This window comes from Mastigoproctus giganteus, chromosome 14 (assembly GCF_048544385.1).
Source record: "Mastigoproctus giganteus isolate SK-2022 chromosome 14, ASM4854438v1, whole genome shotgun sequence".
NCBI lineage: Eukaryota > Metazoa > Arthropoda > Arachnida > Uropygi > Thelyphonidae > Mastigoproctus > Mastigoproctus giganteus.
The window spans coordinates 68220531-68322461 of NC_143588.1; the positions used below are offsets into that span (position 1 = coordinate 68220531).

Consider the following 101931-nt stretch of genomic DNA (forward strand, 5'->3'; position numbering starts at 1 on the left):
AAAATTAACATTACAAATATATATATATATATATATATATATTATATATGTGTATATTTATATATATACAACTATAGAAATAACCTATACAAGTCTTCTATTTTGAAAGTAGCAAATATCAATGTTTTAAAATTTTACTAATCACAAAATTCTAGATCATTCCTTAATTACAAAAAAATCTAACATAACCAACTATATTTAACAAAAAACTCTTCATGAGTTTTTGGATTTAATAGATATTTTAGGAGCCAACTGTTTTTCTTTTTCTAATTCTCGCTCCCTCTGTTGTTCTCGCTGTAAAGCCTCCTTTTGTTTTTGTTGTTGAAGTTTAAGAGCTCGTTTCTGTAATAGAATTAAAAGGGTCTATTTAAATAAAACTGCTTCTATTTTATATTCAATATGTGCAAAAATAAAATCAATAACATATTTTGAATTAAATACAATTTAATATATTCAGAAAATGTCACATAAGAGGAAACGAGGCACATGTACACTAAGTGGTCTAAACAAAACTGTTATAAAGATATGAAACACAAAAAAAAAAAAAAAATCAGTGGGTGACGCTAGTAAAGCTGGTGCATGTGGAAATCAGTGGCTGCTTAATATGGCATTCATGATTTTACATCTTTATCCATAGTCAAGTATTTCATGCTTAAACCATGCAATGTAATATATGATCAATATACAAATATGATGCAACAATTTTTGCTTTTACCACCTTAAAGTGGACATATCTGGCTCAAAAAAGGTATTTAGTATTAATCAGGCCAAATGATGCAAGGAAGCAAAGATTATTAGCCATATGAGACAAAAAAAAATTTGAGTTACTCTGTGTGTGTGTGTGTGTGTGTGTGTGTGTGAGAGAGAGAGAGAGAGAGAGAGAGAGAGAGAGAGAGAGAGAGAGAGAGAGAGAGAGAGAGAAAACAAGAGTCAGAAGTAGAAGTGGATCATCAAGAAAGAGAAGAATGATGATATCCAGCTCAGGGCCCTAGGTGTGCCAAGCCCATACTCTAAGGAATATTAAATCTCAGTGACATTAAATATTCCTTACATTTCGAGGATACAGCTCTAAAATAGTTTTCACAGGCTGACCTCTAGAAAATCCACCAGACCAAACCTATTAGAAACTCTCTAGGAGGCATTTAGATCAGTAAGTGTATAATCTTGCTGCCTTTACCCTGACAGCTGGTGACTGGAGAAAGTCCAAGTAACGTGCATGTGGGATACACTGAGGCCATGTTATGTCAAGTAGCTGGGCTCTTGCTATGTATATGCCATATTAAAAAGTTTCATTAATTCATATATCATCCCTCCATATAGTTTTACTTTATCTACTTAATGTATGAATGGTCAAACTAACAGAAGAGAATTATCTGAAAAAATATCTAAACTTCCTAAACACTTTCTCATTCATTTTCCAAATATATATGGTCTCAGTTCCAAACTCATGATGGCCATTACTACCTGTAGTCTGCCAAGCCCCACTTACCTTTTCTGACAGTATCAATTACTGGTTGACAAAATCAATATCTAACTTGCACTAGGTATTCAATGATACAATTTCTTTTGCTTCACAAGTGGTACTTGTGCATAAGTCTGCTTTGATATTCCTTGTCAAAGACATTTTAATTTGGAATCTCCTCTGGCTTAAAATCTCTTTAGCTCATCCTGCCAAATTTATCTGTTGTCTGTATTCTCCCAACTCCACTGAATCATCAGTAACTCTTTACTACTTTTCCTTAAAACTCTACTTCCTTCAGTCTAACTTTCCTAACAGTGTGGTAATTTTCTCAGTGATTTTAATGTTCACAACTCCAACTGGCATCAATTTTCTAGTTACATGGACCCAGCTGGTTGATATGCTGTGGCTTTTGCAAGGAAAACCAGACTGGTGAGGCGTGCCAATCAATGGCTATATGAAGAACAACTTAGAAAGCACGGACTGCAACTCAGGACAAAGGACCTGATTGAGGCACATAAGGCCCTGAAAATGATCGGTAAAATGAAAGGCAGTATATTTTCACTGGCAGGAGAAACAAGAAATAGGAGTCACAGCTATGAAATTTTAGGGAGTAACAGAAGGCTGGATTTCATGAAATTTACCTTCAGCACGTAGATTGTTGGAAAAAATTGCCTTTCATAGTGGATCAGGCACGCAGTTTGGTAAAGTTCAAAAAAGCAGAAGTAAAAATCACTTTTGGTGATGGGGAAACAGTCATCAGGAATCCTCCCCCTTTGGCAGATGCCAAACCTCCATGCACAAGCACACTGGGTGACTGTAACCTAGGTGTGAACCAATGTAAGCAGGGGTCGAGGTCTGGCACCCACATCACATGGAGGAATGCCACCCCTCTGTGTTACCAGGCAATATTAGGTGGTAGATGACTCTCATCATCCGGTGCAATACCACCACTTTGCTTATTGGAGGCTTGAAGTGGTGGAACCTATGTTTAGTCTCCAGAGCTAAGTTTCTGGTTAACCCTTCCCCATCTCTTCCATCATGCAGTATGACTGATGACTTTTGAGGTTATGATGAACATCATGGCGAGATCCAATTTTCCTTACATTTCGAGGTACAGCTCTAAAATGGTGTTTGCAGGCCAGCCGCTAGTTAGTACACTGGACCAAACCTAAGGGTAACTCTTTAGGAGGCTATCGGATCGGCTAGTGTATAATCTTGCTACCTCTACTCTGCCAGACAGCGACTGGAGGGAGTTCGAGTAGTGTGTATGTGGGGGGGGGCATTGTCGACACCACGATATGTCAAGGATCTGGGTATATTCTTACCATGTGTACGCCATATCCAAAAATTTCATTACTTCATACAGCATGTCTCTCCCCACACTTTAACTTACTATCTAATACACCATGAATTGTCAAACTAATAGAGTAAGCTTATCTGTGAAAAGGTCTAAACCTCCCAAACACTTCCTAGTTCATTTCTCAAATATACGTGGTATCAATTCTAATCTCAACGATGTCCATTTCCACTTGCAATCTGTGAAGCCCCACGTACTTTTTCTGACAGAATTTCAGTTATCAGTTGATTCAACTACTGCTCATCTCAGTTGCCCATATTATTCGCTGTATGATTCCTTTCGCCTCAAAGGTGGTACTTGTGCATACGTCCGTTCCGATATTCCCTGTGAGAGACTTCGTAATTTGGAAACTCCTCTCTTTGATCTTCTCTGGCTTAAAATCTCTCAACCTCATTCTGCCAAATTCATCTGTTGTCTCTACCGTTCTCCCAACTCCACTAATCATTGGAGCTCTTTGACTTCCTCTCTTTGCAACTTGACTTTCTCCAGTCCAACTTTCCTAACAGTGAGGTAATTTTCCTTGGTGATTTTAATGTTCACAACTCCAGCTGGCTTCCGTTTTCCAGTCACACTAACCCAGCTGGTCGAGATGAGGCTTTTGCAATTACTAATGACCTTGCACAGATTGTTTATTTACCTACAAGAGTACCGGACAATTCTAACCATATAGCCAACATGCTTGATCTTTTTCTCACAAACAACCCTTCTAAGTATACAGTCGAAGTGAATGGTCCATTAGGCACCTCAGATCACAACTTGGTTGTCTCTTCTCCAATGGAGCCTTTATCTCATGGCTATTCCCAACCTCGTATTGTTTGGCATTACAAGAATGCAAAATGGGATAATCTGCAAGATTTCTTTTCTTTTCCTTGGTCGGATTATTGTTTCAAAACTTCTGGTGTCAAAGTTTGCTCAGATCGTGTCAGTGAAATTATTCTTGTAGGAATGGAATCCTTTATTCCACACTCCACTTTAAAATCTCGTCCTTTATCTAAACCTTGGTTTTCCAATAAATGCGCTAAGGCTGTTCAAGAGAAGAATGCTGCATATCGCAATTGGCTTGTTTCTGTTTCTTCAGGTTCATTTTCTGCCTATACCAAAGCTCGCAACAATTGTAAAGCAGTTATTAATCAGTCCAAATGAGATTTTGAACAGGATAAGAGTAGAAAACTTGCTTCTTGCCCTAATGGTAGCCGAGCATTCTGGTCTCTTGCCAAAGCTATTGGCCGCAACTTTTGCCCATTTCTGCTCCCACCTCTGTCAAAACCAGATGGCTCTATTGCCACTTCAGCCAAGGATAAAGCTGACCTGCTAGCATCCCTTTTTTTTCCAACTCATGTATTAATGATCTTGGTAAAACACCTCTCACCATTCCCAATACGCTCCATTCAATGCCTCCTTTGGTCTTCTGTCAAAAGGATGTGAGAAGGATTTTGACAAAGCTTGATGCTATGAAAGCTCCAGGTGCTGATGGTATTTCTCCACTTTTTCTCAAAACCTGTGCTTCTGAACTTACTCCTGTCCTTTGCTGCCTTTTTTTAATTTCTTATTCCAAAGATGTTTTTCCTTCTGCTTGAAAATTTGCTCATATCCAGCCAGTTCCTAAAACAGGTGACAAATCCCTCTCATCTAATTATTATCCCATTGCAATTACTTCTGTTCTTCGTAAAGTAATCGAGAAATCAATTAACAGCCAACTCTTAAACATTTGAGAACCGTTTAGGCCTAAATGGTTGTCAAATGAACTAATGAGACTCGTAACAGAGAAGAAAAATGCATGGGATGCATATAAATTAACACGTGACACAGAAGCCTATGATAGCTACAAGTTGATCTGTAACCAAGTTACAAAGGAGGTTGGGCAGGCGAAGGCAGATTACGAGAAATACTTGGCAAAAGATGCTAAGAAAAACAGCAAGGATTTCTTTACTTATATAAACTCTAAAAGGAATGGGATGAATCTAATGGTCCACTTGACATCGATGGTTCGACTGTTGATAATCCTGCTCAGATAGCAAACAAACTGAATGAGTATTTTGCATCTACATTCACACGTGAGGAATTATTAAGGTTTGAAAATGGCAGAAGGTTATCAAATTGTAGCAGGATACTTAATGATTTTGTAATAACTGAGAGCAAAGTGGAAGAGAAATTGTTGAAGTTAAACGTAAGAAAAGCACCTGGGGTGGGTGGGATCTATCCAGTTATATTAAAGGAGGCGGCAAAGCAACTAAGCAAACCGTTAGCCATAATTATGAGAGCATCCTTGGACTCAGGGGAGGTTCCCACAGACTGGAGATGTGCAAATGTATCCCCAATTCACAAAGGGGGATCGAAGGGTGACACGGGTAATTGTTTGTTTGTTTGTTTGTTTTGTTGGTTTTTAGGAGCATTAGCAACTAAGGCCATATTGCTCCGGGATATGCGGTGATCATTCCTTGACCTTTCCGCATCCTCCGTATTTGGTGGTGACGGGCTCGAACCCCGGTCTAATCAAGAAGCATGTGCTGCGCACTGCTGCTCCTTCCCACCTGGCTACGGAGGCGCGCACACGGGTAATTACAGACCAGTTAGTTTAACTTCTGTTCCGGGTAAAATAATGGAGTCGCTGGTTAAAGATGCATTACAGGATCATCTAGACAAGACTGCAGCAATAATTCAGACACAGCATGGGTTTGTTAAGGGAAAGTCTTGTCTGACAAATTTGATAGGATATTATGATGTGGTTACAAAGGAACTGGATGCAAAAAATAATTTTGATATCATATATTTGGATTTCAGGAAAGCTTTTGACACTGTTGCGCATGGAAGACTATTGTACAAATTGGAGCAGAATGGTATTAAGGGTAAGTTGCTACAATGGATAAAAGGATGGTTAAGTGGGAGAAGACAGAGGGTAGTAATCAATGGGTGCTGCTCTTCTTGGACTAATGTTATTAGTGGAGTCCCACAGGGTTCGGTGTTGTTTTGTATATTTATCAATGATATTGATGAAGGTATATCAGGCTTAGTGTCGAAGTTTGCAGATGATACAAAGGTTGGCAGGGTTGTTAATGACAGTAATGGCAGTGTGCTACTGCAACAGGATCTAGATAATTTGGGCAGATGGGCTAAGAAGTGGCAACTGAAGTTTAACCTTGACAAATGCAAAGTACTGCATATGGGTAGAAGTAACCCCAGAGAAACGTACCAACTGTGTGGTACTACACTTAAGGTGGTAGAAAATGAAAGACCTGGGAGTAATTGTGCAGGCAGATACGAAGTTTTCTGAGCAATGCAGACAGGCTGCCAGGGCAGGTCATGGGGTTTTGTCAATGATATATAGGAATTTTGCAAGCAGGGAAAAGGAGGTGATTATCCCTCTGTATAAGGCAATGGTTAGGCCACGCCTTGAGTACTGCGTACAGGTCTGGAGGCCTAATTTTAGGAAGGATGTAGATTTACTTGAGCGTGTACAGAGAAGGGCAACAAGATTGGTGAGGGGAATGAAGGGATCCTCTTATCAAGAGAGGCTTAAGTTCTACAAATTGCAGTGGCTGGAGACTAGGCACCTGCGCGGTGATCTGATTGAGGTGTATAAGGCCTTGAATGGGTTCAGCACGCTGAATTCTGATGGGATCCTTCCACTTGTTCAGATTACGAACCTAAGGGGGCATAAATTCAAATTAAGAAAAGACAGATGTAGATTGGATGTGCGGAAATTTGCCTTTAGTCAGCGGGTTAATTGCTGGAACAAACTTCCATCTGTCGTTGTGGAAGTTGATAGGTTGAATAAATTTAAGGAGGAACTGGACAGGCATTTGGGGGGAATGGTGTGATTTTTTTTTTTTTGGCTGATGTTGCATAAGCTCATACATTTGCTTTCTTGCAACACATGCCACTACTACTACTACCACTACCTAGAAACCTTCTGTCTGATCAACGATCGTCAGTATGGATTCTGTCAGTGTCGATCCACTGGCGACTCTTTCGCTCTCGGCATTACTTTTCTTCCAAACAGCTGTTCACTCTGTACAAATCGCAAATCTGCCCTACCATGGAATACTGTTCCCACATCTGGGGTGGTGATCCCAAAACCTCTTTCAGGCTCCTAGATTCCATTCAAAATAGGGCAGTTAGGTTAATTAATGTCTCATCTCTAACAATCTCTCTCCACTGTCTCATAGACATTCTGTTTCTGCTGCATGTCTTTTCTACAGATACTTCCATGGGCACTGTTCTTCTGAATTGTCTTTTATAATTTCTGCTCTCTCTTTCAAAACAGTCCGAACACGTGCTGCTACCAACCAACATCCATTTATTGTCCCACTTGAAACTCACAGAACCAACATTTCATCTTCCTCATTTATTCATTGAACTGCCGTTTTTTGGAACAACCTTCCTTCATACATATTTCCTGAAAATTACAGTCTACAGAAGTTCAAGTCAACAAATATCATCTTTTTTGCATCTTCTCAACTTCAAAGCCAAGCACGGTACTAAGTACTAGAGGTTCTAATACCTCTCATGTTTTGGGTTTTCATAAAAAAAAAAAAAAAAAAATGCAGAAAAAGTGTACTTCCTTGTATTATTTAGCCATTATAATACTAATCAAACAGAACTTGCACTTACAAATTCCATCTACATAGAGACGCTCTGATCATAGCCTTCAAAATTTTCTGGTCTCTAGTATATCCCACTCATTTTTTACTTGGCTTCCTACTACCGATTCAATAAGCTGGTACGAATTAATTCAGAATTTGGAAATACTCTTATTGCATACAAGCTACTTTTGAAAAGTAAAATGACCATCCATTTCTCTCCCTCTTGTCTCTTTTTTCTAAATACAGGCCTCAGCAAAACATAGTCCGATATTTTCATTAATGCTATTATGTTGGTATTAGTTTTCAGCAGTTTAAACTCACCTATGTTATTGATGACTGCTGTAGACAAAGTTCAGACTTGGTGTTCTTGTACTGTTTACTTCCCTGATTAACATTTCTTAAAGTTATTTAAGCATATTGCCCCAGCTGTCCTTGGCACACATCTTTCCAATATCAGAAGGTTCTTTGGATTTTGCAGTCTACAAGAATTCTGGAAATCTGTGGGTGATCTATATCATCAAAAAATGAATATGGCGTTATCCTTCCAACTAGAAGATTCCCTGAACCCCTAAGGCCTCCTTAATGACATTAACAAAGATCCCTGCACTACCTTTGTTCAAATTTATTCCTTCTCTACAAAATACATTCCTTCTACCTACTAGAGTAGGCCATGCTGATAAATGCTGATAAAAATATCCTCCCAAAAGCCATGGTGAGTCCCTCAAGTCTCAAGTTAATCTTCAAGGCTTTTGGTATATAATTCCTATCATGGTGGAGCAGAACTGCACACATAATGTTTATGACCAACCTCAAGGCCTATTTTCAGATGCCCCTATTCATCAAATAGTCAGTTTTGTGTGCAGTTAATGGCATTAGCTCCCACATGAATAATAATACTTGCTTTACCCACCTCCTTTGAACACTGGCAACCTATTGGTAATATCAGTTTTGGATTCCAGCACATATACCATGGATCTAGTCCACCTATCTTTATTACAATAATGTTATCTCTCTTCCAAATAGTAATTCCTCCCAATAAAACTAAATCCTTCAGATCACTAGATACCTGAAGTATCTGGTCTGTATTTAGATCTAATGTTATATGAATAGGACATTACACAGGTGGCTTTTTGAAGATTTAATTATGTTAAAGAAAAACACTTTTTCACCATATGATTAAGCTAATTATGTTAGGTTTAAAAATTTATTGAAACAGTAGATTGATCAACCCAGTACTATATATTAACTAAACTACAAAATTTTATAGGTGATATTTGTGAATCCATTGTAGAAATTCTGTCATGTACCCAAGACTAGGAAAAAGGCTTCATTGAAGATACAGATACCACTTATACAGAGGCGTAGCTAGGGTTGTCGATGCCCAGGGGCAACATGTCTTCCTGGTGCCCCCGAGTTAATGTAACGTGATAAGCCATATATGCAGGGTGATTCACTACCAGTGCGACAAACTTGCAGGAGGTGTAGGGGGCACAAAGACGAATCGGAATCACATAGCATTGCAGGGTGCGAAATGCCTTTGTCATGCGGTAGAGGACGTTGAACGGGAGGTCGCGTGAACAGCGATCCCGCTGGAAGTCAGCATTTGCGAACCGGTTCCCGAGGCAGTAGGATGGACGAGTATTCAAACGTTGAACTGGCAGACATGCACATCGCGTATGGAGCTGCGGACTGTAAAGGGCACACTGCTCATCATACGATTTTCGCACATGTGCACAGGTTACATGAGACTGGTTGTTTCACGAGAGGTACCATGAATCGATAGCGAATGACGAGGACGCCAGACAATGAGGAGAATGTCCTACGTCTTGCAGAAGGCAATCCGAGTACGAGTACTCGAGCGATAGGCCAACAATTGGGTGTTTCCCAATCCACTGTATGGAGGATACTGTCAACAAACCAAATGAGTTCATACCATCTACAATGCGTCCAATCAGTGGAGCCTGCGGATTATCTACTCCGGAGGACTTTTGCTACTTGGTTTCTTCAACAGAAACGGTTCGCAAATGCTGACTTCCAGCAGGATCGCTGTTCACACGACCTCCTGTTCAACGTCCTCTACCGCATGATGAAGGCATTTCGGACCCTGATTCGTCTTTGTGCCCCCTAAACCTCCTGCAAGTTTGTTGCACTGGTAGTGAATCACCCTGTATGTGCATTTCAGAGCAAAATGATTTCGTGGATTTTATTCACTCAATTTGGCATCTTGGCATCTTTGGTCAATTTAGTTTTGCTATCCCAGGGCTGCCGTATTCTGGCAAATAATATGAAATGATTTAAAAACAAAGCTGTATATTTTTATTACAGAAAAGAGCAATTTTGGTATACAATAAGCTTAATTTATTTCCAAATTAACAATGATAAAAAAAATATACAGTGAAATTGTTAACATTTTGAACACCCATGAAGAAGTCTATGAAATGATGACCATTAAATATTAGCTACTTGAATTTTTAGTGTGGTGAACTAAAGACACCAAAAAATCATAGGTACCATTAATACATTACATAAATATTTTAAATATAAGTTAATTTTCCTTGCCTTCACTTCTGCAAACTTATTGATGACCTCATCAAAATCAACCTTTTCAAATGTTTCCCTTTCTATACTCAGAAGGACTAAGTTACTACTCTGTTCCTGTCCCATTGACTCGGGATGATTACTATGTACACACTCAAAATGATTGTAAGAATTTCGGAAGAGCGTTGCAAGAACCTAAAGTTCGTGCAACACTTGAACATTAACAAAGCCTGAAAGGGTTTGGATTGAAATGTCAAAAATGTTTAGATTTAAATTATTTTAATAAATGTCTATTTTTTAAGGATGAATAAATGTAAATCACGCTATTAAATTCAATAATAAACAAAATGTGTGTGTGTGGTACACACATTGTTTTGTTTAACATGATACCAGGATAAAATAGTTGAATGCAGAACACGGTGGCAGGCCTCCGTAGCTGAGTGGTCAGGAGCAGAAGTACAGTAACACACACTCTGAGTAGACCAAGTTTCAAGCCCATGACTGTTAAACATGGTCAATCTGCCAACCCACACTGGACCAGCATGGCAGATTATGGTCCATTTCCTTCAACATAGATTGTTGAGGAGGCTTCCATCCTCAGTGGATTGATAATGGCTGCAGTTTACTTTTTGCTTTTTTTAATATGGCGGGCGTCACACTAGTTAATGTTTTGACATTAATCAGGAAATGTCAACACAATGGAATGGCTGCTGAAACTGGATTTAGAATGAAACAAGCTAGCAAAATTTTAAACTAACATTCCATTTCCTGAAGTGAAGTGAAGTGAATTTAGCGAAAGCTACAGTGAACCATTATTGTTTATTAATTTCTACATTTGTGGTAGATGAAGCTAAAAACTGTTTACCAGATATTATATGTTACTCGCCTATGATGAGCAGACTTCTGGAGTCCTAAACTAGACTCATCATCATCAGCCATTTTCAATCCACTGCAGGATGAAGGCCTCTCCAGCAACTGATCCTCTCGCTGCCGTAAGAGGGAGAGTGAAAGCTGCTGGGGACTGAGGGCCATTTGTATTGTTGTGCCGTCATATGCTGGAGGGTTTGGTCTTTTCCTCTTCACGCTGACCAGGCGTCTTGAAGAGAACCACTCTACACGTTCGTTGCCACCTAAGTGACGTAACAGGGCTTACCATCGAGAAGGTGTGCATGAGTGGATTTTAGGGAGGCAGGCCAACCGGACTTCTCCTAAATCTGTAATAGAGAGATATTGGATCCATCAGTGTTTTAGGCTGAGTGTCTGATAACACACAGGATACCTGTTCCCCTCTAAGCCCCTAGACTACGGGAATTTTAAGAATACAGCCACTCCCTGACTTAAGTAAGGGTTGCATAAGTCGGAATTTCCCTAAATGCTTATGCAGCACTTGCAAAATTTGATTGAAGCAAAAAAGAAATGTACGACTAACATGTAAATAGAATTATTTATTCAATTTCTTTTATCTCATGCGCATGAAAAATTATAAAAGCGTACAAAATTACAAAATGAGAGAGGACCCAGGCATAACATCACAGCAAGTTTTACCTTTCGAGCATCAATGCCAGAATTAACTCTCCAGCTGATAAGCACGCAGCTGTGGAAGTTGAGGGCTGTGGAGATTTAGAAACCAGCATGATGCTTGAACCAAAATAACTACCCATTGCTTGCCACAATCTTGGCTCGGGGTTCGCTGTACTTATACTTAATTCAAGTCGACCATCACTAATCCGGTTCCACCGCTAATTCGGACATAATTTCCGCGAATGTAATTTCAAATTTCCCAGGTCGGCGCATTGACCTGCTGCTACTGTTTTGGTGGTGTTGGTTGCAGCATCAGCTGTTGGAGTGAACTCGTAAACACTGGCAAGGCATTCCCACTTGTTTTTCTGCATTTATTATTATAACCTGCTCACATTTAGCCCCAGCCATGGTTCCAATGCATAAAGGAAGTGCCTCTCGTGGTGTAAAGCGCAAACACCGTACATTGTCCATAACAGATAAAGTTGAACTTCTGAAAAAAACTCTACAGCGGTGTGTCTCTGAGAAGTTTAACTCTACTTAATTGTAAATTCCAGCAATTTCTCTCAGTTCCTCTTATCTTAGTCACTTTCTTTCAGTCATTCCTTTTTAGATTTTTTTTTTTTTTTTTTACAACACACTTATACAAACTTGCAGAAAAACAACACAATATGATGGATAATACAGCACGCTAACGAACTTGTTTTCACAAAATCTCTAACAATACTGACACAACTTATTGTGATGTTTGAGAGTTTATTTTATCGTAATTAGTTTTATTGCAGTGCTTGATCCACATGCAATAAACTAATCACAAACGATCTTCATATGTATGCCGTAATAGCATCACACGTATGGGGCTGACACGGCTTCTCAAAAAATAAAGTAACCAACATATGTGGCTACGTTGGTCGTACATGCGACATAAGACTTTTTTTTATATATTTTAAGTGAAAAACTACAACACTGACATTACAATATTATTTTAGAATTACTAATCAAATTATTCCCTAAATATTTTTTGGCCCCTGGATAATTTTTTTCTTAAATTAGCTTGGCAATCAACGCGTTAAAGGTAGAAGGAGGTAGTTAGCTGTTGGGTAAAATGTGTGTGCTAAAATAACCACCAGTGATCCGGCAAACTCACTAATCCGGCACCTCACAGGTCCCGGATTAGTGATGGTCGACCTGTACCTTCATAAATACTTCTTGCTTTTGCTTGAATGGCCATTGGACTCATGGACACTTGCTTCTGAATCTGATTTTACATCCACATTATTAATAGCTTTTCCATCTTTGATATAGCACCTGAACGCTGTTTTGTGATCCCTGATGATCTTCAATGCGTTGATCCTTTACCTATGTTCTTTTATACGTGCACTGTCTTTTAAAATAGTATTCACTGTTGAAGCAGTGAGACCTAATTCCATGCAATAGATGAAAAACTTTGTCCTGCTTTGTACTTCTTAATTAACCATCTTCACTTCTAAATCAATTTTGTTTAATTTCCTAGCATTGCCAGCACTTGCACTTTCCGTTGGTCCCTTTCCCTTCACCATTGTAATAAGTAAATAGGAATGAAGAGAAGATTCTGAAAATTTGTTTCTTATATGATTGACGATTTCAGTGAAGGGAAAACACATTTCACCATAATAAAGTAAAAACCCACAGAATTCCAGTTATCGGTATTATCGTAAATGCAATAAGATTGAGTTTACTACCCATTTATAATAGACTACACTAACAGAAAAGCCCAATAAACTGGAAAGTGCAAATTGTTTTTATTGTTTTGTGGTAGTGATCTCCAGAAATGTGTTTTAGAAAAATATCACAAAGGCATTCAAAATTGATTCTTATAACGGAAAATATGATAACGATGAAAGTGTAGTGCAATTTCCATTATAAAAATGACCTTTTAGAGAGATAAATAGCTTAGTTATATAGCGAAGCTTTCAACTTCCAAGATCTTGGAACAAACTGCCAAAAAAATAAAATAAATAAAATGTGTTATTGAGCTCACAATTATAATAGTTTCATGATACCTCCATTTATTACACGATATTATATGTTTTCCACAATATTTTTAAGTTCGCACCTGCCGGCAAAAACTTACCTAAAGGCGAATTTTCATAAGTCAAGTATTACGTTAGCCGGGGAGTGGCTATACACTCAAAAATATGCAAATCTCTCTCTCATATCATTATCTGAAGTTATGTATTCAATTTAATTGCCATTTAATTTCTTAAAACAGAAAACACCAACCTTTAATTTAAGAGACCTGTCATGAAGAACTGTCATTTCCTTCTTTACATGCTGAAGCTTGCTATGATAAAATTTTGCCCTGGTAAACTGAAAGGGAAAAAGTTATGTATATAGCAGCCATGTAAATTGCATTCCATATCCATCCCCTTGGAAAATTAAGCCTTTTGGTTGCAAGATTTGCTTGTTTAAGCTCAAACTTTAAGAATTTCTTAAGAGTCTAAATTATGGTCAAAGGTTAAAATATGACACAATCAACAAACATCACACATTTATCTAAAAATAAAGTTTAATATGAAAATTGTGTTTACCATGTAAGATAGCCTACATTTGTTAAAGATATAATAAAAGTTAGTAATAAAAAATAAAAATAAATAGAATAAAGGCGGCATTTAATGATTGATATAGGGGTAAGGCCTATCTGCTAATTCTGTTTTTTAAGCTCAAAAAGGAAATGTACACAGAGTGGGCATTTTATTAGATACACTTACCCTTTAATGGAGTACTTCAGTAATAGCATTTTGTGTTCGTAAAATGCGATATAAAGCAGTTAGGCAGATACACAGGGATGCTGTATGTATGTATGTACATAATTTATAGTGCTGGAACAAGTACAGAGAAGAGCAACGAGATTGGTGAGCGGAACAAAGGGTTGCTCTTATCAAGAAAGGCTTCAGTTCTGCAAATTGCAGCGTCTGGAGACTAGGCATTTGTAAGGTGATGTGATTGAGGTGTATAAGGCCCTGAATGGTTTGAGCAAGCTCAATGCTGATGGGATTCTTCCTCTTGCTCAGATTATACACCTGAGGGGGCACAAATTCAAATTGAGGAAAGACAGTTGTAGAATTGATGTGCAGAAATTTGCCTTTAGCCAGCAGGTGGTTGATTGCAGGAACAAACTTCTATCAGTTGTGGAAGTTGATAGCTTAAATAAATTGAAGGAAGAACTGGACAAACTTTTGAAGTGAATGGATGGGTGAAATGGGAAGGTTTTTTTGGCTGATGCTGTATAAGATTGCTTTCTTGCATCATATGCCTCTACTAATGCTAAAGCAATTCAGTGCAAGAAAAGGCAAGATGAAAATTTTAAGTAACTTTGAAACATGGCATGGTAGTCAGTGCTAAATGCACTGGTATAAGTATCTTTGTAATTGCAATGCTGCTGGGATTTTCACATATATCTGTGTCTCTTGTACATTAAAATTGGTCCAATAACCACATAACATCCATCCAATTATCCTGTGGTTAAAAATAGTTTGTTGATGTGAGAGGCTAATGTAGGCTGGCAAAACTTGTGCATGGTAACAAAAAGACTAGTCAGTCAAACAAAAACCGATAAGTACAATAGTAATAACCAAAGAGGCATTTCAGAACACAAAACTCATCATACCTTGTCACAGATGGTGTTTCTTGAAAATGACCAAACTGGGTTCCACTCCTGACAGCAAAAAACAAGAAAGTATAGTTACAGTGGGCACACAGAATTCCATTGTAACCAACACCAGACAGTAGAGGATTGGAAAACTGTTGCCTGGTATGAATCTCAGTTTCTGCTGTTTCATGATGGGAAGACTGGAATATGGCAAAAACAGCAATTACTCCTTGGACCCATCCTTTCAGGTGTCAACAATGCACACTAGTGGTGGCAGTGTAATGGCATGTAGAGAGTTTTTAGTCCATACACATGCACAAAAAAAAAAAATAATAATAATAATAAATAAATATATATATATAACCAACAAAATTCCTCGTTATAACCATTACCCACTATATCAGTGATGAGGTAAATCTACCTCCTAGTTTTTTTAAATTCTCAATAACTTGATAAAAAGACAGATTTAATAAACAAAAGAAATTATTATTAGAGAGAAAAAAATAATATTAGTATATATCTACATATTATTTGTATTAATATGTTTGTATAAACTACAGTACATTTAATAATTAAACACAATTCATTTCTCCAATTAAAAACAATTAATAATAAACACGATTTCCTGTTTCGTCAGTGTTTAGAGTAGATAAATTTTTTCTGTTTATACTCCGGCACGACAACCAAGTCAGTAGAGTTTACAATAAATCGTCAATACAAATATTCATCGTATTTAGTAGTGATGGGCTTGAACCCCGGTCCAATCAAGAAACGAGTGCTATGCACTCTCGCTCCTGACCACTCAGCTACGTCAGGCCTAGATGTCTTTATCATTGAATTCTTTCCTGATTTCTGACCAAAACACAGTCAATCCATTCAGTTGCCAATATTGGATCTGTAGTTGAGATTCTCCACTAATTTTTGCATAAACGATGTTATGTCGGTTTTTAAATCGATCCAGCCAGCTATTGTTACATACAAAATGGTCGTGTCCAAATTGCTTAGCAAATTTTTCTGCTTGAGCCTTCAAGACTGGACTGTCTATTGAAAATCCAGCTCTTCTTTGTGTAGTGAACCATTGAAGCAATGCTTCATTGACCTTTGTAACCTGCACTTTAATTTTTTTTTTTTTTGGTTATGTTCTTTTCCAGTGTTGATATGTAAACATGTTTATTCTTTAACCGTTTTGACATGTCAAAGCGGTTAGAGTTAGCACTGTTAAAATCGGTGGGTATGTCATTTAGAGTATGGGGAAGCGATTTGTAGAAGAAAAAATTAGTTAGAATTTCCGCCACTAGGGGAAAACGGCACTGCACATATATAAAAGTTGTCATTTACTTCAAGAGAAATATTCAATGATATCCTGTTATCTCACAGGATATCATTTATGCAAATGATATCCTGTTAGATAAAAGCAGAAAGGTCAACAGCCACCATCAATATCCATTATGGTTCTTACAAAAAAGGAATGTGCTCTTTTAGTAAAACTGTTCTACCAGAATAATAGTATCACTAATGCAGCATTACGTGAATATCGGAAACTTAAAGGTTTGCGTAAAAGACCTTTGACCTTGTCAGTGGGGCTTCAAAAACTAATAAAGAAATTTGAAGCAACCGACCGGGTAGTTAGGTGTAATTCCAGGCAAGGGACCAGACAATCATGTATTCATCCACTACTTCCGGTCACATGTGAACAGAAGTATTGGATGAAGTGGCAGTTGCAATGGTCAGAATGCGAAACACCACCAGTCAGTAGAGCTGTTGTTGTTGTTATTTGATTTTTAGGAGCATTAGCAACTAATGCCATATTGCTCCGGGATATGCGGTGGTCATTCCCTGACCTTTCTGTATCCTCCGTATTTGGTGGTGACGGGCTCGAACCCCGGTCTAATCAAGAAGCGTGTGCTACGCACTGCTGCTCCTTCCCACCTGGCTACGGAGGCGCCCCAGTCAGTAGAGCCAGAGGTGTGTCGAGAGACTTGAAACTTCCTTGGTCTACTGTACGTAAAGTGCTTTGAATAATTTTACGCTGTTTCCCATACAAGATTCACATAGTGCAAGAACTAAAGTCTTGTGATCAGCAACAACGAATAGACTTTGATTTCTGGCTTGTATGGAACTTGACGATACGTGGGCTCGAATGATCTTGTGGTCTGATTTCACTCTTCATGGGGCTGTAAATGCACAAAACTGCAGAATATTCTCATCCATCTACTGTGCATGAAAGACCACTACAAAGTCCATATGTTACAGTATGGTGTGGATTCACAGCAGAGTTTATAATCGGACCATTTTTCTTTGAAGAGTCTACACCTCATGCTCCCCCCCCCCATAAGGTGTATGTTAGGTAACTAGTGCACAGTACTGCACTCTTCTAAGAGATCACACTATTCTCGCTCTGCAAGAAAGGCAATGCTTGGAGACCGTAGTGTTCATGCAAGATGTTGCCCCTCCCCACATTGGTTGACAAGTGAAGGAACTGCTCTGTTCAACATTTGGAAATGATCGCATCATTTCTAGAGACTTTCCGCAGTTCTGGCTAGCCCGATCACAGATCTCAATCCCTGTGATTTCTGGCTATGGGGATACCTGAAAGACAGTTTATCATGGTGACATACAGACGCTTGTCGATTTGAAAACAAGCATGTAGCCAACATCCCCAATGACATGCTATGCGAAACTGTGTCGCATGCAGTCCTCCATTTTCAGAATGTCATCTCAAGTGAAGGAAAGCACATAGAACAATATCTGTAGATTTCTAAGTTCTGATATTAAAATCTAATCCGAAGTTAAGTATTCCATCTCATGTTTACAGTGTCAATTTCTCACCTGGTGGCAGAAATTAACTAATTTTATTTCTTCTTCTATAAATCGCTTCCCCATACCCTAAATGACATGCCCACCGATTTTCACAACACTATCTCTAACTGTTTTGAACCAAGGGTCTATTGAATAGGGAAACTTATTTTATTACCACCCGGTACATGTATCTCATATTGCTTTTTTTTTTTTTTTTTTGTTAATTGTTGGTGCATCAGCTTCTGTAGCCATAATGCACCTCCCAAAGTTTTTCTTTGCTTTTTAACTCTGATCCAAGCCCGAGGCGGGATTTGAACCCGCGACCTTTGGGTTGCCAGGCAAGCACTTTACCCACCTGGCTAGCCCAGTCGGCATCTCATATTGTGAATGTCATTACACCAAGTTGTCCTGATATTGCACTACCTCCAATAAGCAACACTTCGCCAATGGAGAAGACATATTACTTATTCTCAGTGGATACCACCAACCCTGGGTGATAGTATCCGTCGAGAATAAGTAACATTAGTCTTCTCCATTGGGGAAGTGTTGCTTTTTGGAAGTAGTGCAATATCAGGGCAACTCGTTGTGAAGGCATTCACAATATAAGATGTAACAAAAATGACGCCATTTCACTTACTTCAGTGGTTTACTATGAACTAAAATGATGCTTGGCACTAACTTGTTTGATTAGTGAATTTTCCGTAGTCTGAGGCTTTCAGCGCTAAAACCTTTTTAGTATAAACATTTTGATATAATGGAAGTGAAACATTGCAACTGTTTTCATCGATATCCATAATTGGATATGTTGACCACATTACAAATTAAATTTTAATGGCTGTGAACAGTTCTGAAATACTTAGTGGACTGTTGCTCTGTCTTATTGTAATTGTGATCTTTTAAGGTGTGCTGAAACTCCAAAGGAGCCCATTCTTCCAACTTGGTAATGAGTTTAATGAACAGAATGTAAAGCAATTATAAATCCTCAGTTTAAAAATGTTTCCCATAGGTAGAATAAAATATTTATAAGTTCTGAAATAGTACTTAAAAATCATCTTTAACTTATGTATGTGTATCTTTTAATTTTTTTTTGTGTAGTTAATATTTCATACTTAGGTCATTTTCCCTTCTAAGAAATTTTCCCGTGTAAGAAGTTCTAAACCTCCAGTCGATTAGAAAACTTCTTATGTGGGTTCTACTGTATTTTTCCCTTTACAAAACATGTTGCATTTCCCTCAGAATTTCATTTCTATCTAAATGATCCTGTAATTTATCCTTTATCATTGCTTCCATGATTTTTCCTACAAATGAAATCAGATGGACCAAATGGTAGTTACTCACTTCTCTTAGAGCTACCTTTATATAATGGATAATGGCAATATACTGGCACTTCACCAATCTGAGGGAATAACTCCTGAGTCTAGTGATCCTCATAATTAACTTCAATAACCTTAAGTGACAAGAAATAATTAAAAATTGTCACTTTTGATAATACTTTTATTTTCAATCTCTTCTGAACACACCTGTAAAAATTTTTAATTTTTGTTTAAATAAAACCCTTTGTGACAAGCTTAGAGATGTTTTTTTAATGCCTGTGTTTGGGTGTTATCTTCACTGTCATTGAGTGAAACTTAAACAAAAATCCTGAGTAGTTCAATAATTTGATGCCAGCCAGATGCATAAAGATCTGAAGCAAGCAAAGTTCAGCAGATGGGAAATGCTGCAATCAAATGTACAACTTGCATGCTCAATAATGGACAGGAGAGATCTTGCTAAATTTAAATTCTCATTCTGTTTACTGGATAATGCAAAGGTATCTTCGGTTTCATCAATAACCTCTTATTTGCATTGGAAGCAATGGCCTCCTACATTTTTTTCATATTTGGAAAAAGGAAAAACTTGCAGCGAGAGGTCAAGCGAGTAAAGTGATGTGGTAGCACAATAGTATTGTTTAGTGAGCTCTTGCTGCATAAGAAACGAGCCAGTTGAGAAAATTGTTGTGTGACCACTTCCAATTTTCTGCTGCCCACCATTTTGGAAGCTTTAGCCAAATTGCCTCTTGCAGCAGCAGCAGCAGCACAACACCTGTATACATCTTTCCTTATTCACAGTGGCACCCCAAAGTGCACAATACCATGATGGGCAAAAAACTAACACCATTTTCCTTTTTGACCTGTCTAGCCAAAAAAAATCATTCTGATTGTAGTGAATGAGGTAATTTCCAAAAGTCAATGATTCAAACGTTGTTTGTAGGTTGAAGAGATTGAACAACAGACTTATCAATCCATCACAAGGATGCTACAAATTTTTGTTCATTCACAGTGTTGATCGTTAATAAACATATGAGGAACCAAGTGCTGAGCAAATGAAAGCATGTTCAAATTATTGCTTAAAATTTTACAACAGGTACTACATGAAATGTATAAAGCTTCTACAAATTTAGTCACACAGTGGTTGTAATGCATGAGTTTTCTGGCTGTTCCATTCCCCCCCCCCCAGATATATCAGCAGTTAAAGGTCTTCCAGCAAGGTCATGTCTCCTAAACTTTCTTTCCTTTTTGAATTTATGATGCCACTCAAACATGGGAATATGAAATATAGAATTCTCTCCATAAACCTGATACATCCTTTCCAATGTTTAAGAAGCAGACTTTCTTAAGCACTGACAAAATCTAAAGTTCAAGCAATGCTCTTCATTGGACCATGATGTGCTAAGTAGTTTAGCACATCATGGTCCAATGAGAGCCAAAAGCATATCAGCCAGAGCAAATTTTTATTTGCTCTGCCTGAAAGAGCAATAGAATAGAAAAAGATTCTGTTAAAAGATGCATTTAGAAAAATACTTACCAAGTCATCCAAATTATATAAATTTTGGGCTTCAGTAAATCTTGTATTTTCTTGTTGTATAGTTTCGATCAGAATGCTTTGATTTCTTCTGGAAAAAAAAAAAGTAAAATATGTAGTTTAAGTACTCTGAATAATAAATATTTTCAATAATTCAAAGGGTGTAGTATTCTTGTATAAATGTCAGAAGCAAGTAGTATAACTCATGCTTTTCTGGCTGTATGCAACCCTCCATATTAGAGCAGGCAAAACAATTCGAGAGAGAGAGAGAGAGATCCATCCCTTCTAAATAAATTTAGCACATAACAATGTTCAACAAAATGAAACTTTCCATCTATCCAAGACATAGACATACTTTTCTAAACAAGTTTTGCATGCTGATTTAAAATGTTCTTAGTTTTTCCAGCATATATAACTTTCATAATATGACTGTTGATAATATCAATACAAGTTAATTAAAACAATTTCATTACAAAGCCTGGTTACAATTACATTTTTATTACTTTTGTAGTTTAAACTCAATACACTTTACATACATAATTAAAATAATACATTACACCACATTACAAATAAAAAAGATAAGTACCATTTAAAAATGTTGTGTAGATGATTCTTTGGTACACTTGATCTGAAATGTTAGTGTAACATCCAGAAAAAGTCTGTCAAAATACATTTGTTCCAGATATTGTAGTGATTTTTCTTTGTCTTGATAACAATTTTCCATTGACTTAAAATGTCTTGATGGAATCATTCCTCTTGCTCATCACTCACTGGGAGAAAGGTTTCCAGGAAGGAAGTCTAAATGCAAATGCAAGAAATTAAGTTTCTGTAACATATACTTCAGTCATACTGAAGAGCAATATCCAAATTTGTCTGAAACAAACTTAAAAATATGACATCCCATCAGTTTCTGAACCCCATTTTTGTATACAGAAGACTTGTAATTATCCAAAGTTTCCACAGAGTCATTTGAAAGCCTGCCATGCTTTTAGTTCTAATACACTGAGGCATTTTTCAAAGCTTTCATCTTGCAGAAGCTCTCTGATTTGAGGCCCACAAAAATTACATTTCAATTTTATGGCACTTCTTTGGAAATTTTCTCATCTTACCCATTACTTTCATAAAACTCTTTATTAGGCCAAATCTTCACTTCACCTCACAAAGTGAAGGAAAATTTTCACCAGATCCAGTAAAGAAACCTTGCACACTACTCATTCCTGGCTCATGTGCTTCTTTGAGGCCAGTGACATCTGATGCAATGTAATGGTCCATGGTTAAACAGTTGTCCCATAAGCATTGAAGGAAAAAAAAAAAAAAAAACAATATTTTGCGAACTCTCCTTGCATGCCGATTAACATTCCAATGATTCTGAAGCCATTGCAGATATTTATTGATGAGTGCTGTATTGAAATGCTTCAAGTAAAGCCTTAGATGGCTTCGAGTTCCCATTATGCAAGGGAACAGTTTTCAGACTTTGCTGTGAACAGCCAATGAAGAATGTCATTAAGATGTAATGTGTATTTGCAACAATTCCCTAAAAACTCCATTTCATGGCAGTAGCAGAGAAGACCATTTACTGTAACAGAATGTCACCAAAACTTGATTTCTTTTTCAATGGTGAGACACTGTGATGCTTTTCTTGACCAAGTGCTTCTGCTTCAGTTTTTACATGAGTATGGCTTTATCTCTGGAAATGGCTAAATCTCTAATTATATCACTCAACTCATCTTGGGTAAACAGCTCCAGCTCTGTCTCTTCATCAGGTGTGTACTCCTAGTTACGTTCACATTACAAAAGTAACACTTACCATCGCAGTCTTTTGGCTTCCTCTATATCATGGGTAGTACAAACAGCACTAACTTTATCCTTTCATTCAACCTCATTTGTACCATTTGTTTGAATGTAATCCATTCGAACAAGTGGTACAAATAAAATGTGGTGCCCACATCGTATTCTGGTCACATAAAAGGACAGCCAAAATACAACTGGTAAATTTTCCAAATGTCCATCATGATTTAGTTAGAAAACACACACAGCAGAATTTGTTGGGGATCTTTACACTTTTGAGGTATGATGATGACGAACATGTTTCAGTAATTCACCAGATCTTAACTGCAACAATTTATAATCAAATTATGAAATAAATAGGGATATAGATATATTCAAACAATTATATAAATAATAATTACATATAATAATAATAATAAATAATTACATTCATGTAGGTTGGCTGAATAGGTATGTGAGTGCTATAATCATTCTCATCATGTTCATGTAATTGGTCTTGTCACAAAAACCAAATGCGCTACATTGAAGTAAACTGAAAACAGATTTGGAACTGATGTCCAAGGTTCTATGTAATCGAAATACCTCTCCCCCATTCAATTAAAAATACTTGTTGACCTGTATAATCAAACTGCAAATACATGGGCTTACTGACACTTTTAATCTCGTACATTACTATAACAATAATCGTTGTTTCAATCAAAAATAAGACAAGTTAAGATTGCTTGTTTTCATAAAAAATGAAAAACGCAATCTTACACAAACATCACACAACTTAAGTCCTTTCTTTTCTATCCCAATAATGTTTATCTTAAAATTTAGGTTATACATTTTCTCATGGAAAGTAACTGGCAATGAGTAAACCAAGTTTACTAAATAAATAACAGTAATAAAATACATGAATATTCGTCCCGTTTCTTCTGCATGGTTTCTAGTGGCAAATATCCTGATGTATGGGAATTCTCTCTTTAGCAAGTATATACAATTATACATAACAGACAACACAGCACTTATTTAATAACAGCTAGTCAGCTGCATGACTAATTATAATGACAGCAAAAATGAAACTTAAGTCTGTTATTACAAATGGAAATGATTGAATTTATCCACAGTGCATTATTAAAAATAAAATGTCATGTACATTGAGATAAAGACTGACTCACTGTAAATTACTCCTGAAAAAACAGTTACTTTTTTTTTTTTTTTTTTTTTTAATCCATCAATGGAAAAGTATTTTTTTTCTCTGAAGCACACATTCACTGATATTCTATCAGATATTAAGCACATAAATGTAGTAACGGAAAAAAAGATTTACAGCACATTTACATTTGGAAATCGCACATTTTATACTGTTGGCTGATCACAAGTGTATCTCGGTTTCAGTGGCTTAATATTAAATGTACTGTATTACTTATGAGTTCATAAAGGTGATATACACTCTATAATGACACACTGTACAACAGTAAATTTTCATTATAACAATGTTTGATTGTAGTTTCTTTCGGCAGTCTTTTCAAATCAGGTAAGCTATTCATCACAAATCATATAATCCAGTCCACACTATGGATTTCATTGTACATATTTCAAATTATCCATACTAAAAAGGCATATAAAACCCTATATATTAGACAAGGCATGGCAGGACCTCTAAAATACTGTACACTGCATTTCAAATAATCTGACATCAAGGATATCAGATTATGACAAGGATATATTAACAAGTCAATTTATGGGAAAAGCTTGTTTGCTAAAAATGTACAGTGGATTCCCACTTTACGATATTAATCTGTTCCAGAGACACCATTGTATTGTGAAAATATCATAATGTGAACCCAATAACACATTGTTTTTAGTAATTTGTTTAAAGACCTCAGAAGTTGAAATTTTTGCTATATATAACTAAGCTACTTATCTCTATAAAATGTGATTTTTATAATGGAAATCGTATTAGTTTTATATACAATATTGTGTACTACACACCTTTTATCTGAAAAAAAGTTGCTGAAAAATTGCAGTGCGTCGCATACATGTCAGTTGCCATGATCACTGGTTAGTAGAATCAGCCGCTTCATAGAACCAAATTTCAAAAAACTAATTCAAGGAACTACACTTTCATCATTATCATATGTTTAGCCATAATAGCTTTTTGCTGGGTATGAGGTTATTACAATGTTGGCCACGATTTTTGCAGCTCGGGCGAATGCTAAGTTTTTATATATATTTAGTCATTTTATTGACTTAATTGTTACACTAAATTATTTTCTATAAGTAGCTTTACAGTCCTAGTCAAGCTCCTAGGTTTATTTGAATTTAGATAGCAATTTTGAAAGTTAATATTTTGTGTCCATAGATCTTGCCACCATTGTTATGCGATTCAGAATAGCCTAACGTAAATCCCAAACTTCATAGCGTAAGGTTTAATGTAAAACTAAATAGCAAAATACGTAACACTGTATTAGAAATGTGTTAGTTAGTATAGTACTATCAATTAATCCGTAAAATTTATTAATCTTATTAAATTTCATTGTTAATTAAATTATATTTAAATGGAATCATGACACAGACTAGAGCAGCAAAGCAGCAAGCACAAAGTAGAGGTAGTACTGTGGCTCATGGGAGAACCAAAGGGGCGATTCTCCGACGCATCACAGTCTAAAAAAAAAAAAAAAAGTGTGTGAAATGTTTGCAGACCTGTCTAGAACAGGATGTGATCTGACCAAGGTGTCTTTGTGTGTGCTAGGTGTAGAGATTATGAAGAAATTAGAATATCACCTATGTTACCAATTTATGGACAAATTGGATGGAAAAGTTCTGTGAAACACAAGCAGTTGCTCTTGACATCTCAAAGGCTTTTGATCATGTTTGGCATAAAGATCTTCTAAACAAGCTTCCATCTGTTCTTTGTAATTGGTTTGCCAACTGTTCTTTGTAATTGATTATCCAGTTTTCTCTCTGACCGCTCATGGAGGGTGATGGTAGATGCCTCTCTGTCTTCTAACTTCTCCAGTAATGCTGGTGTCCCTTCTTTTCCTCTTGCATATTAATGACCTTCTTTCATTGAGAAATCTTGCCGTGCTCAATCAGCTTCAACTTCTCGAATATCTGCAATCAATTCCTTAAATTGTCGATCTCCAGGTAATTCTCCAGTGGGGCAAAGGCAACTTAGTTGATTTCAGTACTGTCTTACATCTCGCAAAAAGGATTCTTCTGCTCCTATGCTTATTTTTGGTGACACTCCGATTTCTAGGCAAGATAATATATCTCTTTTGGGGATTACCCTGACTTCTAATCTCTCTCTTGGCACAAGCACATTACAAATATTGCTTCCTCTGCATCCAAAAAAAACTTCGTTTTCTCTTTCACTCTTGGCGTTACTTTTCTTCCAAACAGCTGTTCACTATGCACAAATCGCAAATCCGCCCGACCTTGGAATATTGTTCCCACATCTGGGGCAGTGCCCCCAAAATCTCTTTCAAGCTTCTAGATTCCATTCAGAAGAGGGCAGTTAGGTTAATTAATGACTCCTCTCTAACAGAGTCTCTCCACTCTGTTTCATGGACGTACTGCTTCTGCTGCATGCCTTTTCTACAGATACTTCCATGGGCACTGTTCTTCTGAATTGGCTTCTATAATTCCTGCTCTCTCTTTCAAACCAGTGCGAACACGTTCCGCCACCAGCCAACATCCATTTACTGTCCAACTTCAAACTCAGAGAACCAACTTTTCATCTTCCTTGTTTATTCATTCAACTGCCGTTTTCTGGAATATTTCCTGAAAATTACAGTCTACAGAAGTTTGTCTAATGTCAACAGATATCTTCTTTTGTCTTCTCAACCTCCAACCCAAGAACGGTACTAAGTACTATAGGTTCTAATACCTCTCATGTTTGGGGTTTTCATAAAAAAAAAAATGCTTATCTGTTATTCTGTTTCTTTTTAAATATTTATTTGATTTTACGAGTGAAAAAAAATCTGCTCACAAACATATGCTGATCTGAACAAAGAAGCCATTTCCATGGCATTTTCTTTTATTAGCAGAAAATCTTCAGATGGGAAAGCCTTGTAGAATTCAAATAGTTTATTTTTGCAGTCTATAAACTTATTTTTGAATCGTATTTTGGCTTGAAGATCAATAATTTAAAGTTGCAATCTGGGATTGAGTTTTCAGTCATAGAAGTAAATGGGTTCTCAAACAAAAGCTTATGTTTTTTAATGGGATTATATCAGAAAATCAACTTTCAAACTTGTCAAAAAGTAATTGTAATAACAAAAGGCAACGATTCTTTGGAAATGTGTTTCTCCTTTAGCTCAGTACAACATTCAAAGTAAAGTGAACTAAATTGTCTTGCTCAACTGGGATTTAAATAATAACTTATTCGGAAATGATTTGATGTCACCACACAAATCAGGCCAATTTTCCTTTCCCTTGTAGTTTTAAATTAAGAGCATTTAAATTAAGATCAAACAGCCACACACCATATTTGATAGTTGTTTTATTGTTTTTCCCTTTTTCTGTGTTGAAAAATTCGGTGATGTTTTAACAGCCACATTAAGGCCATGTGATCTTTTAAAATTTACAGTTGAAATAACCACCATAACGTGTTGGAGATACAATACTTTCCCATAAAGAGCTTCTTGATGCACAATGTAGTGAATTCCAATCTGAGTTTCAGCTCCTATATCTATCATTCTTTTTTATAATTCCATTGTAAAAAAAACCCCAATGTTTTTACCAATCTTATTTTTTGCACCGCCAGTTGTGACTTCTACCAGGTTTTTAATATTTAATCCTAACTTTTCGATAGATTGGCAAAGATTTTCACCTGTAATTATTCCATGCATGCTCTGTAGATCAGCTAAATCTTCAACTGGTACAAAATTTATCATTAATTCCACATATGAAGATGAGGAGTTGGGCGGTGTCATTTACATCAGTATTGTCATCCAGTGCCACACTAAAATATTTAATTTGTTTTATGTTTCCAAATGTTGTTCGAACAAATTCTTTCCAATATTTTCTACTCTTCGCATAATTGTCCGGAGAAATTTTCTCCGGACAATTTCTTCCACAACTTTCAACAAAAAACACTTAACAAATTCACCCTCACTGAACGGTTTACTTTCAAAAGCGATCAAATGTGCAACAAGATCTAGAAAATCTTGATTGATAACTGACACATATAGCAGATAAATTTATTGACTGATATGTTTTCAGTATGTTTTATTGTTTTCTTAATTCGTGTTGTAACTTTGAACACTTCTTTTCGCAGCACTCCTTTATGTTAATCATAAGATTTATGATTGGAATCAGTGTCGTTTTAAATTATATTCTTCAAAAACTCATGCAGTCTTCTGACACACCAAACACTGCTTTTTCATTGTAATCAATGAAGAAATAGTCTTCAGTCCACCTTGAATCAAAAACACGACACTCCAAATGGATTTTCCCCTTTTGGAACATTTTTAAGAATGATTTTTTTAAATTCAATACAAATTAATAATTCAATGCAATGAACAAGCTATATCAAAATACATAACTGTATTTAGCATACATATGACTGCACTGAACAACGTGTACGATATAGTCGTGCTGGACGCTTCCATGCCTGCACATGCAGTGGCGATCGATGCTGTTTTAGTTCACTTTCCGCACAGGCCTTATAAAAATTATTCGCGGGCCAGATCCAGCCCACAAGTTGGACACTACTGCTCTAGGCCTGCGGTCGCCAACCTTTCGGACCTCACAGACCACTAAACTCAATTTTGAATCCTGCGGACCACTACCATGATTTTTTCCATAAAAGTAACATTCTAAATATGAAATGGTACTTACACTTGTTTTTGCACTCCAAGTTATTTTCAAAAAATTGGATATCATTTAATGTTAATATAATTAATAATATAATGGCCTTATAATGATAAAAAAGTATAATAAATAAACGCAGATATATTCATTATGAAAAATGCAAAAACATTTTAAATTTCATTTTATTAAAAAAGAATTAACAGAAATAATTAATATTAACAATTATCAAATATCAAGTGCACCTCGACATAGAGGTGTATAAAGGATTAATTATAGCAAAATAATCAGTGTGACATTTGTTGCTGCTTGTTTGAAATAAGCTGTTGGATTCTTGGCTTCAATGACGTTACTGCAACACGGAGAGCCGTTTGTATTTCTAGCCGACAGCGGTACTAGTTTTTAATTGCCGTAACTGATGAAAATGTCTTTTCACACATATATGTAGTTGCAAATGGAATTAAAATTTTGATGGCCTTTTCACTCAGCACTCACTTTTTACAGAAAGCCAAAAATGAGATCTTGTTAGGGACAAGTGGAATTTACCTTTGAGACTGTCGTCGGATGATAGATCGATTAGGCTTTCTTTTTCTTTCATGTTCAAATTACTATCCTTGATTTTCGCCGAAAATGGATCTATTATGCACGTATCCGTGTCTGGGGTCCTCTTCCTTTGGGTAATGACGACCAAAAGAGCCAGTGAGCAACTGTAAGCGCAATCGAACAAGAGTTATTACCCGCCTGTTGACATCCTCCTGTTTCATATAATCATCAAAATTTGGGAACATTTGCAGATCTTCTTCAGCCAACCACATTTGCCACAGCAATATCTTCCTTTGAAATGCATCCATTTTGCCTCACAGTGTGAACATGTCCGTAAGCTGTCCTTGCAAGGACGTGTTCAGCTCGTTTAACAGAGAAAAAATATCTGCCAGGTATGCAAGCTTGGCTAGCCAATCATTGTCGGACAAGAGATCATGGAACCTCGAATTATTTTGCTGCTGGAAGAATAACTTGACTTCTTGGTGCAGGTCGAACAATCGGGTTAGTACTTTGCCCCTCGACAGCCATCTCACCTCAGCGTGAAGAAGAACATGAGTATGCTGAGAGCCCATTTCTTCACAAAGTGCCTCAAATATTCGAGAATTGAGCACTTTGTGGCGAATTTGGTTTACAATTTTAATTACATCAGAGAGTACTTCGTGCAGTTCTGGAGATAATATTTTTGCCACAAGTTGCTCACGATGTATAATACAATGAGTAAACAAGATGTCTTTGTGTCCAGCGTCTTTCACTTTTGCAACAACTCCTGAACAATGTTCAGACATGCTTGCGGCACCGTCTGTGCATATCCCAACACATTTCTTCCATTCAATACTGTGTTTCAGGAAATAACCATTAAGTGCATTGAAAATTTCAGAGCCTGTTGTTCTACCCGACAAGATTAGCAAACAGAGGAGTTCTTCCTTTAATTCTCCTTGGCAATCAAACCTCACAAAACAAAGAAGAACTGCCTTGTTAGTTATGTCTGTTGATTCGTCAAGTCGAATTGAATAATAAAACGTAGAATTTTTCACAAGTGCAATCACTTGATTTTCAATATCTTCGGCCATGTCTTCAATTCTGCGCTTCACAGTGTTAGCGGACATAGGAATTACTTTCAGTTTCTGGACAGCCTGTTTCCCCAAAACCTCTTCACAGGCTTGTAACAAGCAAGGCTTAATTAATTCTTCTCCAATCGTATACGGCTTTTTACATCTCACGATTTGAAGTCCTATCAAATAAGATTTTACTAAGGACTTATCTTCAACAATCATTGTTGCTAATGAACTTTTTTGCTTTTGCAAATTTTCGCACATCCTTTGGAAGTATTCAACTGGCTTTTTAGGTAAATCTGGGTGTTTTGACTGCAAGTGCCTGCTGAGTTTCAAAGGTTTCATGGCATCATTGGATAATCTCTCAGAACATATAATACAAAGCGGCCATGGATCCAGTTCACTTCCAGCTTTTTCTTCTCTCCGCCTCCAGTTCTAATGTCTTTCCTGTGATGCCTTGCGGTGGCTCTGATTCATTAACCAACTCATGACAACGCAATGTATTATCTAAGAAGCGCAAAATGCTTGCTTGCTTTTTCTCACTCATTGGGGTTATTTTATTTGAATCTAAAACCAAACAAGAAAGCTCTTTGATGCTATTAAATATCACACTGTGCACAGTTAAAATAAAAATATCACTGCTCACTTACCTAAGAATTGCAAACTGCACCGTGTCCAGGCTAGGCCATTGATAAGAAATAGAAATAGCTTTCCATATTTTTTTACAATAAAAGCATCGCTAATACCGGATATTGCACTGGGCCTTTTATAAACATGCAACGTAATAATGTGAAAATTGCAAAAAAGTAGAATCAGAATATAATGAAACATTTTAATAAACACGAAAATTGCAAATATATTCAGATTACTCTGCGGACCACCAAAATTCTCTCACGGACCACTGCTCTAGGCCATGCTGTCCACATGAAGGAGACATATGAGAATATGAAATTAATTCTGGAAGCAATGAAATACAAAGACCACCAATGGCAGATCTGTGGAGACCTGAAGGTGATTGCAATACTGCTGGGCATGCAGTTAGGATACACGAAGTACTGCTGTTTCCTGTGTGAGTGGGACAGTCGGGCTAGGTCCTCACACTACAAGAAAAAAGTCTGGCCTCTAGGGGAAAATCTGCACCCTGGGGGAAAAAAATGTCCAGCACAATCCTCTGGTTGATCGAAGCAAAATTATTGTGACCCCTTTACACATGAAAATGAGACCCATGAAGAACTTTGTTAAGGGGATGAACTAGGATGGAGAAGCTTTCAAGTACCTGAGAGGACAATTTCCACTGTTGAGTGATGCTAAGGTTAAGGAAGGAATCTTTCTTGGTCTGCAAATTCGTGAACTTTTAAAGGATGTAAACTTTGAGAGAGTCCTCCAGGGTAATGAGAACACAGCTTGGGAAGCCTTTAAAAGTGTTGTGCATGACTTCCTGGGAAACCAAAGAGCTGGAAACTGTTGAGACTGTGAACAACCTTCTAGAAAAGTATCATCAATTAGGCTGCAACATGTCACTGAAAATCCACATTCTTAACTCTCATCTGGACTTCTTCCCTGACAACTGTGGTGCAGTGAGTGATGAGCATGGTGAGTGATTTCACCAAGGCATTTCAGCAATGGAAAGAAGATATCATGGTAAGTGGAACGTTTCTATGCTTGCTGACTACTGTTGGACAGTAACAAGAGATGCCCCGCAAGTGGAATACAAGCGACAAGTGAAAAGAAGCCGCTGTTGTGAATGGGTCACATTTTGAGAAATGTACTTTCAGTTTCTGTGCAGTTTTCTTGTGTTCTTGTTTTTTTTATGTTTTAATTAAAAACAACTGTGATTTATGTTGAATCAAGAAAATTTAAATGAGATTGTTTTAATATTACTTTTCACTCCAACTACTACTGAAATTATTATATTCTTAGACAATAGCGAAAGTACTGTATCTCAAAAACTAGGGCTAATAAAAAATTTCTGAAGTCAATTGTTTTTCTCGACCCCAAAATTAGTAAAGTTTGCTTATTTTAAGAAAGGAAACAAATTCAAAGAATTTTTTGTTGAACAGATTAGAAGCAACAGTCTGATGGAAGATTTCAATTTCTATAAAGAGCAGCTCATCTTAAAGTTATGGCAGCGGTGACCTAAATCATTCAGCAGTTTGAGAAAAGTTCTGCGTGAATAAACTTTCACTGATTTCAACTGATCTTGCATGTGATTATTCTCATGAACTAACCTTGCATGTGATTTTTCATGCTATGAATACTATATGTTGCTTTCTGAATCTCAGTGTTTAGAACTTAAATTTTGAAATGTCAGTTGCCACCACAACTACAGCTTATTTAGAAATTAATCTTCAGTTGTTAATAATCTAACATTATTTGAATCTCTTGCTTATATATAACTTCTCAGAGTAAATCTTTGGTGAATAATAATATTCTAACTATTGTTTTTTCTGGCCCATTCCAACTTGGGAATCCCAAACCCAGGCTATGAAACCATTTTTTGGTACATTTATTTAGAAAAGAAAAAATTTTTATCCTCTTTTAAACTGGGTAAGAGGTACATTCTGACATTACAAACTGTGTTGAAGGAAAGCTGTTTACTGCAAAATGCTCTTACTAACTTCTTCTATGAAACTGACTGTTATGCTTAATTGCCTTTCAGAGGAAGGTTACAAGAGTGCCTGCAGTTAATTATACTTTCCAGCATTGAAGGCATATCGATAAATGAGAAAAAAATAAAGTTCATCACTCTTGTCCAAACCCTAACATACTTAAAGTGTGTTAAGGTTTGGAAAGAAGTAGAAAACAGTGTAATTTGTAAAATACAGTAGACTCTCGATTTACCGGGATCGGATTAACCAGGACACTTTTCAAGACTTAAAATGAAAAAAAAAAAAAAAAAATCAACCAGAAATCATAAAATTCAAGTAATAACTAGAATAAGTATAAACAGATATTTTGCAAGTTGTAAATAAGCAAAAAGAAGTGGCGTTATAAGTCATCATTGGGAAATTATTATCTTGCAACTCCCGCTGTCTTCACACCCTATGTTCAAAAAAAAAAAAAAAAAAAAAAAAAAAAAAAAAGAGACCAAATGTTTAGTATAATTTAGTGCATTGCTTCGATTGTTGTATTCCGTTGCACTGCAAAAAGACAAATTTTATTTCATTATTTATATCAGGGATGTCAATTTTTTTTTATAGCAAATATATTTTTTTTCTTTAGAAATCTTGAAAATGATGGGTAAATGCAAAAGAGTTGTGCTTTCAGTTAAACAAAGACTTCAAATTATTCAAAAGTTTGAAAATGGTGCATCTGTTAATTAAATCTCTAATGAACCATTATAATGTTGGTTGACCAAACCATACGCGACATTGTAAAAAATAAAGGGAAGCTATTCGATTTAAAATTGACATCGCAAAAACATAAAGGGAAGTATCGTATTGGACACACGAGTAGTGCGTGGTAAGTTTTTTATCTATCGCCATATTTTTTACGTAGGTTGCTGAACATTTTTCGATAGAGTATGTCCCCGACTTACGCAATTACGGATTTATATAAATTTGTTTTCACTCAATTTTTTTTTTTTTTTTTAGGTTGTAAAATAATAATAAGCAATCAATAACGACGATCACTGCACGCACAAATTGCACAAGTGAGATCGGAGTAACAAGCAAAAAAAAAGAGAAGAGAAGGTTCTTACAATTATTTATGGTTTTTTTTTTATATGACTGAAGATTTCAGTGAAGGGGACACACATTTCACCATAATAACATAAAAACCCACAGAATTCCAGCTATTGGTATTATTGCAAATGCAATAAGATTGAGTTTACTACCCGTTTATAATAGATTGCGCTAACAGAAATACCCAATAAAATGGAAAGTGCAAATTGTTTTTGTTTTTTGTTGACCTCCAGAAATGTGCTTTAGTAAAATGTGAGCTCATGCAGGGTGATGATAGTGAGTTTTGGCCTTAACCCTGTGAAGTTCTTTTCAGAAAATTTAATTTTGACTGTTATCATGGTGCCAACTAAGAGAATAAGTGACAGTGCTACTAGTAAATCTACCAAGAAAAAGTGATCGATTTGGATCAGAAAATTAAACTAAGAATGTATGAAAATAGTCCAACATTAACAAGTATCGTACTGAATTCAGATTTGTCAATAAGATATATGTTATTAGCCATTCCCGAGTTACGTAAAACTCAAGGAAGTAAGAAGTCCTGGAACGTATCTCTTACATATGTCAGGGACTTCTGTATTTTTGGATTAAGTGGGAAATCAATTATCTGGGATTTGTTTTTTACCATCTATCCCAGAAAATCAAGAGTCTACTGTACATACATTCATAATTCCTGCACGTGTTCTTCCTTCATATACATGTAACTATATATAGGCTCTATGCAGCCCACTATAAAAGGATCCCCCCCCCCACTCTTCATTCAGCAGAATATGCAATATGCACTTAATGCAGTTAGTGCAGATCAGCAACATTTTCATTTCTTTTTATTAATTCTATGGGCTATTTTTACATTCTCTCTTCCCAGATTGGCATTCAATTATACCTTTGAGTTTCACAGGAACTGGTTACAGGGTTAAAATATTTTCTCATAGGTAATAACCTATCTCTTGCTCTTCATTCCCTCCCCCAAATAGAGCAACACTGATTTCAAATTTGCAATTCTGTGGTTCACTAGATACCAGTTATACCAGTCAAAGAGAACTATTTCAAGAGGTAATGGAAATTTCCTCCCGTGCAGTCAAAAATACTAGACACTTGCTCAACATACCATAACAGAGGTAAAAGTGGCTCACTGGCATTTGTAGCATATAACTTGTCTGTTATTTCAAGAGATCAGTTCATTCTCCTTATTTAAAAAAAAAAAAAAAACTTTAAAATAATTATTCAGCACTATAATATCAGCTGAACCCTGATGGGCAGACCCCATCAGTTCAGTCTGTATTTATTCTACATGCTTTGTTTCTCTCTCTCTCTCTCTCTCTCTCATGATTGGCATTCTGTTGTATCTCTTGGAGTTTTGTAAGTACCAGTTACAGAGTTTAAATCTTCTCATAGTTAAGTTTCCTCTCCACATCCTTGTGGAAGAGATGACAGATTTATCTGGAGTATTTAATAAGATGGGCACAACAAAAAAATTATGTATTATTTTAATTTCTACATTTTTTTTTTTTTGTATTATTTTTTTTGAAAATTTCACACCATTACTTCTTTTAGGATTGAAGAGATTGATCTATGTTTTTTTATGTCTAAGCTCTGGGGAGTATGTATACATGTAGATCTACATTTCTGAAGGTCAATCAAGTACATTTCAAATAATGTGTCCTTCTATGTATGAAATGTCTTAATTTTTTCTAGTGCATGTTGCCATCTCCTATCTGTTTCAAACTAAGGGTAGGTGTGTTTTAATACATGATAGCATGAATATAGCTTTTAAAATCAGATGAGGACATCACTTGTCAGCCACTGTTTTCTGATTTTGACTTACGAAAGCTGAAATTCTCTAGAAATTTCAGCTTTCTTGTTGTCCAGTGAGTTTTTCTGCCATCCAGAAGTTGATGAAATCAAATTAAGTGATGCAGCAGAAGCCCTCTTATTCAATGCAATCAGGACCAGTAGTTGGTCAATTAATTGAAAAAGTCAGTTAAAGTAAGGAATCATAAAAGAGGTATAAATAAGTGCCTTAAGAATTTTATTTTCACTTAAAACATATATGCGATTCATTTACATAACGTGGATGAAGAAATGTGTTGATTTGCAGCATAGTCCCTCCGCTTTTATTTTATTTTATTATTTTTTTTAATAAACATTACATTGTTGAATGCTGAATTAGGCTGCTGTACAATATAACATAAAGCTGCATCTAGGGCAGTTTTGACTATTACATGAGAAATTTTTGGTCCTGAATTGATTCAATCTCTTCTTATTTAGATCTATTTGTTTCCATCATGGTGTGTATGATTTCTGCATACTTACCATGTCCATAATTTCATTTTCCACAAACTGTCACCAATTTGTTAGAAAACAGCATTGAATCCCATCGTTGTGTATTTGTTAGAAAACAGTGTTGAATTCCATTGTTGTGTATCTTCTTGTGTAGACCTTCAGAATGTTCAATTATTTTTCAGGACTCTCATTTCATTAGCATATTCAACCTCAGGCCAAAGCTTTCTCCAAGATTTAATAAATGCTGAACTTGGAATTTCACTCTGTGCTAGTGCTATATTCTAAAAACATCCTTGATGTTGATCATCAACATTATTTTTTCCAAAATTGAACACACAAATTTTTTCTTATGTAATCTCATTAAGCATTTTATAACTTCCTCATTCATAGGCTGGAACAAGAATACTATTACATTCGGTGGTAAAAACTTGGCCTTTATGTGCCATTCTTTTAAGTTCCTCACAAATAGGATGTGAAGTAGTGTTATCCAGAAAGAGAAAACAGTCTTTTCTCTTTATTTTATTTTCTTCATGTGTTTCATTACATCCCCTCCCATGAATTTGTACAGAAGGTACAAATTCATGGGGGGGGGGGATTCTTTAAATAATGCAAACACCATCCATGCTGATTTTTGTGAGGGTAGTAAACTGGTAAAGGTAAGCAATTTATATTTTTAGAATTTTGGGATTTGTTGATTTACTAACAACAAAAAAGTGAAAATTTGTGAATTCTAGCTTCATTGATGCAGGCTGCCTGCCATGATTTTCTCTCTTTGGATCCGACTGCTGCAAGCTCTAGTTTTTCTGCCATCATTTTTTAAGGTATGAAATTATAATTAAGACCTATTTTGTCCACATTATAGAATTGTTGTTCAGTCAAATTTTCTCTGTTGAAAAATGACCTTAAATCTTCTTTAAATATTTGAGCAGCAGTCTGATCAATGGATAACCTCTTCTTGCTAATGCTCAATACATGAATACCAACAACATTTTTCTGCTGAAAAACTGTCTGCACCATCAATCTTTTGATGAGAGACCACAACCTTTTACTTTGTGCTACTTTTATGGGTTTCTGCTGACTGGAGTTCTCTGCTGTCTTTCTTATATGAACTACAACCACGAATCATTACTGACTATCTCTAATTTTGGTTTCTTTAAAGTGAAGCAAGAACTTAATTACCTTTGTAAAACAAAATGAACGAAAAATCCTCCTAGTTTTTTTATTATCTTTCCAATCTTTTACAGTTGTCTTGCCCACAGCTGTCAAGCATAATCTTTTTTTTAGACTTACCTTTATCAAGTCTTTTTAGAGCATTTGACTTAGTTTTCATAGAAACAACTCTTTTCTCACTTGCATTTCATTAATTTACATGGTATTTAGTTAAATTATGTACTGTAATTACAATAACAAATAATTTTACTGGTGCAAACACACAATTGACCTCTCAGGAGCATATAACTCAACAAGTGGGAGCAGCTTACTACACCAGCCTACACATAGCTGCAAGCATACTGAGATAGTCCCCATGACAAGGGCGTCGCAGGCAGCAGACAGTATGTTTTAAAGAGGGAAGTGGGGAAATTTGATTAATCCAGTGAGTTGGTCAAGTGGAAGCCAATTAAGAGGGCTTCCACTGTACATAAACAGATGTTGTAGTAGTAGTAGTAGTGGCATGTGATGCAAGAAAGCACATGTATGAGCTTATGCAGAATCAGCCAAAAAAAATAAAAAACACACCATTCCCTCCAAATCCTGCCCAGTTCCTCCTTAAATTTATTTAATCTATCAACTTCCACAATGACAGATGGAAGTTTGTTCCAGCAATTAACCACCCGCTGGCTAAAGGCAAATTTCAGCACATCTATTCTACATCTGTCTTTCCTTAATTTGAATTTATGCCCCCTTAGGTTCATAATCTGAACAAGTGGAAGGATCCCAACAGAATTCAGCGTGCTCAACCCATTCAAGGCCTTATACACCACAATCAGATCACCGTGCAGGTGCCTAGTTTCCAGCCACTGCAATTTGCAGAACTTCAGCCTCTCTTGGTAAGAGGATCCCTTCATTTCCCTCACCAATCTTGTTGCCCTTCTCTGTACACGCTCAAGCAAATCTACATCCTTCCTAAAATGAGGCCTCCAGACCTGTACGCAGTACTCAAGGTGTAGCCTGACCATCGCCTCCTTTTCCCTGCTAGCAAAATTCCTATATATCACTGACAAAAATCCCATGATCTGCCCTGGCAGCCTGTCTGCATTGCTCAGAAAACTTCATATCTGACTGCACAATGACCCCCAGGTCTTTTTCATTTTCTACCACCTTAAGTGTAGTACCACACAGTTGGTACGTTTCTCTGGGGTTACTTCTACCCATATGCGGTACTTTGCAGTTGTCAAGGTTAAACTTCAGTTGCCACTTCTTAGCCCATCTGCCCAAATTTTCTAAATCCTGTTGCAGTAACACACTGCCATTACTGTCATTAACAACCCTGCCAACCTTTGTATCATCTGGAAACTTCGACAAGTTTGATATACCTTCATCAATATCATTGATAAATATACAAAACAACAGTGGACCCAATACCGAACCCTGTGGGACTCCACTAATAACATTAGTCCACAACCCTATTGCTTCAAAAAAGGAAGAAAAAAAAAAGTGACAAGTTTTTTATAATTTTTAAGATTTTTAAAAAAGTTGTAATTTCATTTTTGACAATAGTTTTATTTTAATGACGGAAAATCAAGTCAAAACAGCAAATTAATATTTCACATTCACTGCCACTGAAATGTGACAGAAATCATTTAATGTGCTGCAATTTTCAGTACGTTGCAAAAATCAACAACAATAATGATTGAAAATTAAAAGTTCGAAATTCATTGCTAAAATGATCACTTACTTTAGTGCTGGGCTGTAAACAAATAAAACTGTGCCAAATCTGCAAAATAGGCCAAGCGTTACTGCAAAACATTCGATCAGTGTGCTAATACTGAATAGTCATTACTTTTATATGCTGGTTGGTTGGTTCTTGGGTTTTATTGGCGCATTAGCAACTAAGGCTATAATGCGCCAAAACCAGGTGATATATAAAAATTTTTGTTTCCCTGACCTAATTACTTAGGTCACCATGTCAAAATATAAAATAACAAAGGTATAAAATGCAAAAGATAAATCAATAAAGAAATAACAAGTAAATATTAAATACAAGTAAAAACCTTTATTGATTTATAAAAGCTAAAAATGCAGACATGGTCATTGTCAGATAAAATCTGACTGAGTGTATACGGCTCAGTCAGATGATTAAAAGCGGTAAAACGGATATTACTAAAATATGGACAATCAATTAAAATGTGTCTGATAGTTAAAATTGTGCCACAGGACTCACACATAGGAGGGTCATCAGCCCTCAGCAAAAACGAATGAGTCAAATGACTATGTCCTATGCGGGTCCGGGCAAGAACAACTTCCTCCTTACGATTCCTGCGCAGACTAGACTGCCACGGTTCAATTACAGGCTTTATACGATATAATTTATTAGTCTGTCTGTTCCACGAATCCTGCCATTGGGAGTGTATCTTTTGATGTATTATTTGCCTGTAGTCTGTATAGGGGACTGACAGGCAGCGATTATTACTGGGAATTGCTGATTTGGCTGCGGTGTCAGCCAAATCATTTCCCCTAATCCCAATGTGGCCGGGAATCCAGCAGAAGCAGATATCATATTCACGTTCATGGAGAAAGTGAATCTTCTGCTGAATGCAAGACAGAACCGGATGAGGATTATATCTCACAGATATTAAAGCCTATAACACACTGAGGGAGTCGGAATATAAAATGAACCGTTTGTATTGGCATTCACTAATTTGATCCAAGGCTAACTCTATAGCGTGCAGCTCTGCAGTAAATATGCTGCATTCAGAGGGAATCTGCTCCAATGTAGTGCTGTCTGTAAAGACAGCAGCAGATCCCACATATGATTCTGACTTCGAACCGTCTGTGTAAACTGGCGCGAAGTCAGAATGTTCAGCTCGGTGTGCTGAATAAAGCTGCAGGTAGACAGATGTCCAACTTTCCCCAATTTCTAAGGGACAAGTCACATGATGGAACATGAGCATGCAAGGGTGGAAGGGGTTGCTTTGGTGTTTGGGCAACCTTGTCTACCTTCATATTAACTTCTTTGAGTAGCTCTTGGAGACGAATACCAAAAGGACGATTGGCAGTCTTACGGGTGTTGTACAAATTTTCCCATCGTGGCTCAAAAACGGATGGCCACGTAGGATGGTCTAGCAGGGATTTCAGTTTTAAAGCGTAGTTTAGAGACAACTGCTTACGTCGAAGAGATAACGGCGGTTCGTTTGCTTCGACGTATAAGCTCTGGACAGGAGATGTTCGATATGCTCCAATAGTGGTACGGAGAGCCAGATGATGGACAGGATCCAGCCAGCGAAGTACACTGTCTCTGGCTGAATTGTATACCAGGGACCCATAATCTAGTCTGGATCGTACAACTGCGGTAGATGCGTAGTAGGGTGCATCGACCCGCACCCCAAGATTAGAGGAAAGAGAGCGCAGAATATTCAGCCCTCTTGTGCACTTTGTGCGGAGTTGATGGATGTGATCCAGAAAGGTTAGCTTTTTATCAAATATGAGTCCCAAGAATTTTGTGTCCGCTGCTACTGGAATAGCATTTTGTCCGAGCCTTAATTCAGGTTCAGGATGAAGATTACGCTTACGACAAAAATGTATGCAAATGGTCTTCTCCGGCGAGAACCTGAAGCCATTAGCAAGTGCTCGGGAATTAAGGCGATCAATGGATTTTTGCAGTTGTCTTTCAATAACTCTCATGTTGCATGACTGACAAAATATGCTAAAGTCATCAACATAGAGGGCACTGTTTAAGGTGGGAGGAAGTTGTTCTGTGATGGAATTTACTTTGACGGCGAAAAGCGCGACACTTAAAACTGATCCCTGTGGTACTCCCTCCTCTTGGCTAAAGGAACGAGAGAGTGAGGATCCCACACGAACTTGGAAAGATCGATTGGCTAGAAAGTTTTTAATAAAAATGGGGAGTTGCCCTCTAAGACCAAGACTATGCAGATCTTTTAAGATGCCAAATCTCCAAGTTGTGTCATACGCTTTCTCCATGTCAAAGAACACTGATACCAAGTGTTCACGTTTTAGGAAAGCATCCCGGATGGATGTTTCCAGTCTAACAAGATGGTCCAAAGTGGACCGGTTCCTTCGGAAGCCGCACTGGATGTTGGAGAGAAGGTCATTTGATTCTAAATACCAGATTAAACGAAAATTAACCATTCTCTCCAGTATTTTGCACAGACAGCTAGTCAAAGCAATAGGACGATAATTAGTAGTGACTTTTGGTTCCTTTCCTGGCTTAGCAAAGGCAAGAACGATTGCCTTGTGCCAGGAATCCGGAAACTGCCCTTCAATAAAGATTCTGTTATACAGAATGAGCAGATAATCCATAGATTTTGGTGAAAGATGCTTAATCATTTCATAATGGATGCCATCTGGTCCAACAGCACTTGCTTTAGAAAGAGTAAGGCTCTTTTCAGTTCCTGTATAGTGAATGGCCTGTTGTACGGATAGACCCTCTTAGACTTAAAACTAAGTGCCTGTTTTTCGATTTTATGTTTCAGGACCAGGAACTCTGGGGAATACGAAGATGTTGCAGAGATGTCAGAGAATGTTTCCCCAAAAGAATTGGCTATTGCAGTTGGATCTGCAATAGTGCATCCATTATAATCTAGGATTGAAGAAGGGTGGGATGTATATTTTCCCTTAATTTTCCGGATTTTATCCCAGACCAACTTAGTACTAGTGGACTGAGTAATTGATGAAGTAAAACGGATCCACGATTCCTTTTGACTCTGACGGTGGATGTAGCGTGCTTTGGCTCGTGCAAGTTTAAATGCTATAAGGTTGGTCGTGGTAGGATATCGGCAGAATATCCCCCACACTTTGTTTTGAGCCTTTTTTGCTGCTGTGCACTGTGAATTCCACCAAGGTTTAGGAAATGGTGGAAACCGGGCAGATGTTTTTGGAACAGTATTCGCAGCTGCTTGGACAATAATTTCTGTGATGTACGTTACTGCATCATTGATGGGCTCCTGACTGACGGTACTGAGGTCAAAATTTGCCTGATGTTGGAAGGCAGACCAGTCAGCCTGATCAATCTTCCACCGTGGTAACCTGAAAGGAAGACACGGTCTCCCACTGTATAACAAGGTTATCACAGGGAAGTGATCACTTCCGTATGGATTCTCCTCCACTTCCCAAGTGAGTGAAGGGAGAAGAGAAGGGGAGCAGATAGAGAGATCAATGGAAGAAAACGTACAGGTAGGCATGTGGAAGAAGGTATTTGTTCCAGTATTTAGAAGGGAAAGGTCATTGTCATTGAGCATACGCTCTATGACTCGTCCCCTTCCATTGATGTTAGCACTACCCCACAGAGTGTTATGTCCATTAAAATCCCCCAGAAGTAAGAAAGGGGGAGGCAACTGCATTACAAGATCATCAAGGTCTTCCTGGGAGATGTCAGTCCCAGGTGGCAAATAAATAGAGCACACAGTTAATAAAAATCCCACTGTAAGGCGAATTGCAACAGCCTCTATGCCAGTTGTAATTAGAAAGGGCTGAACTGGGGTCTGGTTGTTCACAAGGATAGCCACTCCTCCATGAGCAGGACCATCTGCAATTCTATCCTTAGGAAAAAAAAAAGTTATGTTATGCATGGTGGGGTTATCACTTGCCTTTAGATAAGTCTTCTGCAAGCAAAAGCAAACTGGCTCGTGCTTTTGCAGAAGGGTCTTGATGTCATCTGTATTTCGCCGGAATCCACGACAATTCCATTGTATGAATTTAGCCATTATTTTGGCTTGGTGGGTCTGTCAGGCGGCTTCCGAGGTGCTGAGGGCTTACTTTTGTCAGTCTTTAGCATTAGCATTAGTAGAGGCATTTGATGCAAGAAAGCAAGCTTATGCAGCATCAGCCAAAAATAAAAAAAAAAAAAAAACACTTCCACTTCACCCCTCTGTTCATTCAAAATACCTGTCCAGCTGAGCCTTAAACTTATTTAGGCTATCAACTTCCACGACAAGGGATGGAAGTCTGTTCCACAAACCAACCACCCTCTGGCTAAACGCAAATTTCCGCACATCTATCCTCTACATCTGTCTTTCCTCAATTTGAATTTATGCCCTCTCAGGTGATTATTCTGAGCGAGAGGAAGAATCCCATCAGCATCGAGCATGCTCAAACAATTCAAGGCTTTATACACCTCCATCAGATCACCTCGCTGGTGCCTAGTCTCCAGAAACTGTAATTTGCAAAACTTAAGCCTTTCTTCGTAAGAGCACCCCTTTGTTCCATTCAATAATCTTGTTGCCCTTCTCTGTACTCGTTCCAGCAGTTCTACGTCCTTCTTGAAATGAGGCCTCCAGACCTGTATACAGTACTCTAGGTGTGGCCTGACCATTGCCTTATACAAGGGAATAATCACCTCCTTATCCCTGCTAGAAAAATTCCTATATATCATTGATAATACACCATGAGCTACTCTTGCAGCCCGTCTGCACTGCTCAGAGAACTTCATATCTGCCTGCACAACCACCCCCAGGTCCCTTTCATTCTCTACCACTGTCAGTGTAGTACCACAGAGTTGATACGTTGCTCTGGGGTTGCTGTTTCCCATGTGTAGTACTTTACATTTGTCAATGTTAAACTTCATTTGCCACCTCTCAGCCCATCTGCTCAACCTTTCCAGATCCTGTTGCAGCAGCATAGTGTCAGTAGTGTCCTTGACAACCCTGCCTACCTTTGTATCGTCTGCAAACTTCAACATTAAGCTTGATATACCATCATCAATATCATTTATAAATACAGAAAACAATAATGGACCCAACACTGAGCCCTGAGGGACTCCACTAATAACATTAGTCGACTACGAGCAGTGTCCATTGATTACCACTCTCTGTCTTCTCCCTCTCAGCCACCCCTTTATCCACAGCAGCAATTTGCCTCCAATGCCACACTGCTCCAATTTGTGCAGCAGTCTTCCATGTGCAACAGTATCAAAAGCCTTTCTAAGATCCAAGTATATAATATCAAAGTTATTCTCTGCATCCAGTTCCTTTGTGATTGCATCATAGTATCCAATCAAATTGGTCAGGCAAGACTTCCCCTTAACAAAACCATGCTGTGTCCGAACTATAACTGAAGTCTTCTCTAAATCCTGCAGTGCTTCTTTAACTAGTGCCTCCATTAATTTTCCTGGAACAGAAGTTAAACTCACAGGTCTATAATTACTTGTGTCAGCCTTTGATCCTCCTTTGTGAATTGGGGTCACATTTGCACATCTCCAGTCTCTGTGGGTACCTCCCCTGAGTCCAAGGAAGCTCTCATAATTATGGTTAAGGGTTTGCTTACTTCCTCTGCTGCCTCCTTTAATATAACTGGATAGATCCCATCCACCCCGGGTGCCTTTCTTGTGTTTATCTTCAACAATTTCTCCTCCACTTTACTCAGTTATTACAAGATTCTCTAGCTTACTGCTAGAGTTGAATACACCTCTGGCATTCCCCTCGCTAAATAACTCCTCATGTGTGAATGCCGATGCAAAATATTCATTTAGTTTGTTAGCTACCTGAGCAGGATCATCAACAGTTGACCCATCGATATCAAGTGGACCAATCTGATTCATCCCCTTCCTTCTAGAGTTTACATAAGTAAAGAACTCTTTGCTGTTTTTCTTTGCATCCCTTGCCAAAGATTTCTCGTAATGTGCCTTCGCCTGCCTAACCTCCTTTGTAACTTGGTTACAGATCAACTTGTATCTATCATAGGCTTATGTGTCATGTGTTAATTTGTATGTATCCCATGCATTTTTCTTCTCTGCCATATGCCTCATTAGTTCATCTGACATCCATTTAGGCCTAAACCTTGAACAATATTTCTTAGTTGGTATGTAAAGCCTAGTAGATTCCAAGATAAGTTCTTTGAATGCTTCCCATTTTGCATTTGCTGTTGGTAACATCATCAGTTGGTCCCACTGTATAAAATTTAAATACTGTCTCAGTCCATCGTAGTCGCCTTTACGAAAGCAATAACCCTTCCCTTTACCCCTAATGGTAGTTACCTCTTTGAGTAAATCCCACTTCGGCACACTGTGTTCACTGCCACCTAGTGGTTCATTTATCTGCAGATTCTTAATGCATGAAGAATCACTGCTGATAATCAAATCAAGAGTATTCCTCCCTCTAGTTGCCTCCCGAACATGCTGATGTAGAAAACAATCATCCAATAAATCCACAAAAGCCTTGCTAGTGTGTGAGTGACCAGCCCCCAAATTCCAGTCAATATCTGGGAAATTAAAATCTCCCATTATAAGACTCTCTGATTTACTGACCCACTCTTACAGTTTCTTATTATACTCATCAGAGTCATTAGGCCTATAGCACACACCTACTCTCAATTTTGATCTCCCAGTGCTTATGTCACACCAAACTGACTCGACACTGCACTGTCCAACGATGTCCACTGGCTTCACTTCCTTGGATTTTATGTATTTCTTAACTAATAGCACCCCTCCTCCCTTCCTATCCAGTCTATCCTTTCTGTAGACATTGTACTCCCCAAATTCCAGTTCTGCATTCCTTATATCTTTGTGACACCACGTCTCTGATATCCCAACAATATCTGCCTTTGATGTTTTGAGCAATACCTCAAATTCATCAAATTTATTTACTAAACTCCTAGCATTGGTGTACACGCAACTATACATGCACCTATTTCTATTCTTAGCTACCCTAACACAACCCATGTGTTTACTTGTACCACAATGACTCCCAGCAGTCTCTGTTATCCTGCATCTTGTTTTTCAGGCTTCTGCTCATTCCAATAGAAGCAGTGCAAGAATCTCTTTCACCTCTGCCAGTGGCTACTGTTAATCTATTCGTCTTTGTCTCCCCCCAAGCTAGCAGTTTTCCGACCCACCTAAAACTGCCTCGATAGCATCAGCAAATATTCTTGCACCCTTTCTATTTAAGTGTATCCCATCCCTGTAGAAGCAATCTCTCCTGTTAACAAGTAGAGTCCACGCTGAAAAAAATTCTACCCCTTGAGCCTTGCACAATCTTTCCAGGGCCGAATTGATCGACAAGGCTCTCATCATATACTTCCTCCTTTAGTGTCTGGGCAGAATTGCAGACACTTTCAAATTCAACCCTATTTCACGGCTTTTTTTCAACAGTGACCTGTACTTGTTAAGCAATTCTGCCGGTCACCTACTCTTGATATCGTTAGTGCCAACGTGTACAACTATATCACCTTTTGTGCCCTTAAAAGATGATATCTGCTCTACAACGTCATCAACCTTTGCCCCTGGCAGACATACCCTGGTCCTGTTCCACCTATCCTTTTTACAAAGCATGTTCCCCGTTTCCCTGACAATAGAGTCACCAACAACTACTAGTTCCTCTGGGACCAGCGCATTCTGCCTTGGGGGTTGCCGCTGTGCTGCGCGATGACCAAGTGCAAGCTCTGGCGTTGATGTGGGCAGCTGAGAGCTTAATGGGCCCCTCAATTTAGTTCCTTCGAGGGCATCCACCCTGTCCTTCAAGCTCTCATAGGCCCATAAGAACACTGAGTTGTTGCCCGATTTCGATACACTCCTTGCATCGCGCGCGCGCACACACACACACAAAGACATCCCCCATGGCAATATCATGTCCCGTACCTGAATGCTCCACAAACATCATGCAAGCTGTGCATTTTAAAAGGCTGTGATTCAGAAGGCAACTGCCCCCCTCAGTTCTCCTCTGAGCCACAGCACTTCCATTAGCTTGAGCCTTTTGTTTTGCTGCTCTGGTCTGAGTCATGATTTCTTTTAATTTAAATAAAATTTCAATTTCAGTTTATAACCCTAACTTATCTCCCAACTCAGTTATAACGGGATATATATTTTTTAGTGTCAAGTATTAATTATCTCTGAGTTCCCTTTATATAATTTCCGTATCAGTTATGTATTAATTAATTATGTTACGTTTGTAATCTGAGTCGGTATATGTATTTAGTTAAAAGTACAATTTAAATGCCAACGAAGTTCAACAAGTTTAATAGATTTTACCGATCACTGAAAATATTATAACCTATACTATACTAACGCTATCTAGGTTCGATTTCTTGGATTTATCTTTTTTGGGGAAGAATGGACGCTGTCCCGTGTCCATTTCTTCCTCCGCATAGAGTTCCAAGACTGATTCTTCCGGTACCTCCTTGTTTTCTATATCCATTGTTTCTGTTATTACTGGAGGCTCTTTACCACTTGGTTTTGGTAGTGGTGGAGCACTAGGAGGATATAGGAGTGGCGGCTAACTGTGTTTTTTTGGTGGGCTTTTGTGAACTCAATAAATAGCGCGCAATCGGGGTGAATGACTCTCTTGGTGGTATAGTCATCTCAGTTTGTGTACTGATAGTGCACTTAGCAGAAACCTTCTGGGCATATGAAGGTTTCCCACTATTTATACTTTTCATCCTTCCACCGCTGGCATACTCTAGAGTAGGCGGGGTGCTCTCCTTGGCAGTTGACACAGGTCGGTTTTGGAGCTGAACATTCCTTGCTCTTGTGGTCTTTAACACCAGATGGAGCACAGGCAGGGTTACCACGGCAAGATGTTTGTGAGTGGCCGTATTTTTGGCATCTAAAACACCGCAGCGGGTTTGGGATATAAATCCTCACTGGGCAGTTTAGATAGCCTGCCTTGATGGAACGTGGAGGCCGTGGGGTGTTAAATGTTAGGATGAGAACTCGGATAGGGACAAGATTCCCATCCTTTCTAATTGCTATCCTTTTAACAGCCGTCACTCCTTGTTCTTTCAATTCAGAGCAGATCTCTTCTTCAGAAACATGAAGAAGGTCCCACTCTGAAATGACACCTCGTGAAGAGTTCAAAGTTTTGTGTGGGTTACGATGATAGGTATTCCCCCTATTGTTGTGGCTTTCAGGATTTTTTCCACCTGTTTCACAGTTGTGGCTTCGACCAAAAGGTCGCCAGAACGCAGTTGTTTTACAGATTTGGGTGATCCTGCCAACCCCTCTAATCCTTTCTGGATAAAGAAGGGTGACATCTTCCCAATTGACTGCTCTCCAGTCGAATGGTGTTACAGATGGTGTTTTATCCTCAGTTCTGGCTCTCTTGACAGAGGTGTTGTCAGTGTTATCGTCTCTGTTAGGTAGGGGCCTTGTTAGGGCCCCAGAAGAAGCAGAATTTAAATTACTCATATGAGTAAAATAAAAATTTCAGATGCCCTAAGTACCTCACCCACCACGGAGCCCTACGAGGGGACGCCCACCCGTGAACTAGCAGGTACTGCGTACACGAATGGGACGCCAAGTTAGCTTAGAGGCACCATACCCACGATTCCAATAAGCCTTGATCCTGTCCCAGGACCAAAGGGAGGGAGGCCTATTGGAACGCAGTTGACCCTAGCAGTAAGAACCACCCGCCAATTGATCCCAGTCGGGCCGGTCCGGGACCACCCGTCTTGTCGAAGCAAGGGCCAAAGTGGTGTATTAAGGCTGGGCCCCTCAGCCACCAGGATCCCCCTTTCTGAAATCCACGGGTCGCGGCGCACGGCTGCACACGCCGGATTCCAAAAGATGTAACCCTGGAGGTCCCCTCACCACGTACAGGTGCCCACGTCGAGGGGACTTTTATATGCCTTTATGCTTACAGCACTCACTGGTTGACTGCTCAATGCATTAGAGCATAGCATTCGGGTGCATTCTGAATGCAGATACATGTTGCGGCAAATCACTCCTAGTGCCGTTTTATGTTTATATGTGTAAAGGCAGCAAATGTGTTAAAATATTTAAGTATTATTAAATTAAATTTCATAAAGAAACTCACTCCAGAATTAAAGGTAAGCCTTATGCACTCTTCCAAATATTCTTTCTGATTTTAATATATAAATTACATAATCTGTTTCATTTACTGAGAAAATATTTCATGACATTTATCAGTTGATAAATGGTGTCCTCTCACGCAAGGTACTAATAATTACAAATTTGAAATTTTAATCGTTCAAAATAGAATTAATGCATTTAATTAAAAAATAAAAATAAAAAATCAGAGCTACTGATCTGAAAGGTCACAGACTCTTATTATTATAGATAAATTAAAAATCCCTGGAAATGTTTCAACTTACGTTAATTCTGATAAACTTCCTGACATTGACTTTAGGTCTTCAACATATAAAGATAAAAGTCCAGTAGCTAGTTTCTCAATTACTTCCTTTGGAACTGAAAATAAATGTTCAAAATATTATATTACAAGAAAATAACAAGAAACAAGAAAAAAGCATTAAACTAAATATTGAAACACAGATTTAAATTCAAAATGAGGACATAGATCCTCTACAAGAGAAAATCACAAAAGGTTAGCATTTGTCCGATTTTACAAATATTAGCAGGTCTCGATTATACAAGTTGTCTGTCCAACACATCTGGTATAAAGTTTCAAGAGAATAGGATTCTCATAATGTTTTTTATACGATGAAGAATATATTGATTGACACGGAGGCATGACAGATAATGTAATGATTAGTTCTTTCTCATTATTAAAAGCAGATTATTGGAGTGCATGAGTGTTTTTGCTTTAAAAATGCCATATTACTGATTTCTTTGTATATTTTTAAGGTTAAGTTAGGAAAAAAAGGAAAAGGGTTACTGGTTTCTTTATTTTTCGTTATATTTCCTAACCTGGCCTTAAATGTTAAGAAATAATAGGAAAAGGTTTCCATACTAACTTTAAAGGTTACATTACGAAAAAATAGGAAAAGAAAGGAAGATTCTTATATATATATGAGTATCATAATGTCAATCACTTAATGTGATGATGTTACTGTCTGTTGTATTCACACAACAATCAGTACATTGTCTGTCAAACCTACGTGTCAATCAATATATTGTTCTTGACTTTTACGGCCACTACTGATAACATGCACAGTCTGTTTACTGAGAATGCAGGTAGAAGCTGTGATAGTGGCAAACCAGTTATCATTATTATTATTAGCCATAGAGTGCAAGGAAGCCTGAGGCTTATGCTGCACCAGCCAAAAAAAAAAAAAAAAAAAAATCCAAGTTACCCAGAGAGAGAGAATTAAAAGAAATCAAAAAGAAAGAGAAGAATGATGATATCCAGCTCAGGACCCCGGATATGCCAAGCCCATACTCACCAGATGTGAGCCCCAGGGTAAGTTTGTCCAGTAAGTTTCCCATAGTTCTCTGTTGGCTTTCTTTACCTTCACAGAATTCACTTCCTTGTTATTCCAAGATGGGATCCTCTTGTACTGATGTAAAAGATTAACTAGAGATTGGAGATGTGCTTTTTTTTTATGAAAACCCCAAACACAAGAGGTATTAGAACCTATAGTACTTGGTACCGTGCTTGGGATGGAGGTTGAGAAGATGAAAGAAGATATTTGTTGACATTAGACTTAAACTTCTGTAGACTGTAATTTACAGAAAATATGTACAAAGGAAGGTTGTTCCAGAAAGCAGTTGAATGAATAAATGAAGAAGATGAAAAGTTGGTTCTGTGAGTTTGAAGTTGGACAGTAAATGGGTGTTGGCTGGCGGAGGCACGTGTTCGGACTGTTTTGAAAGAGAGAGAGCAGGAATAATAGAAGCCAATTCAGAAGAACAGTGCCCGTGGAAGTATCTATAGAAAACACATGCAGCAGAAACAGTACGTCTATGAGACAGCGAGTGGCGAGACTCTGTTAGATAGGGGTCATCAATAAACCTAACTGCCGTCTTCTGAATGGAATCTAGAAGCCTGAGAGAGGTTTGGGGGGGGGGAACTGTCCCAGATGTGGGAACAATATTCCATGGTAGGGTGTATTTGCGATTTGTACAGAGTGAACAGCTGTTTGGATGAAAAGTAACGCTGAGATCGAAAGAGAAAACAAAGTTTTTTAGATGCAGAGGAAGCAATATTTGTAATGTGCTTGTGCCAAGAGAGATCAGAAGTCAGGGTAATTTCCAAAAGAGATATATCAACTTGCCTAGAAATCGGAGTGTCATCAAAAGTAAGTGTAGGAGCAGAAGAATCCTTTTTTTGAGTTTTAGAAGGATTGAAATCAACTAAGTTGTCTTTGCCCCAATGGAGAATTACCTGGAGATTGGCATTTAAGGAATGGGTAGCAGATATTCAATAAGTTGAAGCTGATTGAGCAGGGCAAAGGGTTTCTCAAAATGGAGAGTGGAATGCAATGTGCTATCATTGTCAAAACTATGGATACGATTTCCAGTCAATGGAAGAAGGTCATTAATACACAAGAGGAAAAGAGTAGGGGAAAGAACTGAACCTTGGGGGACACCAGCATTAGTGGAGAAGTCAGAAGACAGAGCCATCTACCATCACCCTCAGTGAGTGATCAGAGAGAAAACTAGATAACCAATTACAAAAAAAAAGTTGGCAAACAATAAGATGGAAGCTTCTTTAGAAGACCTTTATGCCAAACATGATTGAAAGCCTTCGAGATGTCAAGAGCAACTGCTTGTGTTTCACCAAACTTTTCCTTTGAATTTGTCCATAAATAGGTAACATAAGCCAGAATATCACCAGTGGATCAACACTGACGGAATTCATACTGGTGATTGTTGAACGGACGGAAGGTTACTAGGTAGTTTAAGAGTTGGTGGTTAATTGATTTCTCCATTACTTTAGAAAGAATAGAAGTAATTGCAATGGGACTATAATTGGATGGGAGGGATTTGTCACCCTTTTTAGGAACTGGCTGGATATGAGCAAATTTCCAAGCAGAAGGAAAAACACCTTTGGAATAAGAAAGTGAAAAAAAGGTGGCAAAGAACAGGAGTAAGTTAAGGGTTTGAGTTTGAGTTTGATTTGGGTTTTATTGGCGCATTAGCAACTTAGGCTATAATGCGCCAAGACCAGGTCATGTATAAAAGAGTAAACTTTCAGTGACCTAATTAATTAGGTCACTATGTCAAAAAATTTAGCAAATGTATAAAAGGTAAATCAACAAAAATTCACAATAAAATGTAAATTTTATATATAAGCGAAAACGTTTATTGATTTTAAAAAGCTAAAAACAGCAGACACGTGGTCATTGTCGGATAAAATCTGGCTGAGTGTATAAGGCTCAGCCAGATGACTAAAAGCGGTAAAATAAAAATCACGTTCAGGGGTAAAACGTGGACACACGGTTAAAATGTGATAAATAGTTAAAATGGTGCCACAGTTCTCGCACATAGGACAGTCATCTGCCCTCAGCAGAAAAGCATGTGTAAGGTGACTGTGTCCTATGCGGAGGCGAGCTAAAACAACTTCCTCTCTGCGGTTCCTGCGCAGACTAGACTGCCAATGTCCGATTACAGGCTTTATCTGATAGAGCTTGTTTGTGACTTGCTCATGCCAAGATTGTTGCCATTGGGAATTAATCTTTTGGTGTATTATTTGCCTGTAGTCTGTATAGGGGACTAACAGGCAATACGTGTTTTGGGGTTCTGGTGATCTGGCCGCAGCATCAGCCAGTTCATTTCCCCTGATCCCAATGTGGCTTGGGATCCAGCAGAAACGGATATCGAGTGAACTCTCAAACAAAGAATGTAAAGTCTGCTGAACCCGGGTCAATATTGGATGAGGATTATATCTCATCCCCGATAAAGCCTGCAGTGTACTTGAAGAGTCAGTGTACACCATACATCTTTGATGCTTCCGGGTTTTAATGTGGTCCAAGGCTAGCTCTATAGCATACAACTCAGCTGTATATATGCTGCATTCGAGGGGAATCTTCCCAGATATAGTACAATCTGGAAAGACAGCAGCAGATCCTACAGACAACTCTGACTTCGAGCCATCAGTGAACACAGGCAAGAAATCAGAGCAATCGGATCGATGGGCAGCATAGAGTTGTTGGTAGACAGAGGACGGAGTTATGGCTTTACCCCAACTTTTTATGGAGAAGTCACATGATGGTAAGCGAGCATGCCAGGGTGGAAGTAGATGCCTTGGTGACTTTGCAACATTGTCTACCGTAATGTTGAGCTCTCTGAGCAGATCTTGGACACGGATGCCAAAGGATCGGTTAGCAGTCTGACGGGTTTTATAAAGCGTTTCCCATCGTGGCTCAAAAACACAAGCCCAGGTTGGGTTGTCTGGCAGGGATTTTAGTTTGAAGGTATAGTTTAGCGACAATTGCTTTCGTCGGAGCAATAGTGGTGGTTCACCTGCTTCGACGTATAAACTCTGGACGGGAGATGTTCTGAATGCTCCAGTTGCAGTACGGATGGCTTGGTGGTGCAGTGGGTCTAGCCACCGTAGTACGCTATTTCTAGCCGATGCGTACACTTGGGACCCATAGTCTAATTTTGAACGAACAAGTGTACGATAAAGACGCAGTAAAGTGCATCGGTCTGCCCCCCATTTATTTGAGGAGATGGCACGAAGGAGATTCAATCCCCTCGTGCACCTTGTTCGCAGTTGACGGATGTGTGGTAAAAATGTCAACTTCTTATCGAATGTGAGACCTAAGAATTTTGTCTCAGGTACTACTGGAATGATGTGTTGTCCAAGTTTGAGTTCTGGTTCAGGGTGAAGGTTCCGTTTGCGACAAAAATGTACGCAGACGGTCTTCTGTGGTGATAGCCTGAAACCATTAGCCATTGCCCAAGTTTTTACATGGTCAATGGCATGCTGCAATTGTCGTTCAATAACCCTCATGTTGCATGACTGACAGAAGATGGTAAAGTCATCAACAAAGAGGGCGCTGTTTACGGTTCGAGGAAGTTGTTCAGTAATAGAATTAACTTTGATAGCGAAAAGCGTAACACTTAACACTGACCCTTGGGGGACTCCTTCTTCTTGACAAAAAGATTGAGAATAAACAGAGCCGACACGAACTTGGAATGACCGGTTCAATAAGAAATTTTTAATGAAGAAGGCTAGATGGCCCCTCAGACCCAGATCATGGATATCCTTTAAGATTCCAAATCTCCAGGCCGTGTCATACGCTTTTTCGATATCAAAGAAAATTGACACCAGGTGTTCACGTTTAAGGAAAGCATCTCGGATAGATGTTTCCAGTCTTATAAGATGGTCAAGTGTTGACCTGTTCCTTCGGAAACCACATTGAACTTTGGAAAGGAGGTCATTCCCTTCTAAATACCACATGAGACGGGCATTCACCATCCTTTCCAGGATCTTGCACAAGCAGCTTGTCAAAGCAATGGGACGGTAATTACTCGGAGATTTTGGATCTTTTCCTGGTTTTGGAAACGCAAGCACGATTGCCTTATGCCAGGAGTCCGGAAACTCATCTTCAAGATAAACTCTGTTGTACAAACAGAGCAACTGATCCAGAGATTGAGACGAAAGATGTTTTATCATCTCATAATGGATGTCATCCGGCCCTACGGCACTCGCCTGGGATAGTGATAGTGCCGCTTTCATTTCCCATTCAGTGAAGGGTTGATTGTATGCTTCACAGTTCTTTGACGACAATTTCAAAGGTTGCCTTTCAACATTTTGTTTGAGGGCCAGAAACTCAGGGTGGTAAGATGTTTTGGCAGACACTTTAGCAAATACCTCCCCAAGAGTATTTGCAATTGCAGTTTGGTCTGCAATTGCAGATCCATTATACTCCAGAATCGAAAAAGGGTGGGATATATATTTCCCCTTCATTTTTCGGACTTTATCCCACACAAGCTTAGATGATGAAGCCTGATTGATAGAAGATGTGAATTTGATCCAAGATTCCTTCTGACTCTGGCGTCTTACGTAACGTGCTTTCGCACGTGCATGTTTGAATGTTATTAAGTTATCTGCGGTGGGGTACCGGCGAAAAATACCCCACGCCTTGTTTTGAGACTTTCTTGCTGCAGTGCAATTGGAATTCCACCAGGGTTTTGGAAATGGTGGAAACCGAGACGAAGTCTTTGGTATTGCAATTGCCGCTGCTAGAACAACAGCGTCTGTAATGTACTTTACCGCGTCATTAATCGGTTCCTTGCTGACTGTGTTGAAATCAAATAATGCTAGATTTTTGAAGGCATTCCAGTCAGCGTGACCGATCTTCCACCGTGGCACCCTGGACGGGTGGCATGGTCTCCCTTTACAAAGGGTGGATATCACGGGGAAGTGGTCACTGCCATAAATATTGTCTTCAACCTCCCATGTACACATGGGAAGGAGAGAGGGCGAGCATATAGAGAGATCGATCGCGGTAAATGTACGGGTAGGCATGTGGCAAAAGGTGTTAAGTCCAACATTTAGAAGGGCCAGGTCATTGTTTTCAAGCATGTGCTCTATAGTCCGACCCCTTCCATTAATGTCTACACTACCCCACAGAGTATTGTGTCCATTAAAATCCCCTAGTAACAGAAAAGGTGGCGGCAATTGTCTAATGAGATCATCAAGGTCTGCCTGGGGGATGTCATTCCCAGGTGGCAAATAGATGGAACAAACAGTTAAAAGAAACCCTACAGTAACTTGAACTGCTACAGCCTCTAAGTTGGTGGTAAGTGGTGTAGCTTGAAATGGGATGTGGTTACCCACAAGGATTGCGACGCCTCCGTGGGCAGGTCCATCCGCATTTCTGTCTTTTCGTATAACGAAAACGTTACGCAAGTATGGGTCCTCATTTGCCTTTAAATACGTCTCCTGTAAGCAAAAGCAAGTAGGCTCATGCTTACTCAGGAGCGCCTTGATGTCGTCACTATTTCGACGGAATCCACGACAATTCCATTGTAGAAATTTAAACTTTCCCATTATTTGGATTTGTTGGGTCCATCAGGTGGTTTCCGAAGGGCTGAGGGCTTCATTTTCTCAGTCCTGGCTTTATCTTTCTTTGGAAACACAGGTCTTTGGCCTGTGTCCATATCTTCTTCTGCAAAGATTTCCAGAACTGGGTCATCCGATACCTCCTTATCCTCGACATCCATTGTTTCTCGTATTGCAGGTGATCCTTCCGATGTTTGCACCTTTACTTTACCACTTGGTTTTGGTAGTGGTGGAGCATTAGGAGGTACGGAAATAGGAGTGGCAGCTGACTGTGTTTTTTGGGTGGGCTTTTGTGAATGCAATAAATAGCGTGCAATCGGAGTAAATGACTCTTTTGGTGGTATAGTCATCTCCGTTTGTGTACCGATGGTGCACTTTGCAGAAACCTTCTGGGCGTATGAAGGTTTCCCGCTATTTATTGGTTGAATGCGTTTTCTGGCCTCCTGATAGGATATGTTCAGTTCTGTTTTTATTTTTTGAATTTCTTTCTCGTCCTTCCACTTCTGGCATGCTCTAGAATAGGCAGGGTGCTCTCCTTGGCAATTTATACAAATTGGTTTGGAAGCTGAACACTCCTTGCTCTCGTGGTCTTTCGTACCATATCGAGCGCAGGCAGGATTACCACGACAAGCTGTTTGTGAATGGCCGTATTTCTGACATCTAAAACACCTCAGTGGGTTCGGAATGTAAAGCCGCACCGGGCAGTTTAAGTAGTCTGCCTTAATGGAACTTGGAGGCCGTGGGGTGTTAAATGTTATGATGAGAACTCGGGTAGGGACGAGATTCCCATCCTTCCGCATTGATATTCTCTTGACAGCCGTCACTCCTTGGTCTTTTAATTCAGAGCAGATCTCTTCTTCAGAAACGTGAAGAAGATCCCACTCTGAAATGACACCTCGTGAAGAGTTCAATGTTTTGTGGGGTGTTACGCTAATCGGTATTCCCCCTATGGATGTCGCGTTGAGGATTTTTTCTGCTTGCTTCGTGCTTGAAGCTTCGACTAAAAGATCGCCAGAACGCAGCCGTTTTACGGTTTTCGGTGATCCAGCCAACCCTTCTAATCCTTTCTGGATGAAGAAGGGTGACATCTTCCCAATTGACTGCTCTCCGATAGAATGGAGAATGAGGAATAGCGGTGTTATAGATGGTGTTTTATCCTCAGTTCTGGCTTTTTTGGCATTGTTGGTGTCAGTATTATCGTCTCGGTTAGGTAGGGGCCTTGTTGGGGCCCCAGAAGAAGAATTTAAATTACTCATATGAGTAAAGAAAAAATGTCTGATGCCTAAGTACCTCACCCACCACGGAGCCCTACGAGGGGGCGCCCATCCGTGAACTAGCAGGTACTGCGTACACGAATGGGACGCCGAGTTCGCTTAGAACACCATACCCACGTTACCAATAAGTCTTTATCCCGTCCCAGGACCATAGGGAGGGAGACTTATTGGAACGCAGTTGACCCTAGCAGTATAATACCACCCGCCGATTGATCCCAGTCGAGCCGGTCCGGGACCACCCGTCTCGTCGAAGCAGGGGCCAAAGTGGTGTATTGAAGCTGGGCCCCTCAACCACCAGGATCCCCCTTTCCGCTTCCACGGGTCGCGGCGCACGGCTGCACACGCCGGATTCCAACGATGTAACCCTGGAACCAAGGTATGGGCGTTAGATCCCAGTGATGCTAATCTGGAAACCCAGCAGCATCACTGGGAGGTCCCCTCACCACGTACAGGTGCCCACGTTGAGGGGGGAGTAAGTTAAGGAACACAGGTTTTGAGAACAAGTGGAGAAATACCATCAGTACCTGGAGCTTTCTTAGCATCAAGATTTGTCAAAATCCTTCTGACATTCTTTTTGACGGAAGACCACAGGAGGCATTGAATGGAATGTGTTGGGAATGGTGGGAGGTGTTTTACCAAAATCATTAATACATGAGTTGGAAGAAAAATGAGATGCTAGCAGGTCTGCTTTATCCTTGGCTGAAGTGACAACAGAACCATCTGGTTTTGACAGAGGTGGGAACAAAGATGGGCAAAAGTTGCAGCCAATAGCTTTGGCAACAGACCAGAATGCTCAGCTTCCATTAAGGCAAGAAGCAAGTTTTCTACCCTTGGCCTATTCAAAATCTAGTTTGGACTGATTAATAACTGCTTTACAATTGTTGTGAGCTTTGGTGTAGGCAGAAAACGAAACTGAAGAATTGGAAACAAGCCAATTACGATATGCAATATTCTTCTCTTGAACAGCCTTAGCACATTTATTGGAAAACCAAGGTTTAGATAAAGGACAAGATTTTAAAGTGGAGTGTGGAATAAAGGATTCCATTCCTACAAGAATAATTTCACTGACACGATCTGAGCAAACGTTGACAACAGAAGTTTAGAAACAGTAATTCAAAACCAAGGAAAAGAAGAAAAGAAATCTCGCAGGTCATCCCATTTTGCATTCTTGTAATGCCAAACAACATGAGGTTGGGAATAGCCATGAGATAAAGGCTCCATTGGAGAAGAGATAATCATCAAGTTGTGATCTGAGGTGCCTAAAGGACCACTCACTTCGACTGTGTACTTAGTAGGGTTGTTTGTCAGAAAAAGATCAAGCGTGTTGGCTGCATGGTTAGGATTGTCCGGTATTCTTGTAGGTGAACAATCTGTGCAAGGTCATTAGTAATTGCAAAAGCCTCATCTCGACCAGCTGGGTCAGTGTGACTAGAAAACGGAAGCCAGCTGGAGTTGTGAACATTAAAATCACCTAGGAAAATTACCTCACTGTTAGGAAAGTTGGACTGGAGAAAGTCAAGTTGCAAAGAGAGGAAGTCAAAGAGCTCCAATAATTAGTTGAGTTGGGAGAACAGTAGGGACAACAGATGAATTTGGCAGAATGAGGTAGAGAGATTTTAAGCCAGAGAAGATCGAAAAGGATGAGATTCCAAATTACTAAGTCTGTGACAGGGAATATTGGAACGCACATATGCCAAGTACCACCTTTGAGGCGAAAGGAATCATACAGCGAATAATTTGGGCCACTGAGATGAGCAGTAGTTGAATCAACCGATAACTGAGATTCTGTCATAAAAAGTAAGTGGGGCTTGGCACACTGCAAGTGGAAATGGACATCACTGAGATTAGAATTGAGATTACGTATATTTGTGAAATGAACTAGGAAAGGTTTGGGAGGTTTCGACCTTTTCGCAGATAAGCTTACTCTATTAGTTTGAGAATTCATGGTGTATTCGAAAGTAAGAAAAAGTTGGGGGGGGGGATATGCTGTATGAAGCAATGAAATTTTTTCAATATGCCGTACACATGGTAAGAATATACCTGGGAATAAGACCTGGGAGTAATTGTGCAGTCAGATATGAAGTTTTCTAAACAGTGGAAACAGGCTGTAAGAGTAGCTCGTGGGGTCTTGTCAATGATATATAAGAATTTTGCTAGCAGGGATAAGGAGTTGATTAGCCCCTTGTATAAGGCAATAGTCAGACCATACCTTGAGTACTGCGTACAGGTCTGGAGGCCTCATTTTAGGAAGGATGTAGATTTGCTTGAGCGTGTACAGAGGATGGCAACAAGATTAGTGAGTGGAACAAAGGATTGCTGTTACCAAGAAAGGCTTAAGTTCTGCAAATTGCATCGTCTGGAGAGTAGCACCTGCGAGGGTGATTTGATTGAGGTATAAGGCCTTGAATGGTTTGAGCAAGCTCAATGTTGATGGACTCTTCCTCTTGCTCAGATTCCACACCTGAGGGGCATAAATTCAAATTGAGAAAAGACAGTTGTAGAACAGATGTGCAGAAATTTGCCTTTACCCAGTGGGTAGTTGATTGCTGGAACAAAGTTCCATTTGTTGTTGTCGAAGTTGACAGATTAAATAAATTCAAGGCTGAACTAGACAAATTTTGGAGCGAATGGATGGGTGAAACAGGAAGGTTTTTTTTTTTGGCTGATGCTATATAAGCTTGCTTTCTTGTATCAAATGCCTCTACTAATGCTAAAGTCAGGAAGTTTCATTTTAGGAAGGATGTAGATCTGCTGGAATATGTGCAGAAAGTAACAAGATTATTCAGCGGTACAAAAGGTTCTCTTATCAAGGCTTCAGTTCTGTAAATCGATGCAGTGAAGGTAAAGAAAGCCAACATGAGAACCGCGGGAAAACTTTGGGAAAACTTTTAGCAGTCAAACGCGTTTCCCGGTACCGCATCTTCTTCTTCTTGAAAAGATGGTGCATGTTAATCGGCAATGGCAGTAGAAGTCGATAACAATGGTATTGATTAGTTTTTCCTTCTTATTAAAAACAGCTTATTGACGTTCATGAGTGTAATGCCTTCAAGGCTGAAATTTACTTATGGGTACACCCTCCAACTGCCCTCATAGGGTGTTTATCCCCCCCTTTTCCGCTGTTTTAACCCGATAGGAAAATGACTTCTATTGCAACTACCGATAACATGCACCGTCTGTAGACGTCATTTTTCATATCGGGTTAAAACAGCGAGAAGGGAGGGATAAACACCCTATAAGACTGAGGCAGTCTGGAGGGTGTACAATAAGTAAATTTCAGCCCACTCATGAACTTCTACAATCTGCCTTTTAATAATAAGAAAAACTAATCAATACATCATCGACTTCTACTGCCACTACCCAATAACCCGCACCATATTTTACCGAGAATACAGGGAAATGCTTTTCACCAGTAAAAGTTTCCCATGGTTCTCGTGTTGCCTTTCTTTACCTTAGCCATTGAAGCATTTGGAAACTAAGCCTGCAAGGAGACCTGATTGAAATGTTTAAGGCATTAAATGACTGAGTAAACCAAATGCTAGTGGCATCCTTTCTCTTTCTTGGACAATAAACATACCAGAACCAAAAAAATGTAAACTGAAAAAAGGATGGCCTACAGGACAGATGTGTAAAAATTTGCTTTCAGCTAGAGAAAGATTGTTGAAACAAGCTTCCACTTTGTGTTGTTGAAGTTGGCAGTTTGAATAAATTTAAGGAAGGATTGGACAAATTTTGGAGTATACGGAAAATTAATGTAGTTTTTTTTGGGGGGAGGGGGGCTGATGCTGTATAAGCTTGTTTCCTTGGATTGTTTGCCACTACTAATAGTACTTCATACATTATATCTTAAAATATACATATCATTAGCTTTAGTTAGAAAAAAATTACCATATTAATGATAATTTCAAAAATATTTAACAGAATAAAAAATTAAGAATTAAGTTGGCCAAAATGGTTTGGATATTAAAATTATTTTCTGTTGAATTATTCTAAAATAAACACACACCATTACATTTAGAATTTTTTTTTAATTAAGCAAGCACAGATTATTAAGATACATTTTAAAGTTTTACAATATTTATAGTATATTTCAAAATATAGTTTAAATGTTACTGAGTAAATCAAAACATGAGGAAATAATATAAACAGAAGTTTATTGGGAATTTTTTCTATGGCATACCTGTTTCCATTCATCCAAAATGTTATTATGCCTTGAACATTAATACATAATTATAGTTCCAAACTTCATTGTTTTACAAATTTATATTGCATTAAAACAAAAATTTTTGGTGTACCTTTAAGGGAGCATGTGAATGACACAAATGCAAAGGGGAAGTAAAAAAAAAGAGAAAGCATTGAAAAGGTATAATTTTGAATAAAATATATTTGCACCATGGAAAGCATTTGAGGTTTCATACAAAATATAGAAACAGAAATACTATCCACTAATGAACACCACTTTTTACCTAGCAATTTTGCTAGTTATTATGCAAATTTTTTAAAGGAATTCTACACTTTATAATAACCATACAAACCTATGCCAAAGTAATAAATATAATGACTTGGAACACAGCAAACTTTGTAAGCCAATTTTAAAAAATTCATTGTAAAAATATTGCCCAATGTTTCACTGTATTTGTAAGATAATCAAGTTCTGTAAAAATGGCTGTTCTGAGAAACTGCCTTTTTTGTATATAGCAAAATTTATGATGTTTCTCAGCTTGCTATATATATATACACTCATATTTATAACATAATACAGAAGTATTCTTTAAACATTTTCAAAAAAAAATTAGAATGAAAGTTCTAGCATTTATACCTTCTGAATTAGAAGACTGAAAATTGGTGATTTCAAAAGTGAAAAGGAGGATCATTTTTAAATTCTCTGCACAAATTAAGACAATGAACAGTTTTTAAAAATTATGGAATTCCATAACTGACAGATTTATGTTACTTTTTAAGGATTCTGCTTAACTTGTATTGAAGACCAAAAAAAAAAGGTTGAAAGCATTTGCACAAATAATGTTGCATTCATGGATTGAATAAGGCAACTCTATTTATATTTTATAACTTATACATCCAGTGAATGACCTCCATTTTTAGGAAAAATCAGTTAAATTTCTACCTTTTTTTTTTTTTTTCTAGATTTATTTAAAAATTGTTCCTTCAGTGCCACTGTTCTTGCATGACAATAATTATTAAAAAATATATTAGAAACTGTATTGAACACAGAACTTCAGAATCAAAATGCAAGGCCCGACTCACATGAAGAGTGTTTCACTTTCACACTCTTCCAATAATGTCACAGGCAGGCCTGTAGAACTCGCTAAGGCCTTGGTACATATACTCAATAAATAATTTTTCCTAACCTCTGTTAGGAAAATTAGACTGAAGAAAAGTCAAATTTGAAGAAAGATGATAAAAAAAAACTGGGTGATTATATATATTTTTATTAACAATACAATATGGAGAAAAACAATTAAAAATATGGCCTTGAAATTATTTCATAATTCCCAAAATGAACAGTCTCAAGAAGGTGAAGAAGCGATGTGCCCAAACAGAGCCCTGCTAGTTGTCTGTATCATTTGGTAGAATTTTCAATTTCGAAAACTGGCTTTGTTTCTCCTCATGCATACCACTTTGTGTGACATGAGACAAACATTTACTGTAACTTAAATCTTCTGTTTGCTGGGACCAAATAATTACAAGAAACGAGCAAAAGCCTGTTTTTATTTATTTGTTTACATTGAGAGCTAGCCTTTGAAGACTAGTTCTCAATGTAAACTTTGAGAGCTAGACTTCTACAAGTCTCTGATAATTTTTTCAAATATGAAAATGAAATGATTTTATAAAAAAAAAAAAAATAGCTGTTTATATTGGTAATGCTAATATTAGGAATTTTTTTGAGAAACATTAATAAAAAAAACACTATAGTCATAAATAAGATATTTTGCTTCCATAAAAATAATGTTACTCGATTGAGAGAAGGTGAGAGGGTGAAGGAGAAATATCTATTTCCAGAATTTAAGCAAAAAAACAAAGTGTCTGTTAAACAGGCATATAGGTTAAAAAAAAATAAAATAACAATCAGAAATGCTGACCAATGTGCTACAGCAATTGGTCAACATAGGATGTGCACAGGATGGCCTTTCCAACCAATGCAACTAGTTTGGGTACAGCTATTAAGGGTTTATAATGATATATATACTAGTCATATATAGAAGACTATTTAAGATTTTGGCATCCAAACTTTGTCTCCTAAATTGAAAATCCCCATGGTTTTCACTTAAACACATAAAAATTGTTTTATCATTTCCACCTTAGAGTAATGATAACACATTTAAAAATCTGATATGCATACACCAGTGCCCATTTTTTTTTTATAGGTACACCTATTCTATATCAGGCAGGATATTATTGTTGTAGGGCATGGCTGGATTAAACTTGTTGTAGCCCTAAGCTATAACATATATGAGGCCCGTATCCCTTACTGTTCACCTGTGACAATATAAAAAAAAAAGGATTTTTTAAAATGGAGTGAAGGCTCCTTGGAAGGTGAGGCCCTAAGCTGTAACTTGTTTAGCTTTTATGTAAATCTGGCACTGTTGTAGGGTTTCGGGTGCATCAGTGACAGACCTTATTGCACTGTATATGTGTGTATATAAGGCCTGTAAATTGTGTGCACTCTGATCAATTTTTGCCTTTTGCAGGATAAAAAAAAAAAAACCCAAGTTTCCAGCAGAAGACCCTTTTGATGTCACCCTGCACATGCTCTATGGGGTTGAGATTCAGTGACTGTGGGAACCACTGAATGACAGAAATTCCCAATATGTTTTACCAACTAGTTTCTGCAGGAAGTAACTGTCCCCAAGGAAGTAAACAATCAACATGATTGGAGCACATTCTCAACCACATGTTGTTTTGCATTAAAAGAATGCAAAATGGAATGATCTGTGAAATTTCTGTTATTTTTTTCCTTGGTTGGATTACTTTTAAATCTTCTAATGTCAATGTTTGTGTAAAATCTTCTGATGTCAACATGGTTTTAAATCTTCTGATGTCAATGTTTACTCAGATCATGTCAGAAATTATTCTTGTAGGAAATGAAATCCTTCATTCCACACTACCTTAAATCTCGTACTTTATCTGTTTGTTATTGTTTGTTATTTTGGTTTTTAGGAGCATTAACAACTAAGGCCATATTGCTCCGGGAATATGCGGTGGTCATTCCCTGACCTTTCCACATCTTCCGTATTTGGTGGTGACGGGCTCGAACCCCGGTCTAATCAAGAAGCGTGTGCTACGCACTGCTGCTCCTTCCCACCTGGCTACGGAGGCGCCGTACTTTATCTAAACCTTGGTTTTCCAATAAGTGTGCTAAGGCTGTTCAAGATAAGAACGTTGCATATCACAATTAGTCTACATCAACATTTACAAGTTAATTTTCTGCTTACATTGGTCACAGCCAGCCAGTTCCTAAAAAGGATCACAAATCCGTCCCATCCAATTAACATCCCATTACCCTTACTTCTACTCTTATTAATCCATTAACAACCAACTCCTGAACTATCTATAAATCTTCCATCTGATCAACATTTGCCAATATGGATTTCCATCAGTGTCAATCCTCTGGTGATATACTGGTTTATATTACACATTTATGAACATATTTGATGGAAAAGTTTGGTAAAACTCAAGCAGTTGCTCTTGACATTTCAATGGCTTTTGAATGTGTTTGGCATAAAGGTTTTCTAAATAAGCTTCCATCTTATGGTTTGCCATCTGTTTTTTGTAATTGGGTATCCAGTTTTCTCTCTGAAGGCTCACTGCAGTGATGGTAGACAGCTATCTTCTAACTTCTCCACCAATGCTGGTGTTATCTAAGGATCAGTTCTTTCTCCCATCCTTTTGCTCTTGTATATTAACGAACTTCTTCCATTGACTGGAAATCCTATCCATAGTTTTGCTGATGATAGCACATTGCATTCCACTCTCCATTTTGAGAAACCTTGCCCTGCTCAATCAGCTTCAACTTCTCAAATATCTGCTACCAATTCCATAAATGCCAATCTCCAGGTAATTCTCTAGTGGGGCAAAGACAACTTAGTTGATTTCAATCCTTCTAAAACTCTGTTCTATCTTATATCTTGCAAAAAGGATTCTTCTGCTCCTAAGCTTATCTTCAACAACAGATAAGCTTAGGAGCATTTCCATCAGATTTCCAGGACAAGATCACATATCTTTATCAGGGATTATTCTGACTTCTAATCTCTCTTGGCATAAGCACATAACAAATTAGGTTAATTAATGACCCATTTCTTACAAAATCTCTCCCCTCTATGTTCCACAGATGTAATGTTTCTGCTGCATGCCTTTTCTATAGATACTTCCATGGGTATTGTTCTGAATTGGCCTCTATAATTCCCCCGCTCTCTCTCCCTTCCAAACCAGTCCAAACACTTACTGCAATCAGTCAACACCCTTTTTCAATCCAACTTCAAATTTATTCCTCCAACTTCTGTTTTCTGGAATAATTTCCCTTCACTCCTTTTATCATTTTAATCCTCAGCCCATGCACAGTACTAAGTACTACAGGTTCTAATTAGCATTAGAATTAGTTGAGGCATATGATGCAAGAAAACAAGCTTATACAGTATCAGCAAAAAAAAAAAAAACATTCCCATTTCACACATCTGATCACTCCAAATGTTTGTCTAGTTCAGCTTTAAATTTATTTAAGCTATTAACTTTCACAACAACAGATGAAAGTCTGTTCCAGCAATCAACTACCCGCTGGTTAAAGGCAAATTTCCACACGTTGGGGATTACAATGTCTACAGAAAGGATAGACAGGATAGGAAGGGAGGAGAGGTTATGCTATTAGTTAAGAAACACATAAAATCCAAGGAAGTGAAGCCAGTCGACATCGCTGGACAGTGCAGTGCCGAGTCAGTTTGGTGTGACATAAGCATTGGGAGATCAAAATTGAGAGTACGAGTGTGCTATAGGCCTAATGACTCTGATGAGTATAATAAGAAACTGTACAGAGAAATAGAGTGGGCCAGTAAATCAGAGAGTCTTATAATGGGGGATTTTAATTTCCCAGATATTGACTGGAATTTGGGGGCTGGTCACTCACACACTAGCAGGGCTTTTGTGGATTTATTGGATGATTGTTTTCTACATCAGCATGTTAGGGAGGCAACTAGAGGGAGTAATACTCTTGATTTGATTATCAGTAGTGATTCTTCATGCATTAAGAATCTGCAGATAAATGAACCACTAGGTGGCGGTGATCACAGTGTTCTGAAGTGGGATTTACTCGAAGAGGTAACTACCATTAGGGGTAAAGGGAAGGGGTATTGCTTTCGTAAAGGCAATTACGATGGACTTAGACAGTATTTAAATTCTATACAGTGGGATCAACTGATGATGTTACCACCAGCAAATTCAAAATGGGAAGCATTCAAAGAACTTATCTTGGAAGCTACTAGGCTTTACATACCAACTAAGAAATATTGTTCAAGGTTCAGGCCTAAATGGATGTCAGATGAACTAATCAGGCATATGGCAGAGAAGACAAATGCATGGGATACATACAAATTAACATGTGACACAGAAGCCTATGATAGATACAAGTTGATCTGTAACCAAGTTACAAAGGAGGTTAGGCAGGCGAAGGCAGATTACGAGAAATCCTTGGCAAGGGATGCGAAGAAAAACAGCAAAGAGTTCTTTACTTATGTAAACTCTAGAAGGAAGGGGATGAATCAGATTGGTCTACTTGATATCGATGGGTCAACTGTTGATGATCCTGCTCAGGTAGCTAACAAACTAAATGAATATTTTGCATCGACATTCACACATGAGGAGTTATTCAGCAAGGGGAATGCCAGAGGTATATTCAACTCTGGGTAAGCTAGAGAATCTTGTAATAACTGAGATTAAAGTGGGAGAGAAATTGTTGAAGATAAACACAAGAAAGGCACCTGGGGTGGATGGGATCTATCCGGTTATATTAAAGGAGGCAGCAAAGGAAGTAAGCAAACCCTTAGCCATAATTATGAGAGCTTCCTTGGACTCAGGGGAGGTACCCATGGACTGGAGATGTGCAAATGTGACCCCAATTCACAAAGGAGGATCAAAGGCTGACACAAGTAACTATAGACCTGTGAGTTTAACTTCTGTTCCAGGAAAATTAATGGAGGCACTGGTTAAAGAAGAACTGCAGGATCATCTAGACAAGACTTCAGTTATAGCTCGGACACAGCATGGTTTTGTTAAGGGGAAGTCTTGGCTGACCAATTTGATTGGATACTATGATGCAGTCACAAAAGAAATGGATGCAGGGAATAACTTTGATATTATATACTTGGATCTGAGAAAGGCTTTTGATACTGTTGCACATGGAATACTGCTGCACAAATTGGAGCAGTGTGGCATTGGAAGCAAATTGCTGCTGTGGATAAAGGGGTGGTTGAGGGGGAGAAGACAGAGAATGGTAATCAATGGACACTGCTCATCGTGGACTAATGTTATTAGTGGAGTCCCTCAGGGTTCAGTATTGGGTCCTTTATTGATGATGGTATATCAAGCTTAATGTCCAAGTTTGCAGACGATACGAAGGTTGGCAGGGTTGTCAAGGACATTACTGACACTATGCTGCTGCAACAGGTTGAGCAGATGGGCTGAGAGGTGGCAAATGAAGTTTAACATTGACAAATGTAAAGTACTACATATGGGAAACAGCAACCCTAGAGCAACGTATCAACTCTGTGGTACTACACTGACAGTGGTAGAGAATGAAAGGGACCTGGGGGTGGTTGTGCAGGCAGATATGAAGTTCTCTGAGCAGTGCAGACGGGCTGCAAGGGTAGCTCATGGAGTATTGTCAATGATATACAGGAATTTTTCCAGCAGGGATAAGGAGGTGATTATTCCATTGTATAAGGCAATGGTCAGGCCACACCTAGAGTACTGTATACAGGCCTGGAGGCCTCATTTCAAGAAGAATATAGAGCTGCTGGAACGAGTACAGGGAAGGACAACAAGATTAGTGAATGGAACAAAGGGGTGCTTTTACGAAGAAAGGCTTAAGTTTTGCGAATTACAGTGTCTGGAGACTAGGCACCAGCGAGGTGATCTGATAGAGGTGTACAAAGCCTTGAATGGGTTGAGCATGCTCAATACTGATGGGATTCTTCCTCTTGCTCAGAATAATCACCTGAGAGGGCATATATTCAAATTGAGGAAAGACAGATGTAGGATAGATGTGCGGAAATTTGCCTTTAGCCAGCAGGTAGTTGGTAGGTGGAACAGATTTCCATCCCTTGTCGCGGAAGTTGATAGCCTAAATAAGTTTAAGGCTCAGCTGGACAGGTATTTCGAACGAACAGAGGGGTGAAGTGGAAGTGGTTATTTTTTATTTATTTATTTTACTTTATTTTTTTTTGGCTGATGCTGCATAAGCTTGCTTTCTTGCATCAAATGCCTCTACTAATGCTAATATCTATGCTACAACTGTCTTTCCTCAATTTGTATCTATGCCCCCTCTATGCTTATTTGTATCTATGCTTATTGAAATGAAGGTGGCTGTTTACCAAGGCTAAGATACAGATCCTTCCTAAAGACCTTTTCTTTTGTCTTGAGGTACACACCTTGGTTAACAGTGACTGATCTGGCAATTTTTTGATTACTTTTTTTTTTTTTACTGCTTTAATGTTGGTCTGTCTGAAATTTTTTTCTACATGGTACATTTTTTTTTCACAGATAACACAAACAACAATACTGCCATCCACAAAAATCTTTCAATCCATAAATTTAGTAAAATATTTGATTTTTAACATTTTGAACAAAATGTCCCAACTACCTATTCTGTATATTTTTATAGCAAAACTTAACTGTTATGTCACACAAAGAACAAAGAATGTAATGACACTCAATGTTGATGGCACAAGAATTGAAGTAAAATATAATAGACATTTTCCCACACTAATTTATTGTAATAACGTGCTGTTTTTACTGAAGTCACATTTCTGAAAAATTGGTTCAATAAATGAAATATGCAGTGTTGCTAGTTATATTAACGTCATATGCATTTATATGCACTAATGAATAAAATGGCCAAAATAAGCATTTGCACATAATCCAAGATCATATACTGCTGTAACTTAGTCAGCATAATGCTCAATGCACTATATACAAAAATGTCTGTCACACTATTCCAAGACTGAACTGGGACATTATTTTCCCCCTCACACTGTCTCTTGGCTCATATAATCTGCCTGGTTTTTAGGGAACATCGTAGTCACTAGCTGGCCTAAAAAGAAAGGAAAAACCATTTCTTTGGCTTATCTGCATGTGTGTGAGGACACCATGCCAATGGTGTCCTCACACACACCACATTTTGTTCATTGCAGAAATACTGGAACTTGCTTAATAGGCACATAAAAACATTCCATTTTTAAGGATTTTTTTTTATCCACTGTGTCAGCTATATCTCCACAAATGATGGGGACCAGTACACAATCAACCCCATTCATTCAGGGCAGCACATACAAACCAATGTTGTGCATGCCATAAAAATTTGTCCTCAAATAAAAAAAATTTTCCTTAACAAATTTGTTTTATGGTATATTAACCACATCTAGTGGCAAAATCTAAGTAGAATGGTGTGAAAAATTATGCAACAAAGTTCTCATTAGAAACTTCCAACTATTATACTACTTTATAACATAAATGGCTAATAATGGTTTTTTCCAATGGCATGCATAGTTTTTATATTTTTATTTCAGCTAATTTTTGATACACAAACATGAAAAAGTTTCCCATCCCTAATGGCAAACTGACAGGATATATAAGGGAGTATCGAAAAGTTTGTATCCTCACAGAGAATAATAACAATAAAATTGTGAATGCAATTTTATTGTTATTATTCGCTTTAGTTATTTGATCTTGTATATAAACAAATACAAAACTTTAGGTTCGTAATGTTAAATTTTACTAAGAACCTGATGAAATTAGTGTTTTTTTCTCTTTTTCTTTATCCATTGTTTAAATTTGAACAAATTTAAGCATTAGCGTTAGTACAGGCATATGATGCAAGAAAGCAAGCTTATGCAGCATCAGCCAGAAAAAAAAACAAAAAAAACCACTCCCATTTTGCCCCTCCATTTGTTCCAAATACCTGTCCAGCTCAGCCTTAAATTTATTTAGGCTATCAACTTCCACAACAAAAGATGGAAGTCTGTTCCACCAACCAACTACCCGCTGGCTAAAGGCAAACTTCCGTACGTATATCCTACAGCTGTCTTTCCTCAATTTGAATTTATGTCCTCTCAGGTGATTATTCTGAGCAAGAAGAATAATTCCATCAGCACTGAGCATGCTCAAACTATTCAAGGCTTTATACACTTCAATCAGATCACCTTGCAGGTGCCTAGTCTCCAGACACTGTAATCTGCAAAACTGAAGTCTTTCTTCGTAAAAACATCATTAGAAACTGAAAATGATCCTTGGAAAATGATCCAAGCACCCTAGCTGTTGTTGGTTGCAGAGACAACCAACAACAGCTAGGGTGCTTCTAGAGGGATGTGACAGGATATTCTTAAATAGAAAAGGTGCAAGAATATTTGCTGATGCTATTGAGGCAGTGTCAGGTAGGTCAGAAAACTTCTAGCTTGGGGAGATATACAGACTAATAGATTAACAGTAGCAGCAGGCAGAGGCAAAAGTGATTCTTGCACTGCTTCTACCGGAATGAGAAGCAACCAGGAAAGTAAGGATAATGCTGAGGATTTCAAGGACCGCTGGGAGTCATCATGGAACAAGCAAATATATGGCTGTTTTAGGGTAACTAAGAGTAAGAACAGATGCTTGTGTACTTGCCTACATACCAATGCTAGGAACATAGTAAATAAATTTAATGAATTTGAAGTGCTGTTCAAGATACTAAATGCAGACATTGTTCAGATACCAGAAAAGTGGTGTCACTCAGATATATATAAGAGATGCAGAATATAAATATGGGAAGTATAATGTGTACAGAAAAGATAAGCAAGGGAGAGAAGTTATGCTCTTAGTTAAGAAGCATATAAAGTCTAAGCCAGTGCATCCAGTTGACATGGTTGGTTATTTGGTTTTTAGGAGCATTAGCAACTAAGGCCATATTGCTCCGGGAATATGCAGTGGTCATTCCCTGACCTTTCCGCATCCTCCGTATTTGGTGGTAACAGGCTCAAACCCCGTCGAAAAGATAAGCAAGGGAGAGAAGTTATGCTCTTAGTTAAGAAGCATATAAAATTAAGCCAGTGCATCCAGTTGACATGGTTGGTTGTTGGTTATTTGGTTTTTAGGAGCATTAGCAACTAAGGCCATATTGCTCCGGGAATATGCAGTGGTCATACCCTGACCATTCCACATTCTCCGTATTCGGTGGTGACGGGCTCGAACCCCGGTCTAATCAAGAAGCGTGTGCTACGCACTGCTGCTCCTTCCCACCTGGCTACGGACGCCCCAGTTGACATGGGTGGCCAGTGCAATGCTGAGTCAGTTTGGTGTGACATAAGCACTGGGAAAGCAAAAATGAAGGTAGGAGTGTGTTATAGGCCCAATGACTCTGATGAGTACAACCAAAAATTGTGCAGAGAAATAGTGGGCCAGTAAATCAGAATGTCTTCTAATGGGGGATTTTAACTTCCCAGATATTGACTGGAACTTGTGGGTGACTTGTGAGTCAATGGACAGATGAACAAAGGTCAGATAAACTAATGAGACTCGTGGCAGAGAAGAAAAATGCATTGGGATGCATATAAATTATCAGGCGACACAGAAGCCCATGGTAGATATAAATCAGTCTATAATCAAGTCACAAGGACATTAGGCGAGCAAAGGTAGATTACAAGAAATTTTTGGCAAGGACGCAAAGAATTCTTTACTTATGTAAACACTATACTAGAAGGAAGGGGATGAATCAAATTGGTCCCCTTGATATCGATGGTTTGACTGTTGATGATCCTGCTCAGGTTGCTGAAAAAGTGAATATATACTTTGCATCTACATTCATACATGAGGAATTCTTTAGAGAAGTGGATGCCAGAAGTTTATCAAACTCTAGGAGGGAACTAAATGATTTTGTAATAACTGAGAGAAAACTGGAAAAGAAATTACTGAAGTTAAACATAAGAAAGGCAACTATGGATGGGATCTATCCAATTTTATTAAGAGAGGCAATGAAGGAAGTAATCAAACTTAGCCATAATTATAAGAGCATCTTTCTATTCAGGAGGTCTCCATCGACTGGAGATGCATAAATATATCCCCAATTCACAAAGGTAGATCAAAGGGTGGCATGAGTAATTACAGACCTGTTAGTTTAACTTTTGTTCCAGGGAAAATAACAGAGTCACAGGTTAAAGAAGTAATGCAAGATCATCTAGACAAAGCTGCAATTATACTTCAGACACAACATGGGTTTGTTAAGGGGAAATCTTGTGTGACCAATTTGATTGGATACTACAATGTGGTCACACAAAGGAACTGGATACAAAAAAATTTTAATATCATATACTTGAATTTCAGGAAAGCTTTTGATACTGTTGCACATTATGGCAATTTGATGCTATGGATAAAGGAATGGCTCAGTGGGAGAAGACAGAGAGTGGTAACCGATGGACACTGCTCTACGTGGACTAATGTTATTAGTGGAGTACCCCGGGATCTGGTGTTGGGCCCACTGTTGATTTCTATATTTAACAATGATATTGATGAAAACATATCAGTCTTAATGTCCAAGTTTTCAGATGATACAAAAGTTGGTAGGGTGGTTAATGGCAGTAATGACAGTATGCTCCTGCAACAGGATCTAGAAAAGTTAGGCTGATGGGCTGAGAAATGACAATTGAAGTTTAATATTGACAAATGTAAAGTACATATTGACAAATATGTAAAGTATGTAAAGTGAAAAGTGACAAGTATGTAAAGTTAATATTGACAAATGTAAAGTAATCCCATTGTAACATAACTCTGTGGTACTATATTCAGGGTAGTGAAAAATACCTTGGAGTAACTGTGAAGTCAGTGCAGACAGGCTGCCAGGACAGCAATGATATACAGGAATTTTGCCAGCTGGGATAAGGAGGTGATTATCCCATTGCAGAAAGTAATGGTTAGGTCACATCTTAAGTACTGCATACAGGTCTGAAGGCCTCATTTTAGGAAGGATGTAGAGCTGCCAAATGAGTATAGAGAAGGGCAACAAGAATGGTAAAGGGAACAAAGGGGAAAGGGATGCTCCTACCAAAGAAAGCTTCAGTTCTGCAAATTGCAGCATCTGGAAACTGGAAACTAGGCACCTGTGAGGTGATCTGATTTGAGGCATTGGTTGATTTACGTAACAAACTTCCACCTGTTGTTATTGTGGAAGTTGATAGTTTAAATAAATTCAAAGAACCAGACAAATTATTGATTGGAATGGATGTGTGAAATGGGAATTTTTTTTTTTGCCAATGCTGTATAGAAAGCCAAGACTAATACTAACTGCCAAGAAAACATTGATGCAATACATGATATGGCAATGGCAGACTGGAAATTATCAATCCACAAAATAGTGCAGGATCTCATATGAATGGATGCAGCACATTCTGACAAAGTAGGGTTATTAAAAGTTTCTGCAAGATGGGTCCAACAGCTTCTGATGCCTCAACAAAAATGATGTGAGCACAAGATTTCCTCAGAATTGTTGGCACATTATAAAGCATATCTGGAAGATTTTTTAGCAAGATTTGCAACTATTATCAGCTTAAGTCAAATTACAGACAAAACAAGAGAAACATCCAAGTTCGTTGCCTCAAACGAAAGCAATAAGAGTTCCATTAACTATGGTGGTCATCTCTTGGATTTGAAAGGAAAAGTAATGGTTGATCATGTTTCAACAGATCAGACTGTAACTAAGTACATTATACTAACCTATTATATCAATTATGAGATGTTATTAGTCTAAAAGGAAAGGAATGCTGAAAAAGATGTCTTGTTTCACCAAGACTATACTCCCACTCACACATCAGTAATCAGAATGTCTGAAATGCATCAGTGCAGATACAAACTGCTGTTACACTCACGTTATTCAACAGATCATCTGCCATTGTCATACTTCTTTTTGTTTCCTAAACTTAAATTTCACTTGGGTGGACAAAAATTCGAAACAATTAAAGATGCTATATCAGCCATAGGAGCATTTTTTTTTGTAAGGCCTCAAAGTGGACACAGTATATATGAACCAAAAGATGCCCAGTTCAGAAATTAAATTGTTATAAATTTGTGATTTTCAAATTTTATACAATTTGAGATTTGTAGAACATGTAAAATGCTGCAGAACACTTTACATATTAATAATTCAAGTGAGTTAAAATGAAAAATAAAAGCAATAAAACATTAGTGCTTTTATTTTTCATTTTAACTTAAGATATATCTTAAAGTATATGGCAATAGTCAGAATACACACATATTGATAATGGTGAGACAGTCAGGGTCAGTCCAAGAATTTTCTAGAGAGGAAGGAGGAGCTAAAGCAGTGTTCTAGGGAATCATTAAGCTTTAATAATCATGCAGCAGTAAAAACTCCACATTATTTTGATCACAAGGAGGAGGCTATAGCCCCTACGTGAGATTGCCCCTGGAAACAGTACTTGGTATTTATAATAATAATAACAAAAGCATAGTCCGTGTTTATTAAATATTTCATAAAAACAAAAAACTCAACTGAATACTGATTGATACAAGAAAGTCTAATCCAAAAACCAACTTTATTCCAGTCTCACTAAGTTTCTTTTTTTTGGTAATATAAAATAATGGGCACTTACTCTTAGTGTCCCTATCTATTTTGTTAACTATCTCAGGTATACTATCTTTTTTCTTTTCTGATTTGGAATCTTCATCATGTGCTAAATATATTTCCTCAGCAAGTTTCTCTTTGTTAAGCTGATTTGAACCTGTGATAACTGGTAGTGAACTATCAATTTCCTTTGCTGAATTATTCATCGCTTCCTAAAAAAAAAAAGTGTCAATGTTTTAGATACTTCACACCATCTATTGATCTTACAGAAATTACTTTCAAAACAAAGGAATGTCCAAGGTATTGAAATAATTTATACCATTTACTAATCTTCCATGAATTAATTTTAAAACAAAAGATAAAAATCATCTATTACAAACTGAATATTTTAACTTCAATTACAGGTATAATTCTGTTAATTCCCTTAACAGAATTCTGTAGATTAATGAATGAGCAGGGGAAATGGTGGATATTTTAAGACTACAGTAATGATATAAATAGAAAAGAAAAGCCAATGCAGTGAAATGTAAAGATTTTGGAAATATAAGTTTGGTACTGCATGCAGCAAAAGATAATGCTACAAATATTAAACAGAAAGATGATAGAAAAAGAGGGAGGAAAAAATGGGAGAAGAATGGTTTGGTTTCAGGAAGGAAAAGGATGCAACAGACATGAGGATATTGACACAAAAAAATCTAGAGGTGTCTTTGAATATATTGAAAAGGATAGGAGTGGATTATATTGAGAACAAAAATAGGGTAGGCCAAAGTGTCACTAAATTGTGGAGACAGGTTAAGAAGTGGTATGTTGTCTGTCCCCAACTTTATTTAATATATTATAGATTGAAAGTAAAGAAATTTTTGATGTTTTCAAAATCAAGAAGTACAGGGTCAACTTGTATACACATCATGTCAGGTTTCTACATATGGAGAAAAATTTATGCTATCAACTTAAAATAATTTCTTAATGTCACCAGACAAAATGCATCTTGTTCTCAGTTCTTCATAGAGTGAGTACAATACAATAAATCTAGTAGCTACTAATTTTTGTTGTGCAGTGTTTTATAGAGCAAATCCAGGTGATTCATTTTGTATTTAATTTCTCAACTTTTATAGTGCCTACATTTTTTGTTGTGGAGTAGTTGTAAATTGATATCCAAGTGTCTTTGTTTTAATCAGAAGTGCAGTTGATAGTACTGGTAAGTACATAAAACCAGTTTTATTAATTCTTTCATAAAAAAAGTGCAAGTAAGTGCAAGCTGAAATAAATCGAAAACAAGTTACATATATAGAGCTGCCTCTAAATTGAAAGTAGTTAATTATGCAGAAGGCACAAATAACTGCAAAGCCACACAATTTGGAATTTCTGAAAAACCCATGAGAGACTAATAAAACATAAACATGCAGTAAAAGAAATTCCAAAATTAGCTGTGCCCTCAAAATACATTTTCGAAAATCAACTTACACATGAGTTGGTACATTTTGTGACTTCCCGAGGCCAAAACTAGGGGTTGACTTATATTTGTCTATATGCTATACAGGAAGAAGAAATGGTTAAAGAGTATCTGATAAAGGAAATATATGGTGAGTGAGAATTGCATGGGGGAAAGGTTATTGAGAGTGTCAGATTTGGAGATGATACTGAACTGGTGGCAGATGCTGAAGAAGTCACACATTGCTGCTGCTGCTGCGCTTGTTGTTGTTGTATGGTTTTAGGTGAATCGGCAATGTGGGCCATATTGCACCATATGTAACACATGCATTTTACAGACACGTAACATGTCTGTAAATTGCATGTGTTCTATGGTCAATTTGCTGTTTTCTGGGCAAAAAAAACCATGCAACCCTCACCTGAGGCCAACTGAGCCACATTGTGAAAAAGACCCATAAAAATTCCTCACATCTTTGATGCGATTCAGGTCTTTTCCATCCAGTATGGGAAGGATGGTGATTATACCAACTACCAGCAAGGGCAGATTCTGAAGGACTGCAGAAATTGGTTAATAGGCTAAAGCAAAGTTGTGATGGGTTTGCAATGAGAATAAATATTGTGAAGCCAAAAGTCAAGAGTGGGAGGAGAAAGCAAGAGTTTAATACTGAAATATGGGGGGGGGAGAGAATAGAACAGGTGAGCAAGTATGGGTATTTGGGAAGCAGAGAGCATCAGAGAAATAAGAATAGCAATGGGCAAAATAGTTCAGCAATTGATGAAGGATGTGATGGATGGTTGTATGCCTTCGGCAGAATAGATGACGATGATGATAAAAGTATATTCAAGAGAATGCATAAAGAGCTCAGCACAATTTGATTAGCACAGTGCACTAACCATAACCATTCCATCACAGTTGAATATTCTTTACCATGTGTATGGCACATCTGAAAATTTCATTTTGTCACAATCATAATACTCAGTCATAATCCTGCCTCCTCATCCCCACAGATTTAATGTCAATCATCAATAATTGGAAAAATCGAACAAGCTTATCACCAAAGATTGAGATGAAAGTCAAGACAGTGTATATCATAATATACACTGTGTTGACTTTAATCTCAATAAACCCATTTCTTTTCCATAATTTTCTGAATTTAAACATCATTAGAAACTGAAAATGATCCTTGCACTGACTCTTTCTAACAGAATCGCAACTATCAGTTTTTCTCAAACATCATTCACCTCTTTGTCCTAACTATATATTCTTTGATTCCAAACAATTTAAAGGTGATACTTGCAAATATCTACTGATATTCCTTGTGAACCTTCCAAAAGACAGAATCTCTTTTTAATCATATTTGGCTCAATCTGAATAGGACATCTTTGTCATAGGACAAAGATGTCCTATTCAGATTCATTTGTTTCCTTTATCTCTACCAATCCTATAAATGACTCCCAACTTTATGATTATCTTTTCTCACAATAATTTCTGAAGTCTTTCCTTGACAACTTTAATGCCCACAAATGCCCATTGCTACACGTAAACAATCCAGCATTCATTAGAAACAATTTATTCAGCCACATACTCTGCCATCTTATATGGAGCTAAAATTCGGGCCTCTGCACCAAAAATGCTATTAAGATGTACACCAGGGTTTGGCAACCTTTTTTTGGTGAAGAGCCATTTTTGATCTAATTAAAAATAAAATAGAATCCAAAGAGCTGCACCTTAGCTGAAGCTGGGAGGAGTTTTTAAGAAATGGAATAGAATGGGAGATGTTTTATTAAAAAAATATAATTTGAAATATTATTTATTAATACTGAAAAAAATGTAACAAACATTCAATTAGGTATGAATTAATGTGACTTTTGCTGAACTTCTTGAGCGAGTCACTCAACATCAGGAGAGTATGCCATAATTTTCATCTTTAAACATGATGAGAGACTTGCATTGTTCAGATGGTTTCTTGATTTATTTTTAATATAGTTCATGTTTGAAAATATCTGCCCGCAAAAATAGGTCGAACTGGAAACAGAGTCCAAATGCAAATATTTTCAAATTTATATACTTGTCTGGTAAGCTACTCCATGCATCGAACACAATTTGGTCTTGCTTTTTCAACTCATCTATCGCTGTCCATTTGTGCAGAATTGCAAGGACAGCATTTTGCCTTTCCAAATCCTCAATTTCAGTTTTAAGGCATTTTAGTCTTGCACTCCATATGTCCTTGATTTTTAAGTTCTCTAATTCAATTTCAAATTGTGCTTCATATGGGCTAAAAGTTAACGAGCCGCAGTTACATGTTCAAAGAGATGCAGGTTGCCGACCCCTGATGTATGCTAATGAGTACTGGCTGCTGAGGTGGGTCACCAATAGCTACACATCCCTCCTCAACAAAAAAACAACACAGATGGCAACACAGTTTTCTTGAATTAAAAAGACTGCCAGCTCTGTTTATAGAACACTGCCTCACCTTTTTCTCGATCATTCTGGTCACCAAGATGTTTGCCAGAATGATCAACTGAACTTCTGGGCACTATGCTCATGGAGGATCCCACAGGCCCACCTCAAGAGTGGCACCAATATTATTGGGGATTTTAATTTTTCAGATATTGACTGGAATTTGTGGGTAGGTCACTCGCACACTAGCAAGGCTTTTGTGGATTTATTGGATGATTGATTTCTACATCAGCATGCTCGGGAGGCAACCAGAGGAAGTAATACTCTTGATCTCATTATCAGTAGTGATTCTTCATGCATTAAGAATCTGCAGATAAAGGAACTAGGTGGCAGTGATCATAGTGTGCTGAAGTTGGATTTACTCAAAGATGTAACTACCATCAGGAGTAAAGGGAAGGGTTTTTACTTTTGTAAAGGTGACTATGATGGTCTGAGACAGTATTTAAATTCTGTACAGTGGGGCCAACTGATGATGTTACCAACAGCAAATTCAAAATGGGAAGCATTCAAAGAACTTATCTTGGAAGCTACTAGGCTTTACATACCAACCAAGAAATACTGTTCAAGGTTTAGGCCTAAATGGATGTCAGATGAACTAATGAGACATATGGCAGAGAAGAAAAATGCATCGGATACATATAAATTAATGGGTGACATGGAAGCCTACGATAGATATAAGCTGGTCTGTAACCAAGTCACAAAGGAGATTAGGCAGGCAAAGGCAGATTATGAGAAATCCTTGGCAAAGGATGCAAAGAAAAACAGCAAAGAGTTCTTTACCTATGTAAACTCTAGAAGGAAAGGGATGAATCAGATTGGTCCACTGGATGTTGATGGTTCAACAGTTGAGGATCCTGCTCAGGTGGCTAACAAACTAAACGAGTATTTTGCATCTACATTCACACATGAGGAGTTATTCAGTAAGGAGAATGCCATAGGTGAAGTAAACTCTGGCAGTGAGCTAGATGATTTTGTAATAACTGAGAGGAAAGTGAAGGAGAAATTGTTGAAGATAAACATAAAAAAGGCACCCGGGGTGGATGGGATCTATCCAGTTATATTAAAGGAGGCAGCAAACCCTTAGCCATAATTATGAAAGCTTCTTTGGACTCAGGGGAGGTACCCATAGACTGGAAATGTGCAAATATGACCCCAATTCACAGAGGAGGATCAAGGGGCAACACAAGTAATTATAGACCTGTGAGTTTAACTTCTGTTCCAGGAAAATTAATGGAGGCACTAGTTAAAGAAGCACTGCAGGATCATATAGACAAGACTTCAGTTATAGCTCGGACACAGCATGGTTTTGTTAAGGGAAAGTCTTGCCTGACCAATTTGATTCGATACTATGATACAGTCACAAAAGAACTGGACGCAGGGAATAACTTTGATATTATATATTTGGATCTTAGAAAGGCTTTTGATACTGTTGCACATGGAAGACTGCTGCACAAATTGGAGCAGTGTGGCACTGGAGGCAAATTGCTGCTATGGTTAAAGGGATGGTTGAGGGAGAGAAGACAGAGTGGTAATCAATAGACACTGCTCATTGTGGACTAATGTTATTAGTGGAGTTCCTCGGGGTTCAGCGATGGGTCCATTGTTGTTTTCTGTATTTATAAATAATATTGATGATGGTATATCAAGCTTAATGTCCAAGTTTGTAGATGATACAAAGGTGGGCAGGGTTAATGACACTACTGATGCTATGCTGCTGCAACAGGATCTGGAAAGGTTGAGCAGATGGGCTGAGAGGTGGCAAATGAAGTTTAACATTGTAAAATGTAAAGTACTACATATGGGAAACAGTAACTCCATAGCAAAGTATCAACTCTGTGGTACTACACTGATAGTGGTGGAGAATGAAAAGGACCTGGGGGTAATTGTGCAGGCAGATATGAAGTTCTCTGAGCAGTGCAGATGGGATGCAAGAGTAGCTCATGGTGTCTTGTCAATGATATACAGGAATTTTTCTAGCAGGGATAAGAAGGTGATTATTCCCTTGTATAAGGCAATGGTCAGGCCACACCTTGAGTACTGTACACAGGTCTGGAAGCATCATTTCAAGAAGGACGTAGAGCTGCTTGAACGAGTACAGAGAAGGGCAACAAGATTAGTGAATGGAACCAAGGGTTGCTCTTACGAAGAAAGGCTTAAACTTTGCAGATTACAGTGTCTGAAGAATAGGCACCTGCGAGGTGATCTGATTGAGGTGTATAAAGCCTTGAATGGTTTGAGCATGCTCAATGCCAATGGGATTCTTCCTCTTGCTCAGAATAATCACCTGAGAGGGCATAAATTCAGATTAAGGAAAGACAGATATAGGATAGATGTGCGGAAAGTTGCCTTTAGCCAGCGGGTAGTTAGTTGGTGGAACAGACGTCCATTCCTTGTTGTGGAAGTTGATAGCCTAAATAAATTTAAGGCTCAGCTGGACAGGTATTTCAAACAAACAGACGGGTGAAATGAGTGTTTTTCTTTCTTTTTTTTTTTTTTTTATGGCTGATGCTGCATAAGCTTGCTTTCTTGCATCATATGCCTCTACTAATACTAGTAGCAGGCTAAGGTTGACCGACAAGCTTCTCCAAACCCAAATGTTACCAACTATTCAAGATAAATAAACCCTCAACTGTGACTACAGAAACTTTTTGTCAAACAAAAATAAGCAGAAAATCCTGAACAGCATTTTTTTTACCATAATTTGTAGGCTGCAACAGTGGCAGTTTCTCTTCTATCTGTAAGATACTGCCACCTATCCTACTGCCTAAAACGATTTTTATTTTGACTGTTATTATTACTATTTCCATTTCGTGTATGCGTGTGTATGAGAATCCATAACAATTCTGAATCACTTTGAAGAACTATGTGACTTCCCTAGTAGTTCTCTTGCTTTAGTTGTCACTGTAGTTTTTGTGCTTTAGTTGTTAGTGTTAATAAGAATTATGGGACATATGTACTTGGAAATTCACAGAACTGATTTCGTTAGGAGGGATTGGAAAAGCTTTAGAAACAGAAAACTGTCTGTTTGTATGAATGAGAATCGAAAACGTTTATATTTCTCATTTGTTAAAACCGAAATGCCAAATGCTTGTTGAAGATCATAGGCCAGAAAATAAAGAAAGGCACCACCATAATATCAGACAAATGGCCAGCCTACAATCAAATCAAAAATCAGGAAAGCTTTTGACACTGTTGCGCATGGAAGACTATTGTACAAATTGGAGCTGGAGACTAGGCACCTGTGCGGTGATCTGATTGAGGTATATAAGGCCTTGAATGGATTGAGCACGCTGAATTCTGATGGGATCCTTCCACTTGTTCAGATTACGAACCTAAGGGGGCATAAATTCAAATTAAGAAAAGACAGATGTAGATTAGATGTGCGGAAATTTGCCTTTAGCCAGCGGGTGGTTAATTGCTGGAACAAACTTCCATCTGTCGTTGTGGAAGTTGATAGCTTGAATAAATTTAAGGAGGAACTGGACAGGCATTTGGAGGGAATGGTGTGATTTTTTTTTTGGCTGATGCTGCATAAGCTCATACATTTGCTTTCTTGCATCACATGCCACTACTACTATAACAGGAAAGAATTACTATTTAACAATGAAACATAAGGAACACCTTGTAGATTATTATTATTAGCTGCATGGTGCAAGGAAGCCTGAGGCTTATGCTACACCAGACAAAAAAAAAAAAAAAAAAAATTCCCCAAGTTACCCTGGGAGAAAGAGAAAGAGAGAGAAGTAGAAGGGAATCACCAAGAAAGAGAAGAATGATGTCCAGCTCAGGACCCTGGGTGTGCCAAGCCCATGCTCACCAGATGTGAATCCCTGAGAGCACGCACAAACATTGAAAGACAGAGGAAATGCCTAAAATCCTGCACAAAAAGAATAAATGACAGTTCAAAAAGATTGATTCTGGCCACACTGACACAAAGTACGGCCAAAATTTTGGTAATGCTTTTGGGAACATAAGAATAAACACGGAAATCCACTTTGATGTTATTGGTGTTTTCATGCTTTCAGTTTTTATTTTGCATTCACTGTGTTCAGTTTTGCTTTCTTGTTCATGTTTTTGTAACAAAATTTCATTTAATAAAATGCACTTTAAATTCAGTAGCACAATATCATTTTCAAAAAAAAAAAAAAAAAAAAAAAAAAACAGTCCACAAAACATATACATGAATAAAATATACACAAACCATTATCAAAACCATTAAAGAAAAACAATGATTTTTATGCACTAACCACAAAATTTCATCACACTGCCCATTCCTACAACCAGTCTATGGCAACAAACAATATCCAATGCTTCAGTAACAATATACAGTATATGGATAGTCTGTGTTCTGTATGAAAAACAAATAATTGAATGATTTTTAATCGTCCTATTGTGATAAAATTTCAGAATGCTCCATAAACCATTCTAAAAGAGCAAAGTATAAACGTGAACGGACAGGAAGGTCACGTGATACGGTCACCAAGCAAGCAATACTACCAATCGACTACAGAAGCATTCATGTGTTGCTGCAGAAGTACACACTACAGCTTCACACAACAAATTTCATTTCCTCTTCTTAGCCATATATTCATTTCAACAGCAAGATATGGGAGCAGTACTATTTACCCACACCTTTTCTGCCCTTGTAAAATTGGAAACTGTGATTCACTTACATAACTGATACTATTAATTGAATTACAATTCCCAACAATTCTCCGATATCTTACTGTCAAAATAAAAATTTCTGTTACAAGTCCTAAATATAATATCAAGCGAGTTCCTGATTTGGGACATTCCCCCCCCCCCATGTGGCCATGTTACATGGTAAATTTTTGCAGCCCAACGAGCTCAACAATAACAGCAATCTGACATGTCAAATTTTTACCAAAGACAAAAGATAGGTTGGTTAATTTTTACAAGTGGGTACTCCTTTTGTGGATCTTTGCAACAAGCCATGAGAGACAAGTGTAGCTCCACCCACTTATTGCTCTGACATGATGCTTGGTAAGTGTAGCTCCTTCAAACTCATCATTCAGGTCAAGTAACCGGCACATGACATATATATTGAGAGAACAGATTAGACTGCATCTTGTCCTCATAAGCTGTTGACATATCACATATGCCTCTATGTCAGAGCTTTCCCTCAGATCTCGGTGACAAGCAATCAAGAGAGAGAATACAGGTACCCTTTTCTGCACACTAGACTATACCTTAGCAGGTTTGCATTAGAGTACATGGAAACACAGAATATCATTTTTAGAGATTCTAAAGACATGAGTGAATGCCGTCTTGGCACTTGTTTAAAATTGGGAAACGAGATTTCCTCACCTTGGTACCATTTTTAAATCAGAAAACAATTTCACATCAACACAAGAGGGAAACTCATTTCCCGATTTAAACCAGCATTAGTGGGGGAGAACTTATTTCTGGATTTTAAAGCAGCTCTGGTGGGGGAACTCGTTTCCAGATTTTAAAGCAGCACTGAGGGAGTGGGACTCGTTCACAACAATCGGCTGTGCTGGCAGAAGGCAAACTTTGCACATCTAACCTGCAACCACCCTTCCTCAACTTGAATTTATGCCCCCTTGTGTGTAGGCTCAGCAAGTGGAAGAACGCCATTATCATTCAGCTTACTCGATCCTTTCAAGGCTTTAAACACCTCAATCAGATCTCCCTGCCAGGAGCCTAGTCTCAAGACATTGCAATTTGTAGAACTGAAGCCTTTCTAGGTAAGACCACCCTTTTGTTTCCTTCACTAGTCTGGTTGTCTTTCTCTGCACCTGTTCCAGCAGATCTACATCCTCACCTCCTTATCCCTGCTGGCAAAGTTTCTGTATATCATTGGCAAAACTTGATGAGCTGTCCCTGGCAGCATGTCTACACTGTTCAGAGAATTTCATGCCTGACTGCACTATTACTCCCAAGCCTATCTCATTCTCCACACAGTTGATAAGTTACTCTGGGGTTACTACTACCCATATGCAGCACCTTGCATTTGTCAATATTAAACTTCAATTGCCATTTCTCAGCACATCAACCCAATTTTCCTACATCTTGTTGCAGTAGCTCGCTATGATGACTGTCTTTAACCATGCTGCCTGCCTTTGTATCACCTGCAAACTTAGACATTAAGCCTGATATACCTTAATCAATATCATTAATAAATATTGAAAACAACAATGGGCTCAGCATTGAACCCTGCAGAACTCCACTAATAACATTAGTCCATGAAGAGCAGTGCCCATTGATAACTACTCTCTGTTTTCTTCCACTTAACCATCCCTTTTATCCATAGCAGTAAATTGTCCTAATGCCATACAGGATAGCTGAAGTGTTACAGCCTACAATAGCAGATTTTTAGGGTCTGTTAGAATTGGGAAAAAAATTGCACAGAAGGTATTCACCTTCACTGGGCAACATGATAGCAGCCATAAAGACAGAGGATCAACTGTCTGTATCAGACATCTGTGGGAGCTGTATACTCTCAATTATTGGATCTGGACAGACTATGATATCATCACAGCACCAAGAGAAAGTTGTGTTACAGTGATTGGCACTGGCCTGTCAGTTTTGAATACCGTGTTCTATGTAGGATGATGAGGGATTGAATAGACATTTGCTTGGTTCAGTTGGCTGTCAAGAAACTCTGTTTTGAATTCTTTGGGGCTTCCTGGTGCCAGCCAAATAACTTTGGGACAGGATAAGGGTGGTAAGTCTAAGCTATCTCCTGAGGGACCTCTGAGGTTTGGGAAGATGCAATGCAGGGGGAGGGAGGAATACAGTGAACCTACCAATGTTTCTGTTGATGCTGGCACCTGGGCTGGACCAGGCCTCTCTCTGCAAATTATAGTGAAAGACCTGGTGAATACACTGTTCAGCATAGATTTTGATGTCTTCAAAATCTGTAATGTTTCTGGATGTATGTGTGTTCTCATTTTAAGAAAGCATCTTGGATGGACATTTCTACTTTAATTAAATGGTCCAAAGTAGACCTGTTCCTTCAGAACACTCAGGCAGTAGACCTGTTCCTTCAGAACAGGTCTACTGCCTGAGTGCTAATTCTAAAAATACAAACCATTTTTACCTATCACGTACAGCTTTTTTTACAAACAATAAGAACTGTTTTCTTAAATACACATTCCACGTATGCATACTACTTACTTTGTGATTGACAGAGATAGACATGCCTAGATGTGCTTAAGATGTTGAGACCTGCAAGTCAGGTAGCTATATAAATCTGAGAAGTGTTTCTTCCACATTCCATTGTTTTCCAGTGTAGTTATACTAACTAATATCTGCTTCTAACATGATTTTCATATTCTGCATCTTTGATGATGGAAACTCATGGTTGTGTGAACTAAATATGTTTGGTTAAATCTTCAGTAACTATTTTGTGGCAAAATAAAGGCAAGATAAAACTTGATTTGGGAAAAATGTATTAAAAAAGTGTGTAGCATATGCATGGAGGACTTGCAATTGTGAAAATGTGGTAAAGAGAAAGTCATTACATTTGCCATTCTCATTGCATGGAGAGAAAGTTGTGATCATATTATTTTTGTTTCATAAATGTAGCAGGTTATAATGCAAAGAACAAGCAGAGCATAATGTACCCTGACAACCTTACTTCAGCTGTAAAGCCAGTATTCCACAAAGAGTATTGGCCTTACGGCTGAGGGGAGAGCATTTCTAAATAGTCACCTTGGTAGAGAAATGCATCATCGCAAATCTTGTACAGTTCAGGGGTAATGCATGTTAAAAGTTATGGTCTTTTCCCGATTAATGGATATAGCATTAAAATAATTCCATCTGTTATTGTGGAAGTTGACAACTTAAATAAATTCAAGGATGAACTAGACAAATCATTAGTAGGAACGAATAGGTGAAATGGGAGATGTCGTTTTTTATTTTATTTATTATTATTTTTTTTAATTATTATTATATATATATTTTTTGACTGATACTAATAAGTTTGCTTTCTTGCATCATTTGTCACTGGTAATGCGGCAAGATCGGAGTGTACACCCCCTCAGACAGATAGAGAGCACAAATAACTCAATGAATAACGCGGCCTTGATAATTATTATATCCTTAAAATGTTCCATCCTGTGTCGACAACGTTAGTATTAAAATTACAATACTTACATATTCGTAATCATTCAACCAAACCTGATATCCTGAATAATAACATTGGCGCTCCCGTAGATAAAATATTAAGTTCCCGCATACACTTACAAATATACGAAATATTTAACAGTATCAAAGCTTAGCTCTTAAAATAAAATTGGATTTATAACCTGCACGAACCTACCGCTGTCACTCTCCAAGCACTCAACTTACGCACTTGTCTGAACAGATGTCACTACCAGATTGATTGTTTGGGTTAGCAGCTTCACAATTCGTTATTGTACCGACAGAGGACTTGACCACATAATGCTTGGCGAAATTACATACCACACAGAGTTATTACTACTCTGTTCCGTACAGCAAAAGGTAATCATTGACTGAAATACTGTACATCCAATTCAGAGTTTCCAAACCTGAAAATTCTGAGGAGATCGAGAAAAAAAAAAAATTAGTAATAGGTCTTTTTCAACTTCCTGTTCCATAGTTCCTGCTGAAAATTTTTTAATTTCCTTCTTTTAATTTTTTTTAAAATTTCCTTCTCATTCATTACTATTTAAAATGAAAACTTCATTATTATTATTATTATTATTATTATTATTATTATTATTATTATTATTATTATTATTATTAGCCATATGGTGCAGGGAAGCCTGAGGCTTATGAATTACCCTGAGAGAGAGAAAATAAGAGTCAGAAGTAGAAAGGAACACCAAGAAAGAGAAGAATGATGATATCCAGCTCAATACCCTGGGTGTGCCAAGCCCATGCTCACCAGATGCGAGCCCCTGGGGTTATATGAGTTGAAAACATTATTAAAGAATAGAGCAAGCCAGCATGAACCTTTTATCTGCAATCTGCAACCATAGGAGCGTTGCATAGTATCCGGGCACTGGGATGCACGGTTAGTTTTGGAGACCCCAGTTCTTTAGTTAAATACCATTTATGAAACGCTTTGAGCTCTTCTCAGTGTAGGAATCCAATGGGGTCGCATTCAGCGCATCCTCTCTCTCTCTCTCTGTTCACGACCTTGAGTAAGCTCCTCGGTTTTTTCCGGAGATGTGGATCACGACTCGAAATCATTCGGGCCCGTTATCCATATCTCGATGAAGAGGCGGATACATAACCGGGAAAACCCCGGTGGGCGGGGGGCCGGTGTGGTTAGGCCGCTACAAGTTTTCCACGGTAAGAATTTTTGATCCAGTTCGCCTCTGTCTCGATGTGTCTCTCGATTCAACCATCGCAATCCGCGATGGTTGAATGACTATGAATATGTATGTACAGTTTTGTAATTTTTATTGCTAACGTTGCTAACACAGGATGGAACGTTTTAAGGATATAATAATTATCAGGTCCGCTTTATTCATTGAATTATATGTATGTCCTCGATAAATGCATAACAAATTCAAGGAAATACCCCTGAGAGGTGTCCACGACAGTCCAGACTCTGACTAGACGATGTATCTTTATTCCCAGCTAACAACCAAACTGCTCTACATGGGATTGGCCATAGCCAAAAGGTAATTCCATATTTCACCCTTAACATACCTATGGAAAGGGGGCTCCTAACGGCGATTGAAAAGGTAATTCCATATTTCACCCTTAACATACCTATGGAAAGGGGGCTCCTAACGGCGATTGAATGACTATGAATATGTATGTACAGTTTTGTAATTTTTATTGCTAACGTTGCTGACACAGGATGGAACGTTTTAAGGATATAATAATTATCAGGTCCGCTTTATTCATTGAATTATATGTCCTCGATAAATGCATAACAAATTCAAGGAAATACCCCTGAGAGGTGTCCACGACAGTCCAGACTCTGACTAGACGATGTATCTTTATTCCCAGCTAACAACCAAACTGCTCTACATGGGATTGGCCATAGCCAAAAGGTAATTCCATATTTCACCCTTAACATACCTATGGAAAGGGGGCTCCTAACGGCGATTGAAAACTACTCAACATCTCCGGCATCTCTATCTCCAAATTTTACGATCCCTGTCATCGTTTCAACAAATCGAAAACCAGCAACGCATCACAGACGGATCAGAGAGTGTACATCCGTCTTCAAGGTCAAGAGAACAGCTTCATTACAACTGCTATTTCAAAACGTGTGATCCATTAGGAACAAACTGAATGAAGTTGAGGAGCTCTTGCTGTCCAGTTCAATGGACGTGGTTTGCTTCGCAGAAACATGGCTTGATCCCAGTGAAGAAACACTTTCTTCTACTTGGTCTGCAAGATATCGGATGGTGTGCACGTCTAGAGAAAACCGCAGGGGAGGAGGAGGAGTTGCAATTTTTTTCAATGAGCGGGTATTTTCTATCCTCCACTCAGTATCGAGCCAGTCCGATTCTAAAAACAACAACAGCCAGAACGGTTCTCTCGACATTGTCGCAGTGTATATCCCACCAGTTCCAGACGCACAAGTAGTTGATGAACTCCTCAATTGGCTGCTTAACCATCTCCATTCATCACCGAAGCATGTCGTCTGTGGGGATTTCAATCTCCCAAATACCCTGGGGAGCCTCAAGAGAAGACTGAGTCAGCGTCTAGACATATTAGGTCTTAAACTGGTGAGCATACCACCGACGAGGGGTGAAAGCACATTGGACCTCGTGTTCGCGTCAGCAAATTGCGTAGCTAATCAAAACCCGACAAGCAATATACAGTCTGATCATAACCCCATCATTCTCTCTGTGCAAACAGAAATGCCCATCACTTCTGGCAGGTGAAAAGTGAGAGCCAAAACAATTACAGCGCCCAAATACCTCGATCCTGAAAGGTGTGTTTATGCAGCCCAGGCAATCCCATGGGATGTACTTGAGGAATGCGACCCTGAACTCGGAATCGACCTGACAAGATGGACAGCCACTATCTCTCTCTCTGTATTTTGCAACAAAGAAGCTAACCATTACAGAGCATTCAAGGGCCTGGTGGAGTCCAAAAGTCTCTGAAAGCTTCCACGTCAAACAGAACATGCATAAGCAATGGAAAAACTCCGGCTCACCCTCGGACAGAACTCCCTTCTCCCTAGCTAGGGCGCTTTTTATTAGGAACAAGAGGGAGGAAATAAAACTTCACTTAGAGGCTACCATAAATAAGGGGAAGCCCTTCCATAGAAACAAATCAGAGAACGCCATTGACTCACTCAATCTGAGCAGTTGGCTCGACCATATCACTAGGTTCGCCTCTCAGCCAGAATCCACTACACCAATGGAATTCCCAATGAATCCGATTTCAACAGACCCCTTAAATTCAGTTCAACTCCCCAAATATCAGCTGATTGCTGCAATAAATAGTTAAGCACCTACGGCAGCATCCGGCGCCGACGGGATTCCTCAGTTTATGCTGAAATGCCTGAGTACATTTATTGTTGATCCCATTCTGTCGTTATTCAACAAAATCCTTCATCAAAAATTCTTCTCTCCTATATGGCATGTCTATCTAGTAAGACCGCTGCCAAAAATACGCTCTGCTTCTCAGCCCAGTCACTTCCGTCATATTTCTTCTGCATCAAGCTTATTAAAGATACATGTATTTGAGAAATCTCTTCTGAAAATGTTAACCACCCAAATAATGCCACATCAGCCACCACAGATCCACTATGCCACCCGGTCAAGATCCACCGCTACAAATCTAGTCATCACCACTACCAAGGTCCTCGAGGCATTTGAGCACGGTTCGGAAATCACCTTTACTTATATCGAAGTCCAGGCAGCATTTGATTCCGTATCCGTTCACGCGTTGGCAAGGCTACTAAGTGAGTATTACCTCATTGGAGGAGACGTGCTCTGGTTTATTCAGACAATGCTTGAGAACAGGACCATTATTGCTCGCGATGGCAATCTGCGCTACACCAGGACTATTACAACTGGAGTCCCACAAGGCGGGGTCCTCTCTGGTATCTTGTTCTCAGCTGTTCTTCTGCCTTTCGTGACGGGCCAAACTGATATTATCACCTTCGCTGATGATATAAAGCTGTTTCCTGCTATCAACCCTGAAGACACTGCTGACTACACAAATGCCTTAATTGTACAGAAAATCCAGAACCTCGAGGCCTTCCTATCCGGTTTCGGCCTTCACATCAATCCTAAGAAGTCGAAACAGTTGACCTTCCCGCTCAAACGCAACCGAATATAAGAGTATATGCGATTTCTGCTGTTCAGCAACACACCGATCTGGGCGTTATCTTTGACCAGAAGCTCTCCTTTCTACCACACATAGACCATCTGCAAATAAAGTTCTGTCGACTCCGGTGGATGCTTAAGCAACAACTTATGCATGTCCATGACCGGGCTGTTGGGTGCAGATATATTAAGACATGTGTCTATCAGGTCATACTTTATGGCGCAGAAGTCTGGACCTCAACTGCCACAACGCATCTGAGACGGATTTTTGTGGGCGAATTTTGGCTATTGAAGTGGGCCGTATGGAATTTCGTCTTCCCGCTGCACCAAGGACCACCCAGATGGCAGCAGCTCTGAACATCAGACGTCTTCCTGCTATTATCCATGAGAGAAGACTCGTCTTTGCTGTAAAAATGATGGTTGGCATTATTTCGGAACCAGACTTCTGGTCTAACTGCGGATGGAGAATCCCAGTACCAAGCCTTCGGGCCAATCCAATCCTCCAGGCCACCCCAAACCGGTTAAAGTTATCCGATCTTTTCTTACCTGTACAAATGCTGCAGTACATACACTCCGTGGATGGCGACCTCTATAAGTTCGCATTGGATAAAAAATACAGGCAGAACACTACTCCATCGACTTCCTTCTCAGGACCGCATCACAGGACATTAGAACCTGCTCCCAAGGACCTGTCCATCACTGCCATGGATCCATCAACACAGTTCCATCTTTCTGCGCCTGCTCAGATGACTCCAGCACTGTAAAAGGACTGCTTCCTGGAGAATAATTTAACTTGATAACATGCTGTTGTGTAGATATTTTCATATGTAAATTTTTCAATTTTTTTTCCAGTGTTTAAACCTACACTTGTATAATTAGCAATAATATTGTTTTTTTTTTCTTCTATCTCATCCTTGTTTATTACACTGTGTTAGCCTTTACTGTAAACCCCTGGCTTGTAGCCGTGAAGGGTATTGTGTACGGCGTGTGCCTTTTGTATGCAATAAAGAGTTCTTCTTCTTCTTCTTCTTCTTCTTCTTCTTCTTCTTCTTCTTCCAAAGCTCTGAGTGCGTGCAGTTCTACGAGACAGCGCCGATCTCTGCTTACAAGTGCAAATAAAAATGAAATTTCTTCCTTATGCTAACTATGCCTAAATTTGGGACACGGACGCATTCCTACAACAGAGTCTCAGTACAAAAAATCAGCCCGTTCAGAACTCAAATAAGAAGACTATCTGATAAAAAAGTGTCACTGTCATCTAAGCCAAAAATACTGACATCACGGCGTGGGAAAGGTAGTAGTAGTAGTAGTAGTAGTAGTAGTAGTAGTAGTAGTAGTAGTAGTGGCACATGATGCAAGAAAGCAAGTGTAGGAGCTTATGCAGCATCAGCCAAAAAAAAAAATCACACCATTCCCTCCAAATGCCTGTCCACTTCCTCCTTAAATTTATTTAACCTATCAACTTCCACAACGACAGATGGAAGTTTGTTCCAGCAATTAACCACCCGCTGGCTAAAGGCAAATTTCCGCACATCTATTCTACATCTGTCCTTTCTTAATTTGAACTTATGTCCCCGTAGGTTGGTAATCTGAACAAGTGGAAGGATCCCATCAGAATTCAGCGTGCTCAACCCATTCAAGGCCTTATAGACCTCAATCAGATCACCGCGCAGGTGCCTAGTCTCCAGCCACTGCAATTTGCAGAACTTAAGCCTCTCTTGGTAAGAGAATCCCTTCATTCCCCTCACCAATCGTGTTGCTCTTCTCTGTACACGCTCAAGCAAATCTACATCCTTCCTAAAATGAGGCCTCCAGACCTGTACGCAGTACTCAAGGCGTGGCCTGACCATTGCCTTATACAGAGGAACAATCACCTCCTTTTCCCTGCTAGCAAAATTCCTATATATCATTGACAAAACCCCATGACCCGCCCTAGCAGCCTGTCTGCACTGCTCAGAAAACTTCATATCTGACTGCACAATTACTCCCAGGTCTTTTTCATTTTCTACCACCTTAAGTGTAGTACCACACAGTTGGTACGTTTCTCTGGGGTTACTTCTACCCATATGCAGTACTTTGCATTTGTCAAGGTTGACTTCAGTTGCCACTTCTTAGCCCATCTGCCCAAATTATCTAGATCCTGTTGCAGTAGCACACTGCCATTACTGTCATTAACAACCCTGCCAACCTTTGTGTCATCTGCAAACTTCGACATTAAGCCTGATATACCTTCATCAATATCATTGATAAATACACAAAACAACAGTGGACCCAACACCGAACCCTGTGGGACTCCACTAATAACATTAGTCCACGAAGAGCAGCACCCATTGATTACCACCCTCTGTCTTCTCCCACTTAACCATCCTTTTATCCATTGTAGCAACTTACCCTTAATACCATTCTGCTCCAATTTGTACAGTAGTCTTTCATGCGCAACAGTGTTTGATCACAACTCTGCTGACTCTGCCTACTCCGTTGCTAGGAACGTTATTCGCGAGACGACGGATTCTGGTGAAAAGACCGGTTCTACAAGAAAAAAATCACCGGTCTCGATAGTGAAATCTGAAATTTGAACAATAAAGGTGTGACGGACAGTGAAAAAGCCAAGCTTTACCTAGAGGCTTTACAAAAATATCTAGTGTTTAATAAACAAAATGTGCCCGCTCCAGTTCCTGTCATCCCAAGGCGTCGGTTAGTGATGAAGACGGTATTTTGTTATCCCTTCCGCAAAGCGTCCATTCTAGTGCAAAATTGCTGATGTCTTTCCTTAAGAAACACGGAGTTTCCTGGAACCATCAAGGAGCGATCCTCATGGGCGATAGTGTTTTGCCGAACACAAATATAAGTGAACTGTTGTTCGATGTACTTAGAAAAAAGCAAAAAAAAAAAAAAAGAAATTTTACCAGCAGATTACAACGATGTCAAGCCGTTGATTGCGGCAGCTCCGATAGGTATAATTAAAAATACTGAATGGTTGAGATATTGATGTATTTTGTAAAAAAAAAAAAAAAAAAAACATTTCAATTATGTGTTTTGTACTTAAAAAAAAAAATTATATATATATATATATATATATATATATAAGATATAAATATAGGTATTTATAAATATATGTGTACAAATAAAGACTTTTTTTTTTTTATTCATACCAATAAATCCATTAAAGAGCAGAGTACAATATATTCTTTAGTAACAGTATTTGAATAAAATTCATTAATTATAGTGTTCATGTCTGCTCCTCTTCTGTACTTGCGAAGGAAATATATTGCATGTAGTCCACAGGAGATTGCGCTCGAAGCTTGTCTGTCATTAGAGCACACATCGATAGTTTTTCTTAAAAAACACAATAAATGGAAGTGTCGAACTGGTCCCATACGAACAAAAATATACTCCTCTTCGATCGCTCTTCACAATAACAACCACCCAGTGCAGTCCTTCTTCGTAATGCGGCGAAATATTGCAGATCGCTGCATAGAGGCAAACTATGCGAGATGGTAGCTCATCAGAGGCCAGTACTTGGATACCTGCAGTCAGAAGGGCGCGACTAAGTAACTGCCTTATTTCTTCGCTGTTCATAACGAGTAATCACACAGGATCTCTCTCTCTCTCTGATGCGAAATCTCCATAACACTCTCAAATTCCGCTAGCAATATCACTGTTTCATTGCGTGTGAGGTCTTTAGCAAATTTTAACGATAGACACAGATTTCCAGTCCGTCTTTGCAAGCAATGAGGGGCATCTCGCTCGCCGCTCGCTGTTAAGTCGACTGCGTAGAGTGTATAACCGCCAGGAAACTCATTTATAGTAATGTTGTTTGATCGGTCGGTGTGCGTAATGCGTCAAAAAGGGCAAATTATTCGCGAGTATAGTTTTTTTATACATAATCTGGTGTGAAAGGTCTAGCCAGGATTTGTTCTTAATCAACATTAATCGCTAGGAAATTTAAATTGAAATGTTCGAAATTAAAAGGGTTCCTATCATAATTTCCATTGAACGAGGCGCTATCAATAATACCTATAATTACGCGATTCGGAATTTGGCCCATAATTAGGTTATCACACGAATATCGACAATATTGCCACATACACTGAGTCGTCTGCTGGAACTAATTCGTTCGGAAAACGTACAGTTCCCTACATTGATATTCATAGAGGGCGTTGCAATCAGTAATACAATCACTGTAGTTAATCCTACTGCACATAAAATGATTATAAACGACGCAATTCGGATTCGTTTATCCAACTCGGGTATGCATACGCTCGCCATTTCACCAAAATTTGCCTCTTGCCACGATACACTCTTCTCTTCTATACTCGATCAATGGCATAAAATTTGGGGCGGTTTACTTTTTGTAGTTCTTCCCGATAAAACCTTCCAGAAATGATATCAGATGTGTCTACTAATTGATAAGACACAGGTGATGTCTTATAAATATCGTTCACCACAAAGATTTCTTCTGACCAATTGCGAGTCGCACCTTTCTCAAAAGTTGATTTTTGATGTGAAATGCGAACAACATCACCTTTGTCAAACAATGAATGTCCAGGAGGTGGCGCAGCACAATATAAGAGCCTCCACACCTCTGATTCATTAGAAAATGAAGTGCCTATTGTTCTGTGTTTAGTTTTATTATACCCCTCTACGAGAGCATCAAGAATATCGATATAACTGTATGTATTTTTGTGAGAAAAATATCTCCACATCCTCCCACGCATTGTCCGGTGAAACCTCTCAACTAGATTCGCTTTCGTGTCGCCATACGAAGAAAACAGATGAATACCTTCCCTTTTCATTAAATCACGAACATGTTTATTCCAGAACTCTTTTCCTTTATCGGTCTGTAAATAGTAGCGTGGAGAACCAGCGCGAAACACCTTTGATAAAGCCTGTACAACCTCTAATCCATGTTTAGTTTTAAGGGAAATCATCCATGCGAACCGGCTGAAGCAATCAATAACAGATAAAAGATATTTGAGTCCGTTATTGAACTTTGCTATTGAAGTCAAATCGACGAGATCACATTGATACTGGTGCGCAATGCCGCTCACAGCCGTTCGTACTCGCTTGAAACGATGTTTCACAGGTCTGTGTAGTGTATAAGCAGGTTGTTCCCTAAGCCACTGTTTCACGGAAGAAGGGGTGCCACTAAAAGCTTTCTGAAAGGCAGATTGTCCTGCAAAGCTCACTGGCTTTGCGGGGATGTAATAAGAGCTGTGCAGTTGTTCATTCATTACAAACTGACACTAAAATAGTTTAAACACAGTATATATAATCAATTGTGTATTGTTCGTTACAAAAAAAAAAAAAAAATAATAATAATTCAGGTGTAGAAATCATACAAATTTTTTATTAAAAAATAATAATTTACATTTGTCATAATAAATGATAACATATTACATTTGGGTTAACATTGCCTTAATCAATAAATACTGAGCCAGCACGGAACAAAAAACACTGTATCCCTGCAATTGGTTTGACGAATCTTGAATTGTAAGCTCAAGTTCTTCGATTAATGCGAAAGGACTACATTTTTTTTTATAAAATCACTGAGAACAAAAAGAACATCTGTCTCACTTAAGGTACTACAATCGTAGCCCAATTTCACACAAACTTGCTTCAGAGACGATGTTAAAATCTCTGCCATGATTTGAAAAACATGTCTGTGCCCACGCAAAACTTCTAGATGACTGCTAATGCTGCTAGCACGAGAAATCAGGGTAGAAATTCCATCGATGTCAACTTCGACAGCTTTGTCTTGAAGGGAGAAGCGAATTATATCGTCGCTTGCTACAACATGACAAGTGCCACCAAGAATAAAGTCTGCTTTTCTACCATCATGTAAGTATCTTCCCAGAGTAGGGAGGTGCGATTTCATAACGTCCCACACATCTGCAGATAAAGAAATAACAGTATTGCGTGATTCTATAGAGATATCAGGATCGAACTCGTTAAGGGAAACATGGAATCGAACTCCTCTTGAAAATACAAACTGCAAACTTAAACGAGACATAGCGAAAACAAACTCAAGTCACTATCACTATATAAAAAATGCACTCTCAAAGCATATCGAATGTGTATCGATCAGAAAAATTATATATACCCTCTTTGGGGAAAACCACTAATCAGAAGACGTCAATGACCCTCCAATCAAATGGGATTAAAAGGTATCTGGATAGGCAGAACCAATTACAAAGCTGTATGGGGTCTGCGTAATAGGTGAGAAGTTGTCTCATAGCTTTATCGTAAACAGTTCCTCAAACTGCAAGCTCGAACCTGCCTGGAATTTCATTGCGTCACTTAATTGATATTTTTTCTGATAATAAACCACCCGCATCAGACCTGTGACCCACATACCACTTTGATTGATGATGGTGTGACACTTTTTCCTGCTCGATTGCATAATATCCATGACACGAACAGGTGTGTATGTAGGTCAGGGCCGAGGGGAGAGAGGGCCTGTATATGTCTCCCGAAAGAGATATCATCTCCTCCTATGCAGTCCCAGTGCTAACATACTCCTTCGGGGTCATAGATTGGAATAACACTGAGTTGGAGGATATCATGAGAAAGACAAGGACAATGATGAGTAAGAGCCGGCAACACCACCCAAGATCTGCCGTGGAGAGACTGACAATTGCCCGGGAAGGAGGAAGGAGCCTGATAGATCTCATTGAGCAACAAAAGACAGCTATAGTTGACCTGAAGGATTACTTCAAATAAATTATCAGGCAACACAGAAGCCTATGGTAGATATAAGCTAGTCTGTAATCAAATCACAAAGGACGTTAGCCAGGCCAAGGCAGATTACGAGTAATCTTTGGCAAAGAATGCCAAGAAAAACAGCAAGGATTTCTTTACTTATATAAAGTCTAAAAGGAAGGGGTTGAATCTGATTGGTCCACTTAATATCGACAGTTGGACTCTTGATGATCCTGCTCAGATAGCAAACAAGCTGAATGAGTATTTTGCATCTACATTCATACATGAGGAGTTATTAAGGTTTGAAAATGCCAGAAGGTTATCAAATTGTAGCAGGGTGCTTAATGATTTTTTAATAAGTGAGAACAAAGTGGAGGAGAAATTGTTGAAGTTAAACATAAGAAAGGCACCTGGGGTGGATGTGATCTATCTAGTTATATTAAAGGAGGCTGCAGAGGAAGTAAGCAAACCCTTAGCCATAATTATGAGAGAATCCTTGGATTCAGGGGAGGTCCCCACGACTAAAGATGTACAAATGTATGATCAATTCACAAAGGGGATCGAATGGTGACATGAGTAATTACAGACCAGTTAGTTTAACTTCTGTTCCAGGTAAAATAATGGAGTCACTGGTTAAAGATGCATTTGCAGGATCACCTAGACAAGACTGCAGCAATAATTCAGACACAGCATGGGTTTATTAAGGGAAAATCTTCTCTGACAAATTTGATTGGGTATTATGATGTGGTTAAAAAAGGAACTGGATGCAAAAAATAATTTTGATATCATATATTTGGATTTCAGGAAAGCTTTTGACACTGTTGCGCATGAAAGACTACTGTACAGATTGGAGCAGAATGGTATTAAGGATAAGTTGCTACAATGGATAAAAGGAAGGTTGAGTGATTTCATTGCGTCACTTAATAGACAGAGGACAGAGGGTGGTAATCAATGGGTGCTGCTCTTCGTGGACTAACGTTATTAGTGGAGTCCCACAGGGTTCGGTGTTGGGTCCACTGTTGTTTTGTATATTTATCAATGATAGTGATGAAGGCATATCAGGCTTAGTGTCTAAGTTTGCAGATGATACAAAGGTTGGCAGGGTTGTTAATGGCAGTAATGGTAGTGTGCTACTAAAACAGGATCTAGAAAATTTGTGCAGATGGGCTGAGAAGTGGCAACTGAAGTTTAACATTGACAAATGCAAATTACTGCATATGGGTAGAAGTAACCCCAGAGAAACGTACCAGCTGTGTAGTACTACACTTAAGGTGGTAGAAAATGAAAAAGACCTGGGAGTAATTGTGCAGTCAGATATGAATTTTTCTGAGATGTGCAGACAGGCTGCCAGGGCAGGTCATGGGATTTTGTCAATGATATACTGGAATTTTGCTAGTAGGGAAAAGGAGGTGATTGTCCCTCTATTAAGGCAATGGTCAGGCCACGCCTTGAGTACTGCATACAGGTATGAAGGCCTCATTTTAGAAAGGATGTAGATGATGGGATTCTGATGGCATTTGTCCACTTGTTCAGATTACGAACCAAAGGGGGCATAAATTCAAATTGAGGAAAGACAAATGTAGAATAGATGTGGGGAAATTTGCCTTTAGCCAGAGGGTGGTTAATTGCTGGAACAAACTTCCCTCAGTCGTTGTGGAAGTTGATAGGTTAAATAAATTTAAGGAGGAACTGGACAAACATTTAGAGGAAATTGTTTTGTAAATTTTTTTTTTTTTTTGGCTGATGCTTCATAAGCTCATACACTTGCTTTCTTGTATCACATGCCACTACTACTACTACTTCCAGAAACACACAACAGCACTCCATCAGGCCATAAGGAAGATAGACAAGCTGTATACCGCACTCAATTTAAGTGAGGAGTTCCCCCCAAGCAGGAGGTACAAACGAAGCTTGAAAGATGGGCAGAGAAGACACTCCAAGGCAGACACTACAATGATCCCTATCAAGGATCACATAGATAAAACTGCTTCCAATGCATGGCTAACGAGCGGGACGCTCTTCGACAAGACTGGAGCATTTATTTATGCTCGCCATCGAAGACCAGGTAATCAAAACCAGAAATTATAGAAAATACATCGCCAAGTAGCCTGGATTGTCCGATGATACACGTCGATAATGCCAACTGGCATCAGAAACGATTCAAAAAACGCTGCGGGGTGCAAGGTGATCACCCAGACTGAGTTCACTAATAGATACGACCAGGTAGCAAGGATAATACATCAGAAGCTAGCGAGGAAATACCAGTTGACCAAAGAAAGTGTACCATACTACAAGTACGTACCACAGGGAGTACTAGAGACCTCAACCCAGAAGCTGTACTGGGACCGTGCCATAATAACGGATAGGACAATCCCACACAACAGACCGGACATAACCCTTGTGCACAAGAAGGAAAAGATTATCTATCTGATTGACATAGCGATACCTAACACTGGCAAACTGCAGAAAACCCATGAGGGAAAAATCAGGAAATACACGAACCTATGACAAGATATCAAAGAGATGTGGCATATGCAACAAGTAACTACCATCCCAATCATCGTGTCAGCCACAGGTATGGTGCAAAAGACCCTACATAACAGCCTAGCAGCAATAGGTCTCCCAGCGAACCCAACAAGGAACTCCAGAAAGTCGCAATCCTGAACACCTGTATGATAACCAGAGAGTTCCTCGACTAACAGTAACGTCGAACAAAATAACAACCACCCTTGTACTTGGTAGCAAAACCCGTAACGAGGTGGAAGCCCAAAGCAGGGAGAAATAATAATTATAAGGAAATACCAGTTGAGCGAAGAAAATGTACCGTACTACAAGTACGAACCCCAGACAATACTAGAGACCCCCCAACCTACAAGCTGTACTGGGACGGCGGATAGGACAATCCCCCAGAACGACCGGACATATCCCTTGTGAACAAGAAGGAAAAGACTACCTATCTGATTGACATAGCGGTATCCAACACTTGCAACCTTCAGTAAACCCATGTTGAAAAAATCAGGAAGTACACGAACCCAAGACAGGAGATCAAAGAGATGTGGCATATGCAACAAGTAACTACCATCCCAATCATCGTGTCAGCCACAGGTATGGTGCAAAAGACCCTACATAACAGCCTAGCAGCAGTAGGTCTCCCAGCGAACACCTACAAGGAACTCCAGAAAGTCGTAATCCTGAACACTTGTAGGAAAGTTAGAGAGTTCCTCGACCAACAGTAACACCAGATATAACAACAACCACCCTGTGTACTTGGTAGCAATACCCGTCACGAAGTGGAACCTCCAATCAGTGAGAAATAATATAATTATAATAAAAAAAAGTCGCGCATAGGGTTCGACGATATGCTCTCGGTACTCTGAGTAGTTAATGTACCCTTATCAAAAATATAAAGAAGGTGTCGGCAGTTGATCATTATTCTGCCCCCACACTAGAACCTTGCCTCCACTTTAAGTGGCCCTTCCTCTGTCTTTTTTCTTGTCCTTTTTTCTTTAACTTGGTCTCTCTCCAGGAAGCTCAGGCGACCCTGGCCTCGACCGGACAGAGAAACAATCTGTACTGCTTGTCTCACCTCCTAGTGGTGTGTACAGGTAACGTGGGATCCAAACAAGATCCCTGCGGCCGAAAAGCTAAAAGAACAACAGAATATGACATAAACCTACACACACACACACACACACATAGTGACATAGTGTTTTTTGACAAGCGGCACCGCTGCTTTCGTGCAACTCCGCATTTGAATCTCTTGTGAAGTAAGACAGTACAGTACTGTCAAGGCCAGATAGCATATGTTAGTGTATGTTCATGTTTGCTTAGTGCGGGTTATGTTGTTCATCTGGCCGCTTGGCCTAGGGTCCGTGGAACACCACAGACCGCTAGTTACCGTCACTGGCACTGGGAGCCAGACCAGGTATGTGGGAGAACTCTGGCTGGCTGACCCTGGGGTTCGCCTGAGCTTCCCAGGGAGAGCCAAAATAAATAAAATAAATAAATAAAAAAAATAAAAAATAAATAAATAAATAAAAAAAATAAAAAATAAATAAATAAAATAAAAAAATAAAAATTAAATAAATAAGTAAATAATGATAAAAAAATAAAAATAAAATAAAAATAAATAAATAAATAAAAAAATAATAAAATAAAATAAAAATAAATAAATAAATAAAAAAATAATAAAATAAAATAAAAATAAAATAAAAATAATTTTTTTTTTTTTTTGAAAAAGGAGAAGGGGTGAGAGATTGAGGTGAAGAAAGAAGGCACACAC

The 101931-nt window shown here is 38.4% G+C and overlaps 1 protein-coding gene across 1 annotated transcript; it reads right to left on the bottom strand.

The window, feature by feature from the left end:
* Window positions 1–213: 213 nt before the first annotated feature.
* Pldn (biogenesis of lysosomal organelles complex 1 subunit pallidin) lies at window positions 214–86870 on the bottom strand. Its single transcript, XM_090388397.1, has 6 exons — window positions 86833–86870; window positions 74827–75010; window positions 49096–49189; window positions 20733–20820; window positions 13721–13807; window positions 214–342 (listed from the first exon to the last, which is right to left on the bottom strand). Exons 2-6 carry the CDS (start codon window positions 75002–75004, stop codon window positions 214–216), a joined length of 576 nt encoding a protein of 191 aa, XP_090244523.1. The 5' UTR covers window positions 75005–75010; window positions 86833–86870.
* Window positions 86871–101931: the final 15061 nt, after the last annotated feature.

Bases quoted from the DNA above. Each gene is read 5' to 3' on its own strand.
- Pldn (XM_090388397.1), bottom strand. From the start codon at position 75,004: ATGAATAATTCAGCAAAGGAAATTGATAGTTCACTACCAGTTATCACA. The intron at 20,821-49,095 runs GTAAGTTGAAAC...TTTTTTTTCCAG, and splicing joins GGAAGTTTATCAGAATTAAC to AAGAAATCAAAGCATTCTGA. The intron at 343-13,720 runs GTTGGTGTTTTC...ATTCTATTACAG, and splicing joins ACAGGTCTCTTAAATTAAAG to AAACGAGCTCTTAAACTTCA.